The 115,627-nt window shown below is 45.6% G+C and overlaps 2 protein-coding genes across 8 annotated transcripts; one reads left to right on the top strand and one right to left on the bottom strand.

Moving 5' to 3' along the window:
• Positions 1–1,001: 1,001 nt before the first annotated feature.
• TM2D2 (TM2 domain containing 2) lies at positions 1,002–37,240 on the top strand. Of its 6 annotated transcripts, none has more exons than XR_003759894.2 (6): positions 1,002–1,417; positions 5,456–5,543; positions 6,110–6,225; positions 11,648–11,900; positions 23,174–23,489; positions 36,990–37,240. XR_003759894.2 is itself a non-coding variant. In XM_029066323.2 (5 exons), the coding sequence occupies exons 1-4, from the start codon at positions 1,113–1,115 to the stop codon at positions 11,859–11,861; spliced, it is 723 nt and encodes a 240-aa protein (XP_028922156.1). In that variant the 5' UTR covers positions 1,002–1,112; the 3' UTR covers positions 11,862–11,900; positions 36,990–37,240. The 6 variants fall into 6 exon arrangements, 2 of the variants coding, with proteins under 2 accessions (XP_028922156.1, XP_001505963.4); XR_003759895.2 differs by lacking the exon at positions 36,990–37,240 and adding an exon at positions 33,728–33,822; XR_003759896.2 differs by lacking the exon at positions 36,990–37,240 and adding an exon at positions 24,401–24,678.
• A 1,595-nt stretch (positions 37,241–38,835) lies between these two features.
• Positions 38,836–107,225, bottom strand: PLEKHA2 (pleckstrin homology domain containing A2). Of its 2 annotated transcripts, none has more exons than XM_029066531.2 (12): positions 107,064–107,225; positions 78,076–78,239; positions 65,014–65,070; positions 57,899–57,947; positions 56,487–56,584; positions 49,538–49,678; positions 47,645–47,791; positions 47,244–47,312; positions 46,402–46,472; positions 43,140–43,203; positions 39,869–39,946; positions 38,836–39,221 (listed from the first exon to the last, which is right to left on the bottom strand). In XM_029066531.2, exons 2-12 carry the CDS (start codon positions 78,214–78,216, stop codon positions 38,862–38,864), a joined length of 1,275 nt encoding a protein of 424 aa, XP_028922364.1. In that variant the 5' UTR covers positions 78,217–78,239; positions 107,064–107,225; the 3' UTR covers positions 38,836–38,861. The 2 variants fall into 2 exon arrangements, with proteins under 2 accessions (XP_028922364.1, XP_028922363.1); XM_029066530.2 differs by lacking the exon at positions 107,064–107,225 and adding an exon at positions 94,820–94,985.
• Positions 107,226–115,627: the final 8,402 nt, after the last annotated feature.

Here is a 115,627-nt window from a genome sequence, read left to right as displayed (position 1 = left end):
CCTGTCCCTCTCTCCTTCCCCCTCCCCGGGGCAGGGGCTGGACCACTGAATGAATGAATGAATGAATGAATGAATGAATGAATCCCTCCTCCCGCCCCTCCTTCCCCCCCCCTCCCCTGGGCAGTGGTCGAGCCACTGAATGAAGGAAGGAAAGAATGAAAGAATGAACGAATGAATGAGTGAATAGATGGATGGATGAATGAATGAATGCCTCCTCCCTGCCGTCCCTCTCTCCTTCCCCCTCCCCTGGGCTGGGGCCGGGCCATTGAATGAATGAATGAATGAGTGCATGCATGCATGAATAAACGAATGCCTCCTCCCCCATCCCCCTCTCCTCCCCACTTCCCCGGTTAGGGGCCGGGCCACTGAATGAATGAATGAACGAACGAATGAATGAATGGATGAACGAATGAATGAGTGAATTGATGAATGAACGCATGCTTCCTCCCCGCCATCCCTCTCTCCTTTCCCCTCCCCTGGGCAGGGGCCAGGCCATTGAATGAATGAATAAATGAATGAGTGACTGAGTGAATGAACGAATGAGTGAATGAGTGCATGCATGCATGCATGCATGAATGAATGCCTCTTCCCCCGTCCCTCTCTCCTCCTCCCTCCCCCGGTTAGGGGCCGGGCCACTGAATGAATGAATGAATGAATGCAAGCATGCATGAATGAATGCACGAATGAATGCCTCCCCCGTCCCTCTCTCCTCCCCGCTTCCCCGCTTAGGGGCCGGGCCATTGAATGAATGAATGAATGAGTGAGTGAATGAATGAGTGAATGGATGAATGAGTGAATGTTTGCCTCCTCCCCCGTCCCTCCCCTCCCCCCGGTCCCCGGTCCCCGGTCCCCCGGGCCGGGTCCGGGCCACATTGTGTGCCGGCGATTGGCCGCCTGGAGGGAGGGAAGGAGGGAGGAAAGGAGGCAGGAAAAGAGGGAGGAAAGAAGGGTGGGAGGGAAGGGGCGGGGCGGCGCGGGGCGGCGCGGGGCGGCAGCGTTTGCGGAGCGGCGCCGTGGGCCGCGGCCTAGGCCGGCGGTTCGGGGGTGGGCGCCGGGGGCTCGATTTGTGGGCGCGGCCGGGTGGGGGCCCCCGTCCCCGGGGTCCCGGGAGGATGGCCCCGGGCGGCTGGCCGGTCACCTACCTGCTGCTGTGCGGCCAGGCGGCGCTGCTGCTGGGGAACCTGCTGCTGCTGCACTGCGTGCCCCGGAGCCTTTCGCACAACGCCACGGCCCGGCCGGACCCGCCGCCCCCCGGGGACACCGCCGGGACCCTCGTCCCCCTCCACGCCCTGGACCCCGCCGACCGGGACCGGCCCCGGGACCGGCCCCAGGACCGGCCCCAGGACCGGCCCCAGGACCGGCCCCAGCCCTGGGAGTACACCGACCCGCGCTCGCCCCTCGTCCTCTGCGCCTTCCTGTAAGTGCACTTGGCCCCCGCTAACACTTTTGCTGCCTCCCCCTCTTAATCCGAAGGTGGGGATTTGTTCAACGCTTCCTCTGTGCGGAGCGCTCTTCTAATTGCTGCGGGGGATACAGGGTCATCGGCTTGCCCCACGTGAGGCTCACGGTCGTCCCCATTTTCCAGAGGAGGTCACCGAGGCCCAGAGAAGAAGAAGAAGAAGAATGGTGGTATTTGTTCAGCGCTTCCTAGGTGCGGAGCGCTGTTCTAAGGGTCACCGGGTGGTCCCACGTGAGGCCCCCAGTCTCCAGCCCCATTTTCCAGAGGGGGGTCACTGAGGCCCAGAGAATAAGAATAATGTTGGTATTTGTTCAGCGTTTCCTCTGTAAGGAGCGCTGTTCTGAGCGCTGGGGAAGATACAGGGTCATCGGCTTGTCCCACGTGAGGCGCACGGCCGTCCCCATTTTACAGATGAGGTCACCGAGGCCCAGAGAAGAAGAATAATGTTGGTATTTGTTCAGCGCTTCCTAGGTGCGGAGCGCTGTTCTGAGCGCTGGGGGAGATACAAGGTCACCGGGTGGTCCCACGTGAGGCTCCCAGTCTCCATCCCCATTTTCCAGAGGAGGTCACAGAGGCCCAGAGAATAAGAATAATAATTTTGGTATTTGTTAAGCGCTTCCTAGGTGCAGAGCACTGTTCTAAGCGCTGGGGTACACAGGGTCATCAGGTTGTCCCACATGAGGCTCACAGTCTTCATCCCCATCTTTGCCTCATCTGTAAAATGGGATTAAGACTGTGAGCCCCACGTGGGACATCCTGATTCCCCTGTGTCTACCCCAGCGCTTAGAACAGTGCTCGGCACATAGTAAGCGCTTAACAAATACCAACATCTTACAGATGAGGGAACTGAGGCACAGAGAAATGAAGTGACTTGCCCACAGTCACACAGCTGCCAAGTGGCAGAGCCGGGATTCGAACTCATGACCTTCGACTCCCAAGCCCAGGCTCTTTCCACTGAGCCACACTGCTTCTCATAATACTAATCATCCTTATTATTAATAATTGTAGCATTATTAATAGTCTTAATAGTAATTAATAAATTATTGATAATAGTAACTCACTATGTGCCAAGGACTAATAATAAATTATTCATAGTAACTCACAATGTGCCCAGCACTATTCTAAGGGCTGGGGGGCAGAGACAAGCAACGTGGCTCCAGGAGCCCGGGTTTGGGAGTCAGAGGTCATGGGTTCTAATCCTGGGTCCGCCGCCTGTCAGCTGGGTGACCTTGGACAAGTCACTTCACTGGGCCTCAGTGACCTCATCTGTAAAATGGGGATGAAGATTGGGAGCCCCACGTGGGACCACCTGATTACCTTGTATCTACCCCAGCGCTTAGAACAGTGCTCTGCACATAGTAAGTGCTTAACAAATAGCAACATTGTTATTATTATTATTATTATTATTATTCTAAGGGCTGGGGGCAGAGGCAAGCAGCATGGCTCAGTGGAAAGAGCCCAGGCTGGGGAGTCAGGGGTCATGGGTTCTAATCCTGACCCCGCCGCTTGTCAGCTGGGTGACTTTTTGGGCAAGTCACTTCACTTCTCTGTGCCTCAGTGACTTCATCTGTAAAATGGGGATGAAGAATGTGAGCCTCACGTGGGACAACCTGATTACCTCGTATCTACCCCAGTGCTTAGAACCGTGTTTGGCACATAGTAAGAGCTTAACAAATACCGACATTATTGTTATTATACCAGGTAGTTGGGTTGTCCCACACGGGCTTCACAGTCTTCATCCCCATTTTACAGATGAGGTAACAGGCCCAGAGAACTGAAGTGGCTTGCCCCAGGTCACTCAGCCGACAAGTGGCGGAGCTGGGATTAGAACCCGCATCCTCTGACTTCCAAGCCTGGGCTCTCTCCCCGAAGCCACGCTGCTTCTCTTTTAGACTGCGAGCCCGTTGTTGGGCAGCGATGATCTCTCTCTGTTGCCGAATTGGACATTCCAAGCGCTTAATACAGTGCTCTGCACACAGTAAGGGCTCAATAAATACGATTGAATGAAGTGGTGGACAAGGGAGGGAGGGCAGCCAGCGCCTCCTTCTCCTCGACGTTGACTTGCATTCTGGACATATTCTATATGATTTCTTTTAAGATAGTATAGTGTATGTAATATTGCATCTTATATCTTATTACAATAATTTAATAATAATAGTAATAAATGTGGTATTAAGTGCTTACTTTGTGCCAAGCACTGTTCTAAGCATTGGGGTAGATACAAGGTAATCAGGCAGGAATAAAGCCATGTCCCACATGGAGCTCACAGTCTTAATCCCCATTTTTTATATATGTACATATCTTAAATTCTATGGATATCCTATTCATATCTATGTGTGTATATATATATATATATATATATATATATATGCATCTTAAATTCTGTGGATACCCTATTATAGATATGTAAGTGCATGTGTGTATATACATATATATATATATATACATATATACATGTGTATATATACATAAGGCTATCCCATTATATGTAATTGCATGTGTGTGTGTGTGTATATATATACATATATATATGTAAAATTCCGTGGATATCTTATCCATATATAATATCCTATTCATATATATATATATATATATATATATGGGTATGTCTGTGTGTATATGTGTGTGTGTATACTGGAGTAGCTGCAAATTAATCAGGTTAGATACAGTCCCTGTCCCACATAATGCTCACAGTCTTAATCCCCACTTTACAGATAAGGTAATTGAGACATAGGAAAGCAAAGTGATTTGCTCAAGGCCACACAGGAGGCAAGTGGCAGATCCAGGATTAGAACCCAGGTCCTTCTGACTACCAGGCCTGTGCTCTATCCACTAGACCATGCTGCTTCTCCTAATATATGTAAAATTCTGTGGAGATCCTATTTTCTGCATAATAGGATATCCACAGAATTTAAGGTTATACATATCTTTTTTTGAAAAAAGGGAATCTGGTATTGTCTTTCTTTGAGGTTTGGAACAGAAATGGTAGTAAAGAATACAGTAGATTTTATTTTAATGATTTAAACCTTGGCTGCAAGTAAGGTTTGCTTGAGCCTTCCAATACCAGTACATGGGCTTCAGGATGATATCTGTGAATATTAACAATTGTGATATTTATTAAGCACTTTCTATATAATAATGTTGGTATTTGTTAAGCACTCACTATGTCCAGAACACTGTTCTAAGCGCTGGGGTAGATGCAGGGTAATCAGGTCGTCCCACGTGAGGCTCACAGTTAATCCCCATTTTACAGATGAGGTAACTGAGGCACAGAGAAGTTGTGACTTGCCCACAGTCACACAGCTGACAAGTGGCAGAGCCGGGATTTGAACTCATGACCTCTGACTCCCAAGTATGTATACCAAACACTCTACGAGTTGCTGGGATAGATTCCAGGTAATCAGATTAGATAGGACTTCCCAGTGAAAGAGTGAAAATGGACTGAGAGAACCAGTCAATTGTATTTAATTACTTACTCTGTGCAGAGCAGTGTACTAAGCTCTTGGGATAGTATAATACAACCGAGTTGGTAAACATGTTCCCTGCCCACAAAGCACTTAGAGACTAGAGGAGAAGTTAGGCATTAATATAAATAAAAGCGGTGTTGCCTGGTGGGAAGAATACGGGCCTGAGATTCAAAAGCCCTGGGTTCTAATACTGGCTCTGCCACATGTCTGCTGTATGACCTTGGGAAAGTCACTTTCCTTCTCTGTGCTTCAGTTACCTCATTTGTAAAACGGGGATTTTGACTGAGTCCAACACAGGACATGGTCTCTGTTCAACCTGTTTATCCCAGTGCTTAGTACAGTGTCCTGCACATAGTACTTAAGAAATATCATTTTCAAAATAGGTCAGCAATGTAGAGATGGAACCCACATATACTGTGGTCATAGGGGATTTCCATTACTTGTTTATAGCACATGGTTTTGTGTGCGTGAGCTCCTGGCTTCTAACAGAGTCATTTAACCCTGTGGGTTCCGTTTTGATGATTCACAGACCTGATGAATTTATAGAATGTGAAGATCCTGTGGATCATGTTGGAAATTCAACTGCCTCCCAAGAGCTGGGTTATGGGTGCCTCAAGGTGAGTATTAAGCCCTTCTATAAAGAGATGTCCAAGTGGTTGAACAAATATTTGTGCAACTTTCTTCGTGATAAATGCTGCCCTGAGCATTTTTTCTCATATTTTCTTTATGAAACAAAAATTATTAATTTTCAAACATCTCCTTTGTAAATACCATTTATAAGTAAACTTCTAAATAGTATTGGCTACTCTAAATACTGTAAAATATCTGTGAATAAAGTTTAGAATTCAAAACTCTGATAAGAACTGAAATGCTCATTTCTAAAGACTCCTTATAGACGGCTCGTTTTTCTTTGACTTTCGGCCAGTACGCGTCATAACCGTGTATTGTCAAACATGTTATTCAAATGATTAGATTATGTAGGAAGTTAGCCTTTGAATCGTTCAACATTTTAGAAGACAGCAGATTCCTTTGGAACTAAGAAAAGATCAATAGGAATTCATTTCCTTAGTTTTTTCTGAAGTGAGTTGGCCTGCATATCTGCCTGAGGGATCCTCCTATAAGCACTGTGGCAATACTGTGTTCTGAAATGGCTATTTTAGAGCTCGGGATTTTTCCTTCACAGTTGGGTGGCCAAGCCTACAACGATGTGGAACATACGTCTGTGCAGTGCAAGGCACTGGATGGAATCGAGTGTGCCAATCCTAGGACCTTCCTACGAGAGAATAAACCCTGTATAAAGTGAGTATATCTATCATCAGTCAATCAGTGGTATTTTTCAAGTGCTTACTTTTGTGCCGAGCTTGTACTTAAGCATTTGGGAGAGTGCAGTACAGTTAGTAGGCACAATCTCTGTCCTCAGGGAGCTTACTTAATGGGGGAGCTTAATGGGGTGCTTAATGGGGGATGTGGAGAGTGGAGCCACTATTATTCTATGATTCTCTATGTAATTTTTTAACCTGAGCAGTTTTCAATACTGAGGGGACAAACCCAATCAGTAGTTCTGAGTACAGAGCGCTTGGGAGACTATAATAGAGATAAAAGATGCGTCTCCTGCCACAAAAAGAGTTTACAATCTAAAGTGGGAGACAGACACAAAATGACAGATGAAATAAAAAGAGAATGAAAGATGGATAGGTGAATAAATAAATTCTTAAAGAGTAAAGCGGGTACACTGTTTACAAAAGTGCCCAAAATGAATAAGGGTTAAGTGGTAGTTGGGAAGATATGATCACAGGAGGAAAAAATTCAGGAAAGCTTCCTGGAAAAGATGAGCTTCAAGATGGGGAGAGCTATCATCTGCCAGTTTTGAAATGGAAGGGAGCTCCAGGCAGGCAGAAAGGTGTGAGCAAGGGTTCAGAGGTGGGAGAGAGAGAATGATGCACAATGAGGAAGTTAGCTTAGCAGGAATCAATCAATCATATTTTATCGAGCGCTGACTGTGTGCAGACCAATGTACTAAGTGCTTGGAAAAGTACAGTGTAACAGAATTGATAGACAGGTTCCTTACCCACAAAGAGCTTACCGTCTAGAGGGACAGAGAGTGCGAGCAGATATGTGGTGAGAGAAGAGAGTTGATGTGGAAGAGGGAGAGAGTTGATGAAGTGGTTTTAAATCCAATAATCCAAACTTTCTGCTTGATACCAAGAGGAATGATTTTTGAAGAACGGAGGGACATTGCTCATTTAGAAAAATGATCTGGGCAGCATCATATAGTGTAGAAGAGGGGAGAAACTGGAACTGGGGAGACCAGTGAGGAGACTGATACGATACAGGCATACCCCAGGTTAAAGCCACCCCACGAGACATAAAACCGTGGCCTCTGGCCATTATCATTTAGCACCTCAGCAGTCCGGGGAAACATTGCAAGATGCCAAAACAGATGAAAAAGTTATAGTCTCTCCACCCCTAGCTAAGATTTGGAGATTAAAAAGTCTTGCATCAAGTTTAAAGAAAGCAGAAAGATTTTTTAAAGAATGGTTGAAGAAGTCCTTGAAAAGAGTTTAGAGGTGTTCAAAAAGAATTGGCCAGCTACAAGGTCCTTTATGAAGACAAAAAGAAGGCTATCCAAGCTAAATTGGACAGATTCTTCATTAAAGTTGAAAAAAACATTATCCCAGTCAGCAGACCTAGCTACTTTTACAGCCTCCTGCAAAGACTTGTAAATTTATACAACTCCCAATTTAGTTAATGCTGTGATGTTTTGAATTACTTTAAGAGAGATTAAAGAGCAGTTTAGCAGTACATATCAGAACTTCATATTATTTTTCCAGTTTGGAAATAGAACTCATTTTTTAACATATAGGCCTTTGGAAAAAACATAGCTCACAATATAGCAGTATTTTCAAGGAACATAGTCATATTTACTAAGGTGCTTACCGTGTAAAGTGCAGTGTACTTGGGAGAGTACAGTATCACAGAGTCTATAGACACATTCCTGGCTCACAACAGGAGGCAGCGTGATCTAGTGGATAAAGCACGTGCCTGGGAGCCAGAGGACCTGGGTTCTTATCCTGGTTCCTCCACTTGCCTGCTGTGTTTCCTCAGGCAGGTTATTTTACTTTCCTGTGCCTCAGTTTTCTCAACTGCAAAATGGGGTTTGACTGTTCGTTCTCCCTCTACTTAGACTGTGAGCTCCAAATGGGACAGGGACTGTGTCTAACCTGACTAAACATGTATCTACCCCAATGCCTAGAACAGTGCTTGACACACAGAAAGTGCTTAAAAATAGTGTTTTTAAAAAAGCTTACAGTCTAGAGGACAGTAACATAATCCTGCTGCATCATGAGATACATCCGTAGTCTCATCATGAGATGAATGCTTGAACTGAGGCGGTGATGTGACCTTTGGATGGAGAAGAAGGGACAGAGCCAGGAAATATTGTGGAGGAAAAACTGGCAGGATTTAACACTGAATATGAGAGATAAAAGAGAACAGAGAATAATATAAAGGTTGCAGACTTTGAAGACTGGGCAGATAGTGGTTTAGTCAACTCTGAAGGAGGAGCTAGGTAAAGGAGTGGGTTTAGGAGGGGAGATAAGTTCAGTTTGACATATTGAGCATAGGTTGCCAATGGGACATCCACTTGGAGATGTCCTAAAGGCAAGAGGAAATGCAAGGCTGCAAGGAAGGTGAGAGGTCAGGTACTTTTCTTGTTGAATTCTGCAAGAGAGTTTCTTCACTGTCAGTGAGTAACCATCACAACCAAAGATGGACTTGATCTGAATAGTAGCCTCTTGGGGTCTTGGGAGAAGAAATTGTAAAGGAAAAGTAATGATGCTATTGTGTGGACAGGGTCAGAGCTTCCTTCTCAACAACTTTGGAGAGACCCTGGGCCCTGAGAGAGGATCCCAGACTGTGGAAACCAGTTCTGCCACAGAAATATGACCCTTTTGGTTTTCTAGGATGTACTTGTCTATTTCATCCTGAAAAAGCCCAGTTTCTGTTTTGGCTTTAGGTTCAAAATGCTTAGGGTGATTTTGTGTCTAGAGAACTTTAAAGGCCTCCCACTATAGGGAGGTATAACCAGTAGTTTATTAAGCAGCTAGCTGGGCACTGACATACATATTGGAGTGGGCCCAGATGGGTTGGGAGTAGGGGGACAAAAGAAGAGTGACACAAGCATTGGAGCAAACAAGCAAGGGAGAGGATAGAGGAGGGAGAGGTAGGCAGGAAGGTCAGAGGGGAGCAGAAATCAATCAGTCAATCAGTGGTACGGTTGCCCATCCACATCCGCATCAAACAAATACTCCTCACCATTGGCTTTGAAGCACTTAATCACTTTGCCCCATCCTACCTCACCTTGCTACTCTTTTTTACTACAACCCAGCCCACATACTCTGCCACTAATGCTAACCTTCTCACTGTACCTCGATCTCTTCTATCTCACCACTGACCTCTCACCCACTTTATACCTCTGGTCTGGAGCGCCCTCCCTCCTTATATGAGACAGATAATTGCTCTCCCCCATTGTAAAGCCCAAGGCATATCTCCAAGAAGGCTTCCCTAACTAAGCCCTCCTCTCCTCTTCTCCCACTCCCTTCTGGTTTGCCCTGACTTGCTCCCCTCATTCATTCTCCCTCTCATTCCCACAACCACATATATTTCTGTATATATCTGTAATTTATTTATTTATATTAATGTCTATTCCCTCCCCCGCCCCAGACTGTGAACTAATTGTGGGTAGGGGATGTGTTTGTTTATTGTTATATTGAATTTTCCCAAATGCTTAGTTCAGTACTCTGCACACCATAAGAGCTCAATAAATACATTTGATTGAATGAGCACTGGTAGAGTACAATACAAGAGAATTAGTAGACACGTTCCCTGCCCATAATGAGCTTACAGTCTTAGAGGGGACCAAGGAAACACTTTGCTACCACAACTTCCAGTGAGAGCCACAGTGGATCCCAAAGGCCTCGTGGGTGATTGACAATGCTGGAATTAATCATCTGGGGCTATTGTAGCTACAACCCCCTCTGCCCCCGCCAACTCTTGCAGGATTTGGGGCTGTGGGGGACAGAGGGGGGGAGAAGGACCTTGGGGCATAGAGACGTACTTTGCACACTTCCCTTTCCCTAGTCAGTTGCTGACTGCCTTAGTTGGTCCCCATCAGAGATCAACCAATCAATCAATTAGTGGTATTTGAGCGTTCACTACTTGCTAAGTACAGTGCTTTGCCCACCGTAAGTGCTCAATTAATACAATTGAGTGAATGAATGATTGTGCAAATCCTGCACTAAGCACTTGGAAAGATCCAGATCTTATGTTCCTGCTCTATGTACATATATGTGTGTATGAGTTTGTAGATATATCTACCCACACATACGAGGAGTCCTCCAACAATGGAATCATTGTATTCTGGGAGAACCTTGCATTTTGAAAAAATCTTGTTCGTACTGATTCAGCAGGAATTCAAGAGGAACACAAGAAGCAGTGTGGCCTAGTGGAAAGAGCATGGGCCTGGAAGTCAGAGGACCTGGGTTTTAATCTCAGCTCTGCCCTTTGTCTGCTGTGATATCATGGGCAAGTCACTTAACATTTTTGTGCCTCAGTTCCGTCATCTGCACAATGGGGACTTAATACCTATTCTCCCTCCTACTTAGATTATGAGTCCTATGTGGGACCTGATTATCTTTTATCTATCTTAGCACATAGTACAATGCTTGACACAAATTAAGCCCTTAACAAATACCACAAGTCTTAGTATTAATAGGTTAGAGGATAGATTGTTCAAGGATACTACTATAATTGACATTTTTTGGACACAAATTCTGATATAATTTTTGTTTACCCCATTGCCATTTATGTTTCCAATTTTATAGTACTTAATAGAAAAGACCCAAATATATAGTCCCAAATACTGTACAATACAGTAAGTCTGAAGCGGGGGCCTAGCAGCATAGTAACTTCATGCCTTGGTAGAAGCCATGCACATGTATGCTACTGTTTCTTCCAACATCAAACCTATTTATTACAACATATGGAGCTTGGCATACCCTCTACACTTTAAGCTCAAAATGGACAGGGACTGTGTCTGCTAATTCTTTTGTATATACTCTCCTGAGTATTTAGTACAGTATTCTGCACATAATATAATAATGATGGTATTTGTTAAGCGCTTACTACGTGCAGAGCACTGTTCTAAGCACTGGGGCAGATACAGAGGATTGAGGTTGTCCCACGTGAGGCTCACAGTCTTCATCCCCATTTTACAGATGAGGCAACTGAGTCACAGAGAAGTGAAGTGACTTGCTCACAGTCACACCGCTGATAAGGGGCACATAATAAGCATTCAAATACCACTGATACCAGAACAGCTTCATTTTGTAGAAAGATTGTTTGGTAGTCCTTTTATCGTGTTATATCCTAATCATGTATGCAGCAGCAGAAGCCTAGAGATCAGAGCACAAGGCTGAGCAGCAGAAGACTGGCGTTCTAATCCCGGGTCTACGATTTGCCTGTCGCGTGACGTTTCCCCCTTAAACTATGAGCCCCTTGCGGAACAGGTACTCTGTCTGGTCTCACTGTGTTGTACATCTCCACCCAAGTGCTTGGAACAGTGCTGGGCACATATTAAGCATTTAACACGTGACCAGTTATGAATTGCTGCTGATTTTTGCTTTCATTTGTTAAATCATCTTTTTGGATCTCCTACACCTAGGTACACGGGGCACTACTTCATAACAACTTTACTGTACTCCTTCTTTCTGGGATGCTTTGGAGTTGACCGCTTCTGCCTGGGACACACGGGCACAGCAGTAGGGAAACTGCTGACCCTCGGAGGACTTGGGATCTGGTGGTTCGTTGATCTTATTCTGCTCATCACAGGAGGGCTGATGCCTAGCGACGGCAGTAATTGGTGTACCATTTACTAAAGAGAACAGGACCCAGGCGAGAGCTGGGAGAACGGAGAGGTGAGTCATCATTCTTCCTCTGGCCACATCTGTAAAAACTCCCAAATTTGTTCTTTCTTCCCCAACTGGGATAAGTCTTTTACCTTTTTAAAGAAGCAGCATGGCGTAGTGGATAGAGCACAGCCTGAGTCAGAAGGTCATGGGTTCTACTCCTGGCTCTGCCACCTATCTGCTGTGTGACCTTGGGCAAGTCGCTTCATTTCTCTGGGCCTCAGTTTCCTCATTGGAAATTGGGGATAGAGACTGAGCCCCATGTGGGTCAGGGACTATGTCCAACATGATTTTCTTGTATCTACTCCAGCGCCTAGCACACAGTAAGCACATAACAAATACCACAATTATGATTACAGTTATTATTACCTTTTCAGTGTGAATGATAGATTCGCAAGTCAAAGCTTAACTTATGGACTCAAAGTGACAGATAAACATTATTTTAAACACTTGACTTCTACCTCTTTAAGCAAAATATAGTACTTAAGAGTTTCGCCTCACCCAGTCAGCGGCAGCAGGAAGACTTCTATACCCTTCCCATGCTTTTTCTTTTGTGACTCTCTTCACTTCATTCATTCAGTCATGTTTATTGAGCGCTTACTGTGTGCCAAGCATCGTACTAAGCACTTGGGAGAGTACAATATAACCATAAATGGACACATTCCTAGCCCACAATGAACTCACAGTCTGTGAGTTTCAGATAAGATGTGTGCTGGAAACCCAGTACCCAGAAGTTGCTTTGAACGTGTTCCTGTTTTGTGTGCAGGCACAGGACAGGACCAGGGGATGAAGCCGTCCATTTTGGAGCAGATATGAAATGAATCTACTGACAATCTACAACAGGGCAAGAAAGGGGCAGCAGATTTTAGTATCTGATTCTACTTAGGTTACTCAAGCATGTTGATTGCACTGGAAAGCTAAATGGAGAAACACATTTCAGCCAACAACTACAACTGAACTTTAAGAACTGGACTTTTAAAAAGACAACCATTCCCAACCTCCAATTATTAAAGCCCCCTCTGTGTGTTCCTCTTCTTCAGATTTGGCATACCACGTGGGATTTCCTTCATTAAAATGTGTTCTGGAAAAGAGTGGTCTGATTCATGTCCCTAAAATCAGCCACTCCCCTAAGGCAATTTTTTTACTCCTAAAAAACAGGATATAATCTTATCAGAAAGATGCTGATTAGCCCCATATTTATGTGAAACCCTTTACCATCCATCAAGGATTATATATGAGTTGAAAGACTTCACACTTCAAGATGGGAAAATAGATTGCTTCCTGAGCAGAGTTAAATGCTAAGATGCAGTTGTGGGTCAGGTCTGTGAGGTAAAGAAGTAAACAAGCATTCCACTGATGCAAGTAAAAGTCTCCAGGAATCATGCTGTAGACTGTGAACTTATTGTGGGCAGGGAATGTGTCTATTGTTGTACTCTTCCAAGCGCTTTAGTTCAGTGCTTTACACAGGGCTCAATAAATACGATTGAATGAATGAATGAATCACTTCAGGCTGAGGCCATGATCTCAGCACAGAGACTAGTGGAGGGGGAAGGATGAGAAATCTGCCAAGAGTTCCCTCTCCCCAACAGCTGGAAACAGCTGAATGCATAGGGAAATATTTGGGGTTGATTTTTGTTGTTCTCTGTCACAAATCTGGGCCTTAAGGTCAAAGGAAAGATAAGTCTTGGGAAGCATCATGGCCTAGTGGTTAAAACATGGCCCTAGGAGTCAGAGGACCTGTGTTCTACCCTGCCGCTTGTCTGCTTTGTGACCTTGGGCAAATCACCTCACTTCTCTGGGCCTCAGCTACCTCCTGTAAAATGGGGATTAAGACTGTGAACCCCACATGGGACATAAACTGTGTCCATCCTGGTCATCTTATCTCTAGCCCAGCACTTAGTACAGTGCCTGATACATAGTACACACCAAATACCCTTTTAAAAAAGGTAAACAACTAGGAGATGATGTTTATGGTTGGATTTAAAAATTACTGAAAAATCAGCCACTGGATGAGGATAAATAATACAATATGGTCTTAGTAAAATCATTCTTGATGATGGAAGAGTTATGGTTGGAAGAATATATGGAAGGCATCCCTGGTGTGTTCTCTGCTTGGGAAATCCAAACCCTTTTCCCCACCTCAGCCTTCCATGTAGTACTATTAGTGCAGCTTTTTCAGATCTCGCTACTTTATTTGCATCGTCAGCATGGGCTAAGGTGGCATTTGTTCGGCAAAGCAATATCAGTCGAGTATGTCCATCTCTATTTTGCTACACCGAAGCCTCAGTTTTAGAGGTAGGAACTTAGTTATTCCCCTAATTGGCAAGTATATTTTTCAGTGGATTTGGAGGAATGAACAAGGAACATAATAAGAGAATTTACCTCAAATAGGGATCATTCTTCCATCTAAAAATCATGCCTCATCTTGTGCTTTTCTGCTGTTTCCCCAATAAGTAGAAGAGCATACATTACCCCCATTCAACACTGCTTCCTGCAGAAAGCTGGCTTAGACCTGTTACAAACCTTATAGTGAGCAGCATTAACTGTTGTCAAAACAAAGAACTTCAGGAAAGACTGCATCTTGCTGAAAAAAGTGCTGTGGATTGATAGGAAATACATTAGGTTAGTGTGAATTTGACATTTCTAGGTACTATAGCTGTCAGAAGCCTAAATTTTTACCAGGGCTACGCTAACAATATTCTGAATATCAGTGGTATAGTTCTGGGGCAGATGGCAATTTTTACTATCTGATATGTCATCTTATTCAATGTTTTAGCTGAAACAAATTGTGCAGTATTATTTAGACAGTGTCAATTCTCCAAATAGTAGCACAAAAAATGAACATTCGTTCAGTTTCTTAGATATCAGTTGTAAAGTAGTGAATTAAGGTTATCGTAAATGTTTTCTTTAAAATAGAAAGCTCAAACTTGTCTGTCAGATTTCACTTGGGTGTCTGAAAATGCCTTAAAAATGTTTGAGGGTGTGGTTGGTCTTACATGTACAGTACTAGAAAAGAAACAAAGTGTATATTAAGATGTTTTTTATTTATAAGGCTTGTTTACTTGCTAAGGAAGGTATTCTGAAATAACTTCCAGTCTTTGGACTCATCAGTCCAAACCATGTGTTGTTGCTCTAGTTTTGCTAAGTAAATATATCCATAAAATGGAAGGTATAGCTAATCAGTGATTTCAGGAACGAAGTCAGAATCCCGTCTTCATTTCCTCGCCGAACTACAGTGGAAAGAGAATCACTGATTTTTACAGCCTCAGTGACATCTGCAGTAGAAATGATCGGTTTCCCATTGATGCTAACAATCACGTCATGGTCCTTCATTCCAGAAATGTAAAGTTAAGGACAGTCAAGAATTAGAGGAAAGCCTTCAATCCTGTAGGAGCAGTCTAGTTTATTGTTCCAAGATATGTAGAATAGCACTACTCATGTTTTCTGCTTTGCTGACCAAGCCTGCATGGCAGGATTCCTATTTCTCACATTTGGAAGGAGCCTCTAATCAATCAATGGTATTTATTGAGCACTTACTGTGTGGAGAGCACTGTACTAAGTGCTGGGGAGAGCGCAGCACACAGGGATGACTGTCACGATCCGTTCCCACAAAGAGCTTGCAGTCTTGGGGGGGGAGACAAAGAACTCTCCAAATCAGAGTTTACAGTACTTTTCAAAAAACCCAGACTTCAGGGTGTTTACAAATAGTCTTTGCCCACTTTTTGCCATGTATCATCCTTGAGGTCCACACTGGCTTGCTGTTAGTACTGTTGAGTTCCCAACCTCCTTTCCCCAACTCCTCTCCCCCATCGCAAAGTAAAATAAATTCGGAGATGATTATGGTTTTCTCCAAATGGCATAATCAAATAGATTCTGTTAAGTAATTACTCTCCCCACCTTCAGAGCCTTATTCATTCATTCAATTGTATTTATTAAGTGCTTACTGGGGGCAGAGCACTGTATTAAGTGCTTGGGAAAGTACAGTACAGCAATAAAGACTGACAATCCCTGTCCACAACAAGCTCACATCTAGAGGAGGAGATGAAGGCACACCTCCAACAGGCCATACCTAACTAAGCCCTCATTTCCTCTTCTCCCACTCCCTTCTGCATCACCCTGATTTGCTCCCTTTATTCACCCCTCCCTCAGGCCCACAGCCCCACTTATATAAATATCTGTAATTTATTTGTATTAATGTCTGTCTCTCTAGTCTGTAAGCTTGTGGGCAGGGTATGTGTCTACCAACTCTGTTATATTGTTGAATTGTACTCTCCTACTTCTCTGCACCCAGTAAGCACTCAATAAATGCGATTGATAATGAACATGGATGGGTCTCTTCTATTTTCTGACATGTTTATGAACCAGGTGAAATGAGCTGTCTTGGTTTATGATAAATTAGACTATTAATTGTGGAAGTCTGGTTAACACATAGGCTTTTAATCTCAGATCATCTGCTTCCTATCTGGAAACTAGTCAAGGGCCTGTAAAATCTGCTGAGCTCAGCTTCAGATGTGGAACTCTATAATAAGACATGAAAGCCAATCCCAGCTACCACTCCAAACTACAAAAACAAAACAAAACAAAAACCTAATGGTTACTTCAGATCTCATTAGCCAGTACGGGATCCAAATGACCATCTCTACAGTAAAAGCCTCTTAAAAGTTTTGAGAAACTGTGATTTGAAAAATATTAAAGAACTTTTCAAGAATGAGGGAAAATTGAAAATACTACTCAAAAATATTGTAACAGCACTATTATGTAATGAGGTCATAGGTTTGGAGGCGGGGGGGGAGGTTCTTAAGGAAATGGGGAGCCAGGCAGAAATGCTAAATTACTTCAAAATGGCCCCTTCAAGTTTGGATTAATAATTCCACAAACACATTAGACTAACACTTGAACATGTACGCTCCCTCACCCATCGGTGGTATTTCCTAAGCACCTACTGTGTCAAATGATTGGGAGGCTACAACAGAAGCAAGAAACACTGCCCTTCTCTGCAAGGAGATAATCTAATAGGGAGGTAGGCAAACAAAATTTACAAATAGTGGGAACAGAAAGACAAACAAGAGTAAAACTAGTAATATGGAAAATGAATAAAGCATACTTACATAAATTTTTATCATTGAACAATATATATAGGTAGATGCATAGATATAGGTATCTATAGTACATGGTGAGGATAACAGTGAACATATTAAGCAAAGTGTTAGGGTGGCTGTTAGGCAGATGCAAGTTAGAATGACGGGAATAAATCAGGAAAGGTTACCCAGAGGATTTCTAGAGGGTAAACACCTTTGGGGGCAGGGATTGTGCCAATAAACAATATACTCTCCCAAGTGTTCAGTGCTCTAAATGGAATAAGTGCTCAATAAATACCATTGGTTGGTTGAATGGAGGATATGGGCTTGTTTTGAGCAGGGAACATGTCCACAAACTGTGTTGTGTTGTACTCTCCCAACCACTTATTGCAGTGTTCTGCACAGTTAAGCACTCAATAAATACGATTGATTGATGTTGGGTTTTTAGAAGGGCTTTGAAGATGGGGAGAGCTGTTTCCTGGCAAAATTGAAGGGAGAAGGAGTTCCAGGCTAGCAGTACAGCATGATCAAGTGGTTGGTGGCAGGAGAGCCAGTTATAATTAGAAGGTAAGCTTAGGAAGAAAAAAAGACATGGGCTGGGGAGTAGCTGATGCAGAAAGCCGATATGTAAGATGCAGAAAGGTGTTGGAGAATGTTGGAGCCCAGGGTAGGGAGTTTCTACCTGATGTGGGAGGGGGATGGATAGCCATTGAGGACAGGTGTGTGCAGAACATTATTTTAAGAAGATGATTCAGGCAGCAGCAAACCTGCCCCTTCCTCCCCATCCAAACTGCTACCATATTAATGCAAGCACTTTTATCCCACCTTGACTATCGTATCAGCCTCCTTGCTGACCTCCCTGCCTCCTGTCTCTCCCCACTCCAGTCCATACTCCACTCTGCTGCCTGGATCATTTTCCTTCAAAAACAAACATTCAGACCATGTTTCCCCACTCCTCAGGAAACTCCAGTTGTTGCCCATCCACCTGCTCATCAAACAAAAACTTCTCACCATTGGCTTTAGAGTACTTAATCACTGTGCTGTCTCCTACTTCACCTAGCTACTCTCTTACTACAACCCAGCCCACACACTTCATTCCTCTGATGCTAACCTGTTCACCTTGATCTCCTCTGTCTCACCACTGGCCTCTCACTCACATCCTGTCTCTGGCCTGGAGCACCCTCCTTCCTTATATCAGACAAGTAATTGTCATCTCCCACTTCAAAGCCATATTGAAGGCCTATCTCCTCCAAGAAGACTTCCCTTACTAAGCCACCCTCCTCTTCTCCCACTCCCTTGTGCGTCACCTGACTTGCTTCCTTCATTCATCCTCCCTTCCATCCCCACAGCACATATGAATATATCTGTAATTTATTTATATTAATGTCTGTCTCCCCCTCTAGACTGTGAGCTCATTGTGGGCAGGGAATCTGTCTGTTATCATAATGTACTCCCACAAGTACTTAGTACAGTGCTTTGCACACAGTAAGTACTCCATAAATGCAAATGAATGAATGAAAGAAAGGGGACCCATTAGTAGCCTGGTACAATAATCTAATCACAAGATGACAACAGATGGAACCAGAGGGGAGATCTGAATGGGGAGGAAAGACCAGAGCAAGGAGCTGGTGAATGAAGAAACAGTACAATTAGTGAATGACTAAATATGAGTTTAAACATAGGAGTGGAATGATGCCAAGGTGTGAGCTCCTGGAACAGGGAGAATGATGGTGTTATTGAAAAAGGGAAAATCTGGGAGGAGGAATGGGTTAAGTCAATCACTGGTTGTGGGTAGGGAACATGTCTACCAAATCTGTTTCATTTTACTCTCCCAAGCACTTAATTCAGTGCTCTGCAAACAGTAAGTGCTCAGTAAATATGATTGATCGGTCAGTGGTATTTAACTGTGTTCAATCTGCTTGACTGGTATCTCTACCCCAGTACATAAAACAGTGCTTGGCATGTAGTAAGCACTTAAGTATCATAATTATTATTTTCTTTTTATGGTATTAAGCACTTGGTATGTGCCAGGCACTGTGCTAAGCACTGGGGTAGATACAGGCTAATCAGGTTGAACACAATCCCTATCCCACGTGGGACTCATAGTCTTAACCCCCATTTTACAAATGGGGAAGTCAAAGCCCAGAGAAGTTAAGCGACTTGCCCAAGGTCATACACAGTAGACAAGTTGGCAAACCCAGTGGGAATAGAACCCAAGTCCTTCTGACTCCCAGGCCTGTGCTCTATCCTCTAGACCACGCTGCTTCTCAAATTTATTCAGTAGTATAATTGAGCAGTTATTCTGTGCAGAGCAGTATACTAAGGGCTAGGGAGAGTACAATACAACAGTAAGACACATTCCCTGCCCACAACGAGTTTACAATCTAGAGGAATTTGAGAGGAGGTGGGAGAACTCCTCTTGAGATGCAGCTGGGAAGGATGGGAGAGTTGAAGAGAGGTCAGGAGGATGAAGGAGCTGAAGGAGCAGGAGATTTTAAAATCCACTACAATTTAGCCTGTACAATTTGCTCCTCTAAAACGAACCTACTTTCTGTGACTTTTTCTCACCTCTCGCCATCGACTCCTTGCCCATACTCTCCCTCCTGTCTGGATCTCTCTCCTCCTTCATAATAATAATAATTATGGAATTTGTTAAGTGCATACTATGTGCCAGACACTGTCCTGAGTACTGGGGTGGATAAAAAATCGGGTCAGACACAGTCCCTTGTCCCATGTGAGGCTCACAGTCTCAATCCTCATTTTACAGATGAGGTGAGGCACAGAGAAGTAAAATGACTTGCCCAAGGTCACCCAGCAGACAAGTGGCAGAGCTGGGATTAGAACCCAGGTCCTTCTGACTCCCAGGCCCGTGCTCTATCCACCAAGTCAATGCCCACTGCTCTACATTGCATCTACCAATTCTGTGGTAGTTTCCCAAGTGATTAGTACAGTGCTCTGTACACAGTAACCACTCAATAAATACCATTGATTAATTGACTGATAATAGGAGAGGAGCAAGGATAGGTAAGAGGATAGGTAGGAGGGAGCTAATCGAATATCTTAAAGCCAATGGTAAGGACTTTCTGTTTGAGGTGGAGGTTTTGGAGGAGCACTCCATAAATACCATTGATTAATTGACTGATAATAGGAGAGGAGCGAGGATAGGTAGGAGGATAGGTAGGAGGGAGCTAATGGAGTATCTTAAAGCCAGTGGTAAGGACTTTCTGTTTGAGGTGGAGGTTTCGGGGGAGTGGGCAGATGTAGGCTGAACAGTTTTTCAGAAAAATGATCTGGGCAGCAGAGGAAGAGGGGAGAGGCAGGATGCAGGGAGGTCAGTGAGGAGGCTGACGCAGTAGTCGAGACAGGATATGACAGGACAAACGAGGTAGCAGTTTGAAGGGGTGGATTCTAGAGATGTGAAGATAGAACTGGCAGGGTTTGGTGACTGAGTGTGCAAGGTGAAGGAGAAAGATGAGTCCAGGGTAATGCCAAGGTTGTGGACTTGTGAGACAGGATTCAGGAGGATATTTCAGTTTTAGACATGTTAAATCTGTGGTGTCATCATATCGATGACCTTCTCTGATGCCATTAGATCCTAGGAGAATTCTCCAGAGATGTGATGAGCCCAGAAGCAGGGACTCACCCATGACCATGCAGGGAGAGGGAAAGGAAATTCCCAGAGCAGGATGGGGTTTGTTGTTGGGCATTGTTTACAGTTTGAAATGAAAGTGGCCCCAGGACCATAGCAAGTGGAGGTAGCTTCTATCCATTCTGGTTAAAAACACCCTTGGTTACAGAGAGCGACCTAGTGGGAAAGGCATGGGCCTACAAGTCAGAGGATCTGGGTTCTAATCCCAGCGTTTTCCCTTGTCTGCTGTGTGACCTTGGGAAAGTCTTCTGGCCTCAATTTCCTCAACTGTAAAATGCAGATTCCATACCTATTCCCTCTCTCCCTTAGCCTGTGGGGCTCCATGTGGGACAGGAACTGAGTCCAACCTTATGAACATCTATCAACTCCAGTGCTTAAAACAGTGCTTGATACATAGTAAGCATATAAGCAATCAATCAGTGGTATTTATTGTGTGGTTGTCAGTGGTATTTATTGAGTGCTTACTATGTGCAGAGGACTGTACTAAGTAGTTGGGAAAGTACAGTACAACAGAATTAGCAGACTCATTTCCTGCCCATAAGAACTTACAGTCTACAAATACTATTTTAAAACCCCCCCACAAAACTTGGTGGTTTTTGAAGCTGTACAGTGCTATCTTTTTAGGTCCTAAGTGTCCTCTACAAGACTGGGACAGGCAGGTGGACGACAACAGTAAATCATAGACAGAAATTTTGTAAGTCATCACTGACTTACCTTGCAGCATCTGTTCCTTGAATCACTTCATATACAAACACGACAGAACTCTCATTGGGAAAATCTGGATCCTGATTCTTCAGTTTAAGAAAATTGCTGAGAAAGGAGCATGGAGAGTTTTATTATAATGTAAAAAGTTTGGTGAATGACCTCAATTGTGCCTCTCTTCACATAAGGCTCATTTGACCTTTAGACTATAAGGGGATTTTGCTGATCATTTATGCAGACAACATTCTGTCAACTAATATCCATCTATACAGAGGTTAGTTCTATTTCCCTAAAACGGCTGTGGAATGAGTAACTACAGCAAGGTTCCGTTGTTTGCTACTTCACAAGATGCTGAAAGATACAGCTTTGCAGATGAACCTCTAGAAAATAGAGTCTTTCCTAGAGATGACTGATTGGGAGTTAGATACATATGCCAGGTCAAAAACAAATTCCTAGGGGCATGATACTTGGCTAAACCAAATGGCTTTCTTTTTCCTACTTAGACCTTCTCGTAATCTGTATTCTCACAGGGGACATGCAGAGGCAGCATTCGTAGACCTATATACTTCTTCCTTGAAAGGGCCTTTCCTGGAATGAGAAAAGCCCAGTGGATTATTGGTATTTAGGAAACCCCACTCCCCTAAGGCAACTCTTAAAGACATCTCCAGAATAAAGTTGAACACAGTCCATGTCCCACATGGGACTCACGGTCTTAACCCCCACTTTACAAAGAGAAGCAGCATGGCGTAGTGGATAGAGCACAGGCCATGGGTTCTAATCCCGACTCCTCCACAGTTGTCTATGTGACCGTGGGCAAGTCACTTCACTTCTCTGCGCCTCAGTTACCTCATCTGTAAAATGGGGATTGAGACTGTGAGCCCCATGTGGGACAGGGACTGTGTCCACCTCAATTTGCTTGTATCCAGCCCGGCGCTTAGTACAGTGCCTGGCATAACGTAAGTGCTTAACAGATACCATCATTACTATTTACAGTTGAGGTAACTAAGGCACAGAGAAGTGAAGTGACTTGCCTGAAGTCACACAGCAGACGGTATTAAAACCCAGGTCCTTCTGACCTCCTGGCCTGTGTTCTCTCCTAGCTGTTTCTCTATAGCTTGCTATAAGCATTTCAGAAGGTATCAGTGGCCAAAGAGTTCTTAGAGTTCACATGACATTCTTTCAAAGATGAGAGCTGATCAGAAAACAGGAAGAAACCTAGTCATACTACCTTTCAGCTGGTGCTCAAGGGACTCTGCCAAGAATTGCCGAATCCGATCTGAGGGAATTACCTTCAGCATGTATATTCTGATGACTTTGCCATTATGGAGAGGGAGAAGATAGCTCTTGATCACTAAACTATGGGGAGACGGAACTGGGAAAACAGGCAGGGCCTACTGGTCAAAACAGGAAAGCAGGCAATTCCTGGTCAGATGTCTTTCCAACTGGAGGAACCCTCTGCCCCACAGATGCCCAGGGAGTTATGGTTGGACTGGGCAGTGGAGTAAATCAAGCATATTTATTGAGCTCTTACTGTGTGCAGAGCACCCTACTAAGCATTTGGGAGAGTACATTCTAACAGAGTTGGTAGATATGTTCCCTACCCACATCGAGCTTACTTACAATCTAGTATTACTACCCTGTGGCTGCTTCTTTATCTACAAACCCTGTGAATCGTGATAGGAAAGCTAGCCAATTCCCTTCCACTCCCCGGCTCCTGCCAGAACCCCTAAACCATCAGTGTCCCATATTCCACATTTGGTTCCCCCATGCCACCCATGAGTCTCAAGCCTGGGCCCCTTCCTTTGCTCCCTCAGGCTAAGTGAACATTAACACGTCATTCTTCAATTCCACAGGAGGTGAAACCAAAACAAGGACCGTATATTTTCCTGACTCCACAGCGAAGACAAAATTCTACTGAGCAGCACAGTCTGCAGCTGCCTTTAAAGGGGCTGAGCACCTTTCAAGCAACAGCCCTACAACTCACTCAGATTGGGATGTAAATAACCCAGAACTCTGATTTCAGTCTGTATGGTGCTCTTGTATGCCTAACCTCACGTGCAGCCTCCAGGGCTGCTGGGCCACACAACAGATCTCCGCTTCCTGGCCAGATCTCTCCTGCTGGGTCTGAGGAAGCACCACAGTGGGGTGCCTCTTGCTGGATCAGCTAAGGTGAGACATCCCAGGGAAAGGGTAAACCCAGGTTAAGAACAATTCCCACCTGTGGGACCTCCTGAAACTAAGCCTTTATGTCCCCTATTCACCCTCCTCTCTGCCTCCATTATGCAGGTGGCTGTGTACCTCACCCCCAGTATTCATGTAAATATTCTTTTACCCTATCATTTCCCCATCCCTAATCTATTTTTATGTTTGTCTCCCCCTGTAGACTGAAAGCTCTTTATAGGCAGGGATCACAACTACCAACTCTGTTGTATTGTACTGTCCCAAGTGTTTAGTACAGTGATCTGTACACAGCAAGCACTCAGTAAATACCATCGATTGACTAAGCTTCTAAAGGCAGAGAAGCAGAGTTGCTTAGGAATCCTCAACAAGCATCTCAGCTTAGTATATTCTTCCTGTCATAATTGAATTTGTCTGAACACTTAAAGTAGGGGCCAGGGGTGGGGGTGGTGGTTAGGAAGGGAGTTTGGGTTTGTGTTTGATTGGTTTTTATTCCTAACTGGAAAAAGTTTAGAATCTGGTTTAGATTCCTAGGACTGTTCAGGAAGGAGTTCTTCCAAGGAAAAAACACAACTCTATCTCGGGGAGCCAAGTTCTGCTCGCCCCACGGGAACTTTGGGGCCAAGAAAAAAACACTTTCTTATTATCTCTGGCATGACCCCACTTTCCCAAGCTTTGTCAGTTATTCTTAATGGTGTCTGTAAGACACATCTACACAATGTGCTAAACAAATGCTGTAAATCCTCCTCCAAGCCCAAGAATATCTGAAGAGGGAGAGAAATAGTAGCTAATTTAAGAACTGGGCAAGCTAAGTGGTCACCATCATTGACCATGCCCCATGTCTGTTTATTGCAGAACTTCTGACTTTCTCATTTTAGTAACCAGTCTGGCATTTCCTCTAGAGATCATGGAGAAAAAATTCAAGAGGAATGAATAAGACATGGCATTTCGGCTCTGACTGTTCTACCACCTCCCTCGCCAGTTAAGAATGAGACCCTACCCAGAACATAGTAACAAAACATGATAAACATTTTTGGATTAAAGCAAGGTCTTTATAGACTTCAAGGAAAGTGTCTTGGGGTGTTTGTTACCTACCACAGATTTTCCATTTAGGTTAAATGCAGACTGAATCTAGTTAGGAGGTAAATAATTACCCATTAAAAACTAAATTGAAAGGAAATTAAAGTCTTCCAAATGTTCTCACATGTTCTTCCAAAGAAACCCACCTTAGATAGTGTTTGCTTTTTTTTAAATAATGGTTCCTTTAAAAAAAAGGAGGCAAGGATAAATATATTGAATCATCATCATCATCAATGATGTTTATAGAATGATTACTGTGTGCAGAGCATTGTACTAAGTACTTGGGAGAGTAAAATACAACAGTGTTGGTAGACACATTCCACTAATCCCTCCCCCATGAACCAGAAAGTTAAAATGCCCTTGCAGGTTAAGAAGAGAAATGGGATAGCAGAGAAACAGGCCACTTACCAAGTTCACTAGGGGCCCCCCAAAATTCCCATGCTGCAGGAAGATAGAAATGAGGAAAGGCAAGTTAGGAATCCAAATAAAATCAAACAGGAAAATATCTACTACTAGGCTAGGGCATGGATTTGTGGGGATATGTGGGTGTGTGTGGGTTTGTGTAAGTAATTTGGGACAGCAGCCTGGGTGAAGCAACTTGAAGCAGTGTGACCTAGTGGAAAGAGCACAGGACTGGGAGCCAGAGGACCTGGATTCTAATTCCAGCTCTGCCACAACTGCTTTGTAGCCTTGAACAAATCACTTAACTTCTCTGTGCCTCAGTTCCCTCATCTGCAAAATGGGGATTCAGTACTTGTTGTCTCTCCTATTAGACTGTGAGCCCCATGTGGGCCCTGATTATCTTGTATCTACTCCAGAGCTAGGACAATGCTTTGCACATAGTAAGCACATAAATATCACCATTATGATTATTAATTATTATGGAGCAGGAATGAGGGAAGCTCTCTACATGAGGCTTGGCTGTCCAACTCAGTTCTCCATTTTCCAGAACAGCAACCAAATAACTATTTTTGCCTAAAATATCACCATGAACCGGTTACCCTCATCACTGAGACAAGGAAGTGTGGGTTCTGGGCCGGAAACCTTAAAGCCAAAATAGAAATGTCTAGACCACTCTAGAACTCTTGCCAGGCCTTGCTGTCAACCCTACATGAGGTGAAGGTGAGTCTCTTAAACTGACTCTTACGTTAATAGTGGCATCAGTTTGGATGAAGTCCATGTCTGAGTCCTTCAGCCCCAGCTCCTTGCTCCCTCTCTGAGTGGTGCTGACAATGCCTGCCATTGCTGCATTCTGCATAGAGAAGGGGCTACACAGGTCTAGTACAAACTCCCCAGCCTGCAGGTTGAACGATTTTCCTAGCAGCAGTACAGGAAGATAATAAATAATAATAATAATGATGGCATTTGCTAAGCGCTATGTGCAAAGCACTGTTCTAAGCACTGGGGAGCATATAAGGTGATCAGGCTGACCCACGTGGGGCTCACAGTCTTAATCCCCATTTTACAAATGGGGGAACTGAGGCACAGAGATGTTAAGTGACTTGCCCAAAGTCACACAGCTGACAAGTGGAAAATCAGTCTGCAGTGTTGATAAGGAAAACCGGAAGGTCTAAGTCATTCAACACCCCTAAATACATTATCTTAATCTCAGATGAACAGATAAGGGAAACCTAGTGGAAAACTAAAGAGACCTGAGACAAGGGAGAAAGGGGAGGACTTTGCTAAAAACATTGCAAAGTAGCATGGAAAAAGCAGAGGCAAAAATGGGAGAGAACAGAAAGTAGGGCCAATAAGAAGCCTTAAGTCAGTCAATCAAATTTATTGAGCACTTACTATGTGCAAAGCCCTGTACAAAACACTTGGGAGAGAACAAAACAACATAATTAGCAGACACATTCCCTGCCTGTAACAAGTTTACAATCTGAGGGGATAAGGGGGAGAACAGACATTAATGTGAATAAACAATCGGTAATATACATTTAAAGATATGTGCCCAAGTTCTTGGGCGGGGTGAATATCAAATGTCCAAAGGTCACATTTTAGTCCTGAAGAGGATTAAAAGATTAGTAGAGATCAATCAATGGTATTTATTGATTGATCACTAACCATATGCAGAGCATTGTACTAAGCACTAGGGAGAATGTAATAATAGGTAGGCACGATCCCTGCCCTCAATCTGGCAAAAGAGGACACCATCATTATCAGTGGTATTTATTAAGCACTTAGAGTGCAGAGCACTGTATAAAGCCCTTAGTACAACAGACACGACCCCTGTCCTCAAAGATCTTACAGTCTAGAGGGGGAGTCAAATAATATAAATGAATAATCTACAGATATATATAATTCATAGACTATATAATTTATAGATATGAACATAAGTGCTGTAGGGTTGAGGGTGGAGTGAATATCAAATGCCCAAAGGTCACAGATGACACAGAAGGGAAATAAAAAAGGAACTCCAACTAATAATTAAAAACCATAATCACTTACCCAACTCCCCTCCACCCTGTCAACATCAGAGACTGGAGTTTGCTCCTCCCCACTCCCAAGTACAACACTTCACCCAGATCTCACGTTAAATGTGCAGATTCAGACACAACTCCTCACTGTGCACACATACCCATATTTGGGAGTATAACAACCCACTGCAGGCAAACTATGGAAAATCTCAGAAGTTTGAAAGGTTCAGATTTGCACCTGTTAGTGCCAGTGCCTACTCACCTCTGGTCATCTTGATCTGCACAAGGTCAGACTTGTAATCAATGTCCTTTACGGTGGCATCGTAGCATCCCCGGCCGTGGAGTTCCACCAGGATTCATTGCTGGTTGGTGAGGACTTGGGCTTTGGTGACAATGAGCTCATACTCGGATACGACAAATCCCAACCCTCTGGATGCAGAGTTGTCTCGACTTCTTAAAGGAAACCTGATCTGGCAAAACACGGTGTGAGCAGTGGACAGTGGTGCTGAAGCTGAACAGACTGGAAACTCAGACTCCCTCCCTCCCTCCAGTAACCATCCTGGGGCATTAGTTTCTCTGCCTATGTCCTTTGGGGATGATGGAATATTATTCTTATTTCAGTGCTTGGGTGTTGCGATGGGTGGCTTTAGAGAGCTACAGATGCAGAGAGGTGAATAATGTCACACATGAGGCATGAATCCTAAAGGAAAGATCTAGTTATCTTACCAAATCTGTTTTGGAAGCTACTCCCCAAAGCAACGCAAACTTCCCAGGGCTCCAGCTCCAGGGACATTGGATAAGGTGTCTAGATAAACTCTGATCACTTGCAGCTATTGGTGTCCTCAACTCTTCAGTTCTTAACCTGCTCTTCAGATTGGACCCTAGCAGCTATGTATAGCTTGAATTACCAAACAATCATATTTATTGAGCACTTAGATGTACTAAGTGCTTGGGAGAGTATAAAACAATAAAACAGGCACATTCCCTTCAACCTGCTGCTCATGACTCTTTCCTATCATATATGTACTCTCCCAAGCACTTAGTACAGTGTTCTGTATCCATTAAGTGCTTAATAAATGATTGATTGAAATGTAAGAGCAATTACACCCAATCCAGTCATCGACTTGGTAAATGAATATTAAGTGTTTTCGGCCAAAATTCCTGAAGAAATCCTCTCTCATAGCCCCTGATATGTACACGGGCTAGGGTTATCACCCCTTTTCTCCAGAAACATTTTAAAATTCCTCAACAGAAGGGAAATAAACCCCTTTTCAGACAGGAGTTTCTCTGGCAATCTTAATTGCAAACACCCAGTGGCTGGTAATCCTCAATTCCACCCTTCCAGGTTGTGTCCCTGGGGTTGCTCAAGAGCAGGATTGCTAGACTACTTCTGTTCCTCATTTCCTCCATGCAGCGACCCTTCTTTTGGCCTTTCTGCCTGAAATCTGGTCCCTGAAATGGTGTAGATTGTGGCCTCCCTGGTCCTCCCTCACCTGTCCCCAGGTACTTGTGATACAGTTCCAGGTGCACTATGGACGGTGTCACCTTGTCCACCACGTCCACGATGAATTTATACTTGTACCTGAGGCTGCCTGGGCTTTGGGACCCTGGGGAAAAAACACTCCTTTCCTGAGTGGGCCTAGAGAGGCACTCTCCTTCCCCAGCCCACGCCACCATTCCAAGCTGGGGTTTGTGTTCCTTTCATTCATTCATTCATTCATTCATTTGTATTTATTAAGCACTTACTGTGTGCAGAGCACTGTACTAAGCGCTTCAAACAGTACAATACAACAATAAACAGTGACATTCCCTGCCCACAATGAACTCACAGTCTAGAAGGAGGGGAGACAGACATGAATACAAATAAGTAAAATTACAGATACATACAAAAAGTGCTGTGGGGCTGGGAGAGAGCAAAGGTCAGGTGACACAGAAGGGAGTGGGAGATGAAGAAAAGTGGGGTTTAGTCTGGGAAGGCCTCTCGGAGGAGGTGTACCTTCAATAAGACTTTGAAGGTGGGGAAGAGTCATTGTCTCTGGGATTTGAAGAGGGAAGGTGTTCAGGCCAGAGGCACGATGTGGACCAGAGGTCAGCAATGAGAGAGGCGCTCCCCAGCAACCCACACCAATGGGGAATAGGCTACCTATCAATCAATGATCTGTATTGATCGCTTACTACATGCAGATCACTTGGATTTGCTCCCTTTGTTCAGCCCCCCCTCAGCCCCTCAACACTTAGGTTCATAGCCGAAATTGATTTACTTATATTAATGTCTGTCTCCCTGGCTAGCCTGTATGCTCCTTGTAGGCAGGGAATCTTCTACCCACTCTGTTATATTGTACTCTCCCAAGCACTTGGTACAGTGTACTGCACAAAATAAGTGCTCAATAAATAGCAGAGATGGATTGATACACTCCAACAGAAATAGCACACGTTCCCTGCCCATAACAAGCTTTGGGTCTAGAGGGAGAGACACTGTGTCTTCAGAGTGTGGTCGCTGTGGCCCCTGCAGTTTCCCTCAATTCATTCATTCATTCAATCACATTTATCGAGTGCTTATTGCATGCAGAGCACTGTACCAAGCTCTTGGGAGAGTACAATGTAAGGGAGTAGGTAGACAAGTTCCCTCCTTGCCCACAGTGAGTTGTCAGGCTAGAGAACAAGTGTTTAGAGAAGCAGCATGCCTCAGTGGAAAGAGCCTGGGCTTGGGAGTCAGAGGTCATGGGTTCTAATTCCAGCTCTGCCGCTTGTCAGCTGTGTGACCTTGGGCAAGTCACTTAACTTCTCTCTGCCTCAGTTACCTAATTTGTAAAATGGGGATGAAGACTGTGAGCCCTACATGGGACAACCTGATTACTTGTATCTACCCCAGCGCTTAGAACAGTGCTTGGCACATAGTAAGCACTTAACAAATACCAACATTATTATTATTATTCAGGCTAGAGAGCAATATGGCCTAGTGGCTAGAGCATGGGCCTGGAAGTCAGAAGGACCTGGGTTCTAATCCTGACTCAGCCACATGTCTACTGTGTGACCTTGAGCAAATCATTTCACTTCTCTGTGCCTCAATTACCTCATCTGTAAAAAAAAAAAAGAAAAAAAAAGGAGATTAAGACTCTGAGCCCCATGTGGGAGAGGGACTATATCCAACCTGATTAACCTATATCTACCCCGGCATTTAGAACATTCATTCATTCAATATTTATTGAGCACTAACTGTGTGCAGAGCACTCTACCAAGCACTTGGGAAAGTACAAAATAGCACTAGAGAGAGACAATCCTGCCCACAACAAGCTCACAGTGCTCAGCACATAGTAAGCCCTTAACATAGTAAGCTCAGACAAGCAGCATGGCCTAGTGGCAAGAGCACAGGCTTGGGAGTCAGAGGACATGGGTTCTAATCTCTGCTCCGTCACTTGTCTGCTGTGTGACCTTGGGCAAGTCACTTAATTTCCCTGTGCCTCAGTTACCTCATCTGTAAAATGGGGATTAAAACTGTGAGGCCCATGTGGGAGAACCTGATTACCTTGTATCTACCTCAGTGTTTAGAACAGTGCTTGACACATAGTAAGTGCTTAACAAATGCCATAATTATTATTACTGTTATGGGAAGGGACGGGGGGCATGTTCCTTCCAGGCAGTCGGTGGTCCATGGGCGGGGCTGGTGCAGATTGGGGCTGGGCTCACCTGGGTCCCTGCAGTTCCTTTTGGGCAGGGGCAGTGCAGGGGGTGCAGGGGCAGCAGGCCGGCTCCCAGCTGACCAGGTAACCGGACCAGGACCTCCACACCTCTGCCACCAGGGCCACCAAGCAACAACCCAAGCCTTCCTCACTATCCCAGGCCACCCCCCGGCCCTCCTCACTGCCCCTCATCCCTCTCCTCCCAACTTGGCCCCTGCCCCCCCATCTCTGCCTATTCGCCCTTCCTCTCTTCCCTCCATCCCACACCTGCCCACACATGACTTCAGCATCATCAGGCCAACTAAGCACCGCAGCAACTCTAGAATACTTCCCTCGATCCATCGCACATGCTCCCTAGTCCCCATCTCCACCCACGAGAGTGGGGATTGTGGTCAGCACAAGGCCCGTTTGCCAGAGATGACACTGTTCCAAGTTTCCCTCCTGTGAGGGAGAAGGAGGGAGGAAGGGAGAGAAAGAGGGGAGAGGAATAAAGGGATTTTACCTACATGATAAGCAGGTGTGGGGAGGGAGTTGTAGGGAGGGTCTAGGTATTTAAAGCCTCTGTGGAGAGCAGGTGATTGGGTATAGGTATTTAAATCCTCTGTGGAGAGCAGGTGATTGGGCACAGAGCCATGAAAGCTTCTTAGGTCTTCCTCCAGCCCTGTGAAGAATAGAAGAACCATGTTGGGCTGAGGGCAGGTATTACCTGCCTAAAGCAGGATTATCTAGTAGATAGACCATGGGGCTAGGAGTCAGAAGGACCTGAGTTCTACTCCTGGCTCATCCACTTACTTAATAATGGTATTTGTAAAGCATTTATTATGTGCCAGGAACTGTACTAAACACTAGGGTAGATACAAGCAAATCAGGATGGACACAGTCCCTGCCCCACGTGGGACTCACAGTCTCAATCCCCATTTTATAGATGAGGTAACTGAGGCACAGAGAATTGCCTGAGGTCACATAGCAGGCAAGTGGTGGAGCTGGGATTAGAACCTGTGACCTCCTGTCTCCCAGGCCCGGGCTGTATCCACTATGCCTTGCTCCTTGTCTGTTGTGTGACCTTGGGCAAGTCATTTAACTTCTCCGTACCTCACTCACTGCATCTGTAAAATGTCCTCATAATAATGTTGGTATTTGTTAAGTGCTTACTATGTGCAGAGCACTGTTCTAATCACTGGGGTAGACAGAGGGGAATCAGGTTGTCCCACATGGGGCTCACAGTCTTCATCCCCATTTTACAGATGAGGTAACTGAGGCCCAGAGAAGTTAAGTGACTTGCCTACAGTCACACAGCTGACAAGTGGCAGAGCTGGGATTTGAACTCATGACCTCTGACTCCTAAGCCCGTGCTCTTTCCACTGAGCCACGCTGCTTCTTCTAAGGGACTGTCCAACCTGATTATCTTGTGCCTACTCAGCACTTAGTATAATTTCTGGCACATAGTAAGTGCTTAACAAATACTGAAAAAAAAGTAATAATAACTGTGGTATTCGTTAAGCACTTACTGTGTGCCAAGCACTGTACTAAGCACCTGGGTGGATATAAGAAAATCAGGTTGGAAACGGTCCATCCCACATGGGCTCAAAGTCTCAATCCCCATTTTACAGATGAGGTAACTGATGGCCAGAGAAATGAAGTTACTTCCCCAAGAACACACAGCAGACAAGTGGACAGCAGGAGTTTGGGATCCACCTGGAGACATAGCAGAGTCCACTGCCAAAGGAAAAAAAAAAATCCACTATGATATAGTCCTGACCAGCTAGAGCACAGGGGCACTGTTGTACCAGTTTTATCCTGTTTTACCGGTGTTTCATTTCAGGGAGTTCCCAATTACTGTCATTCCTGGTCCCATAGCATGGCCACCACCTCTTTCACTGAGAAACATCTCAAGGTGACATGGGGTCCCACTGTCCTGCTCACCCACCAGGGCTACACTGAGGCGGGGAAACGCATGGCGGCAGCACAACCACACAGCTAATTCTCCCACTCCACATCATCTTTGCTTGTACATTTCTGTAATACGTAGCCCTAGCAGGGCTACCTCTTTGTTTAGATTTTATGCCCTTTCAAGCCCTTGAGTCACCCTTCCTCCATGTTTTTCTGGTGATGGTTGTGACATAAATAGTAACCTGATTGATTATGCTTCCTTTCTTTGAGCTAAAGCAATGAAGTATGCTATCTAATAATCTCTTCAGGCTCTGTGATACTTAAACACGATCTTGTTTTCTTATGTGACAGCAAATCCACATCTTATTGTGCAAGTCATCCAGGATTGCAATCGGATTAAGATGCATATTGTGGCTGTGCCATAGAGGGAAGGGAGATTTGGATACCAGTTCCTAAGAGGTCTAACTGCTGTGTGACTTATTTGAAAATCCACATCATATAATTGCTTAAACTTACAATCACCCTTACTTCCTCTTCTCTCAGTCCCTCATCCCTCACCCATAAGGGCAGTCTCAAAATGCACATCAATTTAGAAAGGAAATACTTGGGGTTTAAGTGTCCACCCTAGGTGAGCCTCTCTGCTCTCCTCCCAGTAAGTGGCTTTTCCTTCCAGCCCTGGAGGCTTGGGGTGGGCCAGGTTGGGGCAGGGGAGGGAAGGGGGAGAGGAGAAGGGGGTCTGGGGTTTGAAGAATATGACAATAGGAGGAAGTGGTGGAACTTTTCTGTTCTTCAGCTCCTCCTTTCCTCCTCAGTGTTCAAGCCTAAACCTAGGTCTGGAGGAGACAGTCACTCACTAGGAAAGGTGTGGGGAGATGACCCTAAACTGGGGTCTCATTTCAGCCAAGTTATTGTCCTGCTACCAGCACAGACCCCCCTCATATCTGTCATAGCAGATCTTTCATAGCAGATCTCACTCACACCTCACCAGTCTCTCCTACTCAGAGTGACACAGGAAGATGCTGATAGCATCATTAGTCAATAGACGACACCAAAAGACACCACCGCAGAGAGCCCCATTTTTTCACCTATTTGTATTAAGGTTTTTTCAAAGTCTTCCTTGAGAAGAGTCTGGCAATTCTTTTTTTTTTATTTTAACTAGGAGGAAAACTGCCCTGATAATGTGTTGACCCGTGCCTAGATCGGACCACTAGTTGTTGGAGCATCAGTGTTAAAAATAAATGGTGGGAAGTATCCCCTTGCTCTAAGTGGCTTTGTCAGCATGATCAATCAGTGGTAGTTACTGAGTGCTTACCGTGTGCAGAACAGTGAGCTGAGCGCTTGGGAGAGAACAATGCAACAGAGTTGGTAGACATGTTCCTTGCCCACAGCGAACTTAGTCCAGAGGGGAAGACAGACATCAAAATAGATTACAAATACGTATGTAACTGCTATGGAGGTGAGGGTCAACTGCACTTGGAAAACAATTCAGTTTTCAGGGAGGAGGGGCCACAGGGGAAGCTGGCGATATTGATGATTTTTAAAATAGCTCTTGTGCTAGAGGCACGATGCATTTTACTCAGAATATAGACAATTAAAAATGGGAAATGGATGTTCCGGGTGAAAAAATGCTACAGACCACAGTTGGAGGTTTCACACAGTTTTACTACAAAACAAGCAACAAAAACAGTTATAGAAAAAAATGCTACAGTACCTAATACAGGTCACAAAGTGAAAAGCATAAGTTTCTGTGCACTCAGCCCAGTTCTTACAGAGTGCATTTCACAGCTGAGACTATCGGTGCAAAAAGTAAAAAATAAAAATAAAACCAAAGCAAAAAAAAATTCTGCAACCATTTCCATAAGCATCTCTCAACAAAATTCAGGGGTTCAAAAAGTCTGTCTCTGTCAAGCAGCCACTTCATTCAACTTTTCTTTAACACGAATGACTGTCAACTCTCAAGTGAGAGAACAAATGAAAAGCCAATAAGGAAAAATAGAAAATATTTTGAGAATCATTATTATTTCTGACCTACTACCTATGCATGAATACAATTTATTTGAAAAGTTCAACTTTGACTTCCATTGCCTCATAGCCCAAGTTAACTGGGTCACTAGTGCAGAAAGCCTCTCTTGTGCTGCTTGTGGTAAACACCCTGAATTTGTGCTTCATTTTTCTGACATTTCAGCCCACATGAGGACCTTTCTGTCTGCTACAGAGAAAGAAAATATGTTCTGGGCTTAGTGTATTGCAAACCCAATATGGTTGTACTCAAGGGAGATGAAATTGAGTTACCAAATGATCAGCTTGCTGGCTCCCTCCCTTGGGTTCCAGCTGAAAACTTAGGTTTTGGAGGGGGACTAGTCAAGATCAGAAACCCACCAGGGGGTGGCGGGGGTCCAGACAGAATACAGACCTCCTCCTGCCTCAAGTATCCTTGGAAACAGAACTCGAACCCTTTCTACCCACCAGGAATCCATCATTCAGCAAAGTTCTTTACAGCCACTAGGCAATGGCCTAGTCCATGTGGCTTACACATGAGAGGGTGATATATTTGGGGAGGGAAGTCACATCAGCCATGCCTCCGATAAAGGCACTTGGAATACAAGATTCACATTTAAAAAGACCTGTTCTCACCATCCTGAAAAACAGCAGCAGCAGCAGCAGGTAAAATTGTAGAGGAGGGGAAGGAAATATCGCAGCAATAATTATATATACCCTGAGGCTTGGGATGAGGCCACTGGATGACGTCTTCAAGACAAACCTTGTCCCTTGTGGAGGGGCAACCTAACCAGCTTCTCTCTTGAGAACCTAACATATCTGAGGCCCAACATCCATTGAACACTCTCAAACTTACCACGTATTCCCACATGGTTGTCAATTAAGGCAACCTAAGACCTTAAGGAGAAGGCCTTCTCCTAACTATATTACAGTAGGCATTCCCAAGTGTGTTTCAGGCCCCCCGCTTAAATACTAAACTTCAAACAGAAGGTTTAGAGCTAAAATATAGATCAGCCTGGTACCGCTTGACCAATAATTCAACAGTGTTAAAAGAAGTCAAAAGAAAAACAGAGCAAAGACAAATTGACACTAAGCAATAACGTTTTTTCTTATCAATTAAGAAAAAAATCCTAAAGGCCCCGCAGAATTTCCCATTTGGAAAACACCAGATATTGTCCAACATCTCTCTCATTCCAGGGATTTCCTTGCAGGAGCAAGAAAAGGCAGCCTTTGATTTGGGATAGTAATGGTGTTGCTTTGCTCAAACAAGGAGGGAGTTCTAGATCTTCTGAAGAATTGGGAATGGCTTTTTAAAATCATGTTAGAGATAACCCCATTACTCAAAGCAAGCAACTTTGTCACCATTAAACTAGTTTTCCCCAAACCAAGATTTCTGAGAACAGAAGTGTAAAACCACCATGACTAAAGCATGGTAAATCCTTATTTCCCCTATTCCTGTATCTTGCTTTATTGTTCTCCAGAATGAAATGATGAAGACTCTATCACCTCTCATCTAGAGAGATACCACAGGCACAAAGCTGAGGCAGAGAAGTGATGATTAATACTCCTGGGAATGTGAGATGCAGAGCAACCCTATGCTAGACTGAGACCTGAGAAGAATTAGAGGTTCTGCTTAGGTCAAGGGTTTCCCGGAGGTCACTTTTTAAAACACCAATCTTCATCCCTCCAGCAACAATAACAGATCAAAGTTACCAGACACATAAATGGGGAAACTGCCAATAATCTGACGTATTCCTAAAAGGGGTTTGCTTGGAAACACGTTTCGAACCTAGGGAATTGGGTCTTTGTGGAATGGTTAACTTGTTGCCTTTCAAATGCTGGGCACGTCCACCACAGTCAAACTCAGACTCCAGGGCCTCTCGATGGCAGCCAGTGGAAGAAGGCGCCCAGCACACTCTGTCTTTGAGAGTGGGACCCCCACTTAGTTGGGAATAAAGAGGTTGATCACATTGAGTCACTCAGTATGAATACACAGTAGCTGCAGTTTCCAACAATGACAAACAAGGATGGTATCTATGGGAGACTTATCTTGCAACCCACATACTAATTTATTTAAAAAAAACAAACATTGCATATTTTTAAAGGGCAACCATTCCAGTGACAACAGGAAATATTCCGTACCTATGTCATGGAAGGAATCAATTCCGTACCTGAGAGCTTCCTTGTCTCCAACATAGCCCAAACTTATTGATCGCCAAAGTGACGGTCCCAACCTGATCATCAAAACTATCTTTGCACCTTTCAGCTATAAAATGCATGATTGTATGGCTCTATTTAAATTGATCATCCAAGAATATGGAAGGCTCACAAGAAGTAGATACCGAAAGAATGAAGAGAAAGGGATCGGATCAATTTGTTTGCACTCAGTTCTTCCCAAAGCTTATATTCATAACCTCTTTTAGACAGAATGCTGTTAAGGACCTAGACGACGTTCTTCCGACCAGGAACGCCCATCTGGACAGAATGCGATGTGATGCCAGGAGAAACGGGTGTGTGCTTATTTGTGATATCTGGTAAGGCTTGCTTCCTCTAGTGAGAGTTTCCCTCAATGCAAGGTTTGCCAAAACACAATCCCCATGTTATAAGAGAATTAAGTTTTCTGCAATGCTATAAGTCTGGAATCAAGAATAAAGTTGCTGTGTTCTCTTTCTGATGTTGGGCTACATTGAAATTACTTAAAGAGGACTGCGTATAAAACAGGACAGAGGAAATGGCACCTTAATGAGATAGGGTATTGCTTCGGGAAGGGGCCAGCTGCTCTTTTTGAAGCAACATTCTATAGAGGATCTAAAGTGTCCCAGATTCTGTATGTACAAATCTGAGCTAAAACACATGGATAAATGCTTAACAATGCACCAGACAACCCAACCTAACTCCCAGCAGAAACACAGGTTCTAATATACTTACACTCTACAATTTCCCCTTTCTGTAATTTAATGTCTGCCTCCCCCTGTAGACTGTAAACTCCTTGAGGGCAGGGATGATGTCTTCCAACTCGATGGTACTGAACTCAGGTGCTATATTCAGTTCTCTGCACAGAGTAGGTGTTCAGTAAATAGCATTGAGTCATGAATGCATTGATGGATTAAATAACCACAACACAGAGCTCTGCCTAGATTTTTGCCAGCCCCATCACATCAGAGGGAGAGTGGCATCATCTGGAATCGGGGGAATATATATATTGCTAAGAGCATATGACAGAGATCCAACATTTTCTTAGGTGTGTCACAGGCTAGTGGAAAGAGCATGGTCTTGGTGATGGGATAACCTGGGTTCTAATCTTTGTTTTGCCACTTGACTGCCATGTGACTCTGGGCAGATCACTTACTTTCTTTGTGCCTCAGTTTCCTCATCTGTAAAGTAGGGGTTCAATACCTGTTCTCGCTTTTAGACTATGAACCCTGCATGTGGGATAGGAACTGTCTCTATCCCAGCTCTTACAACAGTGCTCGACACATCCTAAGCACTTAGCACACACCATAATATTAATAAAAATGATATTAATAAAATAATAATAATAATAATAACATTGACTTTTATCCCCTCAACTCATTTTTCAGTTTGGCCCTAGGCCCTCACCCAAACTGTAGGGTCATCTTAGTTATGCAGAGGAAAACCCTCGACTTGCCTTGAGAGAATACAGGCCCCTACTCTGACTGGATGGTGCCAGTTAAACTGTGAGGATTCTGTCCTCCTCAGGAACTCTGGGTGCAAACAGGAGTCATGGGGACAAACAGCAAATCACTTTGGTCCTCTCCCATCACCCGCTTTCAGCCTTGACCCACTTCCAGGCTTGTAGGCAGCTTCTGCAGGCAGAGGCGTGACAGGACAGAACTAGGTGACAGTTGTTTGGCAGGAAAGCAAGCATGTGGAAATGAGATTTTGATAGGGGAAGTTAACTCAAAAGCTTGCCCTGGCTGTAGGCCGGGTGGCAGCTAGATGGCCCATCATGGGGAAGAAGATCCTTTAAAAGGGTAATGGAGACTTTCAAGGTGGCCAAACGCAGAACTGAGCTACTCTCCCAGAGAGGAGACCACTGCCCCTACTTCTGTTCTGTTCAGTTCAAGAGGTTAAATGCTCTGCACTTAAGCATTTAAAACAGCTTAGAGCTGAGAGGTCCCAGCACCAAGCCTCCACAGGAGGACGAGAGCCGCTCAATGCTGACCACCCTCACTCGGCACGTAGGCGCGTCGCACCCTGCTTTGGAGCTGGCCACTCGCTCCCTCCCTCCTCCCTCCCGCCTCCCCCACCCGCCCCGCCGCCGCCATGCCCGGCTACACATCCGAGGTCCGGATACTTTCATCATCCAGGTTGAACATAAATGGCTTCTCCTTGGGATGCTGGGGCTCTGACCGGTGCCGCATCCGGGACCCCTGCGGCCCCCCAGTTTCCCCCTCCCCGAGTCTGGGCAGGAATGTGGAACCCCCAGTGTTCTCCTCTGCCAGTATCAGCTTCTCGTCTGCCTGTGGAATGGGTGTCCAGGGCTGCCAGGAGGAGGCGGTGGATGGAGCTTTGCACAGGGCTTTCTTCTCTTCGCCTGGGGGTCGGTTTCGGCTCAGAGCGGGGTTGGGCATGCCAGAGAGGTGAATGCTTCCAGGCCGAATCAGAGAAACCGATCTGGTGAAGGACATTTCCTATAATAATAATAATAATAAAAAATAATGTCAGTGGTACTTGTTAAATGCTTACTATGTGCCAAGCACTGTTCTAAGCACTGGGAGAGATACAAGTTAATCGGGTTGGACTCAGTCCCTGTCCCACATGGGGCTCTCAGTCTTCATACCCATTTTACAAATGAGGGAACTGAGGCACAGAGAAGTCAGGTGACTTGCCCAAGGTCACACAGCAGACAAGTGATGGAGTCAGGACTAGAACCCAGGTCCTTCTGATTCCCAGGCTCTTGCTCTATCCACTAAGCCACAATATAGTGCAAGACACAGGTGGGATGAAGCTATCCTCCCTGCTGAGGTCCCTTTATTAAGCCTTCTTGAAAACTACCCGAACCCACATTTCATAATTCCAGCAATCAACTGATCAATTTATCATATTTACTGAGTTCCTGCAGCGTTCCTGTTCCATTTTGTTCCTGCAGCATTTTTCCTGTCCTAAAACTCTTAATCACCTCATTGGGAGGCAGATTGAAAAGAGAAAACACCCAAGTGCCACAGCTATGGCCCAGAAACAGGCCCCCGGACTGCCTGCTCGCCAACTAAAATATGTCTACTCATTAGGAAACTGTCTTCTAATGGACATAAACTGCAAAAGAAACGCTGTGACTTACTCGAGGACGGCACTTGAAGGCCTGGACTGCTGCCCCAATCTCCTTGATCCAGCTGTGCATGTCTTCTGGGCTATCGGCCTGCAACACAGAAAAACACACACACACACACATATGCATAAGCGCTTCTTAGGTGGTTCATGTCAGCTTTCAGATCTGGGGAGAGGATGTGGAAGGGGTTTTGTCCCCGGTGTGACTTGTCTGCTGTGTGACCTCGGGCAAGTCACTTAACTGCTCTGTGCTTCAGTTACCTCATCTGTGAAATGGGGATTAAAGCTGTGAACCCCATGAGGGACATGGACTGTGTCCAACCTGATTAGCTCATATCCACCCCAGTGCTTGGTACAGTACCTGGCACACAGAAAACACTTAACAAATACCATTAAAAGAAAATACCATGCACTGATCATTAGGTACGGTGGAAACAGTCCCACTCCCAGGGCAGCAAAGCCAATTTCTTCAACAAATCAACATTTAGATCAATCAGCCGCTCGTTGCTTAAGGACTGAGCCTCTGATTGGAGACTGGCTGTTAGCTGCAGCAATTCCCGCTGAACAAAAACATGCTTCTAGTTCAGTAGCTAAAAGGCCTATCTTGGAGACTTGTGCTGCTTTTAGCAGATGAGGGTTTCAGAGATTATTATTAATCTATAATGAAAAGAAGGATTTTGAGCGTATATTTGTAAATGTAGGAATAGTTTTATGTCTATATGTATTCCTGCCAAAAAACATGATTTTTCTCCCCAGCCTGGAAAGTAAAGTACCAGACAAACCCACGAGGGGTCAGCAGAAGCCGTATCATGTGAGTGGTTCCTCCCTGGAAACAGCTATTTTACCTAACCGTGTGACATGAAGAGTCGAGGCTCTTGAGTTCTGTTCCTGTTTCCCCCTACTGATCCACTCTGAAGTCTGAAGCCAGTAGTTTTAAGTACTTTGTGGCTCAGTTTCTCTGTCTCTTTCTGATTCTCTCTCTCCTTTCACAGGGAACTGAGAGGCACCAGATCTTTGAAATGTGTTATGAGAGTCCCCGCAGTCAGCAAATCTCCCCTCACTTGACTGGAAGAAACTCCCAAGCTCAGCAGCAAGCAATCAGTAGCCACATTCATGGACCCGAGGTCTCCTCCTACCCTGCAACAATCAATCAATGGTATTTGTTGAGAGCTTACTCTAAACTCCTTGTGGGCCGGAAATGTGTCTACCAATTCTATTACATTTTACTCTCCCAAGCGCTTAATATAGTATTCTGAACACAGTAAGTGTTCAGTAAATACCAATGACTGACTGATTGCAAGGCACTCTACCAAGCACTTGGGAGAGTACAATACAAGAGGGTTGGTAGACACATTCCCTGCCCACAAAGAGCTACTCCAGGCCAAAAAGGATTAACAACAGTAAACTCTGGGAAAATCCTTCTAGCCTTTGACTTGCTGTTCTCAGCAGCAAAACCTGCCCCCAGGTTATGTCACAGTCATTATTTTACAGTCACCACCCATATATACAGTGGGGCTTCCCTGCTGTTGCTCATTACCCCAGGGACATGGCCTGGGGAGGGGACGGATGCAGGGGCAGCACTGGGTAAGAGGAAGGTGTGGGAAGAAGCATTCATAGGAAAGGTAATTCTAATAACACTCTTTGGAAAGCAAACTATGTTTCTAGGAATAATAATAATCATAATAGTAATTAAAGGCTTACTATGTGCTGGGCACTGTACAAAGTACTGGAGTAGATGCAAACAATTACAGCTGGACACAGTCCCTTTCCCAACTGGGGATCAGAGGCTCATTTCCCATTTAACAGAGGAGGAAACCGAGGCACAGAGAAGTGAAGTGACTTGCCCAAGGTCACACAGCAGACAAACAGAAGAGCCAGGGTTAGAACCCAGGTTCTTCTGACTCCCAGGTCTCTGCTCTAGCCATTAGGCCATGCTGCTTCTCTAAGAATAATAATAATAAAGGTATTTGTTAAGCACTTACTACATGCAAAGCACTCTTCTAAATCCTGAGGTAGATATAAGGGTAATCAGGTTGTCCCACGTGGGGCTCACAGTCTTAATCCCATTTTACAGATGAGGTCACTGAGGCACAGTGAAGTTAAGTGGTCACTGAGGCACAGAGGAGTTAAATGGCTTGCCCACAGTCACACAGCTGACAAACAGCAGAGCCGGGATTAGAACCCATGACCTTTGACTCCCAAGCCTGTGCTCTTTCCACTAAGCCATGCTGCTTCTCTAGCTACCTGCCCCAGACATGCTTGGGACAGAAGAATATGCAAACCTGCAAGGGAAATAGCAGGAATCCAAGTCATAGAAAAAGGAAGTGGAGGGGACTTCAAGGTCACCTGGTCTCTCTTTTTATGGGATTCATTAATTCAATCATATTTACTGAGCACTTACTGTGTGCAGAGCACTGTACCAAGTGCTTGGGAGAGTATAATACAACAATGAACAGACACATTCCTGTCCACAATGAGCTCACAACCACAGTCCATTGACTTCAAACAATAAATCAATCCCTTTGGATGGTTATTTAGCCCACTCTTTACAACCTTTAGTGAAAGAAACTGCTTTCCTAAGGAAATAATTCCAACATCAGTGGAGTGGAACAACTTTCCCAGTGACCATTAAGTAGGCCTAAATTAGGGAGGGCCTAAAGCAGGCCTAAGGAGGAATTAAATATGCCTGATCCCTACCTTCAAGGAGTTTACAATCTAGCTCTCATGATTTTAACAGGAAGCAGGGGGTGTGGAGGGAGAAAGGAGCTTCCCATGACTGATAGCAAGTGCCCAGACAATGACTTTCCCTGTGCAGCTGGGCTTTGCACCTGGTCCAGGAACTGGGCACTCTGTGTTTCTGCCCTTCCACACAGCAATTTGGTCCACATGCAGAGCTGTGATTATAAATAAATCAAATTGGAGAAGTGAAACCACTACCAGTTCTCCTTTTCTCTGCTTAACTGAAGCCCAACAGCTGAGATCAGCTGGGCATAAACTCTCAATCCCCAGTGTAGCAGTTCAACCTGTTTTCAATCAATCAATCAACTGTATTTAATGAGCACTTATTGTATACAGAGCACTGTACTGAGTGCTTGGGAGGGTACAGTAAGACCGAGTTGGTAGACTCGTTCCCTGTCCACACTCATTTTACAGTCCATTTTATGATTGGGAGGCTTTGGGCAAATATCCCCTAACAAAAAATGAGAAAGTAAACAAAGACATTGGTCCCATTAGCACTCTGTTCACAGTAATGAGCCTTTAGCATCCTTCCTGTAGTATTTTACCTGGATATAGAAGGTCCTGGAACTTGTTATCACTTCAAATAGATTGTCTCTCATTAAAAGATCCCTAGACAAAAAGGAGAATGAAAGGTGTTAGAAAAGTTAACTTTAGATACTTTATGCCCCTCAAAGAAGGAATCCTAGGAAACATATGAGGCAAATTTCAATTTTTCTGACACTTAATCTTCAAGATTTTACATCTACAACATAGTCTACCTTCTACCTAAGACTGGTGAGCCACAAAACCCCCCAGATGATTGGCAAATTCCATAGCAAATGATGGCAAATCCCTGCTCTCTCAGCCTAGAGACCAATCTCAGGAGTGCAAGGAAAGGTTCAAAGTATTTAAGCATTTACCATGTGCAAAGCTCTATACGTTGCTCTAGGAAAGAATACATGGGTGAGAAATAGGTTTTCTGGCCATCAAGGGGTCAGTTAATCGTATTTATCGAGAGCTTACTAAGCACTTGGGAGAGTACAGTATAACAGATACTTTTCCTGCCCACCATGAGCTTACAGTCTAGAGGGGGAGGCAGACAGTATAAATAAATAAAATTACAGATATGCACACAGTGCTGTAGGGCTGGCTGGGGGGGTGGGGACAAATAAAGACAGCAAGTCAGGGTAACGCATAAGGGAGTGGAAGAAAAGGAAAAGAAGGCTCAGTCAGGGAAGGCCTCTTGGAGATGTGCCTTCAATAAGGCTTGGAAGGTGGGAAGAGTAACTGTCGAATATGAGGAGGGAGGGAATTCCAAGCCAGAGGTAGGACTTGGTGAGGTCAGAGATAGATGAGATAAAGGTACAATGAGAAAGCTGACAAAGAAGAAATGAGGGCTTAGCTAGGAAAGGTCTCTTGGAGGAGATGTGACTTCAATAAGGCTTGGAAGGTGGGAAGAGTAACTGTCGAATATGAGGAGGGAGGGAATTCCAAGCCAGAGGCAGGACTTGGTGAGGTCAGAGATAGATGAGATAAAGGTACAGTGAGAAAGCTAACAGAGGAAATGAGGGCTTAGTTAGGGAAGGTCTCTTGGAGGGTGCCTTCAATAAGGCTTGGAAGCGGGGGAGAGTAATTGTCACAATCTAAGAATAAAGGGAGAAAAGGGACTGGTGATGAACACATAAAGAAAAAAGCCCCCCCTCCCACAAATCAACATAAAAGATGGAGTAGGGGGCTAAATACGAACTGAAGCTGTGGGGTATTGTGACTAGAAGAGCACAGTTTCAGGCACCTTGCAGCTCAGACTCCAGTCACAGCTAGAGTGACCGCCACAGCGGCAACCTTCTCAATTTTCCCCATGAGGTTTTGAGATCTGACAGTCAATCGAAGGTATTTATAGAATGCTTACTGTGAGCCAAGCACTGTACTGAGAGCTTGAGAAAGTACAATGTAACAGAGTATGCAGACATGACCCTTGCCTACAAGGACCTTACAGTCTATGGGGGAAGACGGATATTAAGATAAATTATAACTAGGAGAAATAGTAGAGTATAAAGATATATGCAAGAGTACTGTGGGGCTGTCTTTACGGAATAAGTCTGCTCATGGCCTGGTCATAAGCATATTTATCATTTGCTTCTCAATGGTCATCCTTTGTGTTTGATGTGATAAGTCTGACTTCCTGTAGAGAGTGCAGCTGGGGTCTCTCACATCCAATCCACCCTCTGTCTGTTTGCCATGGAGGCCTCTAGACTCTAAGCTCTTTTGGGGCAGGAAGGGGTCTGTTGTATTGCACTCTCCCAAGCACTCTCTGCATAGAAAGGCAAAGGCAAGGTCCAGGACTGCAACTCTGATCCTTTGCTTTGAAGACTGCAAGATTTTTAGCCTGCGTTTCTCCCACTTCCAACTCAGCAGCATGCCATTAGAGGTTATTTACCTCTACTGCTTCCCAGTTACTGAAATCCATGGATAATGAAACTATTCACCTTCCCCACAAACAGCCTCAGAGGGCACACCCGTCAGGCCTTCTTTGTGCACACATGTGCGTGCACATGCAAACACACACACACACACATTCTCTCTCTTTCTGCTTCCATAGGTCACTGACAGCAGTGCTGGTTTCAGCACCCAGCTAGAGCTCAGGAATCTAGTCCCCTCCACCCTGGGGTTCCTGGGTGGCTCTGTGACTGATGCAGGCTCCGATAAGACTCCTGCCTAGGGGCTGTGCTGGTCTCACAGCATCAGTCTCCAACAGCTATAATTGCCCATAGCACCTCTCCAAACACAAAGGACAACCTACTATATAAATACAACTTGACAAAATAATCCTCCCACCCTGTGTGATTTACACAGAGCTGCAGTGACTCACCAAGCCCGTTAATTTTGGGGGCGGGGAGACAAAAGACAATGAAGAGGCAGCAAGAACCCTCCTCCCCTTCCCCCCAAATTTGAAATATAGGCACCTGTGCAACCAGTTCTTCGGCCTCAGGAACTGAGCAAGAAGGGGTCTAGTGTCCATCTGGACAGGTTTCCCGTGGAAGCCAAAAAGCACCCCAAGGAAAACTGACATTCTACAAACTCAGTTTTTCCAGAACATGTCAAGAGTCCCTTCCTACTTTCCTCATGAGCAAAGAACAAAATAGTCCTCCAAATGAGGTGGTTGATGACACATTAGGGAGATCTGCAAAGCGCAGTCCTGGGAGGAAATTGTTTGAGAGTTCTCAATTCCTGCTCTTAGAAAGGGACCGCACAATTCGCTCTTTTAATGCCAACTTTCTCATTGTACTTCTACCTCACTGCTAATCTCTTGCCCACATCCTGCTTCTGGCCTAGAACACCCTTCCCCTTTATATCCAACAATTACTCTCCCCACCTTCAAAGCCTTATTGAAGGTGCATCTCCTCCAAGAAGCATTCCCTAAGCCCTCATTTCCTCTTCTCCCACTCCCTTCTGTGTTACCCTTATTTGCTCCCTTTATTCATCCCCCCTCCCAGCCCCACAGAACTAACGTACATATCTGTAATTTTTTTTATTTATATTACTGTCTTCCCCACTAGACTGTAAACTCATTGTGTGCAGGGAACATCTGTTATACTGCTATATTGTACCAAACACTTAGTATAGTACTCTTGCACAGAGTAAGCATCCAACAAATAGGATTGACTGACTGATAAGTGACTAGGGGGTTCAGGACACACCCAGATCCACTGCTCCCAAACCTTCCTCTGAACAAGTCCTGCCTTAAGAGATCATGGGGAAAAAGATCACTGGGGGTTACGAATCTGGTGGACAATAAAAAAAAATAAGCAGAGGTTCTATGTAGTTTACCCAGACTTGACCAGACACTCGTGGGTCTTGAGCACGTCCTTCAGCAATATCGTACGCAGAGGTTCCCGGTCCTAAGGAAGACAGAGAAGGAGTTGGGTGACTGTTTAGCCCATTTACACTGGGAGGCCATGGCTCAAGCAAGCTGATGGATGGGCTTCCTCCTCCTGACCACTGAAAACTGGTCCTGGTGGGACAGGCAGTGTGGGCACACAGCTGTGCAACTGCAAACTAGGTGAAGCACAGGAAGCTCAAGGGCATCCCCAGCTCTGACTGGGGCCTCGGAGCAGCTAAAGTGGCTTCCAAGCCACAGCAAAGGTAAGGAGGGAGAGTCACTGCTAGCTGGTTCAGCAGTAATCCATGGGAAACGGGGAGAAAATGTGCTTGTGGTGGGAATTTGGGCACCTGGTGGGAAAGAAGTGGGAGGAGGCAAGTGGTTCCTAGGTGGTGATGTACTTTGACCTGAAAACACGTGGGTGTATGTGTCTGATAACAACGGTAATTGTGGTATTTGTTAAACTCTTACTAGGTGCTAAGCACTGGGCTGAGCACTGGGAGAGAATCATTACAATCAGATCGGATAAAGTCCCTCTATCCCATGGGGCTCACAGTCTAAGTTGGAAGGAGAACCGGTATTAAAATTCTCCATTTTACGGATAAGGAAACTGAAGTACCAAAAAGTTGGGTGATTAGCCCAAGGTCACACAGCAGGCAAGTGGCAGAGGCATGACTGGAACCCAGAGCCTCTGGCTCCCAGCCTGAGCTCTTTCCACTAGGCCATGCTATTTCTCAGTGACAGAGTCAGGGACTCCACAGCAGGTGTCTAGAAGCTGTCATTCACCTACCTGCTCACACTTGAAGTAGCAGATGGAAGACTCATCAAGAGCAAAGTAGCGGCGCTTCCAGCTCTTTCTCTGAAACACAGAAGAAATGACTCCATGACTCCTGGTGACATCTTGAACATGGTCATTGGCACCCTATGGAGTGGACTTCCGCAAACCCAAGGAGAAAAAGCCCCCATCACAGAAAAAGCCCCCATCACTTTAGAGGTGAGCATCCTGCCAGACACAGGGGAAGGCTCCTAACACTCTAAGTGAAGAAGTGACCTAAACTCGCCATGCTTTGGGACAAGAGCGTATCAGACGTTCCCTGGGATGGAAGAACTGCCCAAAAAAAGAAATTTTAAAAAAAGAAGAACATCTTCTTCCTCCCTGCCCAATTCCCCAGCCCCAGTGCTGAAACTTACCACGTTCCCCTGCTTCACACAGTAGCCGCTTTTAAGGAGAGGAGGCCCAGACGGGACCCGGCAGCCCGAGGTGGGGATGTAGCTCTGGGATCTCCGGAGGATTGCGTGGGATCCAGGCTCACCCCCTTCTGTACCATCCCCGCCGTTCTACAATGGAGCAGCACCGAAAGTAAGCATCTCTTTCTCTGCCCTAATATCCCCCATTTCCCTACCTCCATATACCCAGGGACTCCCATGAGAGGGTGGGGGGTGCTTACCCCTACCTAAGGATATGACACGGCCCAAAGAAGGGGGTAAAGGTAGAGAGGAAACAAGGCAGGGAGAGGGGAAAAAAAGAGAGAGAGAGATTGGGGAACTGCTCTCTGGCCAAGAGCTCAAAGGAACCTGGGAACACCAACGCTTGTCTTGGTCTCAGCAAGGCAGCACATCATGGACATCATCAATGAGCCAAACCTATCCTCCAACTAACCTGCTCCATGAGCACAGCGAGCACAGGCACAGAGTATTGTGGGGTGGAACGCAGGCTTGGGGAGCTAAGGAAATGGTCTGGGAGTTGGAACTCCTTATTCCTAATGCAGGATCTACATCAAATCAAAATCCTCCCTCTTTCCTCTCCCATCCTTGCAGACCTATGGCTCTCTCTGCTTTCTCTGGAATCAATCATCATATTTATTGAGTGCTTACTATGTGCATAGCACTGTACTAAGTGCTTGGGAGAGTACAATATAACAGTGTAACAGACATATTACCTACCCACAATGACTTTACAGTCCAGAAGAGAAGACAGACATTAATATAAATAAATCACAGATCTGTACATAAGTGCAGTGGGGCCGGGAGGAAGTCAGGGCAATGCAGAAGGGAGTGGAAGGAAAGGAAAAGAGGATTTAGTCAGGGAAGGCCTCTCGGAGGAGATGTGCCTTCAGTAAGGTTTTCAAAGGGGGAGCATAATTATTTATCAAATATGAAGGGGGAGAGCATTCCAAGCCAGAGACAGGATGTTAGCGGTACAGAGAGTAGGTTGCCATCAGAGGAGCAAAGTGTGCCGGCTGGGTTGTAATAGGAGAGCAGTGAGGTGAGGTACGAGGGGGCAAAGTGACTGAGTGATTTAAAGTTGATGGTAAAGAGTTTCTGTTTGATGCCGAGGTGGATAGACAGCCATTGGAAGTTCTTAAGGAGTGGGGAAATATGGACTGAATGTTTTTGTAGAAAAATGATCCAGGCAGCAGAGTGAAGCATGGACCGGATTGGGGAGAGACAGGAGGCAGGGAGGTCAGCAAGGAGGCTGATGCAGTAATCAAGGCAGGATAGGTGAAGTGTTTGATTATCATGGTAGCACTTTGGAAAGGAAAGGGTGCATTTTGTGATTTTTGTGACAGTTAAACCAACACGCTTTAGTGATAGATTATTGAATATGTGGGTGGAATGAAGATCAGGGCCGTACAGATCAGTCTCCTCTCATGAGCACCAGCACCATCACCACCATCAACCTGCAATGCCTCAGTCTCCTCAGTCTCCTTCCTCAGGCCACTTGGGATAGATAACTCACTGATAATTTCTCCATGGCCTTGGCCAAAAGCAACACTTGAGCAGGGTAGATGGGGCAGCTGCCCCAGTACTGTTCAGAAAAGGGAACAGGAAACCCGGAAGTATAATATTATAAGTACATCTCAGGTCACTTTATGCAAGTCAACGTGTAAACTCAAGATATGATCATTTCTGAGGTGTCACATTCAGGAAAAGAAATAGAGGGGCACCAAACAGCACCCTGCCCCACCTCTTTAAAATGAGAGTGCAAATTGGGGATATTTGCCCTGGGGGTAAAAATATGTAGTAATGCCTTTACCTTTCAGTCTCTGCCTCTACCCTTTGAGCCACACCTCTCCATCTCACCTGGTTAATGGGTGTATGCACCACGACTCCCCCAATGATCTCAGTCTTGTAGGCTCTCTGTGGCTTCTTGTCCTGGGACAGAGGAGCCGCCTGGATCTTGGCAAGTTCTGTGGCCAGGGGTAGGCTCCCCCCCTTGGGCACCTGGAGGACAATAGAGGACAATAGGGCACAGTGAACACAGGTGCAGAGTGTTGTGGAGTGGACAGCAGGATCGGGGAGTTGAGGAAATGATTTGGGAGTTGGAACTCCTCATTCCTAGTTCTGGATCTGCATCAATTCAAAAACCTACACACCCTCATGCCACTGTTTCTAGACAAAAAGGGAAGTGGACAGTGGTCAGTGCCTGCCTTTCAGGACAGGTAAAGTAGACAGCTGCTGGGAAAGCTTAAAGTGGAGGGGGCACCAGTGATGTAGAGATAGATCTCTGCAGCTGCCAAAGGGGCCAAATACCAGAACTACCAGTCTCTGAAATTCTTGGAGCACACAAGATCCCTCTAATAACAATCATAATGAAAACTGTGATTTTTTTAAGCACTTACTATGTGGGAAGCACTACAGTGAATACAAGATAAGCAGGTCGGACCCAGTGCCTGTCCCTTAAATCTAAGTAGGAAGGAGAACAGGTATTTAATCCCCATTTTGCAAATGAGGAAATGGAACCACAGAGAAGTTGTGACTTGCCCAAGGTCACATAGCAGGCGAGTGGCAGAGCAGGGATCAGAATGCAGGTCTGTGCTCTTTCCACTAGGCCATGCTGCTCCTCTTCCCCTCACCCTCAACTCTCACATATGTGGGGTTTCCAAAGAGCATTGCCTTGGGATTCCACGTTTTAGCCAAGGTTTACTCTGACTATGGCCACATTGAGCCTCAGGAAGAGTTTTTATATTATTATTACTTTTATGATTATGGTACTTTCTAAGTGTTTACTATCTGTCAAGCACTGTTCTAAGAGCTGGGGTAGACAAAAGTTTATCAGGTTGGACCTAGTCCCAGTCCCACATGGGACACTTCATTCAATCGTACTTATTGAGCGCTTACCGTGTGCAAAGCACTGTACTAATTGCTTGGGAGAGTACAATACAACAACAAAAACCACATTCTCTTCCCACAACAAGCATAAGGGAATATGTCTGTTTATTGTTGTACTGTACTCTCCCAAATGCTAAGTATAGTGCTCTGCACAGAATAAGCACTCAATAAATGTGATTGACTGACTGACATGGGGCTCAGAGTCTAAGTGGAAGTAGGATTTAATCCTCATTTTACAGTTAGGAAACTGAGGCACAGAGAAATTAAATGACTTGCCCAAGGTCACACAGCAATTAATTGGCAGAGCAAGGATTAGAACCCAAGCCCTCTGACTCTCTGGTCTGTGCTGTTTCCACTAGACATGCTGATTCTCAGCTGATCAATTTATATTAATCAATCATATTTATTGAGTGCTCTTACACTTGAGACAGAGAACAGCAGAGTTAGGAGGCACGATTCCTGCCCTTAAGAAGCTTCCAATTTAGCAGGGTAGACTCAGGTAGGAGAAGGCGACTTTCTTCCTCCTTTAATTCCTTTAGGAAAGAGATAGCATTTCCAGACCCAAGGGACCTGAGCATGCATGTCCCCAAAATCCAGAGCCTGAGAAGGACAAGCCTGGGTGGTGAAAATTCCTAAGTGACAACAGAGGCCACGTTCCCCATCAGGAGTCCAGTCTCTGTTCTTCCTGATTCAGCCAGAACTCTTCACAAAGGACAGGAAGCCCACCTCCTGCACCCATTCATTCCAAAAGGGTTGGCTCCAGACATTCCGACCACATCAAACAGGGGTGTGATTCAGGGCAGAAGCTCTACTACTAGGTACACTGAAGCTTCTATGATGAGCCTTTTGTTTGCCAAAAGCAGGCAGGCTTTGGACTCCCTGTCTCCCCCAGGGCCACAGTAATGTCCCCAAGGGGCGGGAGGAGAGGCAAAGGATGGAAGGAATAATTATGAGGGTGGCAGAGAGAGAGTCCTGGGGGAACAGCCTTATCTACTTAGCCTAAAGCTCCTTTCACTGCATAATTTACCAACCCTTTTGGGAAATATTTGTGATCTACTAAGAACTCACTTCCTAAGATCTTATGCTCCTGGAAGAACAGCTATACTTTTTCATCATAAAGACTCAAAGACCTTCTTTCTTAGTTCCTCCATTCTAGACTCTTGGAGTCTGTAGTAGACACCCTTCTCCCCCGAGTACTTTGCGGAGTGGGACTGAGTGGACCCCTCTCCCCAGAGCACTTTGCAGAGTAGGACTGAGTGGAATGGTGTCTAGAAAAATTCTAGAAACGAGAGGGAAGCAAGAGGGTCCAGCTCCTCTTCAGGACTCTCCAGAGCCTTGGGGCAAGGACTTCCTCTGCTCTGGGACTTGCAGAGTCCATATTTTCCCTTCTGAAATATGGGGATCCTGAATCTTGCCTCCTCCCTGTCCCCTACAAGAGGACTTTAGGGATGAATGAGTTGGCATTACTGAGGTGTTCATCTCAGAAGCTTGAAGTGACAAAAAAAAGTTCAAGTTCTGAATTATTTAGAAATCCTAAGAATTCCACTGACCTTCTGTGCACATGTAAAACCACCCCACTCTAGGTCTTTCTGTGATCCGCCCACAACTCTCAGCACCAGGGACAACAAATTCAGATACCAGGGGACATTTCTAATTTGGGGGAGAAAGCACTGATCATCTCCATGGGACTCCTGGACAATAGTATAGTAAGGGCAGCTGAGCAGGTACCTTCACTTTTACTACCATTATTAACAGCCCATACTGAGTACCTGTTGTGTGTGTAGAGCAATCAATCAATCAATCAATTGTATTTATTTAACCCTTACTGTGTGCAGAGCATTGTACTAAGTGCTTGGGAGAGTACAATAACAGAGGTGGTAGACAGGTTTGCTGCCCACAACGGGCTTTCAGTGTAGAGGGGATCACAGACATTTACATATATATAATTACAAATATGAACATACGTGAGAGTAGAATACTCTACTAGATGCCTGGGGGACATACAATGCACTATCTCCTGCACTATCCGCTGCACTATCTCCTGCACTCTCCGCTGCACTATCTCCTCACTCACCAACTCTGAAATCCCTCTCTCTGACCATAACCTTCTCACCTGCCTCATCTCTCACACTCCCTCCCCCTGCAAATCTTCGCTACTGCCCCACAGAGACCTCCGCTCTCTCGATCCCATCCGTCTTTCCAATAGCATCTCTCCTCACCTTGCCGCCCTGTCCCCTCTTCCCACTCTTGACGATCAGGTCTCCGCTCTCAACTCCACCCTCTCTACTCATCTCGACTCTCTCGCCCCCCTTTCCCTCCGCCGCTCTCGCTCCACTAACCCACAGCCCTGGATCACCTCCTCCGTCCGCCTCCTACGCTCCTATGCTCGAGCTGCTGAGCGCTGCTGGCGAAAGTCCAAGCACCGAGCCGACCTCACACACTTCAAATTTATCCTTTCCTGCCTTAACTCTGCCCTCTCCTCCGCCAGGCAAAGCTTCTTCTCCTCCCTCATCGACACCCATGCCCGTCACCCCCGCCGATTGTTCCGGACCTTTAACTCTCTCCTTAGGCCCCCTGTTCCTCCCCCTCCCCCATCTCTCACCCCTAATGATCTGGCCACCTATTTCCTCACGAAAATCAACACGATCAGGTCTGAGCTCCCCAAAGTCACCCCTCCGCCTCTCCCCTCCCTCCCAACAACCCCCTCCCCTACTTTCCCATCCTTCCCTGCAGTATCCTCAGAGGAGATATCCTCCCTCCTCGCAAGTGCCACCCCCTCCACCTGCGCCTCGGACCCCATTCCCTCTCACCTTCTTAAAACCATCGCCCCTGCCCTCCTCCCTTCCTTAACTTCTATTTTTAACCACTCAATCTCCAAGGGCTCCTTCCCCTCTGCCTTCAAACATGCCCACGTCTCCCCCATCCTAAAAAAACCCGCTCTTGACCCCACTTCCCCCTCCAGTTATCGTCCTATCTCCCTACTACCCTTCCTTTCCAAAATCTTAGAACGAGTCGTCTACAATCGATGCCTAGAATTCCTTAACTCCCATTCTCTCCTAGACCCCCTCCAATCTGGCTTCCGTCCCCTCCACTCTACCGAGACTGCTCTCTCTAAGGTCACCCATGACCTCCTTCTTGCCAAATCCAATGGCTCCTACTCCATTCTGATCCTCCTTGACCTCTCTGCTGCCTTTGACACTGTCGACCATCCCCTCCTCCTCCATACCTTATCTCACCTTGGCTTCACGGACTCTGTCCTCTCCTGGTTCTCCTCTTACCTCTCTGGCCGATCATTCTCTGTCTCCTACGCTGGAGCCTCCTCCCCCTCCCATCCTTTAACTGTTGGAGTTCCTCAAGGGTCAGTTCTTGGCCCTCTTCTGTTCTCCATTTACACTCACTCCCTCGGTGAACTCATCCGCTCTCACGGCTTTGACTACCATCTCTACGCAGATGACACGCAGATCTACATCTCCGCCCCTGTCCTCTCCCCCTCCCTTCAGGCTCGCATCTCCTCCTGCCTCCGGGACGTCTCCACCTGGATGTCGGCCCGCCACCTAAAACTCAACATGAGCAAGACTGAGCTCCTCATCTTCCCTCCCAAGCCCGGTCCGCTCCCAGACTTCTCCATCACCGTGGATGGCACGACCATCCTTCCCGTCCCGCAGGCCCGCAATCTCGGTGTCATCCTTGACTCGTCCCTCTCGTTCACCCCACACATCCTATCCGTTACCAAGACCTGCCGGTTTCACCTCTACAATATCGCCAAGATCCGCCCTTTCCTCTCCACCCAAACGGCTACCTTACTATTACGGGCTCTCGTTATATCCCGGCTAGACTACTGTGTCAGCCTTCTCTCTGACCTCCCTTCCTCCTCTCTCGCCCCGCTCCGGTCTATTCTTCACTCCGCTGCCCGGCTCATCTTCCTGCAGAAACGATCTGGGCATGTCACTCCCCTTCTTAAACAACTCCAGTGGTTGCCTATCGACCTCCGCTCCAAACAAAAACTCCTCACTCTAGGCTTCAAGGCTCTCCATCACCTTGCCCCTTCCTACCTCTCCTCCCTTCTCTCTTTCTACCGCCCACCCCGCACGCTCCGCTCCTCTGCCGCCCACCTCTTCGCCGTCCCTCGGTCTCGCCTATCCCGCCGTCGACCCCTGGGTCACGTCCTCCCGCGGTCCTGGAACGCCCTCCCTCCTCACCTCCGCCAAACTGATTCTCTTTCCCTCTTCAAAACCTTACTTAAAAATCACCTCCTCCAAGAGGCCTTCCCAGACTGAGCTCCTCTTCCCCCTCTACTCCCTCTGCCATCCCCCCTTTACCTCTCCGCAGCTAAAGCCTCATTTTCCCCTTTTCCCTCTGCTCCTCCACCTCTCCCTTCCCATCCCCACAGCACTGTACTTGTCCGCTCAACTGTATATATTTTCGTTACCCTATTTATTTTGTTAATGAATTGTACATCGCCTTGATTCTATTTAGTTGCCATTGTTTTTACGAGATGTTCTTCCCCTCGACGCTGTTTAGTGCCATTGTTCTTGTCTGTCCGTCTCCCCCGATTAGACTGTAAGCCCGTCAAACGGCAGGGACTGTCTCTATCTGTTGCCGACTTGTTCATCCCAAGCGCTTAGTACAGTGCTCTGCACATAGTAAGCGCTCAATAAATACTATTGAATGAATACAATGGAGGTAAAAGGTGCAGTCCTTGCCCTCAAAGCACTTACCATCTAATTGGGGAGAGAAGTTTCAAGGGATCTAGGATATAACTTGTGCACATGCAAATTGGCTATTAAATTTAAAATGAAGACAAAGTCTTGGACCTCTGTTGTACGTTTAATAGAAAATCCATTTAGTCCAAGTTTGTATAAACATAATTTGAGGGCAAGGGGATAGAGAATTGGTAAATCCTCTAGAATCAGCGTGACTAGCCGATAGAGCAAGGTCCTAGGAGTCAGAAGAACCTGGGTTCTAATCCAGGCTCTGCCACCTATCTGGAGTGTGGCCTTGGGCCAGTCACTTAACTTCTCTGCAACTCAGTTACCTCATCCATAAAATGGGGATGAAGACTTTGAGCCTCATGTGGGACGTGGACTGTGTCCAATCTGATTAGCTGTGCCTGGCGCATAGTAAAGCGCTTAACAAATACCCTAAACATAATAATATTTTTTAAAAATCCTCATAAGTCATTCACCCAACAAACACCGGGCCCAGTTCTGGGCTTCTAGAGAAGAAGGGAAGAAGAAAGATGGGCTCTTTGCCAAAGAAAACGAAGAAGCCACCACTGCCTCAAGGGGCAACCCCAGCCCTGGTTCAAGGACACTTCCACAGGGAGAAAAACACACGTCTACTCGCTCCAGCCCAAACTAGTTCCATTGTTCTGAGACGAAAGTGAGACAACTCTCCAAGGGGTGGGCAGGCTGCTGTCTGCTGAGTCCGGAATTTCAACTTCCCTTCTATCTCCTCTTTCCCACTTCCTACTCTCCCCCGACTTAACCACGACCGTTGTGGTGTGCGAGGACACAGCTGAGATCTGGCAATTCTCCCCACTCCCCAACCCACCTCGGGGTGTGAATCTGAGTCATGAGGGTAACTGACAACGTGACTACCAGAGCCCGGCTGGGAAATCGTCAGTGATGCCGCTCCAGAGGGGATTCTCCGAGAATCTCCCCAGTTGGGCCCCCACATCCAGCCTTGGATCGGTCTCTAACTTTTGGTTCCACTTATGGTGCACCCACTGAGATACAAGGGGAAATGGATAGAGATCAGAGAAGCAGCAGCCAACTAGAAAAGCCCCTGCCCAGGTTGATGCTTCTTTCCACAGCTCTCCATCCTCTTGATGAAAATGTGGACAGAACTTCATTTTAAGGAAAGGGCTCCCTGTTGGCGGGGGGAGGGGCAGGGAGGCAGGGGGGAGAGCTATACATACCGTGATCTTGCTGGCTTGGTTTAGGGCCTCAACCCAATCCTTTAAGTCATCTTTGTCATTGGCCTGAAGGAAGTACCGTTGGGAGCGGGCGTTGATGACTGCAGAGGGAGAGAGGGAGTCTTGGATCAGTGCTCATCATTACCCAAACACCTGAGCAGCGGCCCTCGTGGCCATCATTAAAACTGGAGAGCAGTGCTCAGTATGTGCTGGGGCTCCCTGAAGCACCGCTCCCAGACCTGATGGCAGAGATCTAGAAGCTCTGGGGAGAAGCCGGAATCTTTCACCCATGAGAGGGCTACCGGCTGAGTTCAAGACAAACCAGAAGCCTTAGAATCAGCAAGGAGCCACAGAAGCCCTGAGGTAAGTGTGAAAAGTAACAGTGCTTCCGCTCATCAACACCTCACCACCTTAGCCTCCTGATCTCAAACCTTCCTTCCCTCCCTGGGCCCCTTCCAGGAGAAGAGGCCATTTTGCAGGGTTTCAGGTCTCAGTACAAATTCACCACAGCTCAAGAGCATCCTTAGGGGAGCCTGACCAAGGCCAATCATTCACAAGTTAGAGGTTTGGCTCAGTTGATTTCTGTGGTGTTTGTGTGCGCACACACACACACACACAAAGACATCATAATCATCCAGTTCTGACTGCCCCACAGAATCCCTGAGATTCACTGGGCAAGAAAGAGATCCCCATCCCAGCTTGAGAGGCTCTGCATTCTTCTCCTGCCAAGAGCTGGCTGTGGTAACCAGGACCTGGACTCTCCAAACAGTCTAACACAGAGGGCCACCATAGCTTTCTATCGAACAGGCATTTTCCTCATAGTTTCCTTCAGCATTGCTGTGGCAAAGGGATGACAAGCGTGACACCTGACATGGTTTCAAGTTCTTGGGATGAGATGGGATGGAGAAGGAGGAGGGTGCAGACAAGGGCCCTTCCACCCCACCTACAAGGGACACGTATGGGAAGCAGTGGTATATTTCTTCACTGCCTTGAATGCTCTCCTCTACACCCCTCAGCATAGCTTCTCCTGCTCAGCTGAGAGAACAGTGGGCGGCAGTGCCCGGGGGTAGGGGGAGAGAATCAAGCACAGCTGAAAGTAGCTGTTCGCATCAGCACATATGGGCAGGCAACTAAGGCAATGGCAGCAGCAACTGAAGAGCAATAGTTGTTCCAGGTGTGGGAGTAGCCAAGAGCTCCAAAGTGACAAGCAGTCACTTCCTAGCTTCCCCAGCTGCTACAGCATGTCTCATGAGTCTCATGAAAATTTACCCATATGTGCCTGCATGCACACCCACACACACAAGAGCGCAGTCTTGTCTCATGTGGCCGTCAGACTGTAACTAGGCAGAGTTAGAAGCAGTTATGAGAGCCGTTAGAAACGGTTAGAAATCCTTTCCCCCAGGCAAGGTACTTACCGAAGCAAAACGGAGTTTTTGGTTTCTGTTTCGGCGTAGCAATACTCACCTAAAGGGAAGAGAGAAACACACACACACACACGCACACACACACATACACAAACAAGCATTTATATATTGATGTGCATAGGCAAATGTACATCTCCAGCTTGTCAACAGCTTTCAAAAATCATTCGGCTCCACGAAATGTCAATTTGGCCAGGTAAATTAGCATTGGCTTCCACACATGTGTATCCATGTTTTCCTCCCATCCCCTCTTATAATTACAAATTCTCTCAACCCACTCATCTCCAAAAGCCCCAAACAGATGTTGGGACAAAAGGGACAACCAAATGACTTGGAACCCCACCGCACCGGCCCCTTGTGCCATCCCATGCCACATTCCCTAGCTAGGTCTCTAGACTGTAAGCTCGCTGTGGGCAATGTTGTCTGTTTATTGTTGTACTGTACTCTCCCAAGAGCTTAGCCCAGTGCTATGCACACAGTAAGTGCTCAATAAATATGACTGAATGAATGAAAGGTGCCCACATGATACCCAGGTTTCCAGTTTTGTTAGCCCTGTTGAGGGATTCTGTACGTGCCGCATTCATGATGGAGACATATGTTCAGAGGCAATAGCTCTCACACGGGAAAAGCCTACACACAGCTCACAGCAATCCCTCCAGCTTTTTGAGACCTGCTCCTAATAGAAATCTGCACTCTAGCTTCCCCCAATTCAGCTCCTAAAATTACATTGTGAAAATTCTACCATATGTTACCACCATATGGGATAGAGAGGAGTAAAATCAATCAATGGTATTTATTGAGCACTTACTGTGTGCAGAGCACTATACTACACACTTAAGAGAGTCCACGGAGTTGTTAGACCATTTCCTGCCCACACTGAGTTTACAGTCTACAAGAGGAGATAGACATTAATATAAATTAATGCTTTTCAGATATGCACATAAGTACTATGAACCCGAGGGTGGGGTGAATACCAAGTGTACAAAGGGTTCTGATACAAGTGCATAGATGATGCAGAAAGGAGAGGGATAAAAGAGGGCTTAAATGGGGAAGGCCTCTTAGAGGAGATGGGATCTTAATACAGCTTTGAAGATGGGGAGTGTGGTGATCTAGCAAAGAAGATCTCTTTTTCCATATTTCTTACTGAATTCTGCCTCCATTCAAAGATAAAATGCTAAACTGAGAGCCAAAGGAACTGGAGTCTACTTTTAGCTTTGCAGGGAGGTAGCACAGCCTTGGGGAAAGAGCACAGGACTGGGAAGTAAGGAGACCCAGGTTCTAATCCCAGCTCTCTCCCTTGCCTGCTGTGTGACCTCAGGCAAGTTCATTCGATCATATTTATTAAGCAATTACTGTGTGCAAAACAGTGTACTAGCACTTAACTAAGCACTTCACTTCCTTGTGCCTCCATTTCCTCATCTGTAAAATGGGAATAAAATACTTGTTCTCTCTCTTAGAATGTGGCTGCTCTTGGCAAAGGGATTGTGTTTAATCTAATTGTTGGGTATCTAGCACAGTGCCTTGCATATAGTGTTTAATAAATACATACCATTATTATTCTTTGGAAGAGTCACTTAACCTCTCAGCTTTACTTACCCCAACAATAAAGTTGGGGTGATATTTACTGGACTGCTTTCACAGAGACTTTTGTGAGGCTCAAGAAGATCTTACCCCTTATACTCCCTTAGAAGAGGTCTCTGCACACAGTAAGGGTTCAATTCATTCACTCATTAAATTGTATTTATTGAGTGCTTACTGTGTGCAGAGCACTGTACTAAGCGCTTGGAAAGTACAATTCGGCAACAGATAGAAACAATCCCTACCTAACAATGGGCTCAATAAAGACCACTGATTGACTGCCAAAGAATAGCTTTATCAAGGCAGTGGCATCCATATTTAAGAGACTCATCTCCACCTCTTTCTACCCAAGCCAATGAGCATGGGGTAGAGATCAAACATGGATAAGCAAGCATGCACCCTCTCCCCCAGCTAAAGTGCTCAGAGCACTACAGCCTCATTCAGACAGAGTGAGGAATGAGAAGTCTTGTCGCAGTTGGTGGGGAGGTACATGGTCCATTTTTGCAGCCTGCACTGAGGGCCTGGGGGCCCGAGGAAGGCCCAGTAGCTGTCGCAGATCGTACCCCTGTGAGCCGGCTCTAGAGCAATAATTTGCAGGGCAGCAGTTGGCTGGCACATCCTGTGAACACGCAAGCAGAGCGGTGTGGACGGGGAGGTCACCTGCAGCGTGACGCACGGGGAACCGCGCAACTGCTGAGCTGGCTGCGGGAACTTGCTCATATCTGATCAGACACGCAGACCACATGAGGTAACAAATCTGCTGGCTTCAACTGTAAGGTCACTGCCAAGCCAGCTCCACCCACTGCCAAGCCAACTCCACCCTCTACAGCCCTGGCAGGACAGGGGAGCCCTTACAGCACAGATGCCGCAGCTCTTGAGAGCACCAGGAAGGATCTCTGGTTCAGTAATTCTAACCTCAGACTTGAAAATGATTAACTTTGAGACCCTAAACAAGTCATTTTACCCTCCTGGCAGGGGACTCAGAAAAGCAGATGAAAGTTGGTATTTGTTAAGCGCTTACTATGTGCAGAGCACTGTTCTAAGCACTGGGGTAAACACAGGGGAATCAGGTTGTCCCACGTGGGGCTCACAGTCTTAATCCCCATTTTACAGATGAGGAAACTGAGGCACAGAGAAGTTAAGTGACTTGCCCAGTCACACAGCTGACAAGTGGCAGAGCTGGGATTCGAACTCATGAGCCCTGACTCCAAAGCCCGTGCTCTTTCCACTGCACCACGCTGCTTCTCTAGCGTGTTACCAAGAGACACAGAACTGTACAATGGAGCTAGATAACTGTTCAGAAAGGTCAATGATATTTACTGAACACTTGCTGTGTTCAAAGCATTGTACTAAGTACTTGGGAGTGTACAACAGAGTTGAGTTGGTAGACAGGATTCCAGCCTATGAGAAGCAGCATGACCTACTGGAAAGAGCATGGGCCTGAGAGAGGACTTGGGTTCTAATCCCAGATAAACCATGTCTGCTGTGTGACCTTGGGCAAGTCACTTGACTTGTCTGTGCTTCAGTTACCTCATCTGTAAAATGGGAATTAAGACTGTGAACCCCACGTGGGACATGGACTGTATCCAACCTTATTAGCTCAAAATAGCACATGGAACATCATTATCATCAATGGTATTGATTGAGCACTTACTATGTGCAGAGCACTATACTAAGCATTTGGGGGAGTCCAACAGAGTTGGCAAACACGTTCCCTGCTCACAAAGTAAGCACTTAAATTCCAGTAAAATAAAAAAGAATTTTACAATCTAGCAGGAGAGGAATACATTAAAATAAATTACAGTAGTGGGGAAGCAATTGAGTATAAGGATATGCACTGAAGAAGTGCTGACAGAGTTGTGGGTGAGTACCAAAGCATTTAGGAGACAAAAGAAAATAGCTTGGGGGGGAGGGATGAACAATAGTAATGGTAGCTATTAAGCACTTACTATGTGCCAGGCACTGTTCTAAGCACTGGGGTAGATACAAGGTAACCAGGTTGGACAGAGCTCCTGTCCCACCTGGGGCTCACAGTCTTAATCTCTATTTTACAGATGAGGTAACTGAGGCACAGAGAAGTTAAGTGAGTTGCCCAAGGTCACATAGCAGCCAAGTGGTGGAGTCAGGATTTGAACTCATGACCTTCTGACTCCCAGGCCTATGCTCTAGCCACTAACAAAAGCTTCCTGGAGGGTTTTAGAAGGGTTTCGAAGATTGGGAGAGTGGCGGTCTAATGGACATGAAGGGGCAGGGAGTTCCTGGCTGGAGGGAGGGCGTGAACATGGAGGTCTATGGTGAGACAGATGAGTGGAAGGCACAGTGAGTGGACTGCTTTTACCGGAACAAAGTACATGGTCTGGTAGAGGGAAAGGAGCAAGGATAAGGGCTGACCCTGACCAAAAGGAGGGGTTTCCCAGCTTCTTCGTTCTTTATGACTGCAGGCAAGGTCAGGGGAAGACCAGAAGAAAAATGGAGAAGGCGCTCTCGGGAGAGAGTCTGATGTAGCTCCAAGTCCAGAGCCCCAGATAGTCCAAGAGACTCCCTCTCTAATGCCATAAGTCGATTTTCTCCAACCAACCTCTGTATTCCAACCTCTAACTACCAGGCACCCCAGGACCGGAATACAAAGATTCTATGTAACCCAAGCCTTAGGCTGTCCCGGACCCACTGCCATTAGGTCTGAAAAGCACATCCTTTATAAATGAGGCAGCTTCCAAATCAAGGAAGCCCAAACCCTTCCACACCACCTCACCCGAGCCTCATTTATAAACCATGACTCATCAGGAGCAGAGAACAGTGTGGTTTTTTCCAACAAGCGCCAGCGGGTTTTAGAGGTCCCCATTAGGAGGACCCCTCCCCCAACTCCAAACCTTCCCCGGAGAGTATCCAATGCAGCCACAGCCCTGGGGCCATCAGGCCAGAGGAGACTCCCTGTCCACCCTGTGGCTAAGGGAGCTATATTTCTAGCCGCAAAGCTGGTACAAATTGCAGACGCAGTGCTAGCAAAGATACATTTTCATGGCCTTCTCTCCCCATTCTTCGTCATTATCTCTTCCCTCTAATCTCTCTCACTCTGCCCTGCACTTTCCTTTTTACTTCTGAACCCAGCGTCATCAGCTTACCTCCCTACTTTTCCCACCTGCCTCCCGGACTTTCCCACCTGACTCCCTGCCTTTCCTGCCTCACCATCTGCCTGCCTCACTGCTTTCCTGCAGAGGAAAGACCTGCCCTCCCTCTCAGAGTCCAGTTTAACACTCTTCCTGGGTGGCCAGCTCTCTTTATGATTTAAGTCTCACTTTCAAAGCCAACCTTGAGCAATAGCTCTTCCCTTCAAAGCAGCATCTAACCAGGAGGGCTTCCACAGCTCACTTCAGAAGTGAGCAAGGCCCAGCAGCACAGAGACCCACTATTAGCATCAAACCACAGCTCAGCCTGGGGCCAGTAGCTGTGAGAGAAATCAGAAACCTCTCAGAGGCCACCTCTTTGGACAGAACTGTGGGAGAACTGTGCCAGCTTCGGCAAGGTGTCCGGAAGCATTTTCTTCTGCTTGAACAGTTCCTCTTTCTGAAGGGACTGTGAAATCCCCTGGCCTGAGCCAAGAGAAGTCCGCTGTGTCACTGATAGGTGGGAGGTCCGTGCTGGTGCCTACCACAGGGTATGACTAGGGTTGTTGCTGTGAGGAGCGCAGCAACTTCTGGTCTTCATTAAATCCTTACAGGCCCCAATGCAGAGCAGGTGCTGTGGTTCTGCCCTCTGGCTGAATTAGAAGAGGTTATCAACCCACCAGTCTATCTGCCTCTCCTGCAGGTCATTTAGCTGGGCCTCTCCATGGCATCTCTCTAATTTTCTGGCAGGCTCCACCCAGCATTCACAATAAACCCTTATAGGTGATTATGAAAAGACACTGCTGCAACAACATCTGTCTCCCCCTCTAGACTGTAAGCCTGTAATGGGTAGGGACTGTGTCTGTTCTGTTGTACTCTCTCAAGAGCTGAGTACAGTGCTTTACACATAGTAAGTACTCAATAATAACAGTAATGATGGTATCAATAAATACCACTGTTTGATTGATTGATTGGCCTGCTGAATCACCATCAGGGCCCTTCTAATTCATGCTTTACGAGAAGCGGTTCTTGGCTATTTTAGTAGGCAAATGCTCTTCTCCCCTCTTTCTCAGTTGAGGAAACTACTTGAGGAAGTATGTTTTCTCCCCTCCTGTTGGCTTTTTCCCTGTTAGGAACTGGAGGGTTTCCTAGACCACCTTCCTGTTGGTCCCATACCCAAAGGTGGTATGATTTCCCAGCCAGGAGTCCATCACAGCCCACCAAAGCTTTGGGGAGCATTTTTTTTTAAATGGTACTTGTTAAGCAATTACCAGATGCCAAGCACTGTACTGACCCCTAGAATAGATATAAGACAATCAGATCACAGTCCCGGTTCCACATGGGGTTCATAGTCTAAACTGGAGGGAGTAGGATTTAATCCCTATTCTACAGATGAGGTAATTGGGACAGAGGGAAGTTAAGTGACTTGGTTTAGGTCTCACACAGCTGAAAAGTGGTGGATCCACAATTAGAATCCAGGTCCTCTGACTTTCAGGCTGGTGCTCTTTCCACTAAGCCATGCTGCTCCTAGAGAAGCAGTGTGGCTCAGTGAAAAGAGCCTGGACTTGGGAGTCAGAGGTCATGGGTTCTAATCCTGGCTCTGCCACTTGTCTGCTGTGTGACTTTGGGCAAAGTCACTTAACTTCTCTGTGCCTCAGTTACCTCATCTGTAAAATGGGGATTAAAACTATGAGCCCTACATGAGACAACCTGATTACCTTGTATCCCCCCCCACCAGTGCTTAGAACAGTGCTTAGAGAAGGAGCATGGCTCAGTGGAAGAAGCAAGGGCTTGGGAGTCAGAGGTCATGGTTTCTAATCCCGGCTCCACCACTTGTCAGCTGTGTGACTTGGGACGACTCACTTAACTTCTCTGTGCCTCAGTTACCTCATCTATAAAATAGGGATGAAGATTGTGAGCCCCAAGTGGGACAACCTGATCACCTTGTACCCCCTCTTAGAACAGTGCTTAGAACAGTGCTTTGCACATAGTAAGCGCTTAACAAATATCACCACTATCATTATCATTATTATTATTATTATCATTACTATTAATAATGTTGGCTGAAGATGGTTCACAATGGGGAGGAGGGACGGGGGGTGAGTATTTTCCTGCTTCCCCCAATACCAATCCCTGGGGCCTAGATGCTGGGAACTAGAATCAACCCAGGAACATGGTCACCTAACATTCTAGCCCAAATTCTATGTTTAGGGAGGAAGAATTTGTTAGGTAAAACCTAGAGGGAGTATACCCCAATTTCTTGCTATCAACAAAGAAGCTGATGTGATGCTCTGAAGTATGGAGAAATTTTAATAAGGAGTTGGGGCCCTCAACTCCTGCCTCTCACAGAGGGCCTGACCCTTCCTCACAGTTAGATACCAAACCAACTTAGAGGTCACTCATTACCAAAGCTTCAGGCTACTTTACCTTTGAAATATAGGTCAGCTGTAAAGATCCAACAGCTCCTGCCCCAATTGCCAGGTTCTGAAAGAGATTTTAAAAGATAAAGTTAGTCAACAAGAAACCCACAGGCAAAGCATATTTCACCTCTTCCTTCTCTCTTTTCCTTTTCTTTCATGCTCTTGCAGCCATACTATGTAGCTTTTCACCCATCCAACCCGAACAAGGACACTTTTCAAGTAGCACATTACTAAGCAACATCAATCTTCAATCACCACTGCTGCTGCCCTTCAAAGACAAGGGCATATCATGGACTTGGGACTACTGGGACATTGTTGTACACATTATTCTCAAGGGTTACTTTTCCACTTAACTCATAACTAAAGTGTTCCTCTTAGCGGTGACTCCTAGGGATGTGAAAGACCTGGGTGCTATCTTGCCTTTGATAATTGGTCTTGGTCTCCTCAGAATCTTCTCTACTGGAACCCTCTTCTGATTTTGGGGTCACCTCAGGAGGGTGGATTACCCCTTGGGGTGGTGAAGGCAAAAAAGAATCATCAGCAAGCTCACAATGGATCACAATGGCTATCTCCCTCAGGGAGCTTCTGGGGAAGAGGCAATGATGGGAAATTTGCTGGAGGTACACGTAGACCCAAGACAGGGCAACTCAGTTGCTAGTGGCTGCTGCAGTGATTTGATCCAGTTTCCCCTGAGGAATCATGTAGGTTTAAATATCATCGATTGATGCTTGGGGTCACCTCAGTCTTCTTTCTTCATTGCATGACCCTCAATGTCAACTCTCGGATAGTGAAATGGTAATAATAATAATAATAATGATGATGATGATGAGTGGCCTAAGAGAAGGCCAAGTGCAGCGGGTTATATGGGGCTCCAGGCAGGCCTCAGAAACCAGAGAGCTCTAACTTCCAGAGTGGAAAAGAGGGCCTGGGTCTCCTCCACAGCCCTCTTCCAAAGTGGCCTGAGGACTCCGGAGTTTTTGTCTTGAATCCGGAGGACAAAGTGCGGGGGACGGGGGGAGGATGCGTTTCGGGAATAGGAACATTTCTTACATACACCCACACACAATTATAACAGACATGAGCTGATCAGATTTCTACTGCTTAATTCCCTCTGGCACCCCTTCCTGCCCCGCCTTCCTCCCCCAACCCACTTCCCCATCTCTTGCCAGGAGACAAAATGTCCAATTGCAAACAGCTCATCCCCCTGGAAACTGACAGAAGAATTCCAGGAGCTCCAGAGTCTAAAGCCTCATCATCAGAAGCAGGAAACCTCAGGTCAGGGACAGAAAACGGGTTTGGGAAGAAGCCTCGAGAAAACGCAGAGCATGACATCAGTTTGGTCTAAAAACACACACACACACCCCCCCCCCCCCATGTGACAAGCAAAAGAAAAGAGCAGCTGACGGCCACTCTGACACTGCCCACCATCTCTGGGGTAAAGGTACTGCCCCACTTCTCCCTGTGCCCCTCTCCTGGGGTGACATCCAGAAGGACTCACCCCCCCCCTCCAAGGGAGACCCCATGATCCAACCACTTAAACTAACCCCAATAGAGACTGAGGACTGATAGCCCCAGGTTTCAAGTAACCAGACTCAAACTGCCAGCTGTGCATCCACTTCAATTACCTGGACTAGAAGATGAACAGTGAGGCCTCTGCTGCCAAGGTGGACAAGAGACAGTGCCACAGAGATGGTTTCTCTTCGAAGGGACCTGTCAAAGCCTGGGGATGGGACTTCCCAGCATCCTTGTACATGATGAGGAAGCAGGAGGCTGTTGTTGAACCCTGGACAGCCAGCCTTTCCCAGTATGTTAAATTCATGCTAAGGGAGGGCAGCACAGACGGACAGAGGGAACCTTCTATAAAAACACCTTGTGTTTCGCTAGCTCTCTAGACATGATCTCACTTATCCTCATGATGTCCTTGAGAGGCAGGGAATGTTCTTCCCATTTTACCATGGGAGAATCTGAGGCCCAGAAAGCAGAAGTGTGGCTCCACTGAATGGTGCCAAAGTCAGAACCCAGGCCTCCTAATTCACAGCCACATGCTCTTGTCTGCTTTGCCAAACTGGTATTTTCACTGGGCATTTCTACTCAATCTACAGTAGATCAACTTGAAACAATATGGCTTAGTGGAAAATGGGAGTCAGAGGAGCTAGGTTCTAATCCCAGCACTGCCACTTGCCTGCTCTGTGACCTTGGACAAGTCACTTAATTTCTTGGGGCCTCTGTTTCCTCATCTGTGAAATGCAAATTAAATGCCTGTCCTCCTTCCCCCTTACACTCTGAGCCCCATGACAGATGGAGACTGTGTCCAACCTAATTATCCTGTATATACCCCAGTGCTTAGTACAGTGCTTGGCCCACCATAAACTGTACCAAATTCTGTAGTTATTATTGAAGCAGCCAGGTTAGCCTGACCATCCCAATTCTCTCTAGGGAAAATGAGGGGCTGGAGAACCTTCCCAGAGTGCTTTGCTACTGGGCCTGAAATCTTGTAAGTGTACATATTTACCACATGGGTGGTAAAATCATGCCCTTCTCTCTAGCCCCTAATAGTGGAAATGGTGCAAATCCCCACAATCCATCAACAACCCCTCTTCCACACTGAGTGTAACCAAACAGATGGATTGGCTGTGAACCGATTCACTGAGCGCAGAGAGCTCCAGGGTTCAAGGGATAGGGGTGAGGGGTTTCAGGACGGCTCCTCCTTTTCATCCAATCCTGAGGGAGAGTAGCCCTGGCCCCACTCAAAAGCCAACCTTCCTATCAGTCAGTGGTATTTATTGAGCACTTACCTAATGCAGAATTAGCAAAGATATTCCCTGGCCATAATGAGTTTACGGTCTGGGGGGAGACAAACATTAATATGAATAAATAAGTAATTTATGATAGAGGGACCCTACCATTAGGACTCTGGAAAGATCATGATCAGTAGTATTTATTGAACACTGTTCTAAGCCTTTAAAGATCATGGCCATTCATAACCAAGGACCTTTGCCTGGGACAGTGAGGAGCCTAAGGAGAGGCCCTTTCAACTACATTATTGTGCCTAATGTTCTTAATTTTTGACTGATGAATTTTTCATTGCAACCACTGTTTGTAATTTTTTTTTACTATTTGTTTTCTATTTGTCTGAATTGCTTATCTTGTATCTACCCCAGGGCTTAGCATGGTGCTGAGCACAAAATGCTCAGCAATCCATCATTCAATCAATGGAATTTATTGAGTGCTTACTATGTGCAGAGCACTGTACTAAATGCTTGGCAGAGCACAATACAACAGAATTAGCAGATACAGTCCCTGTCCATAACAAGCTTACAGTCTAGAAAAAGGAATAAATAGCAAAATGAGAATAAAATAATAAAACTAGTGCCCAAGGGAAAGGTGAACTTGACATAGGTACTAAATCCCTAGGCAGAAGTTTACATTGTTTAAATCCATGTGAGATCTTGGTGGAGAGGGGAACCAGTTTAGTATGGCATATTTTTTTCAGGGGGAGGAAGTGGGCATGTTTCAAGAAAAAAAACTAAACTAAAAAGCTTTTAAATAGTCTAAGGTGCCTGTAGGTATTTTCCTTCAGTTTTTTATTTGTTTTGCTTTTTTAATGGTACTTGTTAAGCACTTACTATGTTCCAAGCACTGAACTAATCACTGAAGTAGGTACAAGAAAATCAGGTTGGACCCAGACCCTGTCCCCTATGGGGCTTTCAATCTAAGTAGGAGGGAGTAGGATTTAACCCCATTTTACAGATGAGAGAACTGAGGCATAGATGAGTTAAATGACTTGTCCAAGATCACACAGTGGCGGAACTGGGATTAGCACCCAGCTTTTCTGATTCCTAGGCCCATGCTCTTTCCATTAGGCCACACTGCTTCTGCTGTTCATTTATAATTTGTGCCCAGTATCCATGAATACTGCAGTACAATAACCAACAGTAAAATGACCAATGTGGCAGCTTGGAAATGAGCTCAGAAGCAAGCAAATTTGATTACATATGAAAGATAGATTTTTAAAAAAATGGTAATAAATTTAGTGTCTCTAGGGAGCACAATGATAAATCTGCCCTTGGGGTGGAAAATCCATCCTGACCCAAACTGCATTCCCAAGGGTTCAGGGTAGTTGCAGGGGAATCCCCCATTAGACTGTAAGTTTCCTGAGGGCAGGACCTGTGTCTTTTACTTCTTTTGTATTTCCCAAGTGTTTAGTACTATGCCTGCACACGGTAGGTGCTCAATAAAGGTTGTTGATGATGATCTTCCGGACACTTTAGATTGCCATTTTGAATGGAATTCTCCAGTGGAAATGATCATTTAATTGAAAACTCCAACTATATTTGAATTGTGAAACTGACCTTTATAACCTCACTTTATGATCTTTATAACTTCACTTAATGGTCAATTAATGGTATTTACTGAGTGCTTACTGTGAGCCGAGCACTCTACAAAAGTCGGTAGACATGCTCCCTGCCCACAAGGAGCTTAGTGTCTAGAGAGGGAGACAGATATCGATATAAACATAAATATTAATATAAAACAAAGGGAGCTCCCCAAGAAAGTGAAGGTAAATTGAGAAGATCAGGGAACTCAGAACACAGCCTTGAGGAACCTCCATATTTTGGGGATGTGAAGCAGAGGAATAGCTAGCCAAAGAGACTGAAGAGAACCAGGAAGAAACTCTGTCAGAAAAAACAAGAGTAGGTAGTAATAAAAACTGTGACATTTGTAAGCGCTTACTTGATGCTAAGCACTGTACTAACTGACAGGATGGATACAAGATAATCAGGTTGGCTACAGTCCCGGTCCCACATAGAGATCACAGACTAAGGTGGAAGGAGAACTGCTGTGCAATTCCCAATGTACCGATGTCAAGCCTGAGGCACAGAGAGGTTAAGTGGCTTGCCCAAAGTCACACAGCTGGTATATGGGAGAGCTGGAATTAGAATCCAGTTCTTCTTATTTCCAGGCCTGTCATCTTTCCACTAGACCATGCTGCTTCTTAGTATTTAAATGAATAAGCCAAGAGTACTTGAATTCCTATATACTAAAGTGCTTAGGGTGGCCAGTGGTTCAATCAATGGTATTTATTGAGCACTTACTATGTGAAAATACTTATTGTGTGCAGAGCACTGTTTGCAACCACAATACAACAGAGTTGGTAGACATATTCCCTTCTGACAAGGAGCTTACAGTCTAGAAAAGGAGACAGTTAGTAAAATAAAATAAGATATATTACATAAGTGCTCTGGGGCTGAGAGTGGGGTGAGTACAGGGTACAAATCCAAGTACAAGAGCAATGCAGAAGGGAGTGGGAGTATGGGAAATGAGGCTTCTTGGAGGAAATAATAATAACTGTAGTATTTGTTACGCGCTTACTTTTTGCCAAGTAGTGTACTGAGCTCTGGGGTAGATACAAGATAATTAGGTCCCACATGGGGTTCACAGTCTAAGTAGTGAGGAGAACAGGTACTGAATCCCCATTTTAAAGAGGAGGGAACTGAGGCACAGAAAAATTAAGTGACTTAGCCAAGGTCACACAGCAGACAGGTGGCTGAGCCAGGATTAGAACCCAGGTCCTCTGACTTCTGGCCCCATGCTCTTGTCACTAGGTTCTGCTGCTTCTCAATGGGGATATGATATTAGTTAGGCTCTGAAAGGGGGGAGGAGGTGTTCTGCTGTCAAGTCTGTAAGCTCCTTGTGGGCAGAGAACATGTCTACCAACTCTGTTGTACTCTCCCACACTCTCACTGCTTAGTACAAAGTATGCAATAAATACCCTCGATTAATATGAAGGGGGTGAGAGCTCCAAGCCAGAGGGAGGATGAGGGCAAGGGGTCAGCAACGAGATAGACGAGACCGAGGTACAGCGAGTAGGTTGGTGTTAGAGGAGCGAAGTGTGCGGGCTGGGTTGTAGTGGGAGATCAGTGAGGTCAGGTAGGAGGAAGCGAGCTGATTGAGTGCTTTAAAGCTGAGAGTAAGAAGTTTCTGTTTGATGTGGAGGTGGGTGGGCAACCACTGTAGGTTCATGAGGAGTAAGGAGTCGTGGACTTGACTATTTTTTAGAAAAATTATCTGGGCAGCAGAGGGAAGTAAGGGCTGGAATAGGGAGAAATAGGAGGCACAGAGGTCAATGAGGAGGCTGATGCAGCAGTCAAAGTGGGATATGATAAGTGCCTGGATCCGCATAGTAGCTATTTGGATAGAGGGGAAAGCATGTCTGAGCAATCACGAGGAACTTAATAATAATAATAATAATAATGTTGGTATTTGTTAAGCGCTTACTGTGTGCCGAGCACTGTTCTAAGCGCCGGGGTAGATACAGGGTAATCAGGTTGTCCCATGTGAGGCTCACAGTTAATCCCCATTTTACAGATGAGATAACTGAGGCACAGAGAAGTTAATTGACTTGCCCACAGTCACACAGCTGACAAGTGGCAGAGCCAGGAATCGAACCCATGACCTCTGACTCCGAAGCCCAGGCTCCTTCCACTGAGCCACACTGATTCCAACTTATCTTTGATTGGGACCCAGAGACCTTTGCAGGAAGAATGGCATAAAACAATAGTGCCAAATCAGCTGGTAGCGACAATCAACTCATGATTATCTCTGGCAATGAGGAACAGGGATAGCATGGATAATTAAAATCCACTGGTATTCCAAAATGCAAATCTAGCCAATAGTTTCCTTCCCCTCCCTCATGAAACTTTTCATCAGTGCTACTATTAAGTAGCCAAATGGCCAGCTTCATGTAGCAGCTTTTATTTTCCCTGCCCGTTGTTGGGAAGAGATGTCGTTGAGCAGGGGATTGGTCAGAATAAGGGAAGAAACCTGGAGCCTGAATAATCCAAAAATTGAGTAATAGGCCCTTGAATCAACACGAGCTCCCTCATTAAGAGATGAACATCGCAGCAGGACCAATATGTGACTCAAAAAAACGCACAGATGCTCCAGCAGAGCAGGACAGGAATACAGGCTGTAACTCTGATGCCTTCAGCTCCGGCACACACAATGTGAGACGTTGGGGCAGCAACACTGATCCTTAGAGTCCCCCACATCCCATGACCAGAGAGAGACATGAAAAATCCACAGCCAGGGTGGGAGCCACCTCAATTGCTCTTGTGCTGCAACCACAGCCCTAACCCTCAATAAGCCACATGCCACACAGACCATCGGGGGCGGGGGAGTGGAGAAGGGGGGCGAGGGGGTGGGGTAGGGGGTTGGGACGGTGGAGGCCCCTCTAAGTAGGGTGGGTAAAACCTCTAGGAGCACAACCGTCTTCAGCCTTCTCTACCAAACCATCCCAGAACAGGGGGAGTTAAATCATCCAATTGTGCTCGGTCAGCACGGGCCCTGCCCAGGGGCCCCTCTGTGGGTCTGGACAACTTGATCTCCCAATTTCTGCTTTTAAGTGAGGGACTACAAGCTGGGGCCCGACATCTGTTCCTTATCCTGAAGGGAGAAGTGAGATTTGGAGGGCTGATTCCTTGGGAGGAACCATTAACCCCGAGCAGCTCAGAATAACACATCTGGACAAAAGGGAAGAATCCTGTGCTCTGCAAGTGAGCACGCCAGGCTGGGATGATTTAGGGAGTCCCGGTTACCCCCAGCTCCGAATGGGAAGAACTCACAGGGATGAGGCGTGGCTCTGCCACATTGTGTGTCAGGGTCTACCCTCAGAGAAGATAGGGATTCAATAGGGGTTCCTGCTCCATCCTCTGCATCCTCTTGGGAAAGATAACCAAGAAATTTTAAAAAATGTTGCTGACCTCTATGCTGCCAGCTTGTCTCAGTTCTTTAGTGAGTGAGTGAGACTGACCCTGGCTCCCTGCCCAAACAGGAAGTATTGGTCCTTAGAACCAGCTCCTGACCCAGACATGTGGGCACGTGCGCACTCATCCACACGCTCACACACACACTTACACTGACTCACTTTCCTTCAGGGGGTTTAATCTCTTTAGAAGGGAGAACCCTCCCGTACCCCAGGGGGACAGCACACCATAGAGAAGGGAGGAGTTCCCGTCTCAGAGTATGACCCAGACAATGCACCTCAAGTACATTTCATAATTGGTGGTTGTCATCTCTGAGTCTCAATTATCTGTGATCAGGGGAGATGGTCGACCTGGATATTGAAATCCATAGATAATCCATCACTTCATTTCAGCCATTAATTCAAATCTCCTCCCTATACCAGGCTTTACATTAGAGCTAACAAATTGCAACACCAACTGGTTAGAATTGCACACAAGCAGAAGACCAGAGTTTTGTTTCTAACCTTTCATATATCTGTTGTCCACAGATACAGCTAAACCCTTCTTAGTTTTTCTAATTTTTCCCATTATGAACTGATTAGGAGTCTGTGGATTAATATTATCTGCCTAAATATCATCTTTTGTTATCAGATTCCACATGCTAACCACCTGCTGTTATATAACTTAAACCTATCTCTTTCAGTTTCACACTGTCCCTTAACTCTGATAATTATAACTATTAAGCATTTACTATATGTCAAAGCACAACTAAGCACTGGGGAGACACAAGATAATCAGATCGGATACAATCCCTGTCCTATAGGGGGCTCACAATCTATCTCCTTGGAGAAGCAGTATGGCCTAGTGGAAATTTTTTGGGCTTGGGAGTTAGAAGACCTGGTTTCTAATACCAGCTCCATCATATGTCTGCTGTGGGACCTTGGGGAAGTCACTTACCTTCTCTATGCCTCAGTTTACTCTTCTACAATAGGGATTAAAGAAATATGTGTTCTCTCTACCTCGACTGTGAGCCCCAAATGGGTCAAGGACTGTGTCTGACCTGATTAACTTATACCTATCCCAGTGTTTAGAATGGTGCTTGGTACATAGTAAGTGCCTAACAAATACCATAATTATTATTCCCACCCTCACCTCATCTTCTGGAAGAAGTACTAATGAGGGGTGAAACTGGCCCCAAACCTACCTTCACAGAAACCTCAGAAAGGTCTCCAGCTTAATTTTTGTTGTTTGGGGCTTTTGATGCTAATATTAAATAACATTAATAAAGGCACAATGATCACAGACCTCAATGCTCAACACACTTCTCCAAAGACACATTTTCTCCAACTGTTCTGTCCCTCACTTTGGCACATCTAATTTCTCTCAGGATGGGAATCCCCATTTCCTGGCTGGTCCTAACTGTACCCTACATCTCCTGGGCAGCTTTGGTATCTGACTGGGCTCCTACCCAAGTCCTCCAGGGTGTCTTCCTAAACCTCCTTTATTAAAGATCTTTCTTCCATACCACAACTGGCACAACCCTTGTTGATCCGTTGGGCCTACTTCCTTCTTCTTAGACTCACCCCATACTCACAGTTTAAGCAATTCCCTTTCAGAGCACTGACACTTGTTCATACCCTCCACTGCCTCATTCTGCAGAACCTGTGGCAGCTGCTTGCACTGTTTAACATCCTGACCTAGCGAGGCAATCTCTTGTCCTTCCCCCAAAAGAACAAATTCCTATAATGTGAGGGTTGTTTTCTCACAAAACCTCACATTCTCCACCCATTCTGACACCACATGCAATGAGCAAGGCAGTTGCTTTTGATCACATACCTCTGTTTGTCAGAAAGACAGTCCTTGATTCCCTTTCAATGTTTTAGCCCAAATGTGCAGGGAAATCACATGCTTTGGCAGATCTTAGTGCATAAGATCTGACACCTCTGTGGGTGGCTGTATGTGGCAAGGTGGCTGAAAGGAGTTGAGCTGATTGTCACAGACACTATGAAGGCCCAAACTGCCCAGAAGGTTTATATTCCTGATAGTTTCTCCATAGAAAAGCCTGAAAGAGTTGCTATGGCAGTATGGTCTAGTGGAGAAAGCATGAGCCCAGGAGTCAGAGGGATGTGGGTTTAAATCCCAGCTCTGCCACTTGTCTGCTGTGTGACCTTGGGCAAGTTACTTAACTTCTCTGTCCCTCAGTTACCTCACCTGTAAAATGGGGGTTGAGAATGTGAGCCTCATGTAGAACACTGACTGAATGCAAAACCCGATTTGCTTGTATCCATCCCAGCGCTTAGAACACTGCCAGGCACATAGTAAGCACTTAACAAATGCCACAGTTATTATTGCCATTAACTGAACACCAAGTGCTTAGTACAGTGTTCTGCATACAGGAAGTGCTCAATTAAATATCATTAAGAAGAAGAGGTTCCATGGTGTTATGATGCTAGTGGCTCTCTAGAGCTTCAAGAAATACAAAGACATTCCTGTAAGGGTATAGAGTATATGCTGACTCCTGTGATCCCATTCACTCTGAAAATCCTTGGGTCTGAGAATCACAAGCAAGACAGTACAGAAGGTGTAGCCTGAGCTGTCTCCCCGATAAATGGGCCAAATACAGTGCTGAAACTAAAAAACGTGTCTTACTGGGATATCCAGGACAACAGCCACTTCTGCTAGGCAGGTGGTGTAACGGTGATGATGTCAAGGACTGGGCCAGATGCCCCAGCCTCCCTCCCCCTAGCCTCAACCTGTTCGGCAGAGGAAGAAACCCCCAGAAAAGAGCCATTCTCTTTTCCCCAACACTCCCTGCACACCCAGTAGCTCTCTCCATAGCCTTGTGGGAGCACGTGCCCAGAGTTCGGGCACAGCAAGGCTGGGCCAGCGTCTCCTGCTTGGATCCCAGGCCTCCCTCCTCCTCCTGGGAACACCTTTGCTGGCTCAGGCCCTGAGGACTTCAGTGGCAGTGGTGGCAGTAGTGGTGGGAGTATTGGAGAGAGGGAGAACAGAAGGGAGGGAGGGATAATGATGATGATGATGATGGTATTTGTTAAGCGCTTACTATGTGCCAAGCACTGTTCTAAGTACTGGGGTGGATACAAGGTTTTCAGGTTGTCTCACGCAGGGTTCACAGTCTTAATCCCCATTTTACAGATGAGGTAACTGAGGCACAGAGAAGTTAAGTGACTTGCCCAAAGTCACACAACTGACAAGTGGCAGAGCCAGCATTAGAACTCACAACTTCTGACTCCTAAGCCCATGCTCTTTCCACTAAATCACGCTGCTTCTCTAGGGAGGAGGAGGGGGGCGAGTGGGCCACCTTCACCTCTTTGGTTCCGGCCTCACAGTGTGGCCATGCTTCCTACCGGCCTGGCCTTCAGGCACCTCCCCCAAAGGTGCTTGCTAACTGCGAGTCTCTGAAGAGGGTCTGCCTCCCCTCACTGGCCCCAGCTCGGACCCCGGTTTCCGGCCCCAACTTGCTGGTGATTAAAAGCCAATAGTGTCCGGGGAACGGGGAGGAGAGGTAAACCCTCCTCGTACTGCCCCCTTCCAGCCGGACACCACCGTCGCAACCAACCAACTTTCACAACCAGAATGGTGAGCCAAGTCTGGCCCATTGTGTCTTACTTGCAATAAACACCAGCCAAACCTCATTCTTTCTGCTAGTGGGGAGCCCAGCACTGGAAATGGCAGTCGACAGCAACAGCTTTTTCTGTCCCTACTAACTCACAGATCTTGCTATCCAGAACTCCTCAATCACAACCACATGTTTGGAGAACATAGGGAACCTGGGTCCTGGGGGACCACCTGCAGTGACTCACGAGCCTTTTTTTCCATCGTCAATACTCTTTAGCATAGTTTTGCCTGTTCTGAGTCCCTGACCCAGACCTAGATCTCAGGATCCACTAATACAGCTGCAAAATCCTTGTCTAGGGATCACATCATATTTATTGAGTGCTTACTATGTGCAGAGCACTGTACAATATAACAATAAACAGACACATTCCCTGGCCACAATTAGTCTAGATTTACCACAGGACAATGGGACTAGCAGGGGTTGCAGGGGTAGCAGCCCCATTGGGGCAGGTGTGGGGGTGGTCTAGAGTCCTAGAGGCTTGAGGGTGGCTCATTCTTTGTGGGAAGAGACCAACCACAACCCTAATAATGTTGGTATTTGTTAAGCGCTTACTATGTGCAGAGCACTGTTCTAAGCGCTGGGGTAAACACGGGAATCAGGTTGTCCCACGTGGAGCTCACAGTCTTAATCCCCATTTTACAGATGAGGGAACTGAGGCACAGAGAAGTTAAGTGACTTGCCCACAGTCACACAGCTGACAAGTGGCAGAGCTGGGATTTGAACTCATGAGCCCTGACTCCAAAGCCCATGCTCTTTCCACTGTGCCACGCTGCACCAACCCTTTGGTGGAGAGACTCTTGACCCTCCATAGGACTGAGAGAGAGCCCTACCTCCAAGAATCTGTCTGATGCTACCTAAATTCCAGAAGAAAATGCTCTAATTGAAAGACTGCAAGGCTCAGAAGTACCTGAGACATTAAACTCCTCCCAATTCCTCCCTCAGCCACATTCATCAATATTAGGGTGAGGAGAGGACCTTGTCCCAGAGCCTTCCCACCATTCCTTCATCTCTGTCTCAACATGCTCAGAGCCATAAAGAGGCTCTGACCCAGCCCAGTGAGGGGAATCTCAAAAAGTGAGGTGATTGTTTTCTTGGAATGATAATAACTACGAATACTAAGACAGATACGGAACACTTACAGACCCAGAAAGTAAACTGATTCTGGGACAAATGCCCCATGACACCCCCAACATCCCCTACAAATACACACACACACACACACACACACACACACTCCCCACCCCCCACCCCTCTCCTGACAGGTATCGAGGTCACATTCTCTGTAAGGAAAAAAGGCCCCAGACTGGTAGAGCAAGAGAGGCTGCAGGTCTGACCAGAGCCACACCAACAGACATGTGAGGAAATTGGCCCTGCCCTGAAGCCTAGATCTGGTCCAGCTAGCCAGGTGCCTGAATGAGACAAGTACAACACCTGAGTGTGAGTGGGAAAAAAATACCCTTTTCCCCAGAGCTGGAGGTGGTGAAGACCTTCTTTCTTTTGAAGCTAAAGACTTGGTGGGTTGGAGTTTTTCCTGTAGGGTTTTTCCCTCACAGTGACCAACAGGTAAATGCTACTTTGTGTGAGATGAAACTGAGGGGGTTAACTGCCACCTCACAGTTTGGTAAGGTGAATTCCCAGTAGGTGACGCATCACTACTGCTGCTCGCTGGGCCTTCTGGTCTCACCTGAGGGTTATCCATGTACCAGAGTAGGTGGTTGGCCTGGGTGTCCAGGATAAAGTATCTCCGCAGAAACTTGCCACAGGTCTCATTATCCTCGATATCCAGGAACCCACAAATACGGTTCTGTCGATCCACATAAGGCATTCCTGGGCTCTGCTCACATCACCCTGCAAAACACAAATTGGGGCTGGTGAGATGGAGGGGTTCTGCTTCCCCCCAATCCAGGTGGCCTACAAGCTAAAAAATATCTCCAGCTTAGCTCACCTTGGCTGTGAAGAGCAACTAGGCCCTATCTAGTTCAAGCACCTACTACAGAGCATCAAGTGGGTGCTCAGCTCAATAAATGTTATTACAACTATTATAACCTGGGTCCACTAGGCTCTCAGGTCGCTGATTTTTTTTATGGTATTTGTTAAGTGCTTACTATGTTCCAGACACTGTACTAAGCTTTGGGGTAGATACGAGCTAATACAAGCTCACAGTCTTGATCCCCATTTTACAGATGAGGTGACTGAGGACACACAAAGGACAAGTGGCTCATTATGGGCAGGAAATATATCTGCTAATTCTGATATACTGCACCCTCCCAAGTGCCTAGTACAATGCACATAATAGCACATAATAAGAATGGTACTTGTTAAGCGCTTACTATGTGCCAAGCTCTGTTCTAAGCACTGGGGTAGATTCAAATTAATCAGGTTAGACACAGTCCCTGTCCCACATGGACCTCACAGTTTAGGAAGGAAGAAGTAGGATTTCATCCCCATTTTACAGAGGGGGCAACTGAGGCACAGAGAAGTGAAATGACTCACCCAAGGTCACACAGCTATGTGCATGATTACGTGCAAAATCAATGCCATACATTGAAAAGTGGCAGAGCCAGGATTAGAACCCAGGTCCTTCTGACTCTCAGGCCTGTGCTCTATCCATTAAGCCATCCACCTTTGTCAAATTGGACATGAGCCATGGCTTGGTGGTGTGTGTGTGTAGAGGATGGAGAGCTGTGGAGCAGGAGAACTAAGAATATCTCATCGTTAACATCCTCCCTTTCCTCTCCATCTAAAATGCTACAACATTAATACAATCACTAATCCTATCCCGCCTGGATTACTGCATCAGCCTCTCTGCTGACCTCCCAGCCTCCTGCCTCTCCCCACTCCAGTCCATTCATTCTTCACTCTGCTGCCCACATCATTTTTCCTACAAAAACGTTCAGGACATGTCACCTCACTCCTCAAAAATCTCCAGTAGTTTCCCATCCACCTCCATATCAAACAAAAACCCCTCACCATTGGCTTTAAAGCAATTCACCACCTTGGCCCTCCTACCTCACCTAGCTACTCTGCTTCTACAACTCAACCCACAGACTTCGTTCCTCTAGTGCTAACCTTCTAACTGTGCCTCACTCTCACCTGTCTCACTGCCAACCCCTAGCCCATGTCCTGCCTCTGGCCTGGAACACCCTCTCTCCTCATATCTGACAGACAGTTACTCTCCCCCACTTCAAAGCCTTACTGAAGGCACATCTTCTAAGAGAGGACTCCCTTTTCCTCTTCTCCTACTTCCTTCTGCATCGCCCTGACTTGCTCCTTTTGTTCTTCCTTTCTCCCAATGCCAAAGCACTTATGTACATATCTGTAATTTATTTATTTGTATTGATGTCTGTCTCCCCCCCTAGACTGTGAGCTCATTGTGGGCAGGGAATGTGTCTGCTTAGTGTTGTATTGTACTTTCCCAAGTGCTTAGTACAGTCCTCTGCATGCAGTAAGTGCTCAATAAATACGATTGAATGAATGAGTCTCAGGAAGAAAATGAGCACCAAATCCACATGAGATTCAGGGACTGCCATTTCAGCTCCCCTGGACTGCCTCAGCCGTCTCCAAAGAGAGAGTGGCAAGGCAGTCAAGCTCATCTCCTCTGAAGAAAAGGTCAAACAACAATCAGGTGAAGTCAACCTGGACACTGAAACAGGCAGTTGATGGGTAAAGCCACTATGAGAGTTGGATGATGAACCAGTCATGTTAACTGAAACAGTCCCAGCCTAGATAGAGAAATAGGAGTGGTGGGGGAGAAGACATAAGGAAGATGGGGAAGGCTCCTTCTCCACAGGCCTGTGCCTAGTTCCGGCTCCAGCGGCTTCATAAGAGGTGGTGAGAAAATCGCTTTAGGGCCGGAGAGAGGAGGGAGTGGAAAAAGAGGCATTTACAGGGTCTTGCCAGGAGCAAGGAACAGCTGCTGAAGGAGCTGAAAAAAATTGGGAGTTTTCCAATCAGCAAGATAAGGACAAAGGGGAAAGAAGCATAGGGAGAAAGGGTAATGGTGAGGAGGAAATGGGGGAGGGCAGGAGAGAAGCTGAAGAGGCAGCTGAGAACCTGAAACAGGGGGAAGGAGGAGGGAGGAGAACACAACCTAGATAAGCTTCACCAGCCTTGACTCCCCTCTCAGTATCCACCAAGTTTGGCTCCTGCTTCCCACCAGCAGTCAGTGTGAGGAGCCTGGGGGAGGGATGGAAAGAGAAGTATGTGGGGAGGAATGGGAGAGCCCAGAGGGGTGGGCAAAGAGAAAGGGAGACACTTTGGATGGGGGGGAGGGAAGGGCAGGCATGGTCCACCTTTTTTAGTTAACTGGGTTGATGAATTTGTCCAATTTATGGTAGCTTATTCATGTCCACAGGCCACATCTTTCTTAGCTGCAGACTGCAAGAGATTCTTTCAGGGACTCCCAAAATCCTTCTTGGTGGTACAAGGGAGCTTCCCATTTAACAGTTAGAGCAAGCAGGTTCCTATCTTGAGAGGAAAAGTGAGGAGGGAGATGGTGAACAAGGAAGAGAAGGAAGTAGGTAATATTCTGCTGCCAGATTGTACTTTCCAAGCGCCTAGTACAGTTCTCTGCACACAGTAAGCGCTCAATAAATACGATTGAATGAATGAATGTTCTTTCTCTTCCTCATTAGGCCATGCCACATCATTCCCCTTCCCAGGGAAAAAGCTATTAAGGTTTACAGGTCTCCTCAGAGATACATGAGTCATGGCACTGACAAGAGATGTGGGAGGTAGGGGGACAGATTTCCAGAAGAACCAAGCATCACACTGGCACAGTATTTAGAAGTTGGCAGTCAGCAGAGGAAAATACACTGGCCATCAAGCATAGGAAAAGAGCCCTCTCATAATGCTCATTTGGGGTCCCAAGCTCCATAATACAGTTGGTCAATAGAGAATCAATTCTGATCACTGGAAAAAATAGCCCAATCCACCTCTCCCTACTCTTCAAAAACCTCCAGTGATTGCTCATCCATCTCCACATCCACCAGAAGCACCTTAGGATCAGCTTTAAAGCACTTAATCAGCTCTCCCGCTCCTAGTTTACCTCACTGATTTTCTACTACAACCCAGCCTGTGCACTGTGCTCCTCTAACACCAACCGACTTGCTGAACCTTGATCTCATCTGTCTTGCCCTTGACCCCTTGCCCATATCCTCCCTTGGGCCTGAACCTCCCTCCCACTTCATATCCAACAAACCACCAATCTTCCCATCTTAAAAGATCTACTAAAATCCTATCTCCTCTAAAAGGCCTTCTCTGACTAACCCCTCACTTCCCCTACTCAACCTCCCTTCTGCATCCCATTTGCCCTAGGGTCTGTACTCATTTATTCATTCATTCAATTGTATTTATTGAGCACTTAATATGTGCAGAACACTGTACTAAGCCCTTGGGAAGTACAATTCAGCAACAGAGACAATCCCTGCCCACAATGGGCTTACAAGCTAGAAGGGGGGAGACAGACACCAAAACAAGTAAATAGGCATTAGTAGCATCATTATAAATAAACAGAATTATAGATATATACAGAATAATAAAAATAAACAGAATTATAATTATAAATGTGTACATATATACACAAATGCTGTGGGGCAGAGAGGGGGATAGAGCAAAGGGAGAGAGTCGGGGCAAAGTAGGGGGGAGAGGAAAAGGGGGGCTTAGTCTGGGAAGGCCTCCTGGAGGAGGTGAGCTTTCAGTAGGACTTTGAAGAGGGAAAGTGTGCTAGTTTGGCAGATTTGAGGAGGGAGGGCATTCCAAACCAGAGGTAGGATGTGGGCCAGAGATCAACGGCAGGACAGGACAGAACGGGGCACAGTGAAAAGGTTAGTACCAGAGGAGTGGAGTGTGTGGGCTGGTACGTAGAAGAAGAGAAGGGAGGTGAGGTAAGAAGGGGCAAGGTGATGGAGAGCTTTGAAGCCAATACTGAGGAGTTTTCCTTGATACAGAGGTTGACAGACAACCACTGGAGATTTTTGAGGGGGCGGGGGTGACATGCTCAGAACATTTCTGTAGAAAGATAATCCAGGCAGCAGAGTGAAGTATAGACTGAAGTGGGGAAAGACAGGAGGTTGGGAGTTCAGAAAGGATGCTGGTGCAGTAAGTAATCCAGTGGGGATATGATGAGTGATTGTATTAACTTTAAGCATCTTTGATTTTTCCCACTGTTCCCCACAGCACTTATCCATCTGTAATTTATTGTAATGTTCATCTCCCCCTCTAGTAGTAACAGTATTTATTAAGACTTTAATAAATCCCCTCTAGACTGTAAGCTTGTTGTAGGCAGGGAACATATCCATTAACTCTGTTGCACTGTACTCTCCCAAGCACTTAGTACAGTGCTCTGCACACAGTAAGGGCTCAATAAACACCACTGACCATTAACTATTAAGTGCATACTGTGTGTAGACCATTATACTAAGCACTGGGAGCGAATATACAGGTAGGGAATTAGTCAGGGACCCTGTCCCTCAAGGGGCTTTAAGCTAGTCAGGGATGTTTTCTCCCTGCTTCATTGTATTGTACTCTTTCAAGCACTTAGTGGAGTTCTCTACCCAGAGTAAATGCTCAATAAATATCATTGCTACCTACCATTACTTTAGCCTTTAAACTGGCAAGTCCTGAACTTTTATTCATTCATTCATTCATTCATTCAATAGTATTTATTGAGCGCTTACTATGTGCAGAGCACTGTACTAAGCGCCTGGGATGAACAAGTCGGCAACAGATAGAGACAGTCCCTGCCGTTTGACGGGCTTACAGTCTAATCGGGGGAGACGGACAGACAAGAACAATGGCAATAAATAGAGTCAAGGGGAAGAACATCTCGTAAAAACAATGGCAACTAAATAGAATCAAGGCGATGTACAATTCATTAACAAAATAGTTTGGCGGAGGTGAGGAGGGAGGGCATTCCAGGACAGCGGGAGGACTTGGGCCGGGGGTCGACACCTGGATAGGCAAGAACAGGGGACGGTGAGGAGGTGGGCGGCAGAGGAGTGGAGCCTACGGGGTGGGCAGTAGAAAGAGAGAAGGGAGGAGAGGTAGGAGGGGGCGAGGTGATGGAGAGCCTTGAAGCCTAGAGTGAGAAGTTTTTGTTTCGTGCAGAGGTTGATAGGTCTGGAGGTTTTTAAGAAGGGGAGTGACATGCCCAGAGCGTTTCTGCAGGAAGATGAGCCGGGCAGTGGCGTTTCTGCAGGAAGATGAGCCGGGCAGTGGAATGAAAAATAGATTGGAGCGGGGAGAGACAGGAGGAAGGGAGATCAGAGAGAAGGCTGACACAATAATCCAGCTGGGGTATTTATGATACCTGAAGCCCACTTTTTATGTTTTCACTGTACCTCTCCTCCCATCATTGGTCAGCTGTTAAAGGAATACGTTTACGGTGGCAACATCTACATAAATGCCTCTGTTATGAATTCAATTTTTTTTAAGTGAAGAAACACATGTGGTTAGTTTCTGATTGTTCCCAGACATTTAAAAAGAAATTATATTGATCTGATTAGGAAAAACTAATTTTTAAAATTAGCGCTGAGTCAATAATGAAACTATCCTGACTTTTACATTCATCTTCATCTGTGAAATACATGGAACTGATGAGATTTACAGATGTACTTTAGCTCAAGGCACTGGAGTTTTTTTATCTTCTTTTGGAGTGGGAGCAGAGTCACCCCTGACATGTGGCAAATGCAGCTGTCTCATGACCCTATCCTACAGAATTATCAATTCATGTGTCTGTCACTCCCACAGGACTGTAAGATCCTTGAGGAGGGGGATCACTTATGGAACTTGTCTACTTACACCATTGTTCTCACCCAAACGTTTACTGCAGTCCTCTGCATAGAGGAAAGGCACAATAAACACCACTCATTCATTCTTTCATTCATACTTATTGAGTGCTTACTCTGGCAGAGCACTGTACTAAGCTCTTGGGAAAGTGTAATGCAACCATCAAGTGACAGTCTCTGCCCACAACGAGATCACAGTCTAGGGTTAGGGGGAGACAGACGTCAACACAAGTAAATAAAATAGATATGTACATAAGTGCTGTGGGGCTGGGAGGAAAGAGCAAGGGAAAATATAATATTACAGATATGTACATAAGTGTTTTGGGTCTGGGAGGGGGAAAGACCAAAAGGAACGAATCTGGGCGATGAACAAGAGAGTGGGAGATGAGGAAAAGTGGGGCTTAGTCTAGGAAGGCCTCTTGGAGGAGATGTGCCTTCAGTAAGGCTTTGAAGCAGGGGAGAGTGGTTGTCTGTCAGATTCCAGGCCAGAGGCAGGACATGGGCTAGGGGTTGGCGGTGAAACAGGCGAGATCGAGGCACAGTGAGAAGTTAGCACTAGAAGAGCATAGTGTGCGGGCTGGCTTGTAGAAGGAGAGAAGTGAGGTGAGGTAGGAGGGGGAAAAGTGATGAAATGCTTTCAAGCCAAGGAAGAGGAGTTTTTGTTTGATATGGGGGTGGATGTTGACTAACTCTACTAATTCTATTGAACTCTACCAAGCACTTGACAGTGCTCTGCATACAGTTAAAGTGCTCTATAAAAACCACCGATTTATTGATTGATCTGTAGGGAGTTAACTGTATACACTGTCAAACTACTCTGAAAAATAAGACCCCTCCCTAATCTCATTTAATTGTTTGGATTTATTTGTTAATTAGCTCCTGACTCTAAGGCTTTCAAAGAAAAGAGGTGTATTTACTTGCTTTACCAAGACCAAGAAAATCTTCTTTCTTGTCTGTCACTTCAACCATATCATCCTCTTGCTCAAAGCCCTTCCCTGGATCTTTGCATGCTAGATTACATTGAGGACCTCTACTAGACCTGAATATCAGTTTCTCTCCCTTCCTCTCCCCACTCTCTGCCTTGTCAGTGTGTCAAAAAAGGCAGGGAGTTGAGCAAATCTGAAAAGAAGCCCTTTCCCTAATCTATTTGAATTATTTGTGTTCATTTACCAAATAGCTCCAGGATCCCAACTATTCACTAGCACAATCAGTCTTAAAAAGGACAACAAAGTCAATGGAAAAGAAAAGGAGATGGAAGGTGATGTTGTGGGGAGGAAAGGGAAATGGGGTGGTGGTAGGAGATGACGACAATCTGTCTTGACCAGCTGAGGTTGCATTTCTGAACCCTTCCTCCCCTTGAGATTACAAAAAAAAATTTGTGCCTATTTGATTTAGACCACAGAACACTAACTTTTCTGCAGATTCTCCAACATAATGCTTTAAACTATTCAGCCATACAAACATCCCACATCACAAGCAAGGAGCTGTCGAAAAAACAACAAAAAACCCCCAAAATGCACCCACACATACATACACATACACATGCCCCAAAGAGGCTTTTAGGTGCAGCCAGCATACAGGAGAGTGCTTCACTTGTAGTTTAGGGTTTCTTCTTCTTATTGCTGACAATGCCCTCTTCTTGAACCTTGTGCTTTTTTCCCCCCTCGGTTTTGTTGTTTCTCCTCGACAAACAGATCCCCTGTCCCTGGAGGGAGCATAGGCCAGAAAGCCAATGGGGTGCTCACTTCCAGATCTGCCCAAAGGCTTTTCCATTCTGATTCTTTTCCAGCTGACTTCCAAGGGCTGCTGCCAGTAAAGAAGGGAGCCTTACTGGAAGGTTTGATTTCTTGGCACTTGGGAAGGAATTGAAATTTTAAAATAAGTCAATGAATAAATGAAAGCTACCTAAAGAAAGCAGAGGAAAGTCCCACCTAGGCCTCGCCATTTTTGAAGTAAGTCAGACTGAAGGCCAAAATTCTCTCTGGAAGGCAGGTCTACCTGAGGTGCTGAGAGGGGCAAGCAGAAGGCACCACCCAGTGGGCTAAAAGGGTTTGTGACTAACTCCACAGCTTCATACCCTGGGAAGAAAAAGGGATGGTAACTGACTGATTTTAGAACAAAGTCTTAAAAGCCACAACTTGAGCAGTTTTAGAAGAGAGAAAGCACAATGCAGGCCGGGTAATAAGACAGCCTATTAAAATCCCTCAGGCTCAGCAAAATGCAAAAAATGCCTTTATATTCCGCCTTTAAAAAAAAGTCATAGCTTTCTCATTCCTACATTCTGGGCTTGGAGGGTACTGCCTGGACAACAAGCCCAATATTTTCACTCTAGAAAATAACACTGATATTTCCTGATTAGCAGAGTGGGGTGTAACAAATGTTTTCTGGGCTGATTCTTCCAAGGGGTCTACAGAGGAGACATCAGCTTCATTAGAGGGGAGTTTTATGGGAGGCTGCTGACTACTAATTAGAGAAAAATCAGTCAGAAAACTGTCTCACAGAATAGAGCAGCCTCAGATTTGACGTGGGATTGGGTGGGAGAAAAGAGAGAAGTTGACTTCTTCGGCTCTGGATCGGAGAAGTTTTGGAGCTGAGTCCCAGTTGGGGGTAGGGGGTTGCATGTGGAAGGGGGAGAGCAGGATTTGGTTAAAAAAAAGTATGGGTACATATGTATTTTTGTGGAAAAGCGGGACTACTAATTACCCAACCCCAAAAGTCAGGGCTATTTCAGAGCTAAAGCTTGAGAAAGAGCCAAAAACTAACTATAAATAAGGAAGTTGGGAGCATCTATTATCTAATGCTTTCAATACCACTGGATTTTGAAATTCTCAGGAGACCAAATACTAGAGGAAAGATCCCAAATAGCTCTGAGGGCAAGAGCAGCACAGCGTCAGTGAGAAGGGAATGTACCAAGGGCTCCATTTTCACTGTAACTGCTCGCTGTGAGCAAAATGTTAAAATCTGCCTCCAAAGAAGGGAACACAGCAAAGACACAGAGTCTGCAACCAGCTCCAATTTGTCCTTGTGTTCTGGTCCTAAGGGTTTGTTAAAAATGCAGAAGTGCTCAGGAGGAAAGGACAGACATGCATTCAAACTCCCTCCAGTTAAATGAGGTTGATAAAAAAAAAGGATAACTCCACTGAAATGGTCAGGATCTCTCTAACAACCTCACCATCTCTCCATCTCTGCTTAAGAATTGATCTAGGGACCCTGGCAAAAGACTGGGGCAAAGTAGGGAGGAAAGGAAGAGGGGGCCAGCAACAAGTAGAGAGAGAAAGGAGGGATGGAAGTGAGGGGGGACTATAGCAGCAGGAAAAGCGGCTGAAGAGAATCAGCCCAGAAAATCTTAGGAGAGGTGACTCGAACCTGGCCTTGAGGAGGTTGACACCACCAGGTTCTCCCTCTGCCAGGCCTGTGCTTCAGCTAGGCCTCAGGGGGAGAGGCAGGATCAATTCCGATTGGTCAGAAACTCCTGACTCATGCACAGGAATTTCTGATAGGCAATGAACCAATCTAGAAGATCCTGCACTCATAGCCTTCGGAAAGTAAAGATGGGTCTGTTCAAGGCAGACAATCTATTACATGGCCTAGTAATGCAAATTAGCCAGAACCCTCTTGCCCAAGGAAATCAATCATTCAGTGAGATGAAAGGAAATAGAAGCTACATCGTTCTTCTCTGTTCCCCTTCTGTTGTGTTTCTATGGGAAATGATGCTTGTACGTGAGACTTCATTCGTGTCTAGCTGTTCGGCAGATGTTTGTGTTCTTAGCACAGTGAATCGAAGAGCTATAGGAAGAGGTGGGTGTGCTGAGGAGAAATTGGAGATGGTGTTAGTAAATGTGGGTGTAGTTGATGAAAATTACGTAGGTAGGTTAGTATTCTGGAGACCCTGCTGGGTATGGGTACCTATCTGCAAAGCTGCCTAAAGCTTTATTAAAAACTGTACAGAATGTCCAAATAATGATACTTATCCTGGGCTTGGAGACATAGAACTAGGGGTTTACCTGAGAGCAAGGAGTGTTAATTTCCCATACCCCAAGTGCCATAGTAGGCTCTTCTACTAACAGAGACCAGCACTTGCTGGTCTCCCTTTCCCCTCCACTACTCTCTTCACACCCAGAACTGGAGTTTGAAGTCTGTTCTACTTTTGGATTAGTCCATTAGTTTCCCTCATTTGGGAAACGATCTGGGCATGTCACTCCCCTTCTTAAACAACTCCAGTGGTTGCCTATCGACCTCCGCTCCAAACAAAAACTCCTCACTCTAGGCTTCAAGGCTCTCCATCACCTTGCCCCTTCCTACCTCTCCTCCCTTCTCTCTTTCTACCGCCCACCCCGCACGCTCCGCTCCTCTGCCGCCCACCTCCTCACCGTCCCTCGGTCTCGCCTATCCCGTCGACCCCTGGGTCACGTCCTCCCGCGGTCCTGGAACGCCCTCCCTCCTCACCTCCGCCAAACTGATCCTCTTTCCCTCTTCAAAACCCTACTTAAAAATCACCTCCTCCAAGAGGCGTTCCCAGACTGAGCTCCTCTTCCCCCTCTACTCCCTCTGCCATCCCCCCTTTACCTTTCTGCAGCTAAAGCCTCATTTTCCCCTTTTCCCTCTGCTCCTCCACCTCTCCCTTCCCATCCCCACAGCACTGTACTTGTCCGCTCAACTGTATATATTTTCGTTACCCTATTTATTTTGTTAATGAATTGTACATCGCCTTGATTCTATTTAGTTGCCATTGTTTTTACGAGATGTTCTTCCCCTTGACGCTGTTCAGTGCCATTGTTCTTGTCTGTCCGTCTCCCCCGATTAGACTGTAAGCCCGTCAAACGGCAGGGACCGTCTCTATCTGTTGCCGACTTGTTCATCCCAAGCGCTTAGTACAGTGCTCTGCACATAGTAAGCGCTCAATAAATACTATTGAATGAATGAATCATTTTTCCAGAAGCCTGGAAAATTAGCTTGAAGAAATGTTGCCACCTAGCTGAATATCGAAGACCCCCCTCCTTTTCCCTAGCAAATCACCTAGCATGATCAGAATAAGAGAAGCTTACCTGCAGACATAGCCCCTAAAGTTTTAGTTAAATTAATTAATCAGGCAATCAACAGTATTTACTGAAAACTTTTTTTATGGTATTTCTTAAGTACTTACTATGTGCCAGGCATTGTTCTAAGTGCTGTGGTACTTAATCAGGTTGGACACAGTCTCTGTCCCACATGGGGCTCAAGTCTTAATCCCCATTTTAAAGATGGGGTAACTGAGGCACAGAGAAGTTAAGACAAACAGCAGAGAAATGGCAAAGCGAGAATTAGAATCTATTTCTCTCTGACTCCCAGGCCCATGGTCTATCTACTAGGCCAACGCTTCTTCTCATACTAAGCAGGTCCCTGTATTAAGAGCCTAGGAAAACACCATACATTAGAATTGGTAGACACTATCTTGCCCCACAAAGAGCTAACAGACTAGAGGGGGAGAGGTGATTTACTGACGTGATTGAATTAAGTTTCATATCTTTTCCTTAGCACTGGGTTGGGGGGGGTGGCGGGGGTAGTGAGAGGGACTGACAGACAATACTGTCAGAATAGACCACTGGTCTACTAGCTTGTCCAGTCAAAAACTCTGTCCTTTCATGGGGAGATGAGGTCAGTACTGAACTTAGCTTCCAGCTCTCCCTAGACATACACTCAAACTGTAGCTAATGGGGAACTACAAGTCGAGCACACTATAAGGAAATCCATGATGAATGTTTCTGAACTGAAAGGCAGACCTTTTACCCAAAATTTACTAATAGAAGAACCTGTGTTCAGTAGAGTTGTAACTGGGGCTAACAAATGCCCTGAACAAGCACCTGGAATTAAACTCTTTCAAACCCAGTTCTTGCTGTTGTTCTTTTTTTATTTTTGGTATTTTAGATATGTAAAAATTCTAGACTCCAAGATGGTAAAAGATGGAAAGAATTTCATGGGGCTGCAGGTCCATCTGTTGAACTTTCCTGTGAGTTAACATGACCCGGACTCACTAATTGGCCCCTGGGAACCAGCCATGAGAATGGTCGCTCAGGGCTCCATCAATGAGGGAACATTGCGGGCCACATAACCACAATCAGAAGTCTCTGAAGTTGATTTGTTGGCAGAATTTGAACCTGACCCTCAGGACAGACTGTTTTCAGGTCTTGCGCTTTATCTTCTAGAGTGTTTCCCAAAAGCTGCAGAGGAGTCAGGTCTAGAGGATCTCATTCCCTGCCCTCCTTTTATCCTTTTTAATGGTATTATAAGCACTTACTATGTGCCAGACACTGTACTAAGCACTGGCATAGATACAAAATCATCAAGTTGGACACAGTCCATACCCCACATAGGGTTCAGTCTTAATCTCTGTTTTACAGATGAGGTAACTGAGGGACAGAGAATAATACTACTAATAATAGCTGTGGTATTTGTTAAGCACTTATTACATGTCAAGCACTGTCCTAAGCACTGGGGAAGATATAATCAGGTCAGACACAGTCCCTGTCCCACATAACTCACAATCTAAGTAGGAAGGAGAAAGCTATTGAATCCCTCTTTTACAGATGAGGTAACCGAGGCACAAAAAAGTGAAACGACCTTGCCCAGAGTCACACACAACAGAAAAGTGGGGGAGCCGGGATTAGGACCCAGGTCCTTTGACTCCCAGGCCCATGGTTTTTCCACTAGATCAAGCTGCTTTTCTTTCACCTCCGCCCATCCGCCTGCCTGCAGGAAAGCACATGGCAGACTGAGAGCCTCCTGTTCTCCTTTGGAAAGTCAGAAGCTCTGCTGGGATTGCAGCATTCTCCAATCCCAAACAAACATTTCATCGGGGGGGAAGCTTGGGTTGCTCCTACAAGAGAATTACAACCTGAGACTGGGGCAGAAAGATTGCTCACTGCAAACCAAAGACAAGTGAAATGCTCCTGAAAGTTGCAAAGGCCTCAGTCTAAATTCAGAACAGTGCAACAAATGATTCAGAATATGCAAATCAGGTCTTGTAAACTATTCCAATTATAGGGCCTCTGCAACAACCGCTGCATTCTTGGGTGCGCTGCATTCTTGGGTGCGTCAGTGGGTGGTGTGTGTGTATGTGTGGCCAAAATGGGTCCTGAGACCCTACCTAGTCTTCAGAGCTCTCGGTACAGGGACAGCCCTTCTTGGTCAGGTTTGCACCCATCACTGTTAGCTGTCCTCAGTTTGGTTCCTCCCATTCTAAGGCTTTCTGGTTCATGCTGCCCTGTATAACTCACCAAGACAAACAGGAAGGCAAGAAAGGAACTCAAAACCTCATGCAGATTAACAGTCAAGAGTCCACACCAGGACTCAAGCAGCAAGGACTCCAATGCACAGGTGGGTTCTGCCAAGCTGCTCAGAATTCTAGGCCTTCCAGAGAACCCTCTGTCCACCACCCCGCCAAAGGCTGCCAAATAGGTAAGAAGAGATCCAAACCCTGCCAACCTAGTAGCCTCTCCAATGCCTGAACATCCTGCCCTTTCAAGACCGGGTGTGCCCACCTTTCAGTCTGTCCTGCGAAGGTGACAGGAAATGAATGAAAATGCATGCTGCCTGCACTTCACTAAAATGTTGCTGCTGACACAGGCCTTCCGGGGCTTCACATTTGTGGTTGAAACAAGAGTCCAGATGGGCTCCTTGGGGTGCCTCCCCCAGTTTATCTGCCACCCACATTTTCATGCACCCCATTGTGACATGATAGAGCTTGCAAGCTCCACTTCCTTTTACTCAAAGAGAAAAAAGTGCAATAGAAAAAGGGTTTACAAAACATTAACCCTTGAAGCTCTGGCAATTTCCAAAGCAATGGTCAACTGAGTTTACAGAAGAAAGCTTAGGCTTATTATTTGAGGCACAATAAAAGAGTAAGATCATCAAGCTAAACCAACATTCCCCTAAGAGTCAAAATCCCAGTTCCATGCATGCTGACTTCTATAAAATAAAAGTATTCAGGTTCCAATTGCTCTCAGAGCAGAGAGGAAAATAAGGTCCCAAAACAAAATCATACACATGTGGATGCATGATAAACACTATTTGATGTTGATTTTCATGATGGTGATGTAATGTAATTTTGCAAGAAGGCCAATCATTTATCTATGGCATTTTATTCTAGGATCTTAGTGGGCAAACCCCAGTTTTCAGAGGAAAAAGGGAGACTTTACGAAACAGAAGGTAGCGACCTTGAGAAGGGGAATGAATAGGCTAACACTTCAATCAATCAGTATTTGTTATATTATATTATATATATTTAGTTATATATTTGCATTATATATACACACAATCTTATTTATAATAAATACATATTTACATTTATTATAATTTATTTATATCACTGTTCTGCACCTCCTTTGCAGAACAGCTTTCTATGTACTTGAAAGAATATGATAAATGATCCCAGGCCTCAAGGTGTTTACAATATAGAAGGGGAGAAAGATGCTTAAATAAACAACAGATAAGAGGAAGTAATAGAGTATACAAGTTAGGTAAATAAGTGCTATTGGAGGTTGTGAGTACTTAAGTGCCTAGGTGGGACAAAAGTGTTGATGTCCGATATGAGGGATAGAAATTAATCCCCTCCTGGGAGATATCATTTCAGAAGGGCTTCTTCTCTAGGTGCCTCAAACACCCAGCCCAGAGCCCCAAACCCAGCAGACATTCAATAAATGCTATTAATTGATATTAAGCTTCCCATAAGGATTGAGTCCCAAATCCACAATGCTTGATTCCAAGGCCCAAGAGACACTGTCTCCTGAGAACGCACCTGCCAAGCCCCATGCCAAGCCTGGAATGGGGTTCTTGTACCTAAAATCCAACAGGAAGGAAACCCAGCCCCATGAAGTGGGGGAAAGGTCAGAGTAATAAGGGGAAGCAGTGAGGCCTGATGCAGAGAGCACAGCCCTGAGAATCAGAGGAACTGGGTTCTAATCCCAGCTCCGCCACTTGCCTTCTGGGTGACCTCGGGCAAATGACTTAACTTCTCTGTGCCTCGGTGTCCTCATCTGTCGAATGGGGATTGAATACCTGTTCTGCCACCTACTTAGACTGTGGGCCCCATCCGGGAAAAGGACTAGGTCTGACCTGACTATCATGTATCTATCTCAGCCCTTAGTACAGTGCTTGGCTCAAAGTAAGTGTTTTACAAATACAGAATTATTCTTATTATTGTGAACAGGATACTTGTAACTCCTGAGACTTTCTCTCTTGGCTACAACTGAGATTCGTACCAGGGACACAAGTCGAATCGATTAGAAGCCTTTGGGATGAAAAGGGGGGGTGGGGGGAGGGGACGGGCACCGCCGACATACCTAGACTGTGAGCCCCATGTGGGACAGGGAAAAATATACTTAACTTGTATCTACCCCAACCCTTAGAACAGTGTTTGTCTCATAGTAAGGACTTAACAAGTACCATCGAAAACAATTGCCAGCCTAATCTGTCCCTCTACCTAACCCCTGTCCGAGCCTCCTGCTCTCCCTTGTGTTGGACGCTTTGTCCTCGGCCTGGGCTCCAAGTTGATGGAAATCTTGCTCTCCTTCTATATCTCAGGTAGAGTGGAAGTGGGGTGGGGAGGAAGTGGTGGGTACTGAGAGTTAGAGGTTGAAGTTAAAGGAGAGGATCAGAGTGGCCCAGAACAACGGAAGGGGTTTAGTGGAGAGTGTTCCTGGAGAAGCAGGTGCACCAGGGGTCCCCGGGGACCATTCCTCAACCATTCGATCAGTCAATCTTATTTATTCATTCATTCAATCAATCAATCATATTTACTGAGTGCTTACTGTGTGCAGAGCACTGTACAAAGTGCTTGGAATGTACAATTCGGCAACAGATAGAGGCAATCCCCGCCCAACGACAGGCTCACATGTGCAGAGCACTGTGTTAAGCGCTTGGGAGAGGGAGCTACGACAGAGTTGGGAGGCACATTCCCAGCCCACAATGAGCTCAGAGTCTAGAGGGGAATATCCAGATCGGGAAATCATAATAATAATAATGATGAAGGTACTTGTTAAATGCTTACTATGTGCCAAGCACTGTTCTAAGTACTGGGGTAGACACTAGCTAATCAGGTTGTCCCACACGGGGTTCACAGTCTTCACCCCCATTTGTCAGATGGCGTAACTGAAGCACGGAGAAGTGAAGTGACTAGCCCAAGGTCGCCCAGGGGGCAAGTGGCAGAGCCGGGATTAGAACCTGCGTCCTCTGGCTCCCAAGCCCGGAATGAAGGGAGCCTCCAAAACTCGAAGAGGAAAGGGGGTAAGGAAAGGGTTGTCCTGGGTGAAAGACCCCTGGTCAACCCAGGCTCAGTCGGAGGCAGGGGGTTGCCCTGGGGCTCGGAGCCCACTCCCAGGACCCTCGGCCCCCGGACAGCAGCCCCGAGCAACTTTTTGCATCTGCAAAAGTAAGGAACCGCTGCTCCCCCGATCGCCCCCTCCCCTTTCCTCCCCGACCTGGTCGAGACCTTCGTCCCTGGAGGTGTCACCCTGGAGGAGACACCCCCCACCCCCTTGGGGGTCACCTGTGGCTGCAGGGACGGGGAGGGAGTGACCTCTTGCAGAGACATGGGTCACATCCCGGGACCCCCGGGCATCTCTGGACCACCGACGACCCCCCACCCCCGACCGGGCCCCTACTTACCCCGCCGTGGAGGGGGGGTCCGGCGGCTGTCCGGTGGGGGTTACATGGGGCTGACCCACCGACCTCCCTGGCGAGCTCTTTTCTCTCCGGGCCGATCTGTCCGTCCTTGTCTGGCTCTGTCGGTCTTTCTCCTCCCTCTCCTCTCTTCCCTCCCCTCCTTGGCTTTGTCCCCCCCACCCCCACCCCCTTTTCCCCTCCCCCCCGCGGCCTCCCTCTCTCCTTCCCTCTTGGGTCTCCCGTCTCTCTTGCTTCTTTTTTCCGGGTTAATTACGTTTCGTATCAAAGCCAAACCCAACCCCGGATGTGAGTACAAATGCTCCAAGCCTGCCCCGGGGAGCGGGAGGGGAGGTGGGGGGAGGGGAGGAGCAGCAGGGAGGACGGCGGGGAGGAGGAGGAGGAGGAGGACGAGGGGGAGGAGCAGCAGGGAGGACTGCACGGACGAGGAGGAGGAGGAGCATAAAGGACGACTGCAGGGAGGACGGCGGGTAGGAAGACGAGGAAGGGGTGCAGCAGGGAGGATTGCGGGGAGGAGGTGGACGAGGAGCAGCAGGGAGGACGGCGGGGAGGAGGTGGACGAGGAGGAGGCACAGCAGGGAGGACGGCGGGGAGGAAGAAGAGGGGCTGCAGGGAGGAGGAGGACGAGGAGCAGCAAGGAGGACTGCAGGGAGGAGGTGAACGAGGAGGAGCAGCAGGGAGGACTGCGGGGAGGAGAAGCAGCAGGGAGGACAGCCGGGAAGAGGAGGAGAAGCAGCAGGGAGAACTGTGGGGAGGAGGAGGACGAGGAGAAAGGGAAGACGGCAAGGAGCAGCATCACTTAGTGGCAAGAGCTGGCTTGGGAGTCAGAGGACGTGGGTTCAAATCCCACCTTCACCACTCGCCTGCTGGGTGACCTTGGGCAAGTCGCCTCGCTGCTCTGGGCCTCAGGGACCCCATCTGTAAAATGGGGATGAAGACTTTAAGCCCCACGGGGGACAACCTCATTACCTTGTATCGACCCAAGACTTTGAGCCCCACGGGGGACAACCTCATTAGCTTGTATCGACCCCAGCGCTTAGAACAGTGCTTGGCATATTGTAAGCGCTTAACAAATACCATCACTTTATCATTATTATTATTATTATTCTAGGCTCAAGGGGACGGACCCGTTCACACGGCCCGTGGGAGCGCGCGGGGAAGAACGCTTAGTACAGCGCTTTGCACACATTAAGGGCCTGATAAATACGATTGAATGAGTGAAAGGGGAGAGAAAGATGCAGCCTCCACGAGGGGGTGATCCTTCGCTCTCTCCTCTCCCCCGCGCTCTGCCATCAAACTTGGGAATCCGGTGTCCCCGGTCCCCGACCCAGACCCTAAAACGGGGGAGAAAGTCTCGGCCGCCAGCACTTTTCATCTCCCTCCCCAAATCCAGCCCTCCAGTGTCCGCAAGCCTAGGGGAGATGCCACACCTCTGACCCCCCTCCCCAGCTGTGTGCCTAATAATAATAATAATAATTATGGTCCTTGTTAAGCCCTTACTATGTGCCAGGCACTGTTCTAAGCGCTGGGGTAGACACAAGATAATAGGACAGATGCAAGCTAATCAGGTTGGACATAGTTCATGTCCCATAAAGGGGACAGTCTTGATCCCCATTTTACAGATAAGGGAATTGAGGCACAGGCAGGTTAAAGTGGCTTGCCCAAAGTCACACAGCAGATGAGTGGCTGAGCCAGAATTAGGCGCCCTTTGACTCCCAAGCCCATGCTCTTTCCACTAAGCCATGCTGCTTCGCTTGCCTAGCCCCAAATGCACATCTCCTCCAAGAAGACTTCCCTGACTAAGCCTCTCCTCTTCTCCCATTCCCTTCTGCACCCTCTGACTTGCTCCTTCATTCATCATCCCACCTATCCCCAAAGCACATATGTATATATATCTACAGATCTGTAATTTATTTACCTATTTATCTACTTATATTAATGTCTGCCTCCCCCTCTAGACTGTGAGCTCATTGTGGGCAGGGAATGGGTCTGTTGTTACATCATACTCTCCCAAGCACTTACTACAGTGCTTTGCATACAGTAAGCGCTCAATAAATACCATTGAATGAATTAATGAAAATGCACTGAGTCTGCGCCGGACTGTGCCGGAACCGTGCGATGTTGCTACCTGGCCCCTCCGGCCTCCCTCCCCCAGCAGCCCACCAGCTTCGGCCCCTGGTGGCAGTGCTGATGGCCTGTGCAGCATTATGTGCCAGGCACTGTATTAAGCGCTGGGGTGGATACAAGCTAACTGGGTTGGACATAGTCCCTGTCCCATGTGGGTCTCAGTCTCAATCCCATTTTCCAGATAAAATAACTAAGGCACAGAGAAGTAAAGTAACTTGCCCAAGGCCATACACCAGACAAGTGATGGAGCCGGGATTAGAACACACGACCTTTTGACTCCGAGGCCCATCTCTAGCCATTGTGCCATGCTGCTTCTCATCCCCACCAGAGCCTTGAGGGCCACGGGCAGGGAGGAGGACAGCACAAGGTGCAGCACATGCCAAGGAATTTCATGGGCCGGACCCATTATGGCCCAAATGACTACAGCAAAAAGGTGATGCCATACAGTCAGCTTCCTGTCAGTAGAGATGGTGTTTACCAGCTCTACTGAACTGTATTCTTTCAAACACTTAATATAGTGCACGGCACAGAAAGTAAGCACTCAATACTCTTGACTGATTGACTGAGGCATATTGTAAGCCCTGTGATCCATCCAGCATAGAGTTTGCCTTGGTAGATACTGAGATCTTGGTCTTCCACATTAGCTAGCTCTTTTTCAGGATCCCTGCTAGACCTGTAAATCTCACAAGTCAGAAACCCTTCCCCATTTCTGGCATAATTCCAGAAAAAAGAGGCAGGTATAGAACACACATCTTCTGATTCCCAGAGTGGGGATTTTTTTTTTTAAGTATTTGTTAAATGCTTACTATGCATCAACCAGGCCCTATACTAAGCACTGAGCAGATATAAACTAATCGGGTTGGACACAATCCACGTCCCACGTGGTGTTCATAGTTTTAATCCCCATTTTATGGATGAGGTAAACTGAAGGACAGAGACCTTAAGTGACTTGTTCAAGGTCACACAGCAATCAATCAATGGTATTGATTGATCGCTTACTATGTGCAGAGCACTGTACTAAGCCCTTGGGAGAGTACATTACAACAGAATTAGCAGCAATGTTTTCTGCTGTACAGACAAATAGTAGATCCGGAAGTAGAACCCAGGTCCTTTTGACTCCCAGGCCCATGCTCTATCCACTTGGGCACACTGCTTCTTTTTCTACTGGAGTAGGGTTTATAATCCAATGGGAAAGGCATAATGGAAAAAAAAGGTACTGTATATACACTAGGTATATAAATAACTGAGGGCACATAAGCTTAGCCATAGAAATAATAAACATTTACACCTGTGTACCTAGAGTGGGAAGAGGCTGAGGGGGTTATGTACAAGCAAAGTGAAATATATTAAAACACAGAACTGCCCTTTCAGTTCAACAATGATGCTTCTGAGCTGGAATTTATCTATTTCAGGGTGTGTATCTATATGGTTTGGGGTCATCTGATCAACCCAGGAAGACTTCACGGGGAAATGAGATTTTATTTGACAATTAAATGATTCAAAGGGCCAAGTTTTGGCAAAACAGAACAGGGAAATTGTTTCAAGGAAAAGAGAGATAGAGGATGGCCTGGGCAAAGGCCTGCAGGTGGGAGGGTGGGAAAGAAAGAGCTTTATCTTCAGTACCTGCAGTGGATGTTGCCAGAACTTTATGTACTCTCACCTCACACTCCAAAATCACCCATTTGCAGAAGTCATAAATTTGCCAATTTCCAATTCCTCTTCTTTTCTCTCTCTCTCTCTCTCTCTCTCTCTCTCTGTATCTCTCTCTCTCTCTCCTTTCCTCCCTCCCTCTCACCCTCCTCATCTCCCCACTCTACAAAAAAAGAAAGTTTTTTCTAAATGAACTGATCTTCTTTTCCATTTTTAGGATTTCTATTGCAGGAAAAAGCAACCACTCGATAAGGTTTGCAAATATATACTTGTTTTATGGAAAAACATTTTGTTTGAGTGAAAGAAAAAAAACATGACCAAAAAGTTTTAGCCCTAGGGCAAATTGGACACAGCAAATGCTATGATTCTTTTGCTTCAAATGTAGATTTATCATTCTCAAAATTTCAAGCAGCATTTTCCATATGAAAGCAGAATGGATTCACCTGGGCGTCTTCTTGGCTTTATTTATTCCACTTCTTGCCTAAAATCACCCATCATCCTATTTCACTTGCCGTCCCCCACCCCTACTCCCATTTCTGCTGGATCAATCAATCAAGTACGATATTTACTGAGCATATAGTGTGTGCAGAATTTGCATTTGGGAAAATGCAATGGAGCAGGTAAACCCGATCCTTGCCTTCAAGGAGCATACAATCTAGCAGGGGAAGTTTACAGTCTGCCGAAAGGTTGGAGCTTCAGTATTTTCCTCTCTCCATAGAGAACACTCTTAAAAGGAAAGAGGTGGGGTTGCTTTAAGGGTGAGGGTGGGTTGGTGGGTGGGTATTCCCTTCTCTTGAGTGCCAGCCACACCCTCACCCTAACCCTCTTGATCTGATAAGGTATATCTGATAAGGTACATGCAGTACACCCAGTGGAACCCTAGTGGCTTGAAAGTGAATGTCTCTCCCTCCTTATCTATTTTTTTCTTTAATGGCATTTAAGTGCTTACTCTGTGCCAAGCACTGTTCTCAGCGCTAGGGGAGATGCAAGATAATCAATCTGGACACAGTCCATGTCCCACATGGGACTCATAGTCTTAATCCCCATTTCACGGTTGAGGTAACTGAGGCCAGAAGAAGCTAAGTGACTTCTCCAAGGTCACACACCAGACAAGTGGTAGAGCTGGGAGTAGAACCCAGGTCCTTCTGATTCCTGGGCCCAAGCTCTATCCATTAGGCCATGCTGCTTCTCTTTCATCCAGAAAGGACTTTAGCATTTGGAAAATAAGGATGCTATTTATTATTTATACATAATTCTTACTATGTGCTGAGCACTGGGGAGAACAGAATTTAAACAGAATTTATTTTAGTAGGAACTATCCCAGGAAGTCTAATAATTCTTCCTTAACCCCAAAAAGCTTGCACAGGAAGCCTATACTCCAGGCCTGTTTGCTGGAGTTATTCATTTGCTTTGATATATCTTTTAATTTTTCAATTTCACAAAAAAGGGTTTGTGGTGTTTTCTTGTTTTGTTTTGGGTTTGTTTTTTTTTTTTGGTCTTTGACTATTTGACAACATAGTATGCCATTCAGCAACTGATCAAATGGACTCCATCTAGGAAATTCATTTTTTCCATACCCAGAGATGCTTATATCATAAAGTTACATCCAATATGGGATGATGAATCTTGGTTTTTTTTTCACATTCGTTTTTAGAAAATATGCCAAGAGAGTCATAGCAAAGGTCTCTTTCATTCTCAACTATTCAACCTCAACTGCTTGAGTGTAGTACGGAGGGAGCAGGATTTACTCTTGCCATTTTACAATGGAGAACTGAAGCATAGAAAAGTCTCTTGCATGCTCAAAGTTATTGAGCCAAACAGTAACAAAGGCAGTGTCTGAATCCAAGAGTCCTCAATCCTACCCCAAGACTGGACAACAATCTGCCTATGCAATGCCGGGCTCCAAATGACTGTTGGGAAAAGGATCAGAAATTGAGGTAGCAGAGGACCCTAGGGAAGGTGCAGTGTGGCCTAGTGGAAAGACAACAGGTACCTAGGAGTCAGAGGACCTGGGTTCTAATCCCAGCTCTGCCACTTGTCTGTTGTATAACCTTGGGCAAGTTACTTAACTTCTCTGCCCCTCAGTTACCTCATCTGTAAAATGGGGATTAAGACTGTGAAGTCCATGTGAGGTCCAACCTGATTATCTTGTACCTACCCCAGCACTTAATACATTACATGACACATAATATGTGTTGAACAAATATCATCTAAAAAATGCAATTAAGATTAGAGGAAACATTGACAGTGATTTCCTTTAGGTAGCAAGGGTCTGAAGAGGAGGCAAAGAAATCCTGGTTGTGGAACATGAGAGGAAGGGACACTTAGGTATGTAAACAAAAAGGGAACTAACAGATACCCAAAGGAAGTTCTGGCCAAAAAAAAAAAAGCCTGATTCAGTAATTCCTTCAGATTTATTCTCTTCTCTTGAAATGAATCATAACCCTCCTCTTGCAGCAACTCCCTCTTAATAATCAAATGATAGCTATTCATCGAGGCTGAAATGACACCTTTTTCAAAAACGTGAGATGCAAGCATTTTGGGTTTCTGGATTTATAGAACTGCCGTGCGACAATGACTAAAGCTGGCCTATTGAATCCACATGAGGAGAGTAGTTAACGTTACTGAGGAAGTTCTAGCTTTATAATTCGTAACTGGTATTATTCATATCTTGGGTTCAACCTTTTTAGGCCCATTATGAAATCAATTTAAAAAGAACACCCCACAATCCACTGTGTATATCAGACTTAATAGAGGTGATTTCTCCCTAGAGAAGATATTTTCTTTCTATTAGTTGATCTATTGGTCTATATGCTTTTTATTTAATCTGCCAATGCATTTCTTTATAAACTATCAAAATAGCTGCATGACATGTCAGTTCTACTTGTATAAGGATACAGCAAAGTTTATTCTTCTTATTTTATAGGTAGAGAACTGAGGAACAGAAAAGTCTCATGCTTGTGCAAGGTATCACAGCAAGAAAGTAGCAAAAGCCAGGCCTAAAAACTCCTCTAGACAGCAACCTCTTCATACACCAAAGTCTCCTCCTCTAGTCAGTCAATTGTATTTATTGAGTACTTACTATGTACCCGGCACCATACTAAGCGCTTCAGAGAACACAGCATAACAACACATATTCCCTGCCCAAAATGCACTTACAATCTAGACAAGGAGGGAGGGAGAAGTAGGAGGGAGACTAAAGTGAGTTTGATGTCATTATCCCATTCATTATCTATCCTGGTGCCCACACAGTGCCTGACACAGAATAATTGACCAATGGTATTTATTGAGCACTTGCTGTGTTTAGAGCACTAGACTACATAAGTGCTTGGGAGAGGACAGTACGACCGAGTCAGTAGATGTGATCCCTGCCCGCAAGGAACAGACAATCTACCTGGTGGGGAGGGGGAAAATTAGGCTCTCAGGTTCTGTGCAGGGGAAACACCCTAACCAATCAACCACCAGCCTGAACTCAGGCTCCATCGGGGTGAGTTGTCAAGAGTCTCAAATGGGAATTTTCTCTAGACTGTAAACCTGTGAGCAGGGAATGTGTCTACCAACCAATGTGTCTCTTGTATTATACTCTCCTAACTGTTTAACACATTGCTCTGCACCCCTAACTGCTTAACATATTGCTCTGTACCCAACAAGTGCTCAATAAATACCACTGATTGAATGAAGGACTGAATCCTGGTGTACTAACTTCCAGTCCACTAGTGCTCAATACTCATCATCAAGGGTATTTATTGAGTGCTTACTGTGTGGAGGACACTCTACTAAGCTCTTGGGAGAGCAGAGTACAAAAGAGTTGGCATTCATGCTCCCTGCCTGCAACCATCTTACAGTCACTAGACAAGCGGCACTTTAAAAATATGCTGGATTTGAGCTTTTTCATTCTGCACTTTTTTAGTACAGTACATTGTTTTGCAAAATACTTCCACCTCTGTGCCCTGTTCCTATATTAATATCTGAATTTTTACAGTCCAGGACAAAAACTGGCAGTGAGCCCAGAAAAGATGGCGAGACGTGACATCACTCTGTTTTCATTTAGGGTACCCGGCCCAGTCCGGTCCGGTCTGGTCCATTTGTAAGACCTCCCTGAAATGTGGTCAGCATTGCATCTATTCACATTTAATCTCATACTACATACTGAGAGGTGCAAAACCTGATCAGCAGCTTGAACTTTTAAGCCCTATTGAAACTCATTATGAGTCACTGAGACACAGGTAATTTGCTCAGGAATCTTTACTTCATCTTCACTAATTTGTATGATGACTCCACGAGTCTGTCAAACTCTATTAAAATTAAGTGTAGTGTTGGCTAAGAGAATTTAGCTGACACCGGCTTAATTCCAACTATTTTAGCAATTAAAAAAAAGTTAAATTTGTTTATCCCTCAATTTAATGTAAAATAATGCTGTGGCTGTTCTAATCAGATGAACAACTAAGTATAGTATTTTCTGGGTGGCCTCAAATATCCCAGCGTTGGTTTACTAGTATAATAGGACATAGTGCTCAGCAATGCTACGTGCTTGCAGTTTCTTCAAATGGACTTTCTGCATCGATTCATTCATTCACTTGTATTTACTAAGAACTTACTGTATGCAGAGCGGTTACTAAGTGCTTGGGATAGTACGATACAACAATAAACAAACGCATTCCCTGCCCACAACAAGTTAATAGTCTAGAGGGACTTGGAAGGACTTATAGGGAAGCCACAGGTATTTGGAATAGTGCCAGGGTCTGCCATGGGTGTCCTGGGTAGGCTGAGCCAGGCCAAGCTCCTTCCCCATTTGGAGGCCACTGCAGAGCTGGAGTAGTCTCACTGCCCTCTCCCTGGGGTTCCAGTGGAATTCGTGACCTGCTTCCATCAGCAATCTCCAGAGCTCACCGCCACAGCACCAAAGGACACCCCATCTTCCCAGGGATCCCTAGACTCTCCCCTCATCTGGTCAACTTTAAAACCTATTAGATTGGAGAAGGCCCTGGGGTGTAACCCATTCCCCTAATTTGGGGGATCAGACTTTGGCAAGGGCAAAAGAAAAGATGAAAATATGCCTATATATTTTCATACATCTCCAAATAGATTTGTCTCTCGATCCTGGCAGTTGATAGTGAAAAGAATGGTTATTGTATTTTATATTTGAGTGAAAAAATCAGGACTTAATCCCTTCTGCCGAACTTTCCCCATCCACACCACCTTTTTTTAAAAAAAGTTTCCCTAAATCCCCTTTTGACATCTAAGGCAGATTGCTGCTGCTGTCTTCTCCCCCACATACAAAGAAAAGGGAGACTGAATTACATAACTCACATCCTTAGGGAGTCCCCGTCAGCTTCCCACACAGTTTTCATGAACGATGCTTTGCCAAATAAAAACTGTATTAAAAATTTTTATCCGGCTCCCGATTTGAGCTAAACTATTGGGGGGGGGGGGAGGACCGAGGGGTATTTTTGGTTTTTGTCTTTGGTTGTTGCAAGGATAGTGGCTGGAGACAGAAAGTTTTTGTTTTTTTTTTAAATGGTATTTCTTAAGGGCTTACTGTATGCCAGGCACTGTACTAAGTGCTGGGCTAGATACAAGGTAATCAGGGTGGACATCATCCATGTCCCAAAAAGCGCTCACAGTTTTATTCCCCATTTTACAGATGAGATAGTGAGGCATCTAGAAGTTAAGTGACTTGCCTAAGGTCACACAGCAGACAAATGGCAAAGGTCCTCTGACTCCCAGATCTATGCTCTATCCACTAGGCCACACTACTTCTTTAAGGTTCTTTAGTAGTGGATTTCTGCTCTCTTTAGCTGTCATCTGTCCACCCCCCAAAGCTCCTGAGGTTCTGAACCTCCCTCCCCCCATCCCCCCGCACCTCCCCACTACTTTCTTCTAAGCGTCCTGTTATACCATGGACAGGGGACTGGGAAGTCCTATCTGACTCCGAACCACCTGGACAGAGGAGCTGGTCCTGGAGAATTTTTGTGTAGGTTGTAAATTCCTTGTGGGCTATCTTGTCTAGCCACTTTATTGCATTGTACTCTTTCAAACACTTTAGTAGTGTGCTCTGCACACAGTGAGTGTGCATTAAATACTACTGATTGATTGATCAATCCCTGACCAATCTTTTCTCTCGACTTTTTGATCATTGCTTCTTTCATTCATTCATTCAATCATATTTATTTAGCGCTTACTGTGTGAAAGCACAGTACTAAGTGCTTGGGAGAGTACAATAATACTCTTTGCCTACAACGAGCTCATGATCTCCTCTCTGCCACCCCGTGCCAATTCTCTATTTGCTCCAGTGGGCTTTATGGGTCCATGTGCAGGAGGTCCAGCACCATAATCACAATATTACGTTTTGTGAGGTAACCCAAGTCTAGGAACTTTTAAGGTCAACTAGAGATTGTTTTGCAATCCGGTTGAAAGTATCTTATGGGATCTCCAAAATTATGTGTTTGATCTTTTTCATCGATTTCACATATTTATTTGCTGATCTCAATGTAGTAAAGACCATAATGGCTAAAACAAGACCTCCAAAAGAGAAGAGCGTCCCCAGTAAGGTCTTTTCAGAGGATGGAATGGCAATCAGAGGGACTCTGAACTCTGAAATTAATCAGTTGGGTAGACGGTTTTGTTCCTCAATCCAAAGGCCCTGACTGAGCTAACAATAATAATAACAAATACCATAATTTGTTAAGCACTTACTATGTGCCAGGCATTGTTCTAAGCACAGGGGTGAATACAAACTGGGGTGGACACAGTCCCTGTCCCATACTGGGCTGACACTTTCAATCCCCATTTTACAGATGAGGTAAATGAGGCACAGAGAATTGGGGTGACTTGCCCAAGGTCACACAGCAGACAAGTGGTGGAGCCGGGATTAGAACCCATGATCTTCTGACTCCCAGGTCCGTGCTGCTTCCCTGCACCAAGTGGCCAAGTCGCAGAGATTAGTTCTAAAGCTATGTATGTTACTGAAGCACCTTGCCCAGGCTGACTAAACACTGACTTTGAGTTCTTTGTCTGTCTCACAACCAACTCTTCGCCCATGTCCTGCCCTTGGCCTGGAACACCCTCCCTCTTCAAATATGACAGATGATCACTCTCCCCACCTTCAAAGCCTTATTAAAAGCACATCACCTTCAAGAGGTCTTCCCTGATAAAGCACTAATTTCCTCTTCTCCCACTCCCTTCTGCATTGCCCTTGCACTTGGATTTGCACCCTTTATTCCTCTCTCAGCTCCACAGCACATAAGTACATATCCATAATTTATTTATTTATGCTAATGTCCGTCTCCCCACCTAGACTGTAAGCTCTGTTATACTGTATTCTCCCAAGCGCTTAGTATAGTGCTCTGCACACAATAAGCACTCAATAAATGCAATTTATTGATTGACTGATAGGAACATTATTCGGCTCAGTGTGGGCAGGGAATGTGTCTACCAACTCTGTTATGTTGTACTCTCCCAAGCTCTTAGTACAGTGCTCTGCACACAATAGAGTACATATCCAGAATGCTTGAGAGCAGTATCATGAGAGGGCATTAGGAGTCAAAGTTTTTTTTATTTTCACTTTGCTGCCTGGAGTCAGTTAAAGTACCTAAAGTAAAGGAATTTCTGTAAGCTGGTCAGAATCCAAATCAGTTAACACCAAACCACTGGGCTCTTCCCAGTATTTCCTTAGATCAGTACAGCTCTGCCCACTCCCCTATATTTCTTTGTCTTCTCTACACTCCCTCCCCATCTTAACCCTTGGTTGCTGTCACCACCCACTTTCTTTTCCATTTGTTCTCCCTTTGCCTTTTTCTTTCCAACAGGAGAACAAAGAATGAAAAGGGAAGAAAACCCAGCAAAATATAAGAAAATTATTTTACTGGGATGGTAGGGGAATGTGGAAGGGTGGCAGCATTCACCTTTTGAACACTTCTGATTTGGCCCCTTTCAACAGAAGATTCCTTGAAGGCAGGGGCTAAGTGAAAGTCATATTTTGGGGCCACTACTTACTATACTTGGTCCTTAGCAAATAGTAACAGTAAGAATTTCCAACAAATCCTCTTCCTGTAGTATCTATCTATCCTAGGCAGTTTCCCTAGACAAGATACTGTCCTGAATCCCAACTGCCTAGCTGGGGAGATTGGTGCTTCTCTCCACCCTTTCCTCTCCCCTCCTCTCCACCAGAAAAAATTTCAAATTCAAGAATCTCTGTGACCTCTCTGGAAGGGGGAGAAGGAGGAGTGGGGGAGGGGGCGGGGAAGAGGAAGCAAGCTTTTGGAATGGACTGCAACGGCTCAGATCCATTTGGGATTAAATAAGAATACTCTTTCCCCTCCTCCACCCCTTTTTCTTAAATCTTAGCAAACACAAATATTTTTCTAAAGAGCGTGCCACCTTGTCATTTGGACTTCAGACAGAAGGGAACCCATTTGAAGCTAGCGGATGTCCATGTGGACGTGACACTTACCCCTTCTCTGGTTCTTGCAAAATGAACTGTCTTCCCAAAAACCGGATTATCTTGGACAAGACAAATGGAAAAGACTCCCTGTCCCAAAGGGTGGGAGATCATCCACTCGCTGCTAAAAGTCTAGATTTTGGTCCTGCAGTCTCAGGAGACTGTAGAACAGTTCCTGTTTCAAAGACAGACTTTTTGAAACTGATTAAGTTCAGAAGTTGGTTGTTGTTTTTTTTACCCCACCCACCCACGTGATCCTGCTAAGAGTCCTTTTGGGGACAATTTTCTCTTCTGAAGATTTAAACAGACCTGGTCTTCTATTACTTAATATTGCAATTGTTAAGTCATTCTTTTGGTAGCTAAATAAGAAAGAGAGAAAAGAGAAAGAAAGAAAAAAGAAAGGAAGAAAGAAAGAAAGAAAATGAGAGAAATGCTACACATCTAAGCGTTTCCTGTGGTTTGGTCCATTTTTAGAACAGGTTTTTTATTTTTTTTTCTCTTCCTTTCCATGCTGAAGACATCACTCAAGCACTTTTAATTACCCCCATCTGTGTCTTCTCCCTTTGCCTACCTATATGTCCCCATTTAGGGTTCTAGGCAGTATCTTAACTAGTTTATAGAGCTTTAACTCAGGGAGGGTGAATCGAGCTAACATAAAGCCTTATTTTTAGATCTGCATAATCTAGGTACACTGCAGGTTTCAGAAGGAATGTGTCCTCCAGAGATTTCAGAGTCAAAGGTATGACACAGTGTCTCCATGGCTCCCCAAATGCCTATTTTTCATGGACTTCCTCCTAAATCCTGTCCAAATAGGCTCAATACTGGCACCAGGTCATCAAAACAGGTACCAGATTTGAAAATGGGTGAGATCTTAATTCTCCACTTTATGCTCAGTCTGAATGTTTGGAAGGCAAGAGAATTTCTCAACAAGAATGTACCGTGAGAAGGCAGGAGTTAGTACAGCTTCTTTGTGATTCTGTCTGAAGGCCAACTCAGGGAACCAGAACAACACTGAGTTCTACAGGAGTCAGGTCTGGGCCAGCATCACTCACATCCATATCATCATCATCATCATTATTATCAATGGTATTTATTGAGTGCTTACTAATAATTAATAATAATAATAATAATTATTAGTATGGCACTTGCTGGCACAGAGTAAGCACTGTTCTAAGCACTGGGGTTGATACAAGTTAATCAGCTTGAACACAGTCCTGTCCCACTTCAGGCTCACACTCTTAATCCTTATTTTTTACAGACGAGGGAAATGAGGCACAGAGAAGTTAAATGACTTGCCCAAGGTTACACAGCGGAGAAGCGGTGGAGCTGGATTTAGAACTCATGACCTTCTGACTTTGGGTAGAGCACTGTATTAAGCGCTTGGGAGAGAACGATACAATGGAGTTGGTAGGCATGTTCCCGGCCTACAACGAGATTACAGTCTAGAAAGTAGAAAAATATTAATAAAAATAAATAATTTATAATATGTAATTTATAGATTTGTACAAAAGTGCTGTAAGATTGACAGAAAGACCCTAGGTTACCTAAAAGTGAAAGATCCAAGTATATAGACTACTCAGAAGGGCGAAGGAAACCAGGAAAAGAGGGCTTAACTGGGGAAGACGTCTTAGAGAGATGTGACCTTAATAAGGCTTTGATGGTAGAAAGAGTGATGGTCTGGTATATATGGAGGGGGAGGGAGTTCCAAGGTAGGAGAGGGACATGGGAAAGGGGTCAGTGGTGAGATAGATGAGATTGGGTCACAGTGAGTAATCTGGAGCTAGAGGTGCAAAATGTGCAGACTGGTTTGTGGTAGGAAATCAGTGAGGTGAGGTAGGCGGGGTGAGCTGATTTTTTTTAAAGCCAATGGAAAGGAGTTTCTAAACTCCTTTCTGTTTGATTTGCAGGTGGATGGGCAACCACTGAAGGTTCTTGAGAAGTGAGAAGACATGGTCTGAACTTTTTTTAGAAAAATGATCTGTGCAGCAGAGTGATGAATGGGCTGGAGTGGGGAAAGACAGAAGACAGGGAAGTCAGCAAGGAGACAGTTGGCAGTAGTCAAGGCTGGATAGTATAAGTGCTTGGATCAGTGTAGTAGCAGTTTGGAAGGAGAGGAATGGGAGGATTTTAGCAATGTTGTGAAGGTAGAACTGACAGAATTTGGTGACAGATTGAACCTGTGGGCTGAATGACAGAGATAAGTGGAGGACACCATGGTTAGGGGCTTGTGAGATAGGAAGCTTAGTGGTATTGTCTACAGTTATGGGAAAGACAGGAGGATAGGGTTTAGTTGGAAATATGAGAAGTTCTATTTTGGCAGTTGGGAATATGAGAATTTCTGTTTTGGACTTGTTTAGGTCAAGGTGCCAGTGAGACATCCAAATAGAGATGTCCTGAAGGAAGGAGGAAAAATAAGACTGGAGAGAAGGAGAGAGGCCAGGGATGGAAACGTAGATTTGGAAATCATTCATTCATTCATTCAGTAGTATTTATTAAGTGCTTACTATGTGTAGAGCACTGTACTAAGTGCTTGGGATGTACAATTCGGCAACAGATAGAGACAATCCCTGCCCAGTGATGAGCTCACAGTCTAAACGGGAGAGACAGGCAGCAAAGCAAAATAGAACAAAACAAGACAACATCATCAAGCTAAATAGAATCAAGAAGATATACACCTCATTAACAAAATATATAGGATAATGAATAATATACACAAATGAGCACAGTGCTGAGGGGAAGAGCAGAGGGTAAGGGGGGCTCAGTGTGGGAAGGCCTCTTGGAGGAGGTGAAGTCTCAGTAGGGCTTTGAAGAGGGGAAGGGAGTTTGGCGCATGTTAGGAGGGAAGGCATTCCAGGATAGCGGTAGGACGTGGGCCGGGGTCGACGGCGGGATAGGCGTGAATGGGGTACCGTGAGGAGGTGAGCGGCAGAGGAGCAGAGTGTATGGGGTGGGCAGAAGAAAGAGAGAAGGGAGGAGAGGTAGGAGGAGGCAAGGTGATGGACAGCTTTGAAGCCAAAAGTGAATCATCTGCGTAGAGATGATAATTGAAGCCATGTAAGTGAATGAGTTCTCCAAGGGAGTGGGTGTAGATGGAGAAAGGGACCCAGAACTGAGTGACTTAGTCATCACTGGACTAAGTACTGTACTAAGTACTGGGGAGACTATGTGGAAGGCAAATTGCCCTGGTTCCTGGCCTACAAGAGGCTTGCTTTTTAGAATGGAAAGGACACAACAATATCCTCAAAAGAGTCAGGGGTCCTAGTGGAGAGCACTCTCTGCTGAAGCAGAGAGTGAAGCAGTATGATCAAATGGATAATAATTAAAATAATGTTGGTATTTGTTAAGCATTTACTATGTGCAGAGCACTGTTCTAGGCACTGGGGTAGATACAGGGTAATCAGGTTGTCCCACGTGAGGCTCACAGTTAATCCCCATTTTACAGATGAGGTAACTGAGGCACAGAGAAGTGAAGTGACTTGCCCACAGTCACACAGCTGACAAGTGGCAGAGGCGGGAGTCGAACCCATGACCTCTGACTCCAAAGCCCAGCCTCTTTCCACTGAGCCACGCTGCTAGAGCATGGGTTAGGAATTAGAAGGACCTGGGTTCTAATGCTAGTGATGCTACTTGTCTGCTGGATGATGTTGGGCAACTCACTTCATTTCTCTGTGCCTCAGTTACCTTATCTGTAAAGTGGGGATTAAGACTGTGAGTTCCATGTGGGACATGAACTGTGCCCAACCTGATTAGCTTGTATCTACCCCAGTGCTTAATTAGTGCCTGGAACTTAGTAAGTGTTTAACAAATACCTTAAAAAAAAAAGCCCAGGAACTTCAGATTAGTCCCAATTCTGCCACTGTCTTGCTAAGGGACTGTGGATAAGGCAGTTACCCTTTCTAGGTTTCATTAGAACAGTGCTTTGCACATAGTAAGTGCTTAACAAATACCATCATTATTATTATTATTATTATTTGGGAAATAGGATGGAAGATTCCCTGACCTTTTCCTACCTCCCATAAATATGGTGAGGGGAAATGGGATAATTGCTTTCTCAATCAATCAGTCAATGGTCTTTATTGAGCACTACCATGTGCAGAGCACTATACTAAGCTCTTGGGACAGTACTATACAACAGAGTTGGTAGACACTTTTTCTGAACTCCTCAGGGGAAAAGGCGACCTAAGAGTTGAGCAACACATCCATTGAATGTTAAATCAACTTGTCAAGATTCTGCTAAACCAATCATGAAACCTTATCTCAAAACTTGATGAGCTTTCTAGGCAGTTGATTTAGATTCTTCTCATTGTCAGCAAAATTCTTTTGTTGATCCTTGGAGATAAAGTGGCTCTGATTCTGTCAGTAATCATGGTGGAAAAAAGCTTTAGGCTTCAGTACTGATTTATAGGGCAGGAATGGGAAAGTGTTTCAGTTCTCTAAGAACCCGACACTGCAGAGGTACACTGGTTTGGTTTCAGGCTTTGACTGGGATCCCCTAGCGCCATGAGGATTAATGTCTATGGAATAGTAATTCACCAACGTGCAAAATAGACCCCATGATTCAGGTCTATGCCTTCCCATTGCAGGAAAACATAGAAGTAGACATTGTCAAATTGCAAAGTTGGAGGTAATACCCAACAACAGGTGGTGAGGGGAGACAGCAGCACAATGTGTGAAAAAGTAAGTAAACTAATGTGAAAGTAATTTGCAGCCTGAATAATTCATGACTAAGTGGAGTCCCGCTACCACTTTTAATTTCAGGTAACTTCAGAACCAGAACCACAGTCCTGTCACTCCGGACGGAAACAAAACATGATATTTTTCAGAAAGTCATTTAGCTCAGAGAAGATAGTTGCAGCCACAATGAGAAAGCACATATGTGAAGCATTTTGAGCTCCCAGGGAGAGGGAAATGAAAGGGAGGAGAGAAGAATAATATAAATGCAAAATTAGAGTGTTTGTTTCAAAATCCAGACTCCTCTCACTTTAGTAAACAATATATAATATTATGGTATTTGTTAAGGGCTTACTATGCACCTGGCACTGTAATAAGCACTAAGGTAGATACAAGCTAATCAGACTGGACTTAGTCCATGTTCCACTAGGGGCTTACAGTCTTAATTTTACAGATGAGGGAACTGAGGCCCAGGGAAGTCAAGTGACTTGCTCTAGGTCCCACAGTATGGCTTAATGGATAGACCCTGGGCCTGGCAGTCAGAAGGTTATGGGTTCTAATCCCAACTCTGCCACTTGTCTGCTGTGTGACCTTGGGGAAGTCATTTGGAGCTCGGGTAGCTCAGTTGGTAGAGCATCAGCCTTTTAATCTGAGGGTCCAAGGCTCAAGTCTCTATTTGGACGACAATTTATTTTGGAGAAGCAGCGTGGCTCAGTGGAAATAGCATGGGCTTGAGTGTCAGAGGTCATGGGTTCTAATCCCAGCTCTGCCACTTGTCAGCTGTGTGACTTTGGGCAAATCACTTCTCTGTGCCTCAGTTCCCTCATTTGGAAAATGGGGATTAAGACTGCGAGCCCCACGCTGGACAACCTGATCACCTTGTGTCCCTCCCAGCGCTTAGAACAGTGCTTTGCACATAGTAAGCGCTTAACAAATGCCATCATCAGTAGGAGTCAGGATTAGAACCCAGGTCCTTCTGACTCTCAGGCCTGTGCTCTACCCACAAGGTCATGCTGCTTCTCTCAGACACATTTTAAAAATGTATTGCTGAAAGACTCCAGAAACATGTCCCCTAGACACTGTAGATTTAGAAAAACCTTTGGCACTGACAGTTGTTATGTCATTAAAGTGAGATTTTAATGGGGGTTTTGGAGATTTTAAAAGCAGAAAACAGTCTCATTTCTCTGGAGGGTTCTGGAGGCAGGTGAATGGACTAAAAAGTAGTAGTAGTAGCAGCAGTAATAATAGTAACTGTAATAGTAGTAGTAGTAATTATTGTATGTCCACTGGGTGCACGTGATTTCATGAGATCCCTTTCAGTCCTAAAAGTCTGTTTGCTTAGACATCATATAAAACAGACTTGGGGTTAGATAGATGTTCTTTGCCAGTGATGGCAAATCTATGGAAGCCAAACTACTCAATAGCTCTTTCCTGTCTTCCTTTAGCCTTTTCTTTAGCTACCTGGCTGACCTCGTATATAAATGTGATGCTGGGTCCTTTCCCGTTTCCCATCACCGTCCCTAAGCAAAACTGTCCAATCATCCAAGTGGCTGATACAAAGGCACTGCAAAGCACTGTTTTGTTGGCTTTTAACTTTCACTCTTTGTAATCTCATTTTCAGAGGCATCAGAAGGATTGTGTTTCATCCCTGCTGGTTTTGTCCACTGCTGACTAATGGATGTTTGATCTGTATGTTCTGCTAATGGGGCTTCCGCCATTAAAAACTGTTGAGTTCACATCCTTGACTGAGGTGCCAGGATTATCAGTGAGGTCAGGCTGGTTCTGAGAAATAGGCCTTTCCAGGCAAAAATGTTTCTTAATTGGCATATGCAAATGTTGCTGCACTCATTAAACGTTCAACGGAGCAAATTCCATATATTCTCCGGGGACAGTAATAATCATCTAATCCCATAGATTCCAGTGGTAGAGTATCAGGTATTCCTTCCTCATTCCCAGCTCAGCCTCATTCTCATCTGCTCTTTGGTCTGCATCACATTTGTCCTGGTTTGATTATCCATCCCTTCTCTTCCAGTGAGCGGACCAGAAACCTGGGGCCTGAAAAGCAAATAAGAATTTCCACCAAATTTGAAAATCTGACAATACTGTTTGCCCTAAAGCCCTGCTACTGTGATGATTCAGCCTGTTCCCCACCATCACATGCCTCATCACTGACATTTGTAAACATGAAGAAGGCTAGGTAAATTCTGAATTAATAGATTTTTCTTAATCTATAGGGCAAATTACTCTCACTCTTCCCCCCAGACATCTTCTAAACCCCTGAGGAACATGATAAATTGCTTGATGAGGGACTATCCAAAACCAACTCTCATTCATTCAATTGTATTTTCTGAGCACTTACGATGTGCAGAGCACTTTACTAATTACTAATAAGCAGACACATTCCCTTCCTCTCCTACATATACTTTTTTTAAAAAATGGTATTTGTTAAGCACTTACTATATGCCAGTCACTGTACTAAGTGGTGGGGTAGATATCCCTTCCCCACATAGGGCTCACAGTCATAATCCCCATTTTACAGCTGAGGCAACTGAAGCACAGAGAAATTAAGTGACTTACCCAAGGTCACACAGAAGACGTGGTAGAACCAAAATTAGAATCCAGGTCCTCTGACTCCAAGGCCCATGCTCCTTCTACTAGATCATGCTACTGGAGGAATCTTTTTGAAATTTCATGCTTTGGCTTCCAATGACAGCTTTGTGCCAGTTTACCCTGAGTTAGAGAGCAGTCATAGATTAACTAGCTATACTGTATACTGTGAACTTCCGCACTGATAAACTCTGTAAAGAAACCCATTGATGGCTTCTGCTTAGTACCTTTTCTCTGCCATTTTCAGATAGTCAAAGTGATAGTCAAAGTGCTGAGTAATTCATTTGGTTCTTTTATTTAATTACTTGTGGTATTTGCCCCTACTTCACATGGGGTTCACAGTCCAAGGTAAGATGGAGAATGGGTATTAATTCCCATTTTACAAATGAGGAAACTGAGGCACAGAGAAGTGATGGACTTGTCTCAGGTCTCCCAGCAGGCAAATAGAAGAACTGGGATTAGAACCCAGGTTCTCTGACTTCCAGGCCTGTGCTCTTTTCACTAAGCCACACTGCCATTCAGGGACAGCGGCAGCAGCAATAGCATTCCAGAAGAATGTTAGATAAAAATAAGCCAAAAAGTCATGGAGATTCTAAGATTGGGTGAACCGAGGAAAATGCTAACTGTCTTGAGTGCTGTGGCCTTCATCGGGAACATTTCCAGAAAACCGTTGTCACTGTCATTTATTTTTATGTTCCCAATTTGAACAAATCATAATGAGTCCCAGAAACTCAAATATTTTCCTAGTGAAGATGGCCTATTAAAGCAAATCCTTCAGGCCCAAGAATAACAGCAGCTTATGAAAGCCCTGTGCCAAGGAGGCCCTTTTCATCCCGCCTGTGATTACAAGCAGCAGAATTTGGTGGCAAAGTGGCAGCTGGCTGTGATTTTGATTAAGACTTACATATTACAAACGTCTGGAAAAAGCTTGAACTGGGATGAAGACGTTGTTTATACTGTGAATCAGGCTTCTGATTATTATGGTATTCATGTCAATAAACATTAATTATGGTGATTTCACCCAGTATTAAATGGCAGGCGTTGTGTCTCAGTCATTTTGCCAGGGCACCAATTCTGGTTTATTGACAGTGGCAGAGGTTAGGTGATTTCCTTGGTCTCTTTGCAGATCCCGAGGTGAGGGGCTTCATTCCTTGTCAAATATATTTTCTGTGGACTGGATCTCACATCTTTTTTGCAGAATAGGTGAAAACTTCTTCCACCCAAACCCCTATTTTGACTCTGAAGGCACCATGCTCTGGAATTCATAGTTTCAGAACACTGGTCTCATCTCAGTCGAC

The sequence above is a fragment of the Ornithorhynchus anatinus genome, chromosome 5 (assembly GCF_004115215.2).
Source record: "Ornithorhynchus anatinus isolate Pmale09 chromosome 5, mOrnAna1.pri.v4, whole genome shotgun sequence".
NCBI lineage: Eukaryota > Metazoa > Chordata > Mammalia > Monotremata > Ornithorhynchidae > Ornithorhynchus > Ornithorhynchus anatinus.
The sequence above is the reverse complement of the archived record's forward strand: the minus strand, read 5'-3'. Positions and strand labels throughout refer to the sequence as shown.

Excerpts from the sequence above, each read along its gene's own strand:
- TM2D2 (XM_029066323.2), top strand. The coding sequence starts at position 1,113 with ATGGCCCCGGGCGGCTGGCCGGTCACCTACCTGCTGCTGTGCGGCCAG. Across the intron at positions 1,418-5,455 it reads CTCGTCCTCTGCGCCTTCCT|ACCTGATGAATTTATAGAAT; the intron begins GTAAGTGCACTT and ends GATGATTCACAG. Across the intron at positions 6,226-11,647 it reads GAGAATAAACCCTGTATAAA|GTACACGGGGCACTACTTCA; the intron begins GTGAGTATATCT and ends TCCTACACCTAG.
- PLEKHA2 (XM_029066531.2), bottom strand. The coding sequence starts at position 78,216 with ATGCCTTATGTGGATCGACAGAACCGTATTTGTGGGTTCCTGGATATC. Across the intron at positions 43,204-46,401 it reads GAGTGTCTGGTCAAGTCTGG|GGATCTTTTAATGAGAGACA; the intron begins GTAAACTACATA and ends CTTTTTGTCTAG. Across the intron at positions 39,222-39,868 it reads CCTTCAAGTGCCGTCCTCGA|GAAATGTCCTTCACCAGATC; the intron begins GTAAGTCACAGC and ends TTATTATTATAG.